Here is a 144,179-nt window from a genome sequence, read left to right as displayed (position 1 = left end):
GTAACAATTAGAATACAATACAGGAATTTAGGTGCACTACTGTGGTAGATGTAAACAATGACATTGGCTATCCCTCATCACTGATGTTAAATTTGAGACATTCACCAGTATATCCTTAGATGAAGGACATACCAGAGCCCGCACACCAACGCCAAGGTTTTTCAAGTGGCACGGGACCTAACACTAACCTACATGTGCGTGATAAGCAAAAACCAGGGGCCAGTGGACAATTACAGCAGCGTTAGGCCGACTCGCAGCCTGCTCCCAGTTACCTCCAGTGTGACTGGGCACACATACAATGGGAGGAGGGAGACAGACTACAAGCCCCACCTAAGTTGGCTGAAATGTGTGCCGGCCTCACAGGTAAACCTTAATGCTGCCTTAATTGTGATCAAGGTGCATTAAATGTGGAGTCTGCCTAATGCTGCTTTAATTACCCACTGGCCCCTGGTTTTTGCTTATCACGCACAGGTAGGTTAGTGTTAGGTCCCATGCCACTTGAGAAACCTTGGCGTTGGTGTGCGGGCTCTGGTATGTCCTTCATCTAAGGATATACTGGTGAATGTCTCAATTTTAACATCAGTGTTGAGGGATAGCCAATGTCATTGTATACATCTATCACAGTAGTGCCCCTAAATTCCTGTATTGTAGTCAAATATATAGGGAAATGAATAATTGATCTGTGTCCCAACATATAGGGCCATTTTTAACATGGGAACGAGATTTTGCCCAACATACACAGTTCAAGAATAGATTTATGCATTTAAATTGGCACACTACTCCCTGTTAGCAGTATCTCACAGGGAGGCTATCTTCTGCAAATTCGGAGAGGTTCTGGCGAGGATGTGAGGGGATAGGATCACTGATACATATTCTGTGGCAATGCCCTCAGATACGAGATTATTGGCACAGGGTGGAATTATTATTAACAAAAATGACCCATATCTCTACCAATTTAGTACCCCAAACAGCGTTGTTATTATTACAAATCCAAGTATACCCAGTGAATATGAGATTCTTAGTTTGTAAAATTAGTACTCTGTAGATATTGGAAGCAAGCAACAGTCCCAAATTTGGAGGAGGTACTAAATACAGTACAACATTGTTATAAATTAGAAGAAATAGTAGTGATTGGGAAAAATTTAAGTACATCCTTCAAAAGTAGGCACAGTGGAGAGAGTTAAAGGGGGACACAGGGTTTCTAATAAACTACTGGAATGCAATAAGAAGTAATAAGAAGTTTTTAACATTTAAATATGAGACAAGAGAAAAGGGGATGGGAGACATAGGAGACGGACACACCACTAGATGCGAGTTAGATATCAATGTAATGGTTGGAGGTATGTTATGTATAATGTATTGAAATACGTGATAGTGTAATTGTTTATATTGAAATTAACAATAAAAAGTAGTGCTAGGCGATCTACCAGTTCATACCGAATACCAGTGTGTATTTTCTGTACGATATGAATTTTTCCCTATACCGCAATACCGGTCGGGCCCCTCCTCCCCTCAAATGAATTATCAGCCGCAGTGCGCTGGGGAACTAATCATATTTGACCTGCTGGCGCTGCTCTGCTTTTCCTCCTCCCGGTGAATAAACCGCAATCATCAGCCGCAATCATGTTACCTGCAGGCGCTGCTTTCCTTCTCTTCCTTTGAGCCGCAGGCCCTGGCAATGAATGAGCTGTGAGCCGCGGGCGCAGGACGGAGAATGGAAGCTATCACCTCCCCTGCAAGCGCTGAAAGCCAGTGGGCCGCGGGCGCTGCAGAACGTCTGATCTGAAGTTCTGCAGTGCCTGCGGCCCACTGGCTTTCAGCGCTTGCAGGGGGAGGTGACAGCTTTCGTTCTCCATCCTGCGCGCGCGCAGCGCCTGCAGGTAACATTATTAGTTCCTCGATGTGAGGACAGCGCTGCGGCTGAGTTCAGTCAGTGGGGGGAAATAGAGCAGCACCCGCGGGTCATATATGATTAGTTCCCCAGCGCACTGCGGCTGATAATTCATTCGAGAGGGATGGGGGGGTAAGGGGGAAATAAGTGGGGGGGAAAAATACCGTCAAATACCGTGGAACCTCCATAAGTTTGGAAAAAACGCATTTTAAGAAGGTGGACGTTAAAAGGCTTCTGGATTCTGTGAGTTGGCACTACCATAAGTGTAAACGAGCAAAAGGGGTAGAGCAGCACAACCTCCAAAGAGAGCGACGGGTGCAGGCGGTAAAGGTCCCGGGTCCTGGGTCCCATAGATATCCACTCCAAAAAACAAGAAGCCGCAGCACTCCAGTAAGGTGAATAAGATTTATTGACCCAACATCAGGAACAACGTTTCAACTGCCCAATTGCAGTCTTTCTCAAGCTCAACAACCAGTGCAAATGACAAGATATTTATACAAAAGGGGTGTATACAATGTTAATTAATTAACATAGTGGATAAAGTGCTTACAGTATCAAACACATATTAATAAAAGCCATCATGGCGTGCATCAAGTGCATAGTGCATTACGGGATATAAATGCTTCGCACTCTTGATGGTGTTCCGCATATATTATCATAACCTAACAAAAGTGTGTGACATTAAAATATTGTAAGAGAGGCAATTCATACTTAATACAATAATTGGATGGGTAATAATAGTGTAAATTACCATGTAGGATGACTGTATCATGTTGGCGTGGAACGCCGCCCGTGCTTCCGGTACGCTGCGCCATGACAGATCGCAGGGCGCATACGTGACGCCGGCCCGTCATTGGCCTTTGGTCCCGTGACGTCTTCCACACGCATGCGCCCTGCGATCTGTCATAGCGCAGCGTACCGTAACGCTATGAATCCATTTCCAACAAATATTCGTTCGACCTTTTACTTTTGAATTTGGAATTCCTACAACGGGAAATTCTCACCACCAAAGCTAAAGTTGCAACTTTGGAAATGTCTTTGAGAGAACTTTTTACTGAGAATGAATGTGAGACCTTTATTTCAAAACAAGCTACATATCTACAAAAACTCAGGACTGAGCAAGAAAACATTAAGAGACAAAAATGGGCTCGAGATATACAAGATTATGTCTCTGGCCGAGTATACACCTGGAACGATGCTATACCCAATAACAGGAGGGCTAGGAGAATGAATTATGATACTGCCAAAGATTCTAACACCAATACCAATGCAATACCCATTAATTCTGCATCTAATCCCGTTCCTACTTCCACCTCTAATAATGTCGCTTTTTTAGGACAAAGCCATCGCACACCAAGAAATCCACCAGACGAGGAGGACGAAAACACAGAAGAACAAATAAAGACAAGAGGACAACGAGCGGGGCGTGCTCCCCAACAACAGACACAGACTCAACTGAAGTTCACCAAAAAGAAGTGGTAAATCTTTCCTCCTTTACATTGTCACAAGATCAAATAACTCTGTTGTCCAATGGTTTCAATTTTTGTCCTGTGAATACATCTGATTGGTTTCAAACCGAACTTGACTTGACATAATTCCTCAGGCGTGTCAAACTCAAGATTTGGTTTCATTCCAATCCTAGTAAACCTAGTACATCTGTTTGCACCGATAATTCACCCTTTAAAGCTTCTGATTATGCATTGAAGAACCCTAGCAATTTTCAACCTCCCTTATCCTCCAGTGCAGTGGACACCTTCCAAGCACTGGTCAAGAGGGATCTTGAAAAAATGAGAGAGTCAACTGTACATAAAAAACACAACTTCTCGTACAAACAACATCTGGCACTTCAAGGACTGATCCATGACCACAATCTTGTCATCAAGCCCGCAGACAAGGGAGGGGCAATTGTGGTCATGGATCGGTCCAAATATATCATGGAGGTTATTAGACAATTGAATGACAGCACCACTTACCAACCGTTACAATCTGATCCCAGAATGAAAATTGAAAAGCAGATAAAAACAGTACTACAAAACGCTCTTTCAGAAGGAATCATTGATGAGTCACTTCACCGATATTTACTGGTATCTCATCCTAAGACCCCACTTTTATACATCTTGCCTAAGATTCATAAAACCCTGGTAGATCCTCCCGGTAGACCTATTGTCTCCGGGAGGGATTCAGTGACTAGTCATCTGTCCATTTTCTTAGACCAAGTCCTTAGACAGTATGCTACTGCGGCCAAATCATATATCCGCGATACATCTGATTTCCTTTCACAATTGCAGCAACTTAACATCACTGACAATATCATTCTAGCTACTTTAGACTTTTGCAGCTTGTATACCTCTATACCCCACGAGCAGGGCATATCTGCAGTTCATGATACCATCAGGACTGATTTCACCTCAGCCAAAACAGAATTTCTTATGACTTTACTTACACTCATTTTGAAAAACAACTACTTTTCATTTAATGATCAGCTGTATGCTATGGTACCGGGTACCGCTATGGGTACTAACGTGGCGCCCACGTATGCCAACATATACGTGGGCGCCATGGAGGAGTCCTCCATCTATGTATCGCCCCACTTTGGCCATGTGCTAAGGTGGTGGCGATACATCGATGATATTTTTTTGATCTGGAAGGGAAGTGAGGAGGAATTACATTCATTTCACTCCTTCCTTAACCAGATAAATCCACACATCCAATTCACACTTACTTGGTCTCATACCTCTGTCGATTTTCTTGATACTACAGTTTCTCTTTCAAACCACCAATTACATACGGATCTTTTCACTAAGAACACTGATTGTAACTCCATTTTGAAATACAATAGTTTTCATCCCAAACATGTGGCCCGTTCTTTACCCAAGAGCCAAATGATGAGAGCACGACGTATAGTCAGCAGAGAGGATCACATTTCACCAACCTTGGATCGCATGGCTTATAACTTTAGGAATAGGGGTTATCCCCGTGCACTCATAGAACAAAGCAAACAGGAAGTGAGAAATATGGAGAGGAAGAATTTACTTACCACCACAAGCCCTACCAGCTCTTTAACACGTATTCCTTTTGTCACTACCTACAGCCCTAGTGCAAATAATATAGCAAATACGATACGCAGGTATTGGCACATAATTCAAAAGAGTTTCCCTGATATACAGGAATTCCAAACATTACCGATAATGTCTTACCGTAGACCTCCTAGCCTTCGCAACAAACTAGTCAAAACTGACATTTCCACCAACCAGGGTAGTCATCAATCTTCCATTACCGTACAAAATAAAGGTTCTTACCCGTGTAGGCAGTGCATTAATTGTAAATTCATGATAAAGGGTCCCAACTTTATGCATCCGGTCACAGGTCAATCGTTTCCCATCAAGGCATATCTCACATGTACCATGGACCACGTGATATATGTCCTTAGCTGTCCGTGTCCCTACATTTATGTGGGAGAAACAACTTTGTCCTTCAAAAATCGTATAAATCAACACCGATATTCAATTAGAAAACAACGGATTGACCTTCCAGTCTCCAAACATTTTTTGGAGGCTGGACACACAGAAAAGGATCTTAAATTCACACTCCTTGACCACATCCCTCCTTTAAAATATGGTGGAGACCGTACAAGCCTTCTAAAAAAACGAGAGTTGCGGTGGATCCACACACTCAACTCCCTACGACCCCATGGTCTCAATGTGGAATTTGTGGTAACCCCAGGTATTCTAAACATAACATGAGAGAATAACGCTATCAAAGTGTCTGTTACCGTTAGCAACCATTTTGCCATTTTTTGAATGTGATGTGATTTTTAAATGTTTATATCATATTGAATTTTGAATCTCATGCTATGTCTTTTTATCATTTTAGATTATGTACAAGAGAAGGCAACATACGCAACAAGAAAGATACCATGACGGATGCCTGAATATACATCTTTACATCTTTTTGTACTTTTGCCAATTTTATTTAATTCACTCGGATGCGCAGTAGTGAGGTTCGCGCTATTGTACCTTGGGGACCAACCGCTAACCCGGGGGTCGCCATGTGTCCACAGGGGTCTCCCTGCCCTTGTTTACACCGGGGCAGCGAGTCCCTAGCGCGTACCTCCTCTGCGCTTATCCAAATTGCATTGTATGCATTCATTGTAGGGAGGTTTGCCAGACCTCCCTATGGCAGTATAGGACTCAGCGGCAGACACTGCGCTTGCGCACCGTCATGTTGAGTTATGTTTCTATGGCTACAGTGACGCCGGCCCGTCATTGGCCTTTGGTCCCGTGACATCTTCCACACGCATGCGCCCTGCGATCTGTCATGGCGCAGCGTACCGGAAGCACGGGCGGCGTTCCACGCCAATATGATACAGTCATCCTACATGGTAATTTACACTATTATTACCCATCCAATTATTGTATTAAGTATGAATTGCCTCTCTTACAATATTTTAATGTCACACACTTTTGTTAGGTTATGATAATATATGCGGAACACCATCAAGAGTGCGAAGCATGTATATCCCGTAATGCACTATGCACTTGATGCACGCCATGATGGCTTTTATTAATATATGTTTGATACTGTAAGCACTTTATCCACTATGTTAATTAATTAACATTGTATACACCCCTTTTGTATAAATATCTTGTCATTTGCACTGGTTGTTGAGCTTGAGAAAGACTGCAATTGGGCAGTTGAAACGTTGTTCCTGATGTTGGGTCAATAAATCTTATTCACCTTACTGGAGTGCTGCGGCTTCTTGTTTTTTGGAGTAGTCACTACCATAAGTGGATATACAATACCCTTTATGGGCAGTATTGCAGAATCCGCAGGGACTGTACTTAGGATATGAATTTTAGCGTCCAATAAATGATATTGTATAATCGTTTTAAAGAAAAGGGATATTCTGATAATTTACTATGGACCGATTTTCAGAAAACGCAGCATGTGAAAGATGATTTGATTAATGCCAGTAATGTTGGGGAAAAAAATGCTAGTAAGCATGGGAAAAAAAACCAAGTTTGAACGGGGATTCAAATAGGCGTTTTTCTTTTAATTATGTAGATAAAAGAAGAGGAATAAATGGGAGCAACTCACCCAAGACCCAAGAGGAGGTGGCAAAGTCTTTACTTTATTGCATATCGTGCAGACATAGGTGCAAACCACAGGGGGCAGATGTCACGGTGGGGGAGTAGCAGACAACGGCGGGCCACGGTCCGTATCGTGCTTTCAAAGCACTTCGTCAGGCCCCTGACGAAGTGCTTTGAAAGCACGATACGGACCGTGGCCCGCCGTTGTCTGCTACTCCCCCACTGTGACATCTGCCCCCCTTGGTTTGCACCTATGTCTGCACGATATGCAATAAAGTAAAGACTTTGCCACCTCCTCTTGGGTCTTCGGTGAGTTGCTCCTATTTATTCCTCTTCTTTTATCCACATTATATGGACTATACCGCATTGTGTGAGCACCACCCTTAGCAGGCGTATCACTTCCTATGCTGATGCCACACATATAAGGAATATATACATACCCATTGAGCCCTATACTACTGGTGCCAGGCTTTCTGCTTTTTCAACATTGACTTTCTTTTAATTATATTACTGATTTTAATTGTTTGAGTACTAAAATAAGGTATATTTTGAATAATCCTTGGATGGTTCAAAAAGTTGATCCATTTCTTAAAAAATATATTCCTAATAGCCTGGGTATTACATACCGTAAAGCAAAGAGTTCGAAAAATATTTTAGCACCCAGTAGGTTGAGGAAGCTGAGACCAGATAACACGGGTGGACATTTATCATTGTCTTTGCACCATCAATAAACAACTGTCACAATTCATAATCCCCGCCGGCAGGAGACAGGAGCTCTCATTGGTGAATAGCTATTCAAGCAAATTGCGCAAAATTTGCAAGGACTTATAGAACATTAAAGTGTTCTATAAGTCGCTGCAAATTTTGCGCAATTGCTTGAATAGCTATTCGTCAATGAGAGCTCCTGTCTCCTGCCGGCGGGGATAATGAATTGTGACAGTTGTATATTCCCCACCTAGAGCCAGAGGTAAGCGCAGTGGGGCGGCATGTGCCGCCAGCTTGTTAAGTTAATAAATGCAGATTGCAGCGGGTCTCAGGAGAATGACCCGATATGATCTATCCCTCAGCCTCTGGACTACAACTCCCATCATGGACAGAGATTGTCCATGATGGGAGTAGTAGTCCTAACAGTCCCAAAAAAAGTCCAGCAGCTGGGGATGTGCAGCACTGCGGTACTACAACTACTCACATCATGGAACACAGTATGTCCCATGATAGGAGTAGTAGTCCAAGGGCAGAGGGACAGATTGCACAGGGTTTCACTCCTGAGACCCCCTTCGACCTTAAATTTAAAAAACACAGAAGCCGGCCAGGCCGATCTGTGTTGCTCTGCCCCCTAGTGATGACATTATTAGGGGCAGAGCTACACGGTCCAGGTCTGAAGTCAGGGTGGTAAGTATGGCTCTGTTCTCATTATGCGTTCTGCATAATGAGAGCAGAGCCTTTCTGGCAGTCTGTTTCCAAATAGGGAGATTCCAGCTGTTGCTTAACTACAGCCCCCCATGATGGGGTTGTAGTTTAGCAACAATTGGAGGATCCCTGTTTAGGAACACACTGGATTATGTGCGCTCTCCCCAGTGGAGGGCGTAAAAAATGTACTAACCAATTTTTCAAATTTTTCTTTTCTTCTCATTTCAGATACATGAATGCAGTGGACTATGTCGGATTTGGCGGACTGCTTTGATGATAAATATTTTTAAAAAATGTAAAAAAAATTTCAATGTGTCATGTTTTTTATACTTGAGTTTTCAGGCTTATTAGTGGAAGCAGTCTTGTAGATGGAATCCATTACTAAGCCGGAGCTTAGTGTTAGCCCCAAAAACAGCTAGCGCTAACCCTAATTATTACCCTGGTACCCACTGTCAGAGGGATGCTGGGAAGAGCCAGTATCAACAGGCCCGGAGCGTCAAATATGGCGCTCCTGGGCCTAGGCGGTACTAGGCTGGCGTTATTTAGGCTGGGGAGGGACAGTAACAATGGTCCTCACCCACCCTGTTGCTGCTTGGTTGGTCTCTGTCTGATACAGAAAATACGGGGAACCCTATGAGTTTTTGTTTTTTTTAACTAAAGAACATATGGTGTTCCCAATATTTTCAGTATCAGCCAGATACCAACCAAGCAGCAACATCCTGACGTTACCAGGGTAGGCGAGGACCATTGTTACTGGCCCTCCCCAGCCTAAATAACGCCAGCCTGTTACCGCCTAGGCCCAGGAGTGCCATATTTGACCCTCTGAACCTGTTGGTACCGGCTCTTCCCGGCACCCTTGGGGCTGTGGGTACCAGGGTAATAATTAGGGTTTAGTGCTAGATGTTTTTGGAGCGAACGCTAAGCCCCGGCTTAGTAATGGATTCCGTCTACAAGATGGCTTTCACTACTAAGCCTGGAAATCTATATATATAAAACTCAACATGTGTGTGTGTGTATGTATGTATGTTCCACAAAAACTTCCAAAAGGCTAAAGATATTAACATGAAACTTGGCACACATGTTACTTATATGTCAACAACAAACATAGGATAGGTGATTTAACCCTTACTCACCCCTATTTGCCAGGGACGGGATTTATGTTTAAAGTCCTATACAAGTCTATGGAAAATGTATGTTACTGCATTACTTCCAAACGGCTGGAGATATTTCGATAATACTTGGTCACATGTTATTTATATGTCCACTTAAAATATAGGATAGTTAATTTAACCCTTAACTACCCCCATTTGTGAGGGTCGGGGTTTTTGTTTATAGTCCCATGCAAATCAATGGGAAATGTATGTTCTCACATAACTTCTGTACGGCTGGAGATATTTCAATACCTGGTACACATATTACAGGTCGGGATATGAGGACAGGATGGGAGGATGGCATAGGAGGTCAAGATGGGAGGACGGGATAGGAGGATGGGATAGGAGGTCGAGATAGGAGGTCGAGATAGGAGGTCGGGATAGGAGGACGGGATAGGAGGTGTAGATAGGAGGATGGGATAGGAGGACAGGATAGGAGGTCGAGATAGGAGGTCGAGATAGGAGGTCGGGATAGGAGGTCAGGATATGAGGACAGGATAGGAGGTTGAGATAGGAGGATGGGATAGGAGGACGGGATAGGAGGACGGGATAGGAGGTCGAGATAAGAGGACGGGATAGGAGAATGGGATAGGAGGTCGGGATATGAGGACAGGATAGGAAGTTGAGATAGGAGGATGGGATAGGAGGACGGGATAGGAGGACGGGATAGGAGGTCAAGATAGGAGGACGGGATAGGAGGACGGGATAGGAGGTCAGGATAGGAGGTCGGGATAGGAGGACAGGATAGGAGGAAGGGATAGGAGGTCGGGATAGGAGGACGGGATAGGAGGACAGGATAGGAGGTCGGGATAGGAGGTCGGGATAGGAGGACGGGATAGGAGGACGGGATAGGAGGTCGGGATAGGAGGTTGGGATAGGAGCTCGAGATAAGAGGACGGGATAGGAGGACTGGATAGGAGGTCGGGGGTAGGAGGACAGGGTATGAGGACGGGATATGAGGACGGGATATGGGGTACGGATATGAGGACGGGATATGGGGTTGGGATATGACAACAACATATGGGGATGGGATTTGAAGTCAAAAGCTTCCTCATTTGTTGATTTTCCTCCCCAACAAGGATGAGGAAGGAAAAACCGGGCAACGCCGGGTATTTAGCTAGTTTTATTATAAAAAAAAACACAACACATTGAAAAAAATGTTTATAAAAAAAAATAATCCCCCACAGCCCTCGTTAATCATCGGCGCAGTTCACCAAATCTGAAGTAGTCCTCTGTATTCACGAATCTGTAATGAGAAAAAAATAAACAAAAAATGGGTTAGTACATAATGCCGTGTGTTCCTAAACAGGGAGCCTCCAATTGTGGATGTCTGCCTACTGTATACTGTATACACAGCCATCTATAGATGACTGTATAAACAGGATAGCTCTTATAGTAGATTGTAGCTGCCATGATTCCTGATTGTTTTAGGTGCGGCCGGGGCATTGCTGCCGTGGACAAGATGCGAAATGAAGAAAGGTTTGCTCACTTGGAGCAGGATTCCCTTAGCACTAGAGATGAGCGAAGTTACAGTAATTCGATTCATCATGAACTTCTCAGCTCGGTGGTTGCTGACATTAGCCTGCATAAATTAGTTCAGCTTTCAGGTGCTCCGGTGGGCTGGAAAGTCTCCTAGGACTGTATCCACCTTTTCCAGCCCACCGGAGCACCTGAAAGCTGAATGAATTTATGCAGGCTAAAGTCAGCAAACGCCAAGCCGCGAGGTTCTTGATGAATCGAATGACTGTAACTTTGCTCAGCTCTATTTAGCACATCCAGACAAGTCAATATGTATAAAAATACAAGCTTTATTGCATCTTCATTAAAAAGCATCAGGGTAACAAATCCAGTTAAGAACATGGACCGACGCGTTTCAGCTGTATAGCCTTTTTCAAGGTCTGCTTCAAAACAAATATCTTATGCCGAATAAATATACAGATAAATGTAGAACTCCTCCCTCTTGTGCACATCACTTCCTGTATTGTTCCTGAGCCAGCACTCCTACATTCACACCTGGTCAATGTAACAAGCAGTATAACTCCTAATTCACACTGGTCAATATCCCAAGCAAATAGGGGGCGGAAAAAAAATAAAATAAAAAAAATAAAATAAAAAAAATAAAACACCCCTCATCCGAACAAAATAATACAAATGTGCTTGAAATATGACAAGGCTAAAATTCATTTTAAAGTGCCATTTCACAGGTTGTGATTAATAAAATAACATGACATCAGACCTCTGGTTGAGACCTTCAGGTGCCTGTGTGGCCATTTTCATGATCCAATAAATTTCTCTGGTGCGCAATTTACGTGTTCTATCCCCACCTCGTGGCAGTTTGGTGACACGCTCTATTGGTGTTACTTTCATGAGAGTAATATTACCTTCATACATGTCCCGGGAATGCCGCGACAATCCTGACAATGCATGTGTGTGAACAGTGCCCTCCACGCGTGGACCTGAAATATGTTCTGAAATTCTCTGTTTCAATTTGCGTACTGTTGAACCTATGTACTGCTTGTTACATTCCAAACAAGAAATACAGTATACAACATGATCTGTCTCGCAGGAAATATACGTTTTGATGGGGGAAACTAAATTGTTTGTGATTGCCTATATTTGTTGGGTTTTGATCATGAGATGGCAAACAGGACATCGTGTTTTGCCACAAAGTGTACTCCCAGAATATCTCAACCAGGCAGTCTTATCCTTTAGTTTATCCTGTCTGAAGAAACTAGGTGAGATCCTGTTGCCTATGGTAATATTCTTCTAGGCCGCACACTTTTTGCCCCCTATCCGTTTGGGATATTGACAAGTGTGAATTAGGAGTTACACTGCTTGTTACATTGACCAGATGTGAATGTAGGAGTGTTGGCTCAGGAACAATACAGGAAGTGATGTGCACAAGAGGGAGAAGTTCCACATTTATCTGTATATTTATTCGGCATAAGATATTTGTTTGAAGCAGACCTTGAAAAAGGCTATACAGCCGAAACGTGTCGGTCCATGTTCTTAACTTGATTTGTTACCTTGGTGCTTTTAATGAAGATGAAATAAAGCTTGTGTTTTTATACATACTGATTTGTCTGGAAGTGCTGAGGGAATCCTGCTCCAAGTGAGCAAACCTTTCTTCATAAACAGGATAGCGCAGTCAACCCAACACTGCTCAGCAGCAGCATGGTTTAGCTTCTTCCTTGCTAGGTTCCTGTATAGTATACATGGGTGCACTATGCATCCCTGTATACTATACAGCCGGGGGAGGTAAGTAGTGATGCTATGCACCCTGTTTATGTATATGCTGTACATCACTCCTCACCTCCTTACACTCCGTAGGCCGGGCCCCCTGCATCTGATCCATGGAGTGGTACCCTGAAGGCAGTGAAAATGTCACGATTCGGCTTACAGGTTGTGGATCCTCTGTGTCAGCGAGGGATTGGCGTGGACCGTGCTGGTGGACCGGTTCTAAGAGGCTACTGGTGTTCACCAGAGCCCGCCGCAAAGCGGGATGGTCTTCCTGCGGCAGTAGCAACCAGGTCGTATCCACTAGCAACGGCTCAACCTCGCTGATTGCTGAGAAGGCGTGGGACAGAAGGACTAGGCAGAGGCAAGGTCAGACGTAGCAGAAGGTCGGGGCAGGCGGCAAGGTTCGTAGTCAAGATGGATAGCAGGAGTTCAGGTAACACAGGCTTTGGACAACACTAAATGCTTTCACTGGCACAAGGCAACAAGATCCGGCAAGGGAGTGCAGGGGCAGTGAGCAGATATAGCCAGGGAGCAGGTGGAAGCCAATTAAGCTAATTGGGCCAGGCACCAATCATTGGTGCACTGGCCCTTTAAGTCTCAGAGAGCTGGCGCGCGCGCGCCCTAGAGAGCGGAGCCGCGCGCGCCAGCACATGACAGCAGGGGACCGGGACGGGTAAGTGACTTGGGATGCGATTCGCGAGCGGGCGCGTCCCGCTGTGCGAATCGCATCCCCGACGGCCATGTCAGTGCAGCGCTCCCGGTCAGCGGGACTGACCGGGGCGCTGCAGGGAGAGAGACGCCGTGAGCGCTCCGGGGAGGAGCAGGGACCCGGAGCGCTCGGCGTAACAGTACCCCCCCCCTTAGGTCTCCCCCTTTTTTTGTCCGACAACTGCTTTACCTGGGACGAGGACACCGGGAGTGATTGGAGGGTTTCCTCAAAGGCAGGCAGTACAGCAGGAGTGGGAATGGGGAGGGAGGGCAGAGGGTGAAGCTTGGCACGGGGCAGTGTGTCACCAGGACGGGGGCCATGAGGAGGCACTGAGGCTTGCCTGACGGGACTGGGAGGGGGGGAGAGGCATTTCTTATGGCAAGCAGAGTCCCAGTTCTTGATCTCCCCGGTGGTCCAGTCAAGGGTGGGAGAATGAAGCCGGAGCCATGGCAGACCGAGGAGGACCTCAGAGGTACAGTTGGGAAGGACGAAGAATTCAATCATTTCGTGATGGGGTCCAATACACATTAAGAGGGGTTTTGTGCGGTAACGCACGGTGCAATCCAATCTGACTCCGTTGACCGCGGAAATGTAGAGCGGCTTGACGAGACGGGTCACCGGGATGCAGAATTTATTCACCAAAGACTCCAAAATAAAATTCCCAGAGGCACCAGAGTCCAAGCAGGCCACGGCTGAGAGGGAGAAGTTGGCAGAAGGAGAAATCCGCACGGGCACCGTGAGACGTGGAGAAGCAGATTTTGAACCAAGAGACTCCACACCCACGTGAGCTGGGTGCGTGCGTGCGTTTCCTAGACGTGGAGGACGAATAGGGCAATCCACCAAGAAATGCTCGGTACTGGCACAGTACAGACAAAGATTTTCTTCCCTACGGCGATTCCTCTCTTCCTGGGTCAGGCGAGACCGATCCACTTGCATGGCCTCCTCGGCGGGAGGCCCAGGCGTAGATTGCAAAGGATACTGTGGGAGAGGTGCCCAGAGATCTAAGTCTTTTTCCTGGTGGAGCTCCTGATGTCTCTCAGAAAAACGCATGTCAATGCGGGTGGCCAAATGGATAAGTTCTTGCAGGTTGGCAGGAATCTCTCGTGCGGCCAGCACATCCTTGATGCTACTGGATAGGCCTTTTTTAAAGGTCACGCAGAGAGCCTCGTTATTCCATGATAATTCGGAAGCAAGAGTACGAAATTGGATGGCGTACTCGCCCACTGAAGAATTACCCTGGACCAGGTTCAGCAGGGCAGTCTCGGCAGAAGAAGCTCGGGCTGGTTCCTCGAAGACACTACGGACTTCAGCGAAGAAGGACTGGACTGTGGCTGTGGCAGGATCATTGCGGTCCCAGAGCGGTGTGGCCCAAGACAAGGCCTTTCCTGAAAGAAGGCTCACTACGAACGCCACCTTAGACCGTTCTGTAGGAAACAAGTCCGACAACATCTCCATATGCAGGGAACATTGAGACAAAAATCCACGGCAGAGTCTAGAGTCCCCATCAAATTTGTCCGGCAGGGACAAGCGGAGGCTAGGAGCGGCCACTCGCTGCGGAGGAGGTGCAGGAGCTGGCGGAGGAGATGGTTGCTGCTGTAGCAGAGGCAGAAGTTGCTGTAACATGGCGGTCAACTGCGACAGCTGCTGTCCTTGTTGGGCAATCTGCTGCGATTGCTGAGCGACCACCGTGGGAAGGTCAGCGAGACTTGGCAGCGGCACCTCAGCGGGATCCATGGCCGGATCTACTGTCACGATTCGGCTTACAGGTTGTGGATCCTCTGTATCAGCGAGGGATTGGCGTGGACCGTGCTGGTGGACCGGTTCTAAGAGGCTACTGGTGTTCACCAGAGCCCGCCGCAAAGCGGGATGGTCTTGCTGCGGCAGTAGCAACCAGGTCGTATCCACTAGCAACGGCTCAACCTCGCTGATTGCTGAGAAGGCGTGGGACAGAAGGACTAGGCAGAGGCAAGGTCAGACGTAGCAGAAGGTCGGGGCAGGCGGCAAGGTTCGTAGTCAAGATGGATAGCAGGAGTTCAGGTAACACAGGCTTTGGACAACACTAAACGCTTTCACTGGCACAAGGCAACAAGATCCGGCAAGGGAGTGCAGGGGCAGTGAGCAGATATAGCCAGGGAGCAGGTGGAAGCCAATTAAGCTAATTGGGCCAGGCACCAATCATTGGTGCACTGGCCCTTTAAGTCTCAGAGAGCTGGCGCACGCGCACCCTAGAGAGCGGAGCCGCGCGCGCCAGCACATGACAGCAGGGGACCGGGACGGGTAAGTGACTTGGGATGCGATTCGCGAGCGGGCGCGTCCCGCTGTGCGAATCGCATCCCCGACGGCCATGTCAGTGCAGCGCTCCCGGTCAGCGGGACTGACCGGGGCGCTGCAGGGAGAGAGACGCCGTGAGCGCTCCGGGGAGGAGCAGGGACCCGGAGCGCTCGGCGTAACAGAAAAAATGACTGTTTCCACACACCAGCAAAAACACAAAGAAAAAACACAAGAAAAACTGCCAAAATGCAGGAAAAAGCTGTGACAGTTTTTCAGGCGTTTTTGTTGGTGGACAAATAATCCTCAATGGAATCCAAGCCTCAAAGCAATAGAACAAAATCCCTGTGTCCACTTTTCCTGTGAGGTGCCGCTCAGGTGTACAAATAGAACTGTGTGGAGATTTAGAACTTTGCACATAATTTATCATGTGGCTTGCACAAGTATGGTAAATTTGGTGCAGGTGAACCAGATTTAGACCAACCAAAACGATCTACAAAAAACATCTACCTACACCAACATTGATACATGTCCCCCACTATCACTACTGTGACTACAGTAACAGGTACCGTAAGGTGTGGATCTGGTCGTTGCCTTTGTTGTTTATGGACCACTGTGTCCATTAAAAACACCTTTCAATCTTTTTCTACTGGTGAGATATTCCCAAAAAAGAAAGTTTTATATTGTGCTTCACAATATGTGGTTTATTTGTTGTTGTATGTGTGCGGTCTTCAATATGTTGCATGCACTGTTCAAAGCACTGTTTAAGCACCACCACAGCATTCAGACTAAATTCATGAAGCACAGTATTTCTCCTTATGTGTGTCTGATGGGCAGTTTAGAAGTTCTCAGTTTATCCATCATTAAATTCATCCCGGTGTTGTTTTCAGACAGATTTCAAAGGCTGGTCAATAGGGAGTCTTTTTGGATCTACAAGTGTAACACGCTAGTACCGGAAGGTCTGAATGAGACCATAGAAAGAACTACAGTATAGGTTATTGACATGTAATGTTAATGTATATTTTTTATGTGCTATGGGGTTACATATTATATGTGTAATCATGCAATAATAATGTATGTAATGTGTTAATGGTATATGTTGTTTTACCTTGTGTATGTCATGGGATGTCCTATCCATATGTGCGGCGATGACATCTGGTGCATCATGTGATCCTATTGAACAGTATTTTAAATGGTTTTCTTTGTATTCTGTTATGCACATGAAATAAAAAGTTGGTGCGGCTTTGAAACGCATTTCACTTTTAAATAAATAGGTTTTTTTAAACTTTTTTTTCCTACTGTGAGTAATCTTAAAGGGCAGTGCCGTTTTTTTTCCTCCAAGGAGGAAGTTGGAGGTGTTCAGTTCACTGTATTTGTGCCTGGAGTGTGTTTGGGGAGGAGCTGCACCATGCTTCTTGGTTCCCTTTGGAATCTATCTACATGCTGTTTCACGAGCTGTGCTGGTTATTGCACAACTGTCCCAGGTGAGTGGTTCCTTATTATGGTGTTCCACTCTCCAGTCCAAAGATTCCACATGTATAGTTGTATGTCTTAGGCAGGGTGCATTGGGACACACATAGGGGCCCCCAAGCTATAGTCCTATTATGTTACAACGATAGCTTTCTATGTGATTTACTACAAAAACTTAGATTTGGTTAGTAAATTATATTAACCCTACTATCCCATATATTTTCCTGAACTTGATGGTACGTGTCTCCACGCATGTTTATTTATTAATTGTTGGTATGATCCTTTATAATTATTTTAAAAAGCTAAAAAGTTTTAAGAACATGTCAGTTTTCTATGTTTGAGCAATATGGGAAAACCAGACAGTTCTACATAACTACTCTCATCATCTGCTGCTGGGCATCTCATTGCTTCCTCTTACACAATCTGCCGAGTTTGATTTGGGTGAAATTCATAATCAAAATTATTATTATTAATAACTATATTTGTCCAGCTGTAAACATAATCTTTAAAAGTCGATTGGTTGTAGTGAAAAGGTTATTTGACCAATGCATCCAGTCCTGATTGGTCAGTGCTTTTCTTGTTCAGGCTGTTTAGGTCACAGACCAACCGCCATGATCATTGAAGCTGTATAACTCTGGCAGTGTCTGTGTGTGGGAAAATGTGCTCCTCAGACATCACCAGACACCTGATGGACAGCACAGATCTCCTGTATCATTTATTGGTACGAGCTAATGTACATATTACACCCAGGGTCATATATTTACTATTCACATTGACAGATAGGGGGGGCTGTTAATTTTAGGTGCAGTGTATAAGACTGATCTGTACATGACTTTTGTAATAGCGGCAATGGATCCAAGAACTCTCATCCCAGCCAGTAAATTGTAGCCTTATATGGTCGCCCTTCATTGGATTCCTAGCTCTCTAATGGTTATAGATTAATATAGATGAGGGATGTCTACAGCCTCTACAATGACAGATTGCACTCTCTACAATGACAGATTGCACTCTCTACAATGACAGATTGCACTGTGCTATTGGGTAAAAGAAACAAACGGCATATCAGAGAATGTGAACCTTATGTGTAAGGAAACTTTATCAGGTTATAACCGCCATAAGACCCGGCACTAACTGCTACTCTTCTTGTTGCCCATAGCAACCAATCACAGCTTTTGGTTTTGACAGAGCAGAAAAGAAAATGAAAGCTGCATAGTGTTTGGTTACTAATGGGTAAAAAGAAGAGTTTCATAAATCTGCCTCTGTTTATTATTTGTAGGTTAAACAAAAAAAAAGGAAAGCTTTCTTTGTTGCCCGTAGCAAGCTGAAAGCGTACTTATCATATTTCCCCCACCAATTCCCAGCAATTTATATACCAACCTTTTCTGTGGCACAGTATCAAGTGCCTTTAAAAAGTTCAAATATACTACTTCAACCCGGTCCAACCTAGAAATTACCTCCTCGTAGAAGATTATCTTAAATTGCATTTTTCTATATTGCATTTGTTATCACTTGTACTTAAATTATTGTTGATAATTAATACGATGCAACAACATTGATATGTCTTTAACTGGTCAAACAAAATGGAGATTGAACTTAAAACCAACGAGATTTTACATGTGATTGAATAACTGACAATGCTATACTATTTCATAACTTCTCAGTTACAGAGCCATCTAGTGGCACTGGACATACATAACAGACAATACATAACAGCATTCTTTTAAATTCTGAACAATTTCAGAGCTTAAAAAAAAAAAAAAACTTGACATGTTGCCCACACATGAGGAGTGTTATGTATAGTGGGTATATACAGGGACCAGTCCTCTAGAGGCAGTAGAAAAAAGAAATAAAGAGATAGTAGAATGCAAAATTACTATAATAATTATAAATTGTAAAATGGAATGTACCGTATATTCCTTAATAATCCCGAATTGAGGTTGGAAACATATAGGATATAAATCACATTTATTGAATTATAATGCAATATACATCAGTTCAGGGCCCTTGCACAAGATGTATTACAACTGTTAAAAGATATTGTAATAAAAATATAAAAAATAAAATGAAAAAATATAATGATCAGCCACCTTTAAATGAATGTCAATTGTTGGAGAGGTAAAGTCTATGGTATAGATAAAGTGATGTCCGTGCAGCGGGTTGAGTTCAATAATGATATGTAAAGTGCCAGGTTTGTTCACAGTATTATAAGAAGTTTTCAGTAAATGCTGTACATACAGTATGGTACCTGCAGTCCGCAGTGGGGTATGGCTCACGCTGTCTTGCGGTAATGATGACACTCGGAGCTGGCACAGAGTTGCGTCCGGCCCAGGGGTGGTTGCTCCTGGTTGGTCCCGGCGGGGTGCAGGTGGGCACGGATCTGAGTCCGGCCGAAGCGGTTACTGGACGGTGTGAACAGGTAAGTGAGCTGGCGTCCTCGTGCTGGATAGCGCGCGCGATCCCGGTGGTGGTCCAAGATTGAGGGTACTGCAGCGCTCCAAAGGGCTATACCATAGGCATCAGGGGGTCATAAAGTTGCTGATAGAAGGTGGATTTAAGTGTCAAACTTAGACAGAGGCCTCATTCTTCAGTAGCCAAAATTGCATAATGGTTAGCCAAAAGAAAATTTGGGTTTTAAATAGTACAAGGATTGTGATGTTACTGATTTAAGAGGGACAAAAAACCTGGAAAACCAATCCATAGATGCATGTATAAAGAATAAAATAAGAGAAAAAATAAAAGAGAAAAAAACAAAAGAGAGCTTATTTAACCCCTTAATGACGCAGGACGTATATTTACTACCTGCGCCGGCTCCCGCGATATGAAGCGGGATCGCGCCGCGATCCCGCATCATGTCGTGTCGGTCCCGGCGCTCATCAACGGCCGGGACCCGCGGCTAATACCACACATCGCCGATCACGGCGATGTGCGGTATTAACCCTTTAGAAGCGGCGGTCAAAGCTGACCGCCGCTTCTAAAGTGAAAGTGACCCGGCTGCTCAGTCGGGCTGTTCGGGACTGCCGCGGTGAAATCGCGGTGTCCCGAGCAGCTGACAGGACACCGGGAGGGCCCTTACCTGCCTCCTCGGTGTCCGATCGGCGAATGACTGCTCCGTGCCTGAGATCCAGGCAGGAGCAGTCAAGCGCCGATAACACTGATCACAGGCGTGTTAATACACACCTGTGATCTGTGTAAAAGATCAGTGTGTGCAGTGTTATAGGTCCCTATGGGACCTATAACACTGCATACATTTTTTTTTAAAAAAGTGTTAATAAAGGTCATTTAACCCCTTCCCTAATAAAAGTTTGAATCACCCCCCTTTTCCCATAAAAAAAAATAAAACAGTGTAAAAAAAATAAAAATAAACATATGTGGTATCCCGCGTGCGTAAATGTCCGAACTATAAAAATATATCATTAATTAAACCGCACGGTCAATGGCGTACGCGCAAAAAAATTCCAAAGTCCAAAAAAGCGTATTTTGGTCACTTTTTATACCATTAAAAAATGAATAAAAAGTGATCAAAAAGTCCGATCAAAACAAAAATCATACCGATAAAAACTTCAGATCGCGGTCCTCATACCGCCCTGTACGTGGAAAAATAAAAAAGTTATAGGGGTCAGAAGATGACATTTTTAAACGTATAAATTTTCCTGCATGTAGTTATGATTTTTTCCAGAAGTGCGACAAAATCAAACCTATATAAGTAGGGTATCATTTTAACCGTATGGACCTACAGAATAATGATAAGGTGTAATTTTCACCGAAATATGCACTGCGTAGAAACGGAAGCCCCCAAAACTCAATTTTGTCGCACAATGATTTTTTTTTCCGTTTCGCCGTGCATTTTTGGGTAAAATGACTAATGTCACTGCAAAGTACAATTGGCAACACAAAAAATAAGCCATAATATGGATTTTTAGGTGGAAAATTGAAAGGGTTATGATTTTTAAAAGGTAAGAAGGAAAAAACGAAGGTGCAAAAACGGAAAAACCCTGCGTCCTTAAGGGGTTAAGAAGAGGACACAGAATGCATATTTCTGAGCAAAGGAATATGTCAAAAAATATATGTGCAATTATAAAAGAAAAATGTGAAAATATAAATATATATGAAATATGTCTGAAGGATGGTGTTGAGAGATAGCGATGTCTAGCGGTGTGATATACATCGCGCTGGAATAATATATGTGGAAGATGTATGTGTGAGTGTGCATATGATACATGAACTTTATAATATTGAAAATGATCTATAATGTAAGGGTATATATTATGAAAATACAGATGGGTATATGGTGTATTATTAAAAAATAGATGTTACGCCGAGCGCTCCGGGTCCCTGCTCCTCCCCGGAGCTCTCGCAGTGTTCTTCTGTGTGCAGCGCCCCGGTCATACCCGCTGACCGGGAGCGCTGCACTGTTATCACCGGAGGGGATGCGATCCGCGTAGCGGGACGCGCCCGCCCGCGGGTCGCATCCCAATCTCCTCACCGGCCCCGTCCTCCTGCTGTTCTGTCCCGGCGCGCGCGGCCCCGCTCTCTAGGGCGCGCACGCGCCGGCTCTCTGAAATTTAAAGGGCCAGTGCACCATTAATTGGTGCCTGGCCCAATCAGTCCTACACCTGCTAACACATAAAAACCCACTTCCCCTTCCTGTCCTTGCCGGATCTTGTTGCCTTAGTGCCCTGTGAAAGCGTTTAGTGTGTTCCCAAGCCTGTGTACCGCGCCTGTCTCAGCTGTCAGTTGGGGTTGAGTCGCTATCGGGTGGAACGACCTGGGGGTTACCTGCCGCTGCAAGTCCATCCCGCTTTGCGGCGGGCTCTGGTGAAAACCAGTAACCCCTTTGACTCCGTTCCCCTGGTACGGCCCATGCCATCACCCCACTGACACAGAGGATCCACCTCAAGTGTCCTCGCTGCATACCAGTCCGGATCCTGACAGTAGATCCGGCTATGGATCCCGCTGAGGTCCCGCTGCCTAGTGTCGCTGACCTAACCACGGTGGTCGCCTATCAATCACAACAGATCGCGCAACAAGGACAGCAGCTGACTCAACTGACCGTCATGCTGCAACAGCTTCTGCCGCAACTTCAGCAATCATCTCCTCTGCCAGCTCCTGCATCTCCTCCGCAGTGAGGGGCTGCTCCCAGCTTCCGCCTGTCTCTACCGGACAAGTTTGATGAGGACTCTAAACAGTGCCGTGGATTCCTGTCCCAGTGTTCCCTACACTTGGAGATGATGTCGGACCAATTCCCCACTGAACGGTCTAAGGTGGCTTTCGTGGTCAGTCTCCTGTCTGGAAAATCTGTAGAGAAAAGAAAAGAAAGGACCGACGGACGGCGCCTCGTGTATTTACCCTCAATAGATCGGGTGGTGGGTGGGGGGGGAACCCCACGGGGCTTATAGATGGCCGCTCACCTTGAGATCTATGCAAAAAAGCATATCACCCACGATATAATCTGGGTACTGTAGTACGAGTCGCTGCTATGCCGATGGGTTGCAGGAGGAAACAAGTCGTCCTGGGAGTCAATATTAGAAGTAGAGCAGGAAAAAACCCTCAGGTATGGCGCTGCAGACTCTTGTAGACAGATGAGGCGGATGCCAAAGGTAATAGGAAAGTCCTCAGCAGGACATTTTATTAAAAAAACAATAAAATGGACAAGATTACGCGTTTCGGGAGGATCCCTCCCTTCCTCAGATCAGGATAAGGACAGTACAACAATAGCAGGTTTATATAGCCCAAAAATGGGCGCCAAAAACACATGGGAGGAGTAACAATCCAAACTTGAAAATCAAAGTACAGGAACAGAAACAGCACTTACATATAATATACAGTATGAATATACATTAGGAAGCAATACAATTACAAATTGTGGTAATATAAGGTCAGGTTATGTGTTGGACCAAGACTAGCAACTGCTGGAGAATCGCAGTGGGCCGGAAGCTGTCAGCCGCATCATGTGAACAGTGTAAACAAGGCACTTCCTGTGTGAGAAGCACGTCAATAGCAGTGAGCTCTGAAGCCGGGCTGGTTGCCCTGGACGCGTTGCTATGCTAGGAGGTCACATGTGACCTCCTAGCATAGCAACGCGTCCAGGGCAACCAGCCCGGCTTCAGAGCTCACTGCTATTGACGTGCTTCTCACACAGGAAGTGCCTTGTTTACACTGTTCACATGATGCGGCTGACAGCTTCCGGCCCACTGCGATTCTCCAGCAGTTGCTAGTCTTGGTCCAACACATAACCTGACCTTATATTACCACAATTTGTAATTGTATTGCTTCCTAATGTATATTCATACTGTATATTATATGTAAGTGCTGTTTCTGTTCCTGTACTTTGATTTTCAAGTTTGGATTGTTACTCCTCCCATGTGTTTTTGGCGCCCATTTTTGGGCTATATAAACCTGCTATTGTTGTACTGTCCTTATCCTGATCTGAGGAAGGGAGGGATCCTCCCGAAACGCGTAATCTTGTCCATTTTATTGTTTTTTTAATAAAATGTCCTGCTGAGGACTTTCCTATTACCTTTGGCATCCGCCTCATCTGTCTACAAGAGTCTGCAGCGCCATACCTGAGGGTTTTTTCCTGCTCTACTTCTAATAATCCTGTCTGGAAAGGCCTTGTCATGGGCCACACCGCTCTGGGACCGCAACGATCCCGCCACCGCTACTATCCAGTCCTTCTTCTCAGAAGTACGTAGTGTCTTTGAGGAGCCAGCCCGGGCCTCCTCAGCCGAGACTGCTTTGCTGAACCTCGTCCAAGGGAGTTCTTCTGTAGGCGAATACGCCATCCAGTTCCGTACCCTCGCCTCTGAGCTATCCTGGAACAATGAGGCCCTCTGCGCGACCTTCAAGAAAGGCTTATCCAGTAACATCAAAGATGTCCTGGCCGCATGAGAAATTCCTGCAAATCTGTCTGAACTTATCCATTTGGCCACCCGCATCGACATGCGTTTCTCTGAAAGACGCCAGGAACTTCAACAGGAAAAGGATCTTGTTCGCACCAGGCGATTTCTCTCCCCGACTCCTCTCTTCCAAAATCCTTTCCAATCTGTTCCTGTGCCTTCCCCCGAGGAGGCTATGCAAGTGGATCGGTCCCGCCTGACCCTACAAGAGAGGACGCGTTGCCGTAACGAGAATCTGTGCCTGTACTGTGCTAGTACCGAACACTTCCTAAAAGACTGTCCTATCCGCCCTCCGTGTCAGGAGAAACGCACTCAATTACTTCACAAGGGTGAGACGACTCTTGGTGTGAATTCTGGCTCTCCACGTCTGACTGTGCCTGTGCGGATTTCTCCTTCCGCCAATTCCTCCTTCTCAGCAGTGGCCTTCTTGGACTCAGGTTCTGCAGGAAACTTTATTTTGGCCTCTTTTATTAATGGGTTCAGAATCCCAGTAACCCATCTCGTCAAACAGCTCTATATCTCTTCTGTTAACGGAGAAAAATTGGACTGCACTGTGCACTACCGCACAGAACCCCTGCCTATGAGCATAAGACTGCACCATGAAAAAATTGAATTTTTTGTTCTGCCCAACTGCACCTCTGAAGTTCTTCTTGGCCTGCCGTGGCTCCAACGTCATGCTCCTACCCTCGACTGGACCACCGGGGAGATCAAAAGTTGGGGTCCTTCTTGTCACAAACGATGCCTCACATCTGCTCCCACTTGTCAAACCCCTGAGGCTCCACCTATACCGGGCCTTCCCAAGGCCTACCAGGACTTTTCCGATGTTTTCTGCAAAAAGCAAGCAGAGATCTTACCACCTCATAGGCCTTATGATTGTCCCATTGACCTCCTTCCTGGTACCACTCTGCCCCGTGACAGGATCTACCCTCAGTCTGCCCCAGAGACTCAAGCCATGTCTGAGTATATCCAAGAGAACCTAAAGAGAGGTTTTATTCGGAAGTCCTCATCCCCTGCTGGAGCAGGGTTCTTCTTTGTTTCTAAAAAGGATGGATACTTACGACAATGTATTGACTACCGTGGTTTAAATAAAATTACCATCAAAAAACGCTATCCCCTGCCTTTGATCTCTGAACTATTTGACCGTCTTCGCGGAGCTAATATATTCACTAAATTGGACTTAAGGGGCGCGTATAATCTTATTCGCATCAGGAAAGGTGATGAGTGGAAGACCGCGTTCAATCCCAGAGATGGACATTTTGAATATCTAGTTATGCCCTTTGGGCTCTGCAACGCCCATGCAGTCTTCCAGGACTTCGTTAACGAGATATTTTGGGACTTATTGTATACCTGTGTAGTGGTTTACTTGGACGACATCTTGATTTTTTCCTCTAACTTAGAGGAACACCGTCGTCATGTCCGTCTAGTGCTCCAAAGACTTCGTGAAAACCACCTGTATGCTAAATTTGAAAAATGTCTCTTCGAATGCAACAGTCTTCCTTTCCTAGGTTACCTAGTCTCTGGCCAAGGGCTTCAAATAGATCCAGATAAACTGTCAGCGGTTTTGGATTGGCCACGCCCTTCTGGACGTCGCGCTATCCAACGCTTCCTGGGATTTGCCAACTATTACCGACAGTTTATTCCCCACTTCTCCACCATTGTGGCCCCTATTGTGGCCCTGACCAGGAAGAATGCTAATCCTAAGTCATGGCCTCCTCAAGCTGATGAGGCCTTCAATCGTCTCAAAACTGCCTTCGCTTCTGCACCAGTGCTGTCCAGACCTGATCCATTAAAGCCATTCTTCCTGGAAGTTGACACTTCCTCAGTCGGAGCCGGAGCCATACTTCTTCAAAAAAACGCTACCGGACGTAACATTACTTGTGGTTTTTTCTCTAAAACTTTCTCTCCGGCAGAAAAGAATTACTCCATTGGAGATCGTGAACTTCTGGCCATCAAGTTAGCACTCGAGGAGTGAAGGCATCTATTGGAGGGTTCCAAACACCCAATTGTCACTTACACTGACCACAAGAATCTCTCGTACCTCCAGTCTGCTCAGCGTCTGAATCCTCACCAGGCTAGATGGTCGTTGTTTTTTGCCCTCTTTAACTTCGAGATACACTTCCGTCCCGCTGACAAAAATGTCAGAGCTGACGCCCTTTCTCATTCCTCTGATGCCTCCGAATCTGAAACCCCTCTGCAGCATATCGTACCGCCTGAGTGCCTAGTGCCTCCTCTCCTCCAGCCTCACTGGGACAAACCCCCCCAGGAAAAACTTTTGTTCCTCCACGACTTCGCCTCAAAATCCTCAAATGGGGACATTCCTCTCACCTGGCTGGTCATGCTGGCATTAAAAAGTCCATCCAGCTCATTTCCCGTCTGTATTGGTGGCCTACACTAGAGAGTGACGTTACTGATTTTGTTCGGGCCTGTACTATTTGTGCCCGGGATAAAACCCCTCGCCAGAAGCCTGCTGGACTCCTCCTTCCTTTGCCCGTCCCTGAGCAACCATGGTGCCAAATTGCCACGGATTTCATTACTGATCTTCCCGTATACCATGGCAATACCGTCATCTGGGTGGTCGTTGATCGTTTTTCCAAAATGGCTCACTTCATTCCGCTTCCAGGTCTTCCTTCTGTGCCACAGTTGGTGAAGCAATTTTTTCTGCACATTTTTCGCCTTCACGGGCTTCCCACGCATATCGTCTCGGATAGAGGCGTTCAATTTGTGTTGAAATTTTGGAGAGCTCTCTGTAACCAATTAAAAATCAAATTACATTTCTCGTCCTCCTATCAATGGACAAGTAGAGAGAGTAAACCAGATTCTTGGTGACTACTTGCGACATTTTGTCTCCTCCCGCCAAGACGATTGGGTCGACCTTCTGCCCTGGGCTGAATTCTCGTACAATTTCAAAAATTCGGAATCCTCTGCCAAATCCCCATTCTTTGTGGTGTACGGTCGTCACCCTCGGCCCCCCCTCCCCATTCCCACTTCTTCTGGAGTTCCTGCTGTAGATGAAGTAACCCGGGATTTCTCTGTTATCTGGAAGGAGACTCAAAAGTCGCTCCTACTGGCCTCATCTCGTATGAAGAGACATGCAGATAAGAAGAGAAGAACTCCTCCTGTCTTCGCTCCTGGGGACAAAGTGTGGCTCTCTGCCAAATACATACGCTTTCGTGTCCCTAGTTACAAGTTGGGTCCTCGCTACCTCGGTCCTTTTGAAATCAAGAATCAAATTAATTCTGTCGCTTACAAGCTTCATCTTCCCTCTTCTCTTCGCATTCCTAACTCTTTCCATGTGTCTCTTCTCAAACCTCTTGTGCTTAACCGCTTTTCTCTGATGTCTTCGCTGTCAAAGAGATCCTTGCTTCCAAGATCGTCCGAGGTAAAAGATTTTTTTTTTATTGATTGGGAGAATTTTGGTCCTGAAGAAAGGTCCTGGGAACCTGAGGCCAACATTTTTGACAAGGAGCTTGTCCGCAAATTCCTGGGCTCCAAGAAAAGGGAGAGACCAAAGGGGGGGGGGGGTACTGTTACGCCGAGCGCTCCGGGTCCCTGCTCCTCCCCGGAGCGCTCGCGGCGTTCTTCTGTGTGCAGCGCCCCGGTCAGACCCGCTGACCGGGAGCGCTGCACTGTTATAACCAGTGGGGATGCGATCCGCGTAGCGGGACGTTCCCGCCCGCGGGTCGCATCCCAATCTCCTCACCTGCCCCGTCCTCCTGCTGTTCTGTCCCGGCGCGCACGGCCCCGCTCTCTAGGGCGCGCGCGCCGGCTCTCTGAAATTTAAAGGGCCAGTGCACCATTAATTGGTGCCTGGCCCAATCAGTTCTACACCTGCTAACACATAAAAACCCACTTCCCCTTCCTGTTCTTGCCGGATCTTGTTGTCTTAGTGCCCTGTGAAAGCGTTTAGTGTGTTCCCAAGCCTGTGTACCCAGACCTTCTGCTGTTGCCCCTGACTACGACTCTTGCTGCCTGCCCTGACGTTCTGCTACGTCCGACCTTGCTCTTGCCTTGTCCCTGTGTACCGCGCCTGTCTCAGCTGTCAGTTGGGGTTGAGTCGCTATCGGGTGGAACGACCTGGGGGTTACCTGCCGCTGCAAGTCCATCCCGCTTTGCGGCGGGCTCTGGTGAAAACCAGTAACTCCTTAGACTCCGTTCCCCTGGTATGGCCCACGCCATCACACCACTGACACAGAGGATCCACCTCCAGTGTCCTCGCTGCATACCAGTCCGGATCCTGACAATAGATCGGTGAGTTAAGGTTAAATAGTGTTAGGTGAATGAACTAATAATGGTATTAATGGTGAATAAAAGTAAGGAGATTAGAATAAAATTTATAGGATAAACAAGGAGTAAAGTTAAAAAAAAATTGTGATGGAAGTTATAAATGACAATAAATGCAACTGATAAGACAGTGTGAGAGACGTAAGATTGTGAGATGTATGAGAATGTATGAGAGAATTTCAACTTGTATATAAGAAAGTAGATGGAGAATTTTGTATGAAAATTAAAAATAAAAATAAAAATTGAAGTGACAAAAATAGAAATAAAAATAAATAAATATAAAAAAACAAAAAAGAAAAATTTAAATTAAATTAAAAAATAATAATAATAATAAAAATTAAAAATTAAATAAAAAATAATAAATAAAAATAAAATATAAAATTCAAAATACTGCAGGTACCATACTGTATGTACAGCATTTACTGAAAACTTCTTATAATACTGTGAACAAACCTGGCACTTTACATATCATTATTGAACTCAACCCGCTGCACGGACATCACTTTATCTATACCATAGACTTTACCTCTCCAACAATTGACATTCATTTAAAGGTGGCTGATCATTATATTTTTTCATTTCATTTTTATATTTTTAATATTTTTTATTAGAATATCTTTTAACAGTTGTAATACATCTTGTGCAAGGGCCCTGCACTGATCTATATTGCATTATAACTCAATAAATGTGATTTATATCCTATATATTTCCAACCTCAATTCGGGATTATTAAGGAATATACGGTACATTCCATTTTACAATTTATAATTATTATAGTAATTTTGCACTCTACTATCTCTTTATTTCTTTTTTCTACTGCCTCTAGAGGAGGACTGGTAACTGTATATACCCACTATACATTACACTCCACATATTTTTAGGTCTGTGGGATATAGACCTACCCAGTTAACCTCGAATCAGCATAGGCTGAATGAGCTACACAATCTTTGCTGTATTATTCATGTTGCCCACACATGTCAGAAGTTTTGATTGGACCAGGTCTCACTCTCGAGACCTGCTGCGTTTGCTAGTTATAAGATGCTAGCGGTAGTGGGCGGGTCACTCCCAGCAAAAAGGTCAGATATGAGAGCCTAATGCCCTCTATGGGAGGGGGGGGCATGACGGCTGTCACACCCCCTCCCATAGACTTGCATTAAGGGGGCAGGCCGTGACGTCATGAAGGGGCGGAGCCGTGACGTCACAATGCTCCGGCCCCTGTATCACCCCTCATTATGCACAGAGCGAGTTTGCTCCATGCAGTGATGAAAGCGGGGTGCCGCAGTTGAGATCACGGGGGTCCCCAGCGGCGGGACCCCTGTGATCAAACATCTTATCCCCTATCCTTTGGATAGGGGATAAGATGTCTAGTGGCTGCGTACCCCTTTAATGTTATGCAATAGCATAACATTAAAAGGGGTGTGGAAATTTTATTAAAAAAAATATTTGTCCACGGGACTTAAAAAGGAGCAAAATCTACTTGTCCCTCATGACAATCCACTTGTCCTGGCCAATTTTCGCTTTTACGCTCTCATTTTTTCCTCCTCACTCTATAATAGCCATAACTAACTAGTATAATGATACCTTTTAATTTTTCCATAACATATGCTCCAAAACAAAACAAAAAAAAAAAAAAAAAAATATTGGTGAAGTAAAATTGAAAGAGTAAAAGATAGTTTAGCAAATTTGGTGGTTTTCTTTTCTACGCCATTTACCTTGTGGTTAAGCTAACATGTTATTTTGATACTTTAGGCTGGCCTGATTACAACAATACCAGATTAGTATAGATTCTGTCATGTTTTACTAATTTAACCCCTTAAGGACGCAGCCCTTTTCACCTTAAGGACTGAGCCCTTTTTCGTAATTCTGACCACTGTCGCTTTACGAATTAATAACTCAAAAACGCTTTTACCGAATATCCTGATTCTGAGATTGTTTTTTCGTGACATATTCTACTTTATTTTGGTAGCGTTACTTGCATCCTTTTTTGGTGAAAAATTCCAAAATTTCATGAAAATGTTGCATTTTTCTAACTTTGAAGCTCTCTACTTGTAAGGAAAATGGATATTCCAAATAAATTTTATTTTTATTCACAAATACAATATGTCCACTTTTTGTTGGCATCATAAAATGGACATATTTTTGCTTTTTTGAAAAAATTAGAGGGCTTCAAATTAGAGCAGCAATTTTCAAAAATTTCATGAAAATTGCAAAATCTGAAGGGACAGATGTTACAGAACTACAACTCCCAGCATGCCTGGCAGTCTAGGCATTCTGATAGTTGTAGTTTGGCAACATCTGGAGGGCTACCGTTTGGGCACCACTGTAATAGTGGTCTCCAAACTGTGACCCTCCAGATGTTGCAAAACTACAATTCTCAGCATGCCCAGACAGCCTTTGGCTGTCTGGGCATGCTGGGAGTTGCAGTTTGGCCTTCCTAGTGGTTGCCACAGTAAAGATCACTTTACTTTCACTTTCATTCCCCCCCCCAACGTGGTTTCCCTACCTGAGCCAGGACCCAGCAGTCAACCCACTGTTCTGCCCTGCAATTGGTCAGAATCAGTTCTCACCAATGGCAGGGGAAAGGAGGAGATCGCAGCACTGCGACCTCACTCCTAGCCCTCAGGATGATCAGGGCTGTCAATGACAGCTCCGATCATCCCTATTTTCTGGGTGATCGGGTCACCAGAGACCCGATCAGCCCGGAATAGCAGAAAATCGCATGTCTGAATTGACATGTGATTTTCTGCGATTGCTGACATGGGGGGGTCTCAGGACCCCCCTTTGGCGATGTGCCGGGATGCCTGCTGAATGATTTCAGCAGGCATTCCAGTCCGGTCCCCAACCGGCTAGCGGCGGGGACTGGAATTCCCATGGGCGTATGCATGCACCCCACGTCCTTAAGGACTTGGGATGCAGGGCATATGCATACGCCCGGCGTCCTTAACCCCTTAAGGACTCAGCCCATTTTGGCCTTAAGGACTCAGACAATTTAATTTTTACGTTTTCATTTTTTCCTCCTTGCCTTCTAAAAATCATAACTCTTTTATATTTTCATCCACAGACTAGTATGAGGGCTTTTTTTTGGCGCGACCAGTTGTCCTTTGTAATGACATCACTCATTATATCATAAAATGTATGGCGCAACCAAAAAACACTATTTTTGTGGGGAAATTAAAACGAAAAACGCAATTTTGCTAATTTTGGAAGGTTTCGTTTTCACGCCGTACAATTTATGGTAAAAATGACGTGTGTTCTTTATTCTGAGGGTCAATACGATTAAAATGATATCCATTATTACATACTTTTATATTATTGTTGCGCTTAAAAAAAATCACAAACTTTTTAACCAAATTAGTACGTTTATAATCCCTTTATTTTGATGACCTATAACTTTTTTATTTTTCCGTATAAGCGGCGGTATGGGGGCTCATTTTTTGCGCCATGATCTGTACTTTTTTTGATACCACATTTGCATATAAAAAACTTTTAATACATTTTTTATAATTTTTTTTTTAATAAAATGTATTAAAAAAGTAGGAATTTTGGACTTTTTTTTTTTTTTCGTTCACGCCGTTAACCGTACGGGATCATTAACATTTTATTTTAACAGTTCGGACATTTACGCACGCGGCGATACCAAATATGTCTATAAAAAAATTTTTTTACGCTTTTTGGGGGTAAAATAGGAAAAAACGGACGTTTTACTTTTTTATTGGGGGAGGGGATTTTTCACTTTTTTTTTTACTTTTACTTTTACATTTTTTTAAATTTTTTTTTACACTTGAATAGTCCCCATAGGGGACTATTCATAGCAATACCATGATTGCTAATACTGATCTGTTCTATGTATAGGACATAGAACAGATCAGTATTATCGGTCATCTCCTGCTCTGGTCTGCTCGATCACAGACCAGAGCAGGAGACGCCGGGAGCCGCACGGAGGAAGGAGAGGGGACCTTCGTGCGGCGTTGTGAATGATCGGATCCCCGCAGCAGCGCTGCGGGCGATCCGATCATTCATTCAAATCGCGCACTGCCGCAGATGCCGGGATCTGTATTGATCCCGGCACCCGAGGGGTTAATGGCGGACGCCCGCGAGATCGTGGGCGTCGGCCATTGCCGGCGGGTCCCTGGCTGCGATCAGCAGCCGGGATCAGCCGCGCATGACACGGGCATCGCTCCGATGCCCGCGGTTATGCTTAGGACGTAAATGTACGTCCTGGTGTGTTAAGTACCACCGCACCAGGACGTACATTTACGTCCTGCGTCCTTAAGGGGTTAAAAGGTTAAAAAAAAATTCTGAACTTTCAAATCTTTTTTTATTGCCATTTTTCTGACCCCTGTAAGCTTTTTTTTTTCGCATACGAGGTTGTATGAGGGCTCATTTTTTGCGCCATTATCTGTTTTTTGTATCGGTACCATTTTGGTATTGATCTGACTTTTAATCGCTTTTAACTTTTTTTCTGGGATATTATAAAAATTGCAATTCTATGTTTTTTTTTTTTTTTTTTGCATTTACTTCATTTACCGTACAGGATACATAATGTTATAGTTTAATAGTTCGTACAATTATGCACTCAGCAATACCAAATATGTTTATTTTTATCATGTTTACATATTTTATATAAGAAAAGGGGGTGATTTGAACTTAAACTTTTATTAAAACATTTTTTATTTTTACTTTTACACTTCATTAGTCCATTAGCCCAGGTTCACACTATGGAATTTCCGCCTGCAATTCCACTTTGAAATTGCTGGTAGAAATTCCGCTTGCTAAAATGTATAGTGTAGTGAATGGGTTTCCGTTCACAAATTCACACTTCGGAATTTGTGAAGCAGAATTTGTGAATTAAAAATCCGCTTGGAAATGGCAATGGCCCTTAAAAGGGGGGTGGTATAGTAGGGAATCCCTTTTTTGTTGTTGTCAGAGGCTCTTTCCAACAACATAAAAGAGTACCTATCATCAAACCATATTTTCTAAACTAATTTGATGTTGCTGGTGCTCTGGCTGTCAGGCGTAAAGCGTCTGCCTAAAAATTCACTGCAGAAGATAGTGTAGGCATAGAGGCTAAAATAATCTGCCTACTTTAATATGTTCCTCCATCTGGTCTAACCACAGTCTCAGAGATCTGGCTACAGAGGTGGTAGCTATAATGGGTTTAAAGGCTGTTGTAAATACGGCGGTTGGCGACCGCCATCGTGTACCATCTACTTCTGCCTACTTGGCCGAACAACTCACCCAGCTCTCCCTCCTCATTGCAGATTTCGGAATGTGGCTCCCGCACGGACTCATTCAGCATCTCTCTCTGGTGCACCTAGTAGGGGCCGTACAAAGCCTGTCTCTTTAAAGGGTACCTCTCATCATATAAACTTTTGATATATTTTAGATTAATGAATGTTGAATAACTTTCCAATAGCATGTTAATGAAAAATATGCTTCTTTCTATTGTATTTTTCCCGATCAGTCCTGTCAGCAAGCATTTCTGACTCATGCTGGAGTCCTAAACACTCAGAGCTGCCAGCCTGCTTTGTTCACAGCCAAACAGGCTGTGAACAAAGCAGGCTGGCAGCTCTGAGTGTTCTCCTTTGTGAACAAAGCAGACTGGACTCCAGCATGAGTCTGAAATGCTTGCTGCCAGGACTGGTAGGGCGACCCCTAGTGGTAATTTCTTCAAAGTGGAAAATTAAATAGAAAGAAGCATATTTTTTTAATAACATGCTATTGTAAAGTTATTCTGCATACATTAATCTATAATATATCAAAAGTTTTTTTGATGAGAGGTACCCTTTAAGTGTTCATGCCCACCTCTGAGTCCAATCCCTCTCCAATCTTTGTTCAGCAAGTACCTATTTAAGGACACTCCGCCCAGCCTTCCATGCCTGAGCAATATTGTGGTTTTCCATAGCGAAGGTTCTTCTGCTTATCTGCTGTCTCCGTGTTCCAAACTTCTGCCTGTTTTGTGACTCCGTCTCTCGCCTGACACCTGGTACTTTCCTGTCTCTCCTGGTACAGGCCTCAGACTGCTAGACTACACCTTTTCCTGCTATTGAGCTAAAAACACCACCAGCATCTGTGCTACTCAGCTCTGCTATTCCCTGTTCCAGCTCGACTACACCCAGCCTCAGCCAGCCCCACCCGCCTGCAAACACAGATCCTTTCCTTTAAGGATTCTCTGGCCTGCTTTGGCCAGCTTGCCTCTTCACCGGGACCACTCTTGTGTAGCGACCTGGTATCTCCCTGCAGCTAAGACCAGCTTCCGCACCCGGAGCAGGATAAAGGGTGAAGACCAGGGAGATATTTAGACTCCGTGGGGCGTTACAGCTGTGGTCCCTGACTCCCATGCCTTCTTCAAGAACCCATCAGTCCTCTTATCCATAGGGTCTTTTTGGAATCCGTATCTTCAAAGGGCAAAGCTACTTATATTTTTTTATTTTATTTTTTTGCCACAGGAGGTTCCACCCTAGGGGCTTTTTCCCAGGCTACTGTTTCCCTTTCTAGGAATGGATATTTGCGGATGGAAAAAAAACGTTATCTTTTCCATTCCCTTTTAGTAAGGTCTGCTACATGCTTATTGATTGGAAAAACCTTCCTCTTTTTTGGGGCTGGACCCTCAAACATCCTGTTGGACTGGGGTTCTCTCGCATTCTAAACATTTATAGTGGCTCGGCTCCACATTTTCTACTAGAAAACTGTGTCTTCCTGATGTATGTTTGCTGCCGAAAAAGACCTTTCCCCATCAGCCAATCACTGGCCGCAGCGGTGTCACATGTCAAGCAAGTGAAAAGAGAAAGGTCCTACTAGTTGAATGGTGAAAAGAGGAGACACCGGACCGCACGGAGGGAAACGGCATCTGCAGGGACCGGGAGTAGGTGAGCAGAAGTTTTTGTTTTTTTTCTCTCCCTGCGCCCTTTTACTTAGCTCAGTGTTTTTCTACCAGGGTGCCTCCAGCTGTTGTGAAACTACAACTACCAGCATGCCCGGACAGCATTTGCCGCTCCGGGCATGATGGGAGTTGTAATTTTGCAACAACTGGAAACACCCTGGTTGAGAAACACTGACTTTTAGTATTTATATTTGTTTTTACATGCTCTGGCCAGCCCCCGGCTGCAGCAGCGCACAGGAGCCGGCCCGAGCAGATAATCATATGTTTTCCTGGGGGGCCGTATCGCTATATCGCAAAAAGCAAAAATCGCAATTCGATTGCTTTTGCGATATGTCGTGCAGCCCTAGATGCATCCATCCATTCTCCTTCTTCTGGAAGCCCTGAACTACGACTCCCCATGGATAGAGAACTTCTTATCTCATGGGAGGTAGAAGGTAGCTCCCTAGTGAGAGGGGACTTACAGTGGGGCAAAAAAGTATTTAGTCAGCCACCAATTGTGCAAGTTCTCCCACTTAAAAAGATGAGCCTGTAATTTTCATCATAGGTATACCTCAACTATGAGAGACATAATGAGAAAAAAAAAAATCATAAAATCGCATTGATTTTTAAATAATTTATTTGCAAATCATGGTGGAAAATAAGTATTTGGTCACCTACAAACAAGCAAGATTTCTGGCTCTCACAGACTTGTAACTTCAAACTTCTGTTTGAACTTGTTATCAGTATAAAAGACCCTGTCCACAACCTCAAACAGTCACACTCCAAACTCCAAAATGGCCAAGACCAAAGAGCTGTCGAAGGACACCAGAAACAAAATTGTAGACCTGAACCAGGCTGGGAAGACTAAATCTGAAATAGGCAAGCAGCTTGGTATGAAGCTGTGGGAGCAATTATTAGAAAATGGAAGACATACTGATAATCTCCCTCGATCTGGGGCTCCATGTAAGATCTTACTCCATGGTGTCAGAATTATCACAAGAACGAGCAAAAATCCCAGAACCACATGAGGGGACCTAGTGAATGACCTGCAGAGAGCTGGGACCAAAGTAACAAAGGCTACTATCAGTAACACACTACGCCGCCAGGGACTCAGATCATGTAGTGCCAGACGTGTCCCCTGCTTAAGCTAGTACATGTCTGGGCCCGTCTGAAGTTTGCTAGAGAGCATTTGGATGATCCAGAAGAGTATTGGGAGAATGTCATATGGTTAAATGAAACTGTCAAGGATCGGCAGAGGTGAGGCATTAAAATGTGAGTGACCGTTGCTGCATATTTTGCTGAGGGCCAGCGCAAGGGATTCACACCAGACAGGATGTTGGTATAATATCTCCTTTCTCTCAGCATACTCACTAAGGAGCTGCCCAAGGAGTTCTGTTTAATCCAGGAAGTGGTTTTTACATTCGACAAAAGAGGAGGGTTAGTAATGACGTCAGAAATCAGCATGTTACATTTTGATTGGTTATTTGAGCGTTATCTCTATATATATTAGCATATTTTGTATTTTATTTCTTTCTTGGCCAAATTTCATTTATGCAGCCCTCTCGCTCTAATACTGGAAAATTCCAGTTCTTTGCACTTCTTATACAATCTGCATCTTCCTCAAATGTCTCATCCAAAGTCTCATCTCGGGCCTTCTGGCGTCATTCCAAGGTTTTTTAGTCATGAGCATATTGCAAGCTCAGGAACATGGTGCATAGTTTAAAAGTAGGTAACAGATATCTTTTTTCAGCATTAGAAATGACATATAAATATATAAGTATTAATATATATATTGATCGGCAGTCAGAATCATTTTAATCAACTTGACAAAACCAAAATAGAACTTTTTGGTAAAAACGCAACTCGTATTTGGAGGAGAAAGAATGCTGAGTTGCATCCAAAGAACACCATAACTACTGTGAAACATGGGGGTGGAAACATCTTGCTTTGGGACTGTTTTTTCTGCCAAGGGACCAGGACGACTGATCCATGTAAAGGAAACAATGAATGGGGCCATGTATCGTGAGATTTTGAGTGAAAACCTCCTTCCATCAGCAAGGGCATTGAAGATGAAATGTGGTTGGGTCTTACAGCATGACAATGATCCCAAACACACCACTCCGTAAGAAGCATTTAAAAAGTCCTGGAGTGGCCTAGCCAGTCTCCAGATCTCAACCACATAGAAAACCTTTGGAGGGAGTTGAAAGTATGTGTTGCCCAGCAACAGCCCCCAAAACATCACTGCTCTAGAGGAGATCTGCATGGAGGAATGGGCTAAAATACCAGCAACATGTGAAAACCTTGTGAAGACAGAAAACGTTTGACCTCTGTCATTGCCAACAAAGAGTATATAACAATGTATTGAGATGAACTTTTGTAATTGACCAAATACTTATTTTCAACCATAATTTGCAAATAAATTATTTAAAAATCAGACAATGTGATTTTGTGGATTTTTTCCCCCTCATTGTCTCTCATGGTTTAGGTATACCTATGATGAAAATTATAGGCCTCTTTCATCTTTTTAAGCGGGAGAACTTGCACAGTTTGTGACTGACTAAATACTTTTTTGACCCACTGTAGATTGTCTAATTTCATCTTTAACTAGCTGAGTACCCGGCGTTGCCCGGTTATTCCTTCCTCATCCTTGTTGTGGAGGAAAATCAACAGAGGAAGCTTTTGACTTCATATCCCGTCCTCATATATTGTTGTCATATCCCAACCCCATATCCCGACCTCCTATCCCGACCTCCTATCTCGACCTCCTATTCCATCCTCCTATCCCGTCCTCCTATCCCGACCTCTTATCCCGACCTCCTATCTCGACATCCAAAAGGCATCATGAGACCACATTCCATAAGGAATATTTTGGGCCACGGGCCCCCTTACTCCACCCTGCATGGCATCCTGGGAAGGTTCTTGGGTCTCCACACACTTCGATTCTTCAATTGCTTGACAGCAAGTGTTGTCACCAAAGATCTGGCTGGCTCCATCCTGCAGCGTGCTTTCATTTATAGGTCATTTTCCAGGTGGTAGGGTGCAGCCCTCCTCCGCCTGACCCCTATGCTACTTCCAGGTCAGTGGGACTAGAAACCACTGCTACTGGTTGCTTCCCCCCTTGAGCGATCACCTGCCAATGACATAAAGTAGTGCTGTGTGCATAGTGTGTCTGCAGGCCGCTCTGCATCAAATCTCGTCAGCCCTTTCACTCTGTAACTTCACTTACAGCGACAGGACAGCGTTCAGGGCGGAGGACTCTGGAACCCCTCAGGGGAACAAGTAAGGTTTCTTTCACGTTGCCGTTATGTCCTGGCAGTACAGTGGCCGTTGAAAAAATTAGTGAAGAATAGCGGGAGAAAAATGAGTGCATGTGCAGTCTTTTTCTCCCGCTATAAACAACAGCGCCCGACAGACCCCATTATATTCAATAGGATCCTTCAGGAACCAGTTGTTGCCCATTGAAGACAAAAAAAAAAAAACCTTAACGCCCGTTTTCAGAGGGAGCACAACGGAACTGTGACACTGGAGATTCCCCCTATCCCTGAAATACAGACTGGGGCCCCGCAGTTCATCCCTTCATGCATCCTTGGAGAACTTAGTCGCCTGCCTCGGGACAGGAAACATAACTGGAGGTGATAGGATTGTCAGACCTTTTATGCATAGTTTCCTGTCCCGAAAAAGGAGGGAGAATTCTCTCCCCAAGGGTGCTATCATTGGGCAAAGGGGGAAAAAAAATTCTAAAATAAAATGTATTGTTTATTGTAGTAGAAATCTTATACTCTCTCCAGAACTATATACATCCCTAGAAAAGGCTATTTGAGAAACTCAACCATGAAAAGTCAAGGGGAGTCACACATAATAATAATCCATCCACATGGGGAAAAGACATGGCTACCAATGACAATGCAAAGTACCCAGTTTTCTGAATGCAGAAGTTAAATCTCTCATGATCTTGGTAAGATACAGATGGTTTCTCATTTGATTACGACTAATTTTAAAATGAGGAGGAAATTATACCATTTTTTTGGGCATATAGATTAAATAATTATCTCTAAATTGAGATTAAAGTTATAGGATGGATGGGGGAGGGGGGGGCTGATATTTCATATTCTAACTGCAAAAGAATCTTTAACCTTCGTCTATACTAAAAACACTGAGTTATTACTTATAGATTAGACTTTCATCCTTCCCCAGCTATTTGTTATAATATGGGGTTTTCTCTTCCAGAGTAATATGCTTTCTCTCATACCTTATGATATCTAAACCGACCTAGTAAGTGTGAACCCAGCCGAAAACTCAATGCAACTGATGCTACTCTGCATCAGTTGTTTAGCATCCTTTGTCCATTATTGTTAAATGCTGGACGGGGGAACGCAGCAAGATCCGCTGCCGGTGACGGTCCAACGTGTCCAACCATTCGACGTCCAAACTAAGATGCTGGATGATTATGAACTGTCTCATTCAAATGAATGGGATCCGTTATAACATCAGTTTCCCTCCAATGCACGCTGGAGGGAAACACTGCCAGACAACTGATATATGTGAAGGGGGAATAACGGATGTTAAATTATAACATAGTGGCTAACTTCTGATTTAAAGGGGTATTCCTGGATTTTTTTTATTTGATTATGATACAGGGTATGTAAAGTTAGTGTAGTTCATAGTATAGTGTCTGTACATATGTGTGGCAGTTTTCTCACAATTCTTATGTGATTTTCACCCCAATATTTATTTTTAACAGCATACAAAATGATTGTTGATTTTTCCCAGGTTGCAATGCGGCGGAGACCTGACTCACTAGTCAGCTGATGACAGGGAGCCTGTCTGCTTCAATGGGTGGAGAGATCACTTGGTGGGAGAGAGATCAATCTACAACGAATGCAACAGCTGTAGGCACCCTGATTGAAAACCACAGGTCTTTTTAATGGATGCAGCTCATTTAAGTTTCAATGGGTGAGGTGGCTGATGTGTGGGAGGGAAGAAAAAAGAATTATGGGATTTGTAGGCAAAAAAAGAAAACTTAAACAGGAAATACCAGCTCACAAAAAGCTAGTCACGGTATTATGGTAATCTCACAACATAGCCATTTAACCCCAAGACAAGCACAGATCCTTCCTAAGCATGTCCATTACTGTCTGCCAGGTACGTACTAAAATCACCTTATGGTGATAACCCTTTTAAGTTCTACTGTATGAAATCAACAAGCTTGTAATGCTTTCTTAATAGTCTTTATATATTCACATCTTATTAATATTTACTCATTTATGTTTATTACTTCTAACCAATAAATCTCAATATTTTTATACCTGTGTATTATTTTAAATCTCAGATATAAAACATAACTTTTACTAAAACATCAATAAAATGATGTACCATAGAGATAGAATCATATAAACCAATGAAGTGGGGAGGGGAAAGGGTAGAAGTGAGTCCCTAACCTAACGACCCGACCATAATAGCAACCTCCTAATCACTATGTGTGGAATTAGGGTAAGGGAATACCAAACAGACATAAATGTCCAGTATAAAGTGGCAAAACCTCTCTTGCCAACGCGTTTCACCCCTGAGTTTAGGGGGCTCATCAGGGATAAGAGGAGACCAAAATGATATACAATAAAAAAAATGCTAATTAAAGATAAAGTATGATAGTGAACAACGTGAACACAATGGTTCCAAAGATGCACTCAACAAAAATTGATAATGGTATAACAGGTCAATGTGTGTCTGTCAGAGAATAGACTTAGTTTTAGGAGTCTGTGTCAGTCTAGGGTCAATTGTCAGTCAAGCAAGGCAAGCAACATATGCAATACTATCTAATCATGTCACATATGGGGATATGGAACGCATTATGTGTTCCGCTGTGACATAATTTCCTGAGCCTAGCTGAAGTACCAAAATAGAGATCATGTGATGTATGATCAGGTGATCTCTGAGATGGAACGCAAATGCACTCCAAATCAGGGCAAAGCTCATTCTAAGATTACAGTCATGGCGGTAAATGTTGGCACCCCTGAAATTTTTCAAGAAAATGAAGTATTTCTCACAAATAAAGATTGCAGTAACACATGTTTTGCTATACACATGTTTATTCCCATTATGGGGGAGATTTATCAAAACCTGTCAAAAGGAAAAGTTGCTGAGTTTCCCATAGCAACCAATCAGATCGCTTTTTTCATTTTTAACAAGGCTTCTGCAAAATGAAAGAAGCGATCTGATTGGTTGCTATGGGCAACTGGGCAACTTTTCCTCTGGGCAGGTTTTGATAAATCTCCCCCTATGTGTATTGGAACTAAACCAAAAAAGGGAGGGGAAAAAAAAATCTAATTGGACATAATGTCACACCAAACTCCAAAAATGGTCTGGACAAAATTATTGGCACCCTTAACTTTAATATTTGGTTGCACACCCTTTGGAAGAATAACTGAAATCAGTTGCTTCCTATAACCATCAATAAGCTTCTTACACCTCTCAGCCGGAATGTTGGATCACTCTTCCTTTGCAAACTGCTCCAGGTCTCTCTTATTGGAAAAGCGCCTTTTCCCAACAGCAATTTTAAGATTTCTCCACAGGTGTTCAATGGGATTTAGATCTGGACTCATTGCTAGCCACTTCAGAACTCTCCAGCGATTTGTTGCCATCCATTTCTGGGTGCTTTTGATGTATGTTTGGGGTCATTGTCCTGCTGAAAGACCCAAGATCTTGGACGCAAACCCAGCTTTCTGACACTGGGCTGTACAGTGCGACCCAAAATCCATTGGTCATCCTCAGATTTCATGATGCCTTGCACACATTCAAGGCACTTAGGGCCAGAGGCAGCAAAACAACCCCAAAACATCATTGAACCTCCACCATATTTCACTGTAGGTACTGTGTTCTTTTCTTTGTAGGCCTTATTCTGTTTTCGGTAAATAGTAGAATGATGCGCTTTACCAAAAAGCTCTATCTTGGTCTCATCTGTCCACAAGACGTTGTTCCAGAAGGATTTTGGCTTACTCAACTTCATTTTGGCAAAATGTAGTTTTGCTTTTTTTATGTCTTTTTGTCAGCAGTTGGGTTCTCCTGGGTCTCCTGCCATAACGTTTCATTTCATTGAAATGTCAACGGATAGTTCGCGCTGACACTGATGCCCCCTGAACCTGCAAGACAGGTTGAATATCTTTGGAACTTGTTTGGGGCTGCTTATCCACCATCCAGACTATCCTGCGTTGACACCTTTCATCAATTTTTCTCTTCTGTCCACACCCAGGGAGATTAGCTACAGTGCCATGGGTTGCAAACTTCTTGATAATGCTGTGCACTGTGGACAAAGGCAAACCTAGATCTCTGGAGATGGGCTTATAACCTTGAGATTGCTGATATTTTTCCACAATTTTGGTTCTCAAGTCCTCTCTTCTCCTCTTTCTGTTGTCCATGCGTAGTGTAACACACACAGGCGCACAATACAAAGACTAAGTGAACTTCTCTCCTTTTTATCTGCTTTCAGGTGTGATTTTTATATTGCCCACACCTGTTACTTGCCCAGGTGAGTTTAAAGGAGCATCACATGCATGAAACAATCTTATTTATCCACAATTTTGAAAGGGTGCCAATAATTTTGTCCAGCCCATTTTTGGAGTTTGGTGTGACATTACCTCCAATTTGCTTTTTTTTCCCTCCCATTTTTGGTTTAGTTCCAATACACACAAAGGGAATAAACATGTGTATAGCAAAACATGTGTTACTGCAATCCTTTTCTGTGAGAAATACTACATTTTCTTGAAAACTTTCAGGGGTGCCAACATTTATGGCCATGAATGTAATAATAAGGGGCAACAATAGATAGACACAAATATAAATATATTGTCCCAGGAACAAACAGCCATAGGGTAATCAGGGATGGAATAACCACTCTGAATATCAAATAAATAATGATAATGATGAATAGTAATAATGAAACTGTAAAATAGTAAAAAATGCTAAAAAATGCCACAACCCAATACTATGATGAAGAACAAAGGGACACCTATATACCTGTTCATATAGAAATAAACAATATTTGGGCAAAAAGGGCCAACTGATACTTAAGATTGATGATATGGTTGCAATCATACAAATTCTAAAATACCCCCTCTCTCCCCTTTCCATTATACAATCTATAGGGAGCTGGCACTAGTGAAACTCATTTGTGTGATTGCAACCATATCATCAATCTTAAGTATCAGTTGGCCCTTTTTGCCCAAATATTGTTTATTTCTATATGAACAGGTATATAGGTGTCCCTTTGTTCTTCATCACAGTATTGGGTTGTGACATTTTTTTTTTTTTTACTATTTTACAGTTTCATTATTACTATTCATCATTATTATTATTTATTTGATACCCAGAGTGGTTATTCCATACCTGATAACCTGATGGCTGTTTGTTCCTGGGACAATATATTTATATTTGTGGTTATCTATTGTTGCCCCTTATTAATCTTAGAATGGGGTTTGCCCTAATTTGGAGCGCAATTATGTTCCATCTCAGAGATCACCTGATCATACATCATATGATCTCTATTTTGGTACATCGGATATTATGGATATTATGTCACGGCGGAACGCATATTGCATTCTGTATCCCCAGTGACGTGCAATTTTTGCCCCATATTCTTAGGCATCGGAGCAACCAAGAAAGTGACGTCACGGTGGAACACATACTGCGTTCCACATCCTCGGAAGTGACGCGACTTCCTTCCGGCATTGGCAACTGCGTCCTCATGGCAAAGGCTGGATCACTCCATCTATTGGGACTTTATGGTTAGTACAAAATATTATCTTTTTAAGCTCATACCTTTGCCCCCAATCTCTGGTTATCCATTCTAACCATTGATACACCTTATTTTTTGTTATCACCTACAGTGGGTTACCCAGAGGTATTTACCCCACTATATCAGGTACTGGTATCTTCAAGGTCCTGATGCCTGCCACTTCCTGCATGTATATCTACAGGTATTATGTTATAGATAAGCTGCTTTTTTCATTATGTCTCTATTCCACTTCCCATCAATATTTAGTATTATATAATCTAAGGGACTTCTCATGGTATTTTTTGCATATTATTTGTCTAGGAGTCTGTGGTGCTCTCTACTTTAAATTCATCTGCACAACCAAAAGGGTCCTACCACACGGATTTAATATATATGGGTAAGCAGTATTCTAAATGGTATACAACAGTGCTGGTATTGAAACAAAAATTAAATCAACTTTTTCTGCAGTTTTTGTCTGACCATCTGGCATTACCCCACTGAAATCATATGCTTGTCTACAGATTTGAATATATTTGCTTTGTGACCCTATGCATCCTATGTGACTATATTATTCTAAATACTAACAATTTTAATTAGTATGAGTGTTTATCTAATTCTATGTGGTCATACTAACATATGTGACATGATTAGATAGTATTGCATACAGGGGCGGACTGACACCACCCAGGGCCCCCGGACCAACTAAAGCAAGGGCCCCCAGCAAGACTCCACCCCTGGCCCCACCTCTGCCCCGCCCCTATTCCCGCCCAATATGCATATGAATATTTGCCATAGAAAGGAATAGGGGGTGCAGTACGCTTGAGGCTATGGGGTTATTTTGAGGGATCGCAATGCCAATCACCTTAACCACACCGAGGGGGAGATTTATCAAAATCCCTGTACATTGAGGACAAGCAGGGCTCTGTACAATGAGGACAGGCAGGGCTCTGTACATTGAGAACAAGCAGGGCTCTGTGTACTGAGGACAAGCAGGGCTCCGTACACTGAGGACAAGCAGGGCTCTGTACACTGAGGACAAGCAGGGCTCTGTACACTGAGGACAAGCAGGGCTCTGTACAATGAGGACAGGCAGGGCTTTGAAGGACAAGCAGGGCTTTGTACACTGAGGACAAGCGGGGCCCTGTACACTGAGGACAAGTGGGGCCCTGTACACTGAGGACAAGCGGGGCTCTGTACACTGAGGACAAGCGGGGCCCTGTACACGGAGGACAGGCGGGGATCTGTACACCGAGGACAGGCAGGGATCTGTACACTGAGGACAAGCAGGGCTCTGTACAATGAAGACAAGCAGGGCTCTGTACACCGAGGACAGGCGGGGATCTGTACACCGAGGACAGGCGGGGATCTGTACACCGAGGACAGGCAGGGATCTGTACACTGAGGACAAGCAGGGCTCTGTACAATGAGGACAAGCAGGGCTCTGTACACCGAGGACAAGCGGGGCTCCGTACACTGAGGACAAGCAGGGCCCTGTACACTGAGGACAAGCGGGGCTCTGTACACTGAGGACAAGTGGGGCCCTGTACACCGAGGACAGGCAGGGCTCTGTACACCGAGGACAGGTGGGGATCTGTACAATGAGGAAAAGCGGGGCTTTTTACACTGAGGACAAGCGGGGCTCTGTACACTGAGGACAAGCAGGGCTCTGTACACTGAGGATAAGCAGGGCTCTGTACACTGAAGACAAGCAGGGCTCCGTACACTGAGGAAAAGCGGGGTTCCGTACCTGAGGACAAGAGGGCCCTGTACGAGAGAGCAAGCGAACAGGGCGGCGGGTGCACAGTGAGCTCTGACGTGGATGCCAAACAGCAGCCAGCAGCACCGTTCTCCGGGTCCGGGTGTGTGCTGGGCAATTAGATTTAAAAAAAAATTATTTTATGTGGCAGGCACCCCTGATTGCATATATTGCTTGCCTTGCTTGATGGACAATTGACCATAGACTGACACAGTCTCCTAAAACTAAGTCTAATAGACAATTAAAAAGGAAGACATTTTCTCCAAAGCCAGACGCTTCTCCCAATAAAAAGTTATCTTTATTCTGTCAGTAAAGACATAAAAAGTTGGTGTAAAAAGCACTTTCAACGCGTGCACGTCTTGATAAAGAGCTCAGTCCGAGCTAGAAACGCGTTGAAAATCCTTTTTACACCAACATTTTATGTCTTTCCGGACGGAATAAAGATAACTTTTTATTGGGAGAAGCGCCTGGCTTTGGAGAAAATTTCTTCCTTTTTAATTGTCTATTTTACTACTGCCTGCCGACCTCCTTGGATGATCGGGTTCTCCTGGGCTGCTGACCCACTATTGATGTGCTGTTGTAGATGTTATGCTCTGAGCATAACCAACTCTGGTGAGCACATATGTGTTGAAAACTCTGCTTTTAATGTTTTTGATAATTCACTAGGATCGCACTCCTCTGTTCCTTTTTGTCTCTTCAGTACACTAAAACTAAGTCTATTCTCTGACGGACAAATATAGACGCGTTCTATCATCATCAATTTTTGAGTGCATCTTTGGAACTAGAGATGAGCGAAGTTACAGTGATTCAATTTGTAGGAGAGAGTCTCCTAGGACTGTATCCACCTTTTCCAGCCCACCGGAGCACCTGAAAGCTGAACTAATTTATGCAGGCTAAAGTCAGCAACTGCCGAGTGGAAGTTCATGACGATACGAATCACTGTAACTTCGCTCATCTCTATTTGGAACCATTGTGTTCACGTTGTTCACTATCATGCTGTATCTGTAATAAGCATTTTTTATTGTATACCATTGTGGTCTCCTCTTATCCCTGATGAGCCCCCTAAACTCGGGGGTGAAACGCATTGGCAAGAGAGGTTTTGCCACTTTATACTTTACATCTATGTCTGTTTTGGTATTCCCTTACCCTAATTCCACACATAATGGTTAGGAGGTTGTTATTTTGGTAGGGTCTTTAGGTTAGGGACTCACTTGTACCCTTTCCCCTCCCACTTCATTGGTTTATATGATTCTATCTATTTGGCACATCATTTTATTGATGCATAAGTAAAAGTTATGTTTTATATCTGAGCCTTATTGGTGATTTCTTGTTGGATATTTGTTTAGTCTGTCACCAAGGGCCCTGTATATCAAGTGGGTTCTGGTTACCCTTATCACTAGATGTGGGTTTACTGTGTTTTATTTTATTATATTGCAAAACTACCTCCCTATCATTATAATCAACTCAGATCATCAAAAAAGAACTTAAAGGGGGGGTCCAGCTGCTGAGACCCCCCCCCCCCCCGTGATCTCCCTGCAACACCCGCTTTCTATGCGGGTGCTGAATCTCCAGTTTCGGAAACCTCCGGGTTACGTTACGCCACGCCCCCTCTATTCATGTCTATGGGAGGGGGTGTGAAGTTTTCTAACCAGCTCAGGCAAGGGCTCTGTAGATAGAGGTGGCTGAGGTGGAAGAGGCCAGACGGAACATTGCTGGGGGTGCAGGGATCTTTAAAGAAAAAATGTCAAATGACGACAGGTTTAAAGTGATGAAAGCAAGTGCAGAAAGCCATGAAGATAGCAGTGAGGATGATGGTGGAGGGGAGGAAGGTGACAGAGATTCGGGTGAAGCTGTGTAAAGTGAGGGGGATGTCGCCCCTAGTGCATATAACCCCCAGCCCCCCCAAGATAGCTCCCCTGAGCCATATCAAGCAGTGAAGAGGACGCAGCCAGTGGGAGTTTGTTGAGAGCTATCATACAGCAGAAGTCATCTACCCGCTAGGAGGATTTCGCCTTCAGTGAGGATCTGGGCAAAGATGATATGGTAAAGGAAAGGATATGGTGTGTTCCCTCCTTTCCAGCTGTCTGGGCCAGCTGTGAAGTTGGTTCAGGCTGCTGGGCCCACCAAACTGCCAGACCCCGTTGCTATAGTGAAACGGGGCCAGCATGGGGGGTATAGCATGGTGTCAAAGATGGCTGAGGACGCAATAGATGTGAAGCCACCCATCCTGTTGGTAGGGAAGGGCAGGATGGGCTCATGGGCAGCTCTGGTGCTGCAGGACAGCCCCAAGGTGGCGGGGGGCGTGTCAGAGCATCAGAGGCAAGTTATGCTGCCGTGTGCTCTGGGGGGGTTACCCCGAGTGCTGTGGGCACTACCGACGTAGTGAGGGGGGGGAGTGTCCGGGTGGTGGTGGTGGCGGAGAGCGTTGAGTCCATATGCTCGGGGGTGGTCCCCCGAGTGCTGTTTGTTCTGCGGGCACTGTGGGGCACTCCTCTCTGAGGGGGGGTGGCAAGGCAAACCAAGCGATGGGACTGTAGGAGGAGCTGGGGTGCGCTTGGAGGGGCAGCCCCAGACTCAGGAGGTGACATCGCCCATGGAGTAGGAGTCATCAGCGTCGACCCCAGCAGCAGATAAGCCAGCAACGAAAAGCATAAGACCAGCAGTACAACAAGTCCCAGCCAGCCCAGAATGTGTTAGGCAGGTTACTAAGGGTGCAAGATGTGTGAATGAAGGGTGTAGTGTTGTGGATGAAAGGAGTGTATGTGGGTGAGTCAGTGGAGTGAATGTTGGTGGGAGTAGTACTGGTATGAATGGGAAGTCTGATGTGGATGGAGAAAAAGATGATGGTAGTAGTGGTGTGAATGGTGGTTCTGGGTCTGGTTCTTATTCTCCCTCCGGCTCTGGAGGTCATTTGCAACAGCGCCTCCTGGAGGCTCTGCTTAGGGGTGACAGGTAGAGGGGAGGGGTGAGGTCGACCTGTCTTTCTGGATAGAGAGGCACGGTTTGGGGGCTTTCCGAGAGCGGAATGGGGAGGTGCTCTGCTCCCTCCTGACAACCGGGCAGGACAATAACCATAGGAATGTGGTCCCTCTGATTTGGAGGGGCGAGGATGAATGCCCACCTCGCGCAAAAGTGGTTGAGCTCCTCCTTCAGATAGAATTCAGGGCATCTTTGCCCTGATTCACCCCTACGGTTCATCCGAGTTTGATGTCAGTTTAGTTCGGCCAGAGGGTCTAGAACTCTTCTGGTCAAACTACGAAGTAGCGAAGAATGAGCTCGGCTGGTGGGATTTCGCCGTAAGGGCGATTTCCCGTCAGAACTTGGTCAAGAAAGTGACCGTTTTGACCCGTAACGAGTCACTTTCTTGTTATGACATCATGACCTGGCTCGGATGGTATGGGGATGTGACGGACATGCCCAAGAAAAACCTGGATGAGCACAGGATCTGGTCCGGGGCCTGGACATTTTCCGTCAAACTCAAACGTTCAGTGAGTACGGTTGCCCACATTCCGTCAGCTGCCTTCCTTGGACGTGATAGGATCCAGGTCTTCTACCTGGGGCAGCCTAAGGTCTGTCACAGGTGTATTTTAGCGCAGCCTGTACTGTGCTGGTCTGCACTTAGTGTGGTGGGGTGGGTCATCTAACCGCATCCTGTAGGCAGATCTGGTGCCACCTGTGTGGTGTCCTCGGGCACGCTTTTACCCGTTGTCCTAGTGCCTTCACCAGTGCAGTGGCCACCCTGGCTGAGGAGAGCTGTGAAGTTGCCTCGGCTGGGGAGGGTACTGGGAGGGATGGGGGAGCAACAGGGCTAGTGAGGAGGAAAAAGGGCCCCGCCAAACTAAGGCGGGAGGAAAATCGTAGGAGGAGTAGGGAGCTGGAGACTGGCCAGGTGACAGGGTAGCTCCGGCCCCTACTCCTTAAGGTGGCCCTGCAACCGCTGATGCCCTGGAGGAGAACGTGCTGGATGAGGAGATCAGGAGACTGCGGAAAGAGGAAGGCAATATGGCCGACCCTTCCGATTCCTCCCACTATGAAAGTGTGGATGAAGAGAGTGGGGAGAGGCCTAAAAAGAAAGGCAATGGCAAAAGGAAAGGCAGAAAGAAGAGGTTAGAGCCCTCTGTTCCTTGTACTGCGGGCCAGGTCTAAAACGGAATCCTGACTGCCCCCTCTAATTGACCTGTCAAACCGGTTTCTTGTCCTTGATACCATCTCCTCCCCCTCCTTGGAGGGTGAATGTGAGGGCGGGGTGCCTAGGGAGAAAGAGCCTCTGGGGAGAACTGGGCCCTGTCCTGTTAAGGCACCTTCCTCAGAGGGCAGGGCTAGACTGGGGCCAGACGGAAACGGGGATGATATGGATCTATCTGAGTCGTGGCAGTGGTTCTGCCCTCTCATCTTCTTTGGGGGAAGAGGGGGCAAAAAAGAAGGGAAAACAAAAGTAAAGGGTGTGGCCGTCTAATTTAATCACACTGTATGGCAGCACTCACCCCATTGACGCTGGCATCTATTAACTGTGCCAGCATAAAGTCTGATACGGCTAGATTTTCTTGGCCACGTTGAAGCCGACATTTTCTTTTTACAGAAGACCAGGTTGTCATATTTAGCCTCTCTGGTTAAAGCCAGAAGATAGTGGAGGCGCGGTCCCTCCCACAGGTCTCTTGCGGCTGAGCTGTATAGTGGGCTGGCAGTACTTTTTTACCGCTCCTGTTGAATGCCGACGGGTTATTGGATTAGAAATGGGGAGGTGCCTGATCTTAGATGTCTTCATGAAGGGACAAAAGCTTTGGCTCATTAACATCTATGCCCCACAAACCAGGTGGGGCCGTAAGGATCTCTTTATGAAGATCAAGCCCTTTCTTTTTACGAGTCGGCAAGTGATTTTTGGAGGGGACTTCAATAATGTCACGAGATCCCAAGATAAGAGAGGTTCCAATAATGTGCTGACTTATGACTGTGTGGCCCTTAATAAAACAATTAGGGAAGCTCGCCTAGAGGATGCCCACATCCGGAGCGCCGCAGGCCACGCGGGTTTCACCTTGAATCGAGGTAGCTGTAGGTCTACGTTAGACAGGTTTTATTTGAAGGAGGAAGCGTCTCTTCCGCAGTGTCCGTGGTTGAGGTGGAGTTCTACGATCACTGTATGATTTTGTTTTCCCTGAATGTTTCAGAGACCCCCCCCCCGGATAGGTAAAGGTTTTTGGAAGCTGAATTCATCCCTCCTGGAGGAAGCGGAGGTAAGACAGTCCTTTAAGGATTTTCTTCAGTGTCAGGTACCTTTACAGGGCCTATATAGAAGCAAGTCAGAGTGGTGGGATATAGTGGTGGGGTTCTTCTGCCAGCATTTGAGCCTCAGGTCCCTGAACAGGTATCGTCTGAGGAGGAAACTCGAGCTTCTCGTCTTGACTGGAGGTAGCTGAGAGGATATCTCCAGAGTGAAGTCCTTGCTGTTGAGGTGTCAGTACGATAGGCACGCATCCTTGGTTTTTGAGAGGGATTACGGGAGGTACCGCTCGCCCGACCCTTACAGAAACTGCAAGATGTCAGTGAGTAGTAAAGTCATTTCAGGACTGATTGATAGTACGGGATCTCTGAATCTGTCCAGATCAGGGATCTTGGAGGTCGTCAGATCATTTTACTCGCACCTCTTGGGAAGGAAGGATCTGGATGTGATGTCGGGTTTCCTGGCTGAAACCATTCCTGAGTCCGGGGTAGACCCCTCACTTGGCATTTTGGCAGAAGAGATCAGGGAAGAGGAAGTGAGACTGGCTTGCCCCTAAGAAGTCGCCAGGTCCGGATGGCTTAACATCCGAGTGGTACAGGACCTTTAAGGAGTCTTTAGCTCCCCTCTTGACTGAGGTATTCAATGAGTGTCTCTCCACCGGCACTCTGCCGAAGTCAATGAGGAGGTCAGCCCTGATTCTTCTCTCAAAGGGTAAAGATCACAGCCGTATTGAGAATTGGAGGCCCATAGCACTTCTCAATACGGACAGGAAGCTTCTGGTTAAGATACTGTTTCATTGTTTGGTGACGTTTGCACCCCGGCTCCTTTCGAAGGCCCAGCACTGCACTGTTCCAGGCCGAAGCACCTTAAGTGCTATCCTTAGTGTCAGGGAGTCAGTGTAGTGGAGTAGTGCTGGTCTCTGGAGGGGGTACTTGCTGTCCTTGGATCAGGCCAAAGCATTTGATAGGGTGAACCATGAGTACCTCTGGTCTGTGCTCCTGAGATATGGCTTACCAAGTACTTTTGTTAATTGGCTTAAGATCTTGTATGCATAGGCAGAGAGTTTCCCGCTGGTGAATGGGTGGTCTTGCCACTCTTTTGAGGTGGAGTCCGGAGTGCCTCAGGGTTGTCCTTTGAGCCCGCTCTTATATGTGTTCGTGCTCGATCCCTTCCTGAGGAGGGGGAGTCGCGGACCATTGGCGGGAGTCTGGATGAGTCTGGCCTAGCTGGGTGTTGCCCAGAGTGTGGTGGCATACGTTGACGATGTCACTATTTTCGATGTCGATGTGGTGATGTCGGAGGTTGACCACTACTTGGAGGCATCTGGGTCTAAGATCAGCCAGGATAAGTGTGAGAGTCTCTGGCTGGGAGGGGGGATCCCACGCTTGATCTCCCGAACACCATTCCAGGGCCCCAAGAATCAGCAAAAGTCTTAAGCATCACATTTGGCCAGGATGATTATCCCACCAAAAATAGGGATGGTAAGCTCCCAGATGCCACTCAGAGGGTGAACCATTGGAAGGGTTGGTCTTTGACACTCAGGGAAAGGGTACACCTGATCAAATCGTACCTGCTCCCTTTGTTTTTCTATCTGGACAGTGTATGTATCTTGCCAGAAGCTTACTACTCTAGGATCTACAGCCTGTTTTTCCGTACCACACGTTAAATACCACACGAGGAGACTAGGGGGTCTATCTATGGTAAACTCAGTGGAGGTCTTTACGAACACCTTCTTGAAAGCTAACAATGCAAACTTCTGGAAAGAGAGGGCTCCTCCGTGGGTACTCTCCTGCAGGGAATGGTTTCGGCCTTTCTTCCAGGAATGGAAGAGAGGAGGGCGAGGTGAAGGACCTCCCTACGCCCCATGGATATCTTCCGGCTTACACTACCCCGACTCTGAAGGCGATACATTGGTGGGGTCTGGGAGATCAGGACCCAGTAAAGGCAGTTTCTTGACAAACAGGTTCTGTTGACCCACTTCCAGAAGCCTCTGGCGCTCAGGGACTGCCAAGGTTGGGTCGGGATCTGAGGGTGGGGTTGTATCTTTTGAACATGAAAAGGATCCCCCAGAAGTTTTGGGACTTGGCCTGGTGCTGCTTTCAGGAGAAGCTATATGTGAGGGACAATCTGAAGTACAAGAACTCTGATGACCGGGGATGTCCCCAAGAAGAGTGCGGGGACACGGTGGAAAGCATGGACCACCTCCTGCTTAATGGTTCCTTTAATATAGGGGTCTACAACCGAGTGGGTGCTTCCGTTCGCTGGAGTCATCTTGCTGGCCTTACCTATCCGGAGTGAGCTTATGGGGCATTTAGGAACCTGGGTGGCCGAGACAGGGACACTAAACACCGTGGAATGCTCGGTGTTTAGTGTCGACCCAACAGAAAATCCTCTCTGAGGTGGAGGTCTGTAGGAATATCACCGGTGACCTCGGGATGATCAGGTCTTTGGTGTATGGCAGTCTTGGTATCAGTAGGGCTTCTCTCCTATGGCGAGAGTTTTCTTTTGATGTGCCCTAGGTACTAGACCTTTTGGGTAGAATAACTTTATTTTGGTTAGGGGAAGTGTTATAGGGATAGAGATAGAGTGAGAGCAGGGTCAGTTTTAATGGAGGGATAGAATTAGGGAGATTTGTATGGTGAGTTAGGGAAAGAGTTTAAAATTGTTTTGATGTATCAAGTCTGCCATCCTTCTTCCCAGTGGTGGGCTAATGCATGTGCACGATAGCTTTTTGTTTTGTTTTAAGCTGATATGGTATGAAGGGCTTACAGGCGACCAAACTTGGGCCTAAAGTGGGTTGTGGTTCAGTGTGTATAAGTTAGTATGTATAAGTTTGTGTATAAGTTGGTTGGGAGGAGTACTAGGTGGGGAGGGACATTGGTCAGATAAAGGGGTACTCCGGTGGTCAACGTGTTTTCTGTTTTTGACTTACCCTATTTGTTTTGTTTCATTTCTATTCTTGTTGTTTAGCCTACTCTATTTCCGTTCTTTGTTGTCTTTTTATCCCCCACTTTGTTTTCCTATCTTTGCTTCTATTTCCTGTTTCTTGCTGTGCTGAAAACTACAAATCCCAGCATGCCACATGCCTTGCTGGTTTGGGGCGGCTCCTTTTTTTGTTTGTTCCGCCCTTTACCCACCCTACTATTTTCCCGGGTCCAGCACACTAATATAATCAGCCTTGGTTGGAATACACTGTCATACACACACAAAAGGGACTACAACTCCCAGCATGTGTCATTCAGGAGTCTTCAGTCTGTGGTATAACACCAGCATGCTGCCTCTGTAGTCTCCTGGGGGTTGTAGTTCACCACACCTCTATAGGGCATACACCAGTGTTTCCCAACCAGGGTGCCTCCAGGTGTTGCAAAACTACAACTCCCAGCATGCCCTGACAGCTTTTGGGAATGCTAAGAGTTGTAGTTTTGCAACAGCTGGAGGCACACTGGTTGGGAAATACTGGTGTAACATTATGTGTATGCTGAACAGGCTACAACAGTGTTTCCCAACCAGTGTACCTTCAGCTGTTGCAAATCTACAACTCCCAGCATGCCCAAAGTCTGCCAGGGCATGCTGGGAGTTGTAGTTTTGCAACAGCTGGAGGCACACAGGTTTGTAAACACTAGCATACACACACACAACAGGGACTACAACTCCCAGCATGTGTCATTCAGGAGTCCCCCCCTCCCCCTTCACATATAGGGGGAGATTTATCAAAATCTGTGCAGAGGAAAACTTGCCCAGTTGCCCATAGCAACCAATCAGCTTGCTGCTTTCATTTTTATAAAGGCCTGTGAAAAATGAAAGAAGCAATCTGATTGGTTGCTATGGGCAACTGGGCAAGTTTTCCTCTGCACAGGTTTTGATAAATCTCCCCCATAGAGATAATCCCCAGTATGAGATTTATTCCCCTGCAGTCCATACATCCCCAGCCCGTGCACCTTGTCATCCTCCCCTTCAGATAACACTTATCTTCTCTGTGAGGTCCTTCTCCTGTGCAGACCTGCGTCCTTAGACTACAGAGCAGGGGGGAGGGGAGGTGAGGAGCTGTGTACTCAGCTGGATGAGATAAGGGGGCGTGGCTTATTTTTCTCATGCAGACAGAGAAAAAAAAAAAAAAAAAGCTGTGACATCTTGTCCACCACAGACTCAGAACTGTGGACAACGGTAAAAGAAAAATCTCTGAACTACATAACTTCCTGCCCAACAAACAGGTAAGAAAAACACATACATGCCGCCAAAACATATAACATGTATATTGCAAAAAAACTAAACTTACAAAGAAGATGCCATATAGTCAAAAAAATTAACCACCGGAGTACCCCTTTAAGCCCTTAAGGACCGGGGCTTTTTCCGTTTTTTCATTTTCAATTTTTCCTCCTTAACTTTAAAAAATCATAACTCTTTAAAATTTTCACCTAAAATTCTATATGATGGCTTATTTTTTGCGCCACTAATTCTACTTTGTAATGACATCAGTCATTTTACCCAAAAATCTACGGCGAAATGTGAAAAAAATTCATTGTGCGACAAAATTGAAAAAAAAATGCCATTTTGTAACTTTTAGGGGCTTCCGTTTCTACGTAGTACATTTTTCGGTAAAAATGACACCTTATCTTTATTCTCTAGGTCCATGGTTAAAATGATACCCTACTTGTATAGGTTTGATTTTGTATTACTACTGAAAAAAAATCATAAATACATGCAGGAAAATTTATACGTTTAAAATTGTCATTTTCTGAGCCCTATAACTTTTTTATTTTTCCATGTTCAGGGGGCTACGAGGGCTCATTTTTTGCACCGTGATCTGAAGTTTTTGTCGGTACCATTTTTGCATTGATCAGACTTTTTGATCGATTTTTAGTCATCTTTTCATTATATAAAAAGTGACCAAAAATACGCTATTTTGGACTTTGGAATTTTTTTGCGCGTACGCCATTGAACGTGCGGTTTAAAAAGCGGTATATTTTTATAATTCTGACATTTCCGCACGTGGCGATACTACATATGTTTATTTTTATTTACACAGTTTTTTTTTTATTCTTGGAAATGCCGGGTGATTCAAACTTTTATTAGGGGAAGGGATGATTGAAAGGGTTAGTGATTTTTTTACACTTTTCTTATGCCATATTATAGCCTCTAGGGGGGGCTATAACATTGCATGTACTGATCTTTAACAATGATTGATGCATCTCCTTAGGAATGCATCAATCAGTGTTTTTGGCGATTGAATGCTCAAGCCTGGATCTCAGGTCTGAATCATTCAATCGGCGATCCTGAAGTATAGCTGTTCGGGATGCCACGATTTTAATGCAGCGATCCCGAACAGCTCCGAGCTAACCGGCACATTTTACTTTCACTTTTAGGCTAAAGGGTTAATAGCGGACGGCGCCGCTCGCTATTAGCGGCGGGTCCCGGCTTCACTATGATGCCGGGCCCGCCGTGATATGATGTGGGGTTACCGTGTAACCCCGCGTTATATCACGGGAGCGGGTCCAAGGGCGTAAGTTTACGCCCTTGGTCCTTAAGGGGTTAAGGGCACTTTGTGAACTATAAGAACGGTATGGACTCTGACCCATGGGCAGGAGGGGTAGTGTGGGTTAGGGTACAGTTTCAGTGTAGGGATTTTCCTATGGTTTTCTCTAGTGCATATATTTATGTTTATTTATATACTATATTTTATTTATTTATATTCATGTGATTTTGTATCTATATTGTTTCATATTATTAGCATTATAGTAGTTATGGTAGTCGGACCAGTTGTGTTGATATGTGGTTTATTTCAGTTTTTATTTTTTTTTGCAGTGGTGTGCTTGTTATATTTTCTTGTTTTTGTGTTTCCAGAGTATGGATGGTTTTGAGTTACAGCCGGGAAGTGCTAAATTTTATGTTTATATTTTGATAATCCAAGTTGTGCTATTTCTGTGTTCATTGTCGGTATGCGTGTCAGTGTGTTTAGATAGTTTGGTTAGGTAATATCATTATTTGGTTATAAAATATAATTTTATTGTAAAGCTGGGCTGGCTGGTTAGGGAGGCTTTTTTTTTTTGTATTGGATAAGTTTTGTATTTTTTTTATAATAAAAAGAGTTTCAGCATGTGAGATGAACTCTGATTGAATAAGGCTCCATACCCCCCCCCCCCCCCCACACTGCATTTCTTGATTTTAAACTTCTGCCAGGCCAGCAGGAGTCCAATGTCTGTACAAAATATGGGGGAAGATGTGCTCTCGACAAGTAGGGAGACACTTAGTGGCAGCTTTTTTAAAGGTAACCAATCACCAGATTTTACTCTATATAACACTTGGCAAAGCGTTCTATAGGGTAAAATCTTTATCCTCACCATTCCCAGGGGACGTTCCTGCCAGCAGCGATGGTGAGGACATGAACTTATAAAATAGTCCCCGCCGAGGCACGTAAGTAGTCCCCTGAGCGCAGAGCTCTTCTCACCTAGTCTTCGGCCGGCAGTGACGCCCCCTCGGCTTGATTGATGGGCCGTGTAATTGCTCTGCTCCTTCTGTTCAGTGAGCAGAGCGATGATGCGGTCCGTCAATCAAGTCGATGGGGCGTCGCTGTCGTCCGAAGTAACCGGACTAGGTTAGAGGAGCTTGCTGCCCAGGGACTAGTTTATAAGTTCATATCCTCACCATCCCCGCAGGCAGGAATGTCCCCCAGGGATGGTGAGGATAAAGATATTACCCTATATAATGCTCTGTCAAGCGTTATATAGGGTAAAATCTGATGATTGGTTCCCGTTAAACTCAAACAAAACATAGAAAACGTAATTTATTTATTTTTTAAACAAAGTACATTAGAAACATTTTTCATTTATCATATGGAGCGCAATAGCAAAAATTGTGAGTGCCCAGGGCCTAAAATATTGCAGCTTCCTTAACACAGTTTTTGGACTTCTTTTGTGGTTGCTCCTCAAAACGCTGGGTAGAAATAGAGATTACTGGGACAGACCCAGAAATCACATCTGTGCCTTGGTTACCACCGAGAGCTGTATCGGCGCGGAGGGTGAGCCTGCACCCGTGGGTGTTTAAGGAATTGGTCACCATTATTTGGCGCAATCTTTCCAAAACACAGTTCTTCCCCCCCCTGACGGCCCGATTGTGGGTAACCCCCGCTTTCCTCCTAGACTTTCTAGATAGTCCTTCCTTGGGATCTCCGAACCCCCAGCTCTACCATTACGGGGTTTTCTAGAAGGTACATTGCTCCGTCCTTATGACACCTTAGTCCCCGAACACCTTCGCACTCCAGCAAGCCATATGCACTACCTGCAGCTCAAACACTTTGTTAAGTCAGAACAGACGCAATTGAGACTAGGTAGACATTTGCTTCCCTTTGAGAAGCTCTGCACTTCCTCCTCCCCGAATCTCAAGGCAGTGTCCTTCATTTATGGTCTACTCTTGGAAGAAGCAGCTCAGCGTCCTCCGGCATATGTTGCCGCCTGGGAAGTGGAACTGCAGACTTCTATTGCTCCATATGACTGGTCTGCGGCTTTCACTTGGTGCCACAAGCTTTCGATTTCCTGTAGAGTTCAGGAAACCAACTTTAAACTCCTATCACACTGGTATAGGGTGCCCGTGGTCCTACACAGAATGTTTCCCTCTGTATCTGATCTATGCTGGCGTTGCGGAGAAAGGGGCACGATGTCCCTCATATGGTGGTCTTGCTCTTCGCTCTCCCCCTTTTGGACTGTAGTGATATCCCGCATTGAGACTATCACGGGTGTAGTGTACTCAAAGTGCTACTCCTGACTATCCTTCCGATTACCCATAAAACTCCCTCTAGGGTCCTAGCCCATTTTCTTCTGATGGTGGCTCACACAGTGATTCCCAGATGCTGGAAATCTACACACCCTCCAACGATAACTGACTGGTACGTGGAGATACTCTTTCTCTGTCGTGTGGAAGAACTGATGGCAGACTCTTCAGGTCGTGCTGAGAAGTTCGGTACAATATGGAGACCTTGGTTAGCTTTCCTAGAGACCCCTCTTTATAGTGCACATTAACTCCCCCCCAATGATGTGAGACCCTCACTCCCCCCCCCCTCCCGCTTCTGTGCCTCAGTCACACTCATTATATAACGAGGCAAGGATTGGCTGGAGACTACGGCGGACGTGGTGATTGAGGCGAACGACGGAGCAAAGGTCAGTGGTTCTCATATCTTTCCTCTCTCCCTTCTTTACCCCCTTTCCTCTCTCTCCCCCACCACCCCTCCCTTCCCCTCTTACTATTCCTGTCCCTCTTTCTCTTCACCACAGAGTATCATATCGAATAGTGATCACTGTACTATGTTCACAAAGCCCTTTCTGCAATGTGAAAATTTGCTACATACAAGTGCCTTGACGAACAAAGCTCTACCAGCATCAATGTACAGTACTGTAGTATTAGACAAGTGATACTCAATGTCTTTATTGTTTTACCTGTTTTACTCACCCCCATTTGCCAGGGGCGGGGTTTATGTTTAAAGTCCCATACAAGTTAATGGGAAATAAATATTACTGCATAACTTCCAAACGGCTGGAGATATTTCGATAATACTTGGTCACATGTTATTTATATGTCCACTTAAAATATGGATATGGATATAGGATAGTTAATTTAACTCTTAACTACCCCGATTTGTGAGGGTCAGGGTTTTTGTTTAAAGTCCCATGCAAATCAATGGGAAATGTATGTTCCCACATAACTTCCGTACGTCTGGAGATATTTCAATAACTGGTACACATATTACGGGTCGGGATAGGAGGTTGACATAGGAGGTCGGGATAGGAGGACGGGATAGGAGGTTGTGATAGGAGGACGGGATAGGAGGTCATGATAGGACGGGATAGGAGGCCGAGATAGGAGGACGGGATAGGAGGTCGTGATAGGAGGACGGGATAGGAGGTCGTGATAGGAGGACGGGATAGGACGAAAGGATAGAAGGACGGGATAGGAAGTCGGGATAGATGGACTGGATAGGAGGACAGGAAAGGAGATCGAGATATGAGGACGGGATAGGAGGACGGGAAAGGAGGTCAAGATATGAGTACGGGAAAGGAGGACAGGATGACGGGTTAGGAGGATGGGATAGGAGGTCGGGATATGATGACGGTATAGGAGGTCGGGATATGACAACAATATATGAGGACGGGATATGAAGTGAAAAGCTTCCTCCTTTGTTTATTTTCCTCCCCAACAAGGATTAGGAAGGAAAAACCGGGCAACGCCGGGTACTCAGCTAGTGATTAATAAAATTGTTGTTTGAATACGGAAAAAAATAAATGTGAGTGCCCATTTAAAATTACAGACAATCATTGGCCCAGATTTATCAAACAGTGTGAGAGAAAAAGTGGAGTGATTTTCCCACAGCAACCAAACAAAGCTCAGCTAATAAGCTCTTGTAAAGTGAAACCTGAGCTGTGATTGGTTGTTGTGGGAAAATCACTCCACTTTTTCTCTCAGTTTGATAAATCTGGGCCCATATGTACATACACACACACACACACACACACACACACACACACACACTGTAGGTGTATAAAATGTGTTTCATCATATTTACTTTGTTATTTTTCTCCCTTTATACATACATTTTGTGAATGTAATTACAATACTATTCTTTGTTAGTTATTAGTTATTTAAAGAGACACTGTCACAAACATAAAATATTGATTTGTAACAGATATAGTAATTTTAAGCCTCCCTCTAATATAGGTCTTTTTTTCTTTTCTTTATTTGGCCAATATAACTCTGGCCACTAGATGTCCTCATACAGGCTAATTTGATATTCAGTTTCTGGCATCATTTAGTTTCTCAGAGCTCCTCATCTGAGTCCCTACATCAGGCGCTGAGATACTCGGGAAGATTTATAAAACCTGTCCAGAGGAAAAAGTGCCGAATTGCTCATAGCAACCAATCAGATCACTTCTTTGATAAAAAAAAAGCCTCTGAGAAATGAAAGAAGTGATCTGATTGGTTGCTATGGGCAACTCAGCAGCTTTTCCTCTGTACAGGTTTTGATAAATCTTCCCCATAGAGTCAGATAGTAAAAGCTGACACAGCTTGCTCAGGGACACGCCCTGTGCTAGGGAGAGGCATGCAGGGGAAGTAAGGCAGACCATGGAGCAGATCTCTGGCTGGAACTAGAGTCAACACAAATAAAAGTGACAGGAACATGATCCTAATTACAGTAACGTCCTTGGGTTTTTTGTTATTTTCTTTGGTGACAGGTATGCTTTAAATTTAAATTAAATTTCAGAACAAGTCCTGTTGGTACCAAAGCTACTGTGTAAAAAATTATCCTCTTTGTTATCTGGGGTCTTGGCAGCGATACCAGTGTGGTTCTTCCATCCTATCACTACACCCTTTAAAAAGAAGACAATTGCAGATTAATATAAACAGATTAGATTTGTTCAACAATTCTTTACAAACAGTGGCCAGGCAATCTTGCTGGTTAAAGTTCTTGGAGCACAGAAGCTTAGTTACATTCAAGATAGCTAGTGTTTGAAGTTTAAAAGACAATATTAATAAAACAATAGTAATGTTTAACAGTTTAAATGGTCCCTCATTAAAACTAATTTTTGCTATTGCACTCCTTATGTAGATAAAAAATATTTCTAATATACTTTGTTTTAAAAAAAAAAATGAAGTTTTCTATGTTTTATTTGTGCTTAAAAAAGCTCAAGAGCACATTTTCCCCCATCTTATACACAGACTTTGGGCCGAAGCCCAAACACACAGAAAGTGCAGCCTGGAGTGCTGAGGGGGGGGGGGGGGGTTGTTCAACCAACAGCATATGGCAGTTAAGTGTGAGAAAGCTATGATTGGATGAGGCTGGACACACCCACCTCAGCACTCCAGGCTGCACTTTCTGTGTTTGGGCTTTGGCCCAAAGTCTGTGTATAAGATGGGGGAAAATGTGCTCTTGAGCTTTTTTAAGCACAAATAAAACATAGAAAACTTTTTTTTTTTTTTAAACAAAGTATATTACAAATATTTTTTTATTTACCATAAGGAGTGCAATAGCAAAAATTAGTTTTAATGAGAGTTACCCTTTAAAACCTGTTTCAGTTACCTGTTCTCTTCATCTAAGCATCTTCTAGGCCTGTGCTACTTCACAAAGGCTCACTCCATATCCTACTTCTAGCTGACTTTCTGCTCTTTTCAGATCTTGCTCAAAGGCTGTATCTCAGCACTACCTCCTCCAACCAAGATACTGCCAAGTAGGCTATATCTGTCTGCTGCCAATGAACCCAAGTCCCCAGCACTGCAAAGCAGCAGTAACCACTGAGCCACCATGCTGCCCTTAGCATACATCTGCTATGCATGGTTGCTAAAATGGACAGAGATGTCAGCAGAGAGCACTGTGTTCATGATGTCATCAGTGTTCCAAAAAGAAAGGAATTTCCTCTGTAGCATTCAGCAGCTAATAAGTACTGGAAGGATTAAGATTTTTTAATAGAAGTAATTTACAAATATGTATAACTTTCTGCCACCAGTTCATTTAAAAGAAAAAAGGTTTTCACCGGAGTACCCCTTTAAGGCTAGAATTCCACTGCGATTTTTGCCCTGCGATTTCTTTGGCTTCTTACCTTTGTGTGGAATTTGCCTTTTTTGGCCCTTTTTGTACAAAATTAGTTGGGTACACAAAAAAAAAAAAAAAAAGGATGCAGTAGGGATGTAAAAAAGTGTATTTAACTAAATGTTTTTTTTTATAACAAAATTTTAATACATTTTGTTTATAAAGTGTGTGTGTAACTTTTTTCTCTTTATTTATTTTGAATTTTTTTTTATGTAGTACTACTACTCCCAGCATGGAACACACTGTTCCATGATGGTAGTAGTACCTGTACTAATAGACATATCGCCCCGGGTATCAGTCCTGACACCCGATGCGACCGACCATAATTTAGCAAAGATGCGGCTGTATACATCACTCGCATCTCAGCTCTGTACTCCGGCCAGTGATGTAAATAGAACATCACTCATTCATATTTTCCGCCCAGAGCTGTGATTGGCCAAATGGTTGCAGCCAATCACAGCTCTGAGGAAAATATGAATGAGTGAATGGCCGGAGTATAGTGCAGAGCAGAGATGCGAGCGATGTATACAGCTGCTCCATCTCTGCTGACATTTTTATTATTGTCGGCTACATTTTTAGGTCCCTGCCCGCCCACATAAATTGATCCCTGTTTAAAAAAAATTTACGTCAATACTATATATCTTTTTTTTTTTTTTTTATAATACCTTTTTTAATAAAATGTCGTATGGTATCTCCATCACTTTTTTGGTTCGCTAAAGTCCAAAAAAGAATAAAAACCGCTGGCAAAAATGCCAAAGTTAAAACCAACATGGGAGCTGTAGTACCTGCATTAATAGACAGATCGCACCTAACTTCTGACACCTGTTGTGATCGGTCTATTAAACGCCATGCGGGAGAATTGGCATTTTTATGGCGTTTTTGGGGAAAAAAAACCTCAGTGGAATCCCAGCCTAAGGTTAGAATCCCAATTAGTATTTTTTTGCAAAAACGCCGTAAAAAAACGGCAATTTTCCTGCACGGATGTTAGCTGCAGATGTTAGCTGCAAGTCAATAGTAAACTGCAAAATGCCAGATCCACCTGGTGTTTTTCAGTTTGGCGTTTTTTTTTTATCCTTTTGGCTTTTTTCAGCAATTTTGGGCTCAGAGGATGGTTTTTCAAAACACTCGACAAAACCTAGTTTGGCGTTTTTTGCACAGAAATCGTGGCGTTTTCCTCCCGTAGAAGTCTATGAGAGAGCAAAAACGCCATGTTGGTTTTAACTTTGGCGTTTTTGCCGGCGGTTTTTATTCTTTTTTGGACTTTTGCGAACCAAAAAAGTGATGGAGATACCCTACGACATTTAATTAAAAAAGGTATTATTAAAAAAAATAAATAAAAGATATAGTAGTGATGGAAATTTATTTTAAACAGGGATCAATTTATGTGGGCGGGCAGGGACCTAAAAATGTAGCCGACAATAATAAAAGTGTAGTGTGTGTGTGTGTGTTTTTAACTATTATTTTTACATTTTTTTCCTACTACTCACAGCATGGAACACACTGTTCCATGATGGGACTAGTAGTACATGTATTAATTGACAGATCGCCCCTTTGCGATCCTCCTTTAGAACGTATAGATGCGGCCAGCTGCTCTTCTATGGTCCCGGCACTGCCGTATATATACACCTATTCATATTTCCCACAGAGAGCTGTGATTGGCCAGATTGTTTCAGCCAATCACAACCCTCTGTGGGAAATATAAATAGGTGTATATATACCTCAGGGCAGGGAACCATAGAAGAGCGGCCGGCCACATCTATACATTATACAGGAGGATCACAGCGGGTGTCAGGAGTGACATCTGCTGTGATCTGTTTCTTACTGCAGGTACTACTACAGCTCCCAGCATGGAGCAGATGGTGCTCCATATTGGGAGTAGTAGTACCCGCAGTAAGAAACAGATCACAGCAGCTGTCACTCCTCCTGACACCCCCTGTGATCCTCCTGATGTGAATGTTGGGATCAGCTGTACTCACAGCTACAGAGCCGGGAGAACAGCTGATGCTGAGCAGTAGATATATATCGTATATCTACTGCCCAGCAAGAACTTACAGTGAGCCTGCAATGTGTATACAGTATACACATTGCTAGCTCGCTTAACCCCTTGCTGAGCTGTGCGCTATGCGCAAGCCCGGCAAGGAAAGAGTTAACTTACACTGCTGGACAGTGTAGGTTAACCCTTTGGGTGGTACACAGTATATACAGCTATCTATAGATAGCTGTATATAGGGTATACAGAAGATGAAGAAATCCCCTTCCTCCCTCCAGTTCTGGCTGGGTCTGTGTAGCTCCGCCCCCTAGTGATGACGTCATTAGGGGGGCAGAGCTTAAGACGGGAGCCAGGCTGGTAATTCTAAGGCTCTGTTCACATTGTCCGTTTTGTATAATGTGAACAGACCCTTTTTTTTCTCTTTCTAATAAAATAGTTAAGGAGGGCTGTGGGGGAGTGTTTTTTAAAATAAAATAATTTCTCCAATGTGTTGTTGTGTTTTTTTTTAATTTATTTTTTATTGAATTTTCAGGCTTAGTAGTGGAAGCCGGTCTTATTGACGGAATCCATTACTAAGCCAGGGCTTAGTGTTGGCCCCAACAACAGCTGGCACTAACCTCCAATTATTACCCCGGTACCCACCGCCACAGGGGTGCCGGGAAGAGCCGATACCAACAGGCCCAGAGCGTCAAAAAAAATGCGCTCCTGGGCATAGGCAGTAACAGGCTGGTGTTGTTTAGGCTGGGGAGGACCAGTAACAACGGTCCTCGCCCACCCTGGTAACGTCAGGCTGTTGCTGTTAGATTGGTATTGTGCTGAGAATAAAAATACGGGGAACCCTATGTTTTTGTTTTTTTAACCGGAGTAATAATTGGGGGTTAGCGCTAGCTTTTTTGGGGGCTAACACTAAGCCCTGGCTTAGTAATGGATTCCGTCAATAAGACCGGCTACCACTACTAAGCCTGAAAATTCTATAAGAAAAAAAAAAAAAAAAAAAAACACAACACCACATTGGAAAAATTATTTTATTTAAAAACACACCCCCACAGCCCTCGTTAACCATTTTATTAAAAGAAAAAAAAAAGAAAAAACTGTTCATCCACCGTAATCCATCGAATCTGCCGTAATCCTCTGCATACACGGATCTGAAATGAGAAGAAGAAAAAAAAAAAAAAAAAATTGGTTAGTACATTTTTGGCACTCTCCGCTGGAGAGAGCGCCCATAATCCAATGTCTTCCTAAACAGGGAGCCTCCAATTGGTGCAAAACTACAACTTCCAGCAAGCCCAGCCAGCCTTTGGCTGTCTGGACATGCTAGGAGTTGTAGTTTAGCAACAGCTGGAGTCTGGGTAGACACTGCCAGAAGGGTCTTGTCACAATATACAAAACGGACAATGTGAACAGAGCTTCAGACTTACTAGCCTAGCTCTGGCAGCCTGGCTATGCGGACCCGACGGGGACAGGGAGCGAGGGAGGTAAGTGGACGTCGGCTTCTGTATATACAGCTATCTATTAGGGATCGACCGATATCGTTTTTTTAGGGCCGATACCGATAATTGGTGGAGGTTAGGGCCGATAACTTATACCGATATTCCGGTATAAGTTATCGGCTATTTATCCCCCCGCGGGCGCTTTAAATCAATGCACTGCAGTGGTTTTTGCGGTGCCATAGGCCACCACCACCCGCTTCCCTCCCCCTACCTGTCAGGGTGGTCCGGGCCATCCATCGTTCCTGTAGTGTCCGGCGGCATTCCGGGTGGAGGGTGAACCGGTCCGGGCTGTCCTTCTTCTCCGGGGGTCATTTTCTCAACTCCCGACAGGCTCCGGCCTAGTAACACAGCATAGACGCCATTGCGCAGTGACGCCCGTGGGCAGCGACGCACCTGACGTCACGGCGTCTATGCAGTGTACTAGGCCGGAGCCTGCCTGGAGTGGAGAAGATGACCCCCGGAGAAGAAGGACAGCCCGGACCGGTTCACCCTCCACCCGGAATGCCGCCGAACACTACAGGAAGGATGGCCCGGACCACCCCCATTACGGGTAAGTAAAATTTATTTTATTGACTCGGAGGGTGGGGGAGGGGCCCGACCGGTATAGCGGTATGGGCAAAAATCCATACCGTGGGAGGAAAAAAAAATGGTATCCGGTTCATTCCGGTATACCGCCCAGCACTATGGTGGGGGGTGCAACGCGGTGCGGTGGGTCGGGGGGGGGGGCGGTCTCGGTGCGGTGGGTCGGGGGGTCGGTCGCGGTGCGGTGGGGGCGGTGCGGGGGGAATTATCGGCTTATCGGCAAGGTAATTGCCGATACCGATAATGCCCAAAATCGTGATTATCGGCCGATAACAATAATCGGTCGATCCCTACTATCTATAGATAGCTGTATATATGTATACCGCCCAAAGGCGCTATAGAAGCAGGGAGTCCTGTCAGTCTGGTGACAGGATTCCCGGCTCCTGTATAGTATACACGGGTACACTATGCCCCCCTGTATACTATACGGCCGGGGGAGGTGAGTAGTGATGCTGTACATCACTGCTCATCTCCTTACAGTCTGTGGACCAGGTGCTCAGCATCCGACCCACAGAGTGGTACCCTGAAAACAGAAAACTGCCACAGGGGACAAAACTGGCTATTTCCACACACCAGGAAAAACACCAGAAAAACTGCCAAAACGCAAGGAAAATCCGTGGCAGTTTTTCTGCCAGTTTTTCCTGGTGGGAAAAAACCTCAGTGGAATTCTAGCCTAACAGGCTTTTTCTTGACAGCAACAGCAAACTCCGAAGTGTAGAGTTAACCCATCCCAAGGCTTACAATATACTCAGCCCACATGCAACAATACAAGCCACTCTGCTGCATAGCTAGACTCTCCCAGCACCACTCACTTTAATAGCACATTATCTGCTCTGCAAGCAGGGTAACCATTCTCCGCTAGAGATTTGCCAACTGGCCCTACTTTACTAAGAGTGGAGTGTAGTTTTCATTGTGAGGTCTTTTTTTTTTGCTTTTTTTATACAACTGTTCCAAACTGTCTGGATTTTCACTGCTCAAATCCACCACATTTTATGTGAGAACATTACTAAATATGTTGGGATTTTTCAAAACTGTCGGGGACATGCTCCTTTTCACAGCAGCCATGCCCCTTTTTAAAGTTTTTTAACGGGTTTGAAGGTTGCAGATTTTGGCGCATGTGATGAGAAAAAAACCTGTCGGGAATGAATTAGTAAATAACCTCTGCACATTGTAACATCATTCTTTAATAGGCAAATCTAGCAGGCTGTCCACACTCCCCCTGATTAGTGCCAAACCTCTCCTTAAACTCAGCATAGTAGCATGGGACATCACATCATCATAGGGCTGGGCTGTATACTGGTTCATACCGAATACCGAAATTGTTTCCCTGCACGATATGAATTTTTCCCATACCGCAATACAGGTCGGGCCCCTCCCCCTCAAATGAATGAATTATCAGCCGCATTATAAGCCGCCCGTGCTTTAAATTAATGAGATGCCGGCCGCATGCGCTATAAATGATTAAGTTGCGCCCGTGGCGCTTTAAATGAATAAGATGCGGCCGCGGTGCTATAAATGGTTAAGATTCTGGCCGCATGTGCTATAAATGAAAAAAATTAGGCCGCAGCAAGCTGCACCTCTCCCTGGAAGCGCTAAAAGCCTGGCTTTTAGCGCTTGCAGGGGGAGCTGACAGCTTTCCGCTCGCAACTTAAAGGAAAACTGTCAGATATTTTCTCCCGCACTATCCACAGGTACTTATAGCGCGGTACTTATAGGCTAATAGCGCGGCAGTGATCGTGGTGCCGCGTGCTATTAACCCTTTAGATGCGGCGTTCAAAGTTGGAACGCCGCGTCTAAAGTGAAAGTGAAACCATGCCGGTTAGCTCAGGGAGCTGTTCGGGATCGCCGCGGCTAAATCACACCGTCCCGAACAGCTGTAGGACACGAGGAGGGACTCCTATCTTGTCTCCTGGTGTCCGATCGCCGAATGACTGCTCAGTGCCTGAGATCCAGGCATGAGCAGTCAAGCGACAGAATCATCGATCACTGGTTTCCTATGAGAAACCAGTGACCAATGTAAAAGATCAGTGTGTGCAGTGTTATAGCCCCCCTATGGGACCTATAACACTGCAAAAAAAAAAGTGAAAAAAAAAAGTTAAGATCATTTAACACCTCCTCTAATAAAAGTTTAAATCACCCCCCTTTTCCCATTTAAAAAAAAAAAACTGTGTTAATAAAAATAAACATATGTGGTATCACCGCGTGCGGAAATGTCCGAATTATAAAAATATATTGTTAATTAAACCGCACGGTCAATGGCGTGCGTGCAAAAAAATTCCAAAGTCCAAAATAGTGTATTTTTGGTCACTTTTTATATCATGAAAAAATGAATAAAAAGTGATCAACAAGTCCCATCAATACAAAAATGGTACTGCTATAAACTTCAGATCACGGCGCAAAAAATTTGCCCTCATACCGCCCCATAGGCGGTAAAATAAAAAAGTTATAGGGGTCAGAAGATGACAATTTTAAACGTATACATTTTCCTGCATGTAGTTATGATTTTTTCCAGAAGTACGACAAAATCAAACCTATATAACTAGGGTATCATTTTAATCGTATGGACCTACAGAATAAAGATAAGGTGTCATTTTTACCGAAAAATTTACTGCGTGGAAACAGAAGCCCCTAAAAGTTACAAAATGGTGTTTTTTTTTCAATTCTGTCTCACAATTATTTTTTTTTCCGTTTCACCGTACATTTTTGGGTAAAATGACTGATGTCATTACAAAGTAGAATTGGTGGCGCAAAAAATAAGGCATCATATGGATTTTTAGGTGCAAAATTGAAAGGATTATGATTTTTAAAAGGTAAGGAGGAAAAAACGAAAGTGCAAAAACGAAAAAACCCCTGGTCCGTAAGGGGTTAACCGTATGGACCTACAGAATAAAAAAAATGATATTTTTTCTTCAATTTGGTCGCACAATTAATTTTTTTTCCGCTTCGCCGTGGATTTTTTGGTAAAATGACTAATGTCACTGCAAAGTAGAATTGGTGGCGCAAAAAATAATAATATGGAAAACTGCAATCGCCCTCAGCGCTGCAGCAGGGATCCGATCATCCAGCATGGCAGCCGGAGGTCCCCCTCACCTGGCTCCAGCTGTCTCCCGGGGTCTGAGATCGAGCAGACCAGAGCAGAAGGTCACCGATAATACTGATCAGTGCTATGTCCTATGCATAGCACTGAACAGTATTAGCAACCCAATGATTGCTATAATTTATAGTCCTATGGGGACTAGAGATGAGCGAACTTACAGTAAATTTGATTCGTCACAAACTTCTCGGCTCGGCAGTTGATGACTTTTCCTGGATAAATTAGTTCAGCTTTCAGGTGCTCCCGTGGGCTGGAAAAGGCGGATACAGTCCTAGGAAAGAGTCTCCTAGGACTGTATCCACCTTTTCCAGCCCACGGGAGCACCTGAAAGCTGAACTAATTTATGCAGGAAAAGTCATCAACTGCCGAGCCGAGAAGTTCGTCACGAATCGAATTTACTGTAAGTTCGCTCATCTCTAATGGGGACTATTAAAGTGTAAAAACACGTCCGTGTTTCCCATTTTACCCCCAAAAAAGCGTAAAAAAAAAATCATTAATACACATATTTGGTATTGATGCGTGCGTAAAAGTCTGAACTATTAAAATATATTGTTAATTATCCCGTACAGTGAGCAGCGTAAATGTAAAAAGATTAAAAAAGGCCAAAATTGCCGCTTTGTCACATTTTATTCCAATTTTTTTTTATAAAAAAATGTATAAAAAGTAAAACCTAGGCAAAAGTGGTACTGATAAAAACCACATGATGATGATCATGATGCAAAAAATGAGCCCCCATACCACCTCATATACGGAAAAATTAGTAAGTTATAGGTGGTCAAAATAGGGCAATTTCAAACATACAAATTTTGTTAAAGTGGTTTGAGATTTTTTTTCAGCGGTACAATTATAGATATGCATATAACATGGGTATTATTTTAATCATATTGACCCACAGAATAAAGATACCGGAAAGTGTACCGTGCACAAAAACTTTCAAAATTAGTTAAATTGCAGATTTCTTTTCAATTTGGTTGCTCATATGGGTCTGTGGATGGAAATATAAAAGTTATGATTTTTAGAAGGCGAGGAGGAAAAAAACGGAAATGGAAAAATAAAATTGGTCTGGTCCTTAAAGGGATACTCCGCCCCTAGACATCTTATCCCCTATCCAAAGGATAGGGGATAAGATGTCAGATCGCCGCAGTGCCGCTGCTGGGGAGCCCCGGGATCCCCACTGCGGAACTGCGCTATCATTACAGCACAGAGCGAATTCGCTCTGCATGCAATGACGCGCAATACAGGGGCCGGAGCATCGTTACGTCATGGCCCCGCCCCTCGTGACGTCACGGGCCGCCCCTTTCAATACAAGTCTATGGGAGGGTGCGCGGCGGTTGTCACGCCCCCTGCCATAGACTTGCATTAAGGGGACGGGCCGTGATGTCATGAGGGGCGGAGCCATGACGCCACGCGGCTCCGTCCCCTGTATCACCCATCATTACGCACAGAGCGAACTCGCTCTGTGTTGTAATGATAGGGCAGTGCCGCAGCGGGGATCCCCAGCAGCGGCACTGCGGCGATCTGACATCTTATCCCCTATCCTTTGAATAGGGGATAAGATGTCTAGGGGCGGAGTACCCCTTTAAGGCCAAAATGGACCTGGTCCTTCACCCCCTTAAAGACTCAGCCCATTTGGGCCTTAACCCCTTAAGGACCAATGCAAATAAACCTGTACGCCCCTGAAAGACCAGGCCTGTTTTTTCAAATCGGGGATGTCTGTCTTTATTAGAGAATAACTCTGGTAACGTTTTGCCAATCACGATAATTCTGACATTGTTTTTTTGTCACAAGTTGTCCTTCATGTACATAGTAAAAGTAAGCCGATATCATTTGTAGTTTTTTTTTACAATGCAAAAAATCATGAAATTTTTACAAAAAATTAAGATTTTTTGCTATTTTAACACTAATTGGTTGCATATATTTATACTTACTGACCAAATAGTTTATGAAACTTATACTTTCAGATGTCTACTTTATTTTGACGTCATTTTTTAGTTTTTAATTAACATTTTAAATTAGTTAGAACCCTAACAATTTAACTTGAAATTTTGAAAATTTCGAAAATTTGAAAAGTAAATTTTTTTTATGTGCTATGCAAGGTTTGCAGAAATTAAAAGGTAGTAGAACATAGGAACACCCCCCAAATGACCCCATTTTAAAAACTAGACCCCTCAAGGTATTCGCTAGGGGGTACAGTGAGTATTTTAACACCATAGTTTTTTGGCAGGAATTATTACAAAGTCAGTGTTAAAAATTCGAAAATTGCAATTTTTCACAAATGCATCATTTGGGGGGCATATTTTTTGTACATCACTTCTGATATTGAAAGAAATGCACCCTATATTTTATTTAGCTGCTTGTCCCATGTTCGGAAATACCCCCGCTTTGGCCATATATGGTTCCTTGGCCGCGTGGTAGGACTCAGAAGGAGAGGAGCGCCATTTGGCTTTCAGGGCAGAACAGTACCCCCACCCCCACAAGTGACCCCATTTATATACCGCACCCCTACAAGTTATTGGCTGGACCAGGGACCTCTCTGATTGGTCCTTGGTCGGCTGGCAGTATAACGCGTCTGTCTGTGACAGTTAAGGCTCCTGATGGATATATCCGCCATGTTGTGGGAATAAGCACCCGCTCATGGCGAATATATCCATCACTGCTGCGGCTGGGTAGCTCAGTGTGTCCGCTCATGACTGCTGGCGGAAAATCCGCCGCTATGAGTGGACGCACAAAGCTACCCAGCCGCAGCAGCGAGCTCATTACCGTGACTGCTGCATAATGTGTAGGATCACGTGGCAGACATTCGCAGCATATTACATGCTGCGGATGTCCGCCAATGCGATCCTACACATTATGCTTTTTTTTTTATTAGATTCATTTAATAAATGTATATATAATATATATTTTTTTTTTACACTTTTATTACATTTTTATTTATTTTTACACTTTTATTTTATTTATTTATTTATTTTTACACTTTTTAATGCTTTGGAATACTTAGTATTCCAAAGCATTGTAGTTATATGCTGCCTGCCAGTTTTCACTAGCAGGCAGCATATTTCACTGGCAGGCAATACCCAGGGCAGACCTGGGGGTCTTTGTAGGACCCCCGGCAGCCCAGGTATGCAGCAGCACCCCGCGATCGCGATGCGGGGTGCTGCAGGAGAGACAGAGGGAGCCCCCTCCCTCTGTCAGAACTCCTTACAGCGCGCGGTCACTTCTGACCGCGGCTGTAGGGGTTAAACTGTCGGGAGTGAAGTGAACTTCACTCCCGGCAGTGCGGCCACACACAGCACCCCGCGATCGCGCTGCGGGGTGCTGCAGAGGAGACAGAGGGAGCCCCCTCCCTCTGTCAGAACTCCTTACAGCCGCGGTCACTTCTGACCACGGCTGTAAGGGTTAAACTGCCGGGAGTGAAGTGAACTTCACTCCCGGCAGTGCGGCAGGTCCCGGCCAGCCGCGGACACACACAGCACCCCGCGATCGCGATGCGGGGTGCTGCAGGGGTGACAGAGGGAGCTCCCTCCCTCTGTCATAACTCTTACAGCCCGCGGTCACTTCCGACCGCGGCTGTAAGGGTTAAAACTGCCGGGACCGAAGTTTACTTCGGTCCTGGCAGTGCAGCAGGGTCCCGGCTGTGTGATACAGCCGAGTCCCTGCCGCGATCTCGTGGGTGCACTGGGCAGCACCCACGAGAAGAATGGACGAGTATAGACGTCCAGGTGCGGGAACGCCCGCCAACCTGGACGTCTATACTCGTCCATGGTCGTTATCGGGTTAAGGACTCAGACAATTTTATTTTTACGTTTTTGTTTTTTCCTCCTCGCCTTCAAAAAATCATAACTATTTTATATTTTCATCCACAGACTAGTATGAGGGCTTGTTTTTTGCGTGACCAGTTGTCCCTTGTAATGCCATCACTCACTTTACCATAAAATGTATGGCGCAACCCAAAAAATACTATTTGTGTGGGGAAATTAAAAAGTAAACCGCAATTTTGCAAATTTTGGAAGGTTTCGTTTTCATGCCGTACAATTTACGGTAAAAATTACGTGTTCTTGATTCTTTGGGTCAATACGGCTAAAATGATACCCATGATAACATACTTTCTATTACTGTTGCACTAAGAAAAGAAAAAAAGAAAAAAAATCGCAAATTTTTTAACCAAATTAGTACGTTTAAAATCCCCCTATTTTGAAGACCTAAAACTTTTTCATTTTTCCGTATAAGCGGCGGTATGAGGGCTAATTTTTTGTACCGTGATCTGTACTTTTTATTGATACCATATTTGCTTATATAAAACAATACATTTTTTATAATTTTTTTTGGAATAAAATGTTATAAAAAAGCAGTTATTTTGGACTTTTTTTTATTTTTATTTTTTTTATTTATTTTTATTTTTTTCATTAACATTTTATTTTAATAGTTTGGATATTTACACACGTGGCGATACCAAATATGTATATAAAGTATATATATATATATATATATATATATATATATATATATATATTTTATTTTTACACTTTTAGGGGGTGAGATAGGCAAAATTAGACAATTTATGTTTTTATTGGGGGAGGGGGTTTTTCATATACCGTATAACACGCACTTTTTAGGCTAAAATTTTTAGCCTAAAGTCTATGTGCGTGTTATACGCCGATACACTCCCAGGAAAGGCAGGGGGAGAGAGGCCGTCGCTGCCCGCTTTTCTCCCCCTGCCTTCCCTGGGGTCTAGAGCCCTGCTGCCGGCCCTTCTCACCCCTTAGCTATCGGCGCCACTGCCCGTTCTGTCCCCCTGACTATCGGTGCCGGCGCACACACGCACCCTCATTTTACCATGGAAATTTGGGTAAAAAACTTTTTTTACCCAAATATCCTTGGTAAAATGAGGGTGCGTGTTATAGGCCGGTGCGTGGTATACCCCGATAAATACGGTATATATATATTTTTTTTACACTTTAATAGTCCCCAAATAGGACTATTTATAGAAATCATTCGATTGTTAATACTATTCAGTGCTATGTATAGGACACAGCACTAATCAGTATTATCGGGCATCTTCTGCTCTAGTCTGCTCAATTGTAGGCCAGAGCAGAAGACCCGTGGAGGGCAGCGGAGGCAGGTGAGGGGACGGGCAATCCGATCATCCATTATAGTGACCGCAATGCTGCAGATGCTGTGATCTGTATTGATCACGGCATCTAAGGGGTTAATGGCGGAAATCCACTCGATCACGGATGTCCGCCAGTACCAGCGGGTCCCTGGCTGCTATCAGCAGCCGGGACCTGCCGCGCATGACCCGAGCATTGGTCCGATGCTCGCGATTATGCATAGGACATAAATGTACGCCCTGGTGCGTTAAGTACCAGCTCATCAGGACGTACATCTACGTCCAGCATCGTTAATGGGTTAAAAGGTTACTCCGGTGGAAAACATTTTTTTTTTTTTTTTTAAATCAACTGATGCCAGAAAGTTAAACAGATTTGTAAATTACATCTATTTAAAAATCTTAATCTTTCCAGCACTTATCAGCTACTGTATGCTCCAAAAGAAGTTCTTTTCATTTAGAATTTATTTTCTGTTTGACCACAGTGCTCCCTGCTGACACCTCAGTCCATGTCAGGAACTCTCCAGGGTGGATAGGAGCAAATCCTTATAGCAAACCTCTCCTGTTTCAGACAGTTCCTGACATGGACAGAGGTGTCAGCAGAGAGCACTGTGGTCAGACAGAAAAGAGATTAAAAAAGAAAAGAACTTCCTGTGGAACATACAGCAGCTGATAAGTACTGGAAGGGAAAGGAACAGGACATATAAAAGAAGGACTTGCACTTCTCCTCCCTTATGGATCCACTTCTGACTTTGGCTCAAAAACTGCCAGAAAAAACCCAATCCTAAGAGATGATAGTGAGAGGGAGTGAGGGGGAGTGTGGGCTGTAACAGAGAACTGTGTCCCTGTTGGGAGGGTCACATTCCGCTACAGTGCAGAGGTCACATTCCGCTACAGGGACACAGTTTTCTTCATTAAACTGTATGGCTAGAAGTTGGTGATTTACAATGCAACAATGAACAGTTTTATAATCCATTATTACAGTGCAAACAAAGAAAGCATCTACCTCGTCCACACGCAGTCCCGGCGGTGTATTCGGTACATGATTCACTACACAACCTCATCTCCCGGGCACCGGCACCGCAGAAAACCCCCCGCGCCGGTCTACAGCAGTATAAAGCACCCTTGTGACGTCACGAATAGTGGGCGGGACATGTCGGCCTGCAGGCTACAGCCAACAGCACTCACGTACAGGCGGCCGCGAGTCTCCTTCCCAGATAAACAATACCTGTACTGTGCCCTGTCGTTTTCCAGGTCTTATAGTTCAGTAACATTGTGAGGGAGGTATATACAACGGGAGGCACAGTAACCAATCAGATTGCAGCAGTTTAGCACGGACTACAGCTCCACCTAGGGGCGGCCGCGGATTTGAATGTGCCCGTCGCGCCTCCCCTTCCCGCCCTCGTCCCTTCGCTCCGTGTCCCTCCTCCTGGTTTTACTATCAGCTTTCAGAGCTTCCATTTACACACTTGCGGGGGGGGAGGGAAAACAAGAAAATAATAGAAAAGATCACTAAAGACTAAACAATAACCATAGGAACAATAAAAGAGAAGAGCCGGCCTTGTGCGGGTGGCAGCCTGGCATCTCCTGGAGGGCACACACGGGAGGGATAGCAGAAGGTAAGCCTGCTGTGCACAGCTCTTTCAATGAATGGCTGCTGCTCGCCTCAGAACACTACGGATCAAACAGACAAATAACCTGCATTTAAAGGGGACGCGCCCCCCGGAGATCAGACGTGACCCTGATGGAGATTATGATTTATGCACAGAAATGAGCAGTCAAGGGGGAGGAGACAGCAGGATGTGTGTACATACATGTGCGCCCCCCCACCCATGTACTGCTACATGTTTAACCCCTTGGGGGTGGGTGAGGGGCTCGCTCTCCCGCTCAGGCCGTCATACATAATGTCTGTGGGTGCAGAGAAGCTGGCACTTCCTGGGCCTACTGCAGCTGGCTGGCTGCTCACAGCGGGGGTTTGGTGGGATTTTAGCTTTTCATTTTGTGTTGTAAATATTTTTATTTTACCTTTTGTTTATTTTTGTAAGTGAAATGTTCTCATGTTGCTATGTACACAGCGTGCCCCCCTTCATGCCCGTCTTCCCGCCGATAGGTACAATGACCCCTGGAGGCATCAGGATGGCAGTGAACGCTCCCATGCCCAGGCTGCTGCTTCTCCTCTTTGCTTCCCCTGAGGCCTCCTCCCCCCCTCTGCCCCTGGGAGTTTCTGGCCTCCAGCATTATCTCTCTATATTGGAATAATATACACTTTCTTTGTTACAGTGCATTTACCTTGTACATTGTGGGACATAGTAAAAATGAGGTGGGGGGTAATTCAGACCTTGAGGGGGTTCCTATCCTTTGCCTAAACTGTAAGGGACTGTCATTTTATTTGGATTTCTTTTAATATTTTAATGGATAATCCGGATTTGTAGGCTTTGGAGCCTGTGGTTTTGCAGCTAGGCCTCTTAAAGAGACAGGCATTTTTATTAGCAATTGTGCATTCTTCTTCCATTTACCAAGGCACCTGGGCTGGCTCCATTGTTCCTGGAGTAAAATAGTATTTTAGGTGGCATTTCCATGGTTAGATGTCTTTGTGTGTTCATTCATTCTTGGTGAATTGAGACATGTCACCTTTACATGAAGGATTTGTGACACATTGTTAGGATCCTGTAGTTATTGTAACGCGCTGTGCACTTAATCTGGTTAATAAATCCATCTGTTCGCTGACTTCTAATCTCTGACACATGAAATGTCTTCATCTTTCTTCTTGATCACAAAAGATTTGATAGGATGACTGATGTAGTAGAAAAGGAGACATAAACATGATCTGGCGGCAGTGAAGGAGCTTTTTTTATTTTTATTTTTTAAATATTTTGTCATGCAACGTCTTACAGTACAAATAATAAATCGTAATATGAAGAAAGAAAAAAGTTGAATCCTTTATTTCCCCTCCATTGTTTTTTTTGTAATATAAGTTTAAAACTATATTTATTTTTTTGACAGCATGACATGTAAATGTGTACTTGTGAGCTATGCTGGGAGTTGTAGTTTTGCAACATCTGGGGGTCCGCAGGTTGAAGACCACTGTTGTAAATGTGTACTTGTGAGCTATGCTTTATAAAAGCAGTGGTCTCCAACCTGCGGACCTCCAGATGTTGCAAAATTACAATTCCCAGCATAGCTCACAAGTACACATTTACAACAGAGGTCTTCAACCTGCGGCCCTCCAAATGATGCAAAACTACAACTCCCAGCATGCCCGGACAGCCAACCGCTGTCCGGGCATGCTGGGAGTTGTAGTTTTGGAACATCTGGAGGTCCGCAGGTTGAAGATTACTGTTATAAAGCATAGCTCACAAGTACACATTTACAACAGAGGTCTTCAACCTGCGGACCTCCAGATGTTTCAAAACTACAACTCCCAGGATGCCCGGACAGCCGTTGGCTGTCCGGGCATGCTGGGAGTCATAGTTTTGCAACATCTGGAGGTTCGCAGGTTGGAGACCACTGCTTTATAAAATATACAAAGAAAAGGGGGGGGGGGGGTTATTAACAGGCTGAGCCACTACTGCAATGTTTACATAGTAAGGCTGTGTTTGCAGGGTGGAATTTGCATTGCCGTCTACAAATTCTGCAAATTTCTGAGTGGTCATAGTTCTCGCAGAACATGCAAATTTGCGAATTGCCCATCCATGTGTTTTTGGCAGACATTTTGTACATTTTCTGCCATGTAAACATAACCGAAGAGATAGAGAAGTTTTAAAAAAAGAAAATAAAAAATTAACAGCTAAAAGAAAAAATTCTATCTATTAAAATAAAAAAAATTTTTTTTTTATAACTGCGCTTGCTTCAGAGTCCCTGGCGGAAGTTACCTGCTGATGTCCCCCATACACTGTGCAGGGGATGTTGCAGCCAGTCACTGGCCTTAGCGGTGATGATGTGCGAGGGACTGTTAGGCTAGGACTGCGCAAACATTTTTTCCTTAGAATTTTCTGTCGGAAATTCCAACCAGAAAATTCTGCAGTGTGAATAGGTTCATGGAAAACCTATTCATCATCATGCAGCGGAATTTCCAACCTAAATTCCTGAGCGGAATTCCGGTCGGAAATTCTGTAGTGTAAACACGGCCTTAAAGGGGTACTCTGCCGCAAACATCTTATCCCCTTTCCAAAGGATAGGGGATAAGATGTTAGATCTTAGGGGTCCTGCGGCTGGAGACCCCGCAATCTCTATGCCGGCAGTGGCGGTTCCAGGAACGCGGAAGCTTGCAGCTTCTGCGTTCGTGACATCATGCTACGCCCCCCCCCCTCCATTCATGTCAATAGGAGGAGGCGTGATGGCTATAACGTATTAGTCACAGTTCCTCCCATAGAAGTGATTGGAGGGTGCGTGACGGCCTCATCGCCAGTCATCGTGCACGGAGAATGAAGGGGTGCCGCACAGGAGATCGCGGGGGGTTCCCAGCGGCGGGACCCTGAGATCTAACATCTTATCCCCTATCCTTTATGGCGGTGTACCCCTTTAACCCCTTAACGACGCCGGACGTAAATGTACGTCCTGGTGAGCTGGTCATTAATGCACCAGGACGTACATTTACGTCCTATACATAACCAAGAGCATCGGAGCGATGCTCGGGTCATGCGCGGCAGGTCCCGGCTGCTGATAGCAGCCAGGGACCCGCCGGTAATGGTGGACATCCGCGTTCGCATGGATTTCCGCCATTAACACCTCAGATGCCGTGATCAGTACAGATCACGGCATCTGCAGCATCGCGGTCAATAAAATAGATGATCGGATCGCCCGCAGCGCTGCCGCGGCAATCCGATCATCCATCATGGCGTCAGGAGATCCCTTCACTTGCCTCCGCTGCCTTCCACAGGTCTTCTGCTCTGGTCTGCGATCGAGCAGACCAGAGCAGAAGATCACCGATAATACTGATCAGTGCTATGTCCTATGCATAGCACTGAACAGTATTAGCAATCAAATGATTGCTCTAAATAGTCCCCTATGGGGACTATTAAAGTGTGAAAAAAAAGTATTTAAAAAAAAATGTGAAAACCCCCTCCCCCCAATAAAAACCTAAAGTGTCCCATTTTCCCTATTTCTCCCCCAAAAAGTGTAAAAAAATAAATAAAAAATAAATAAATAAAAGTTATGTACACATTTGGTATCGCTGCGTGCATAAATATCCCAACTATTAAAATAAAATGTTAATGATACTGTACGGTGAATGTAAAAAAAAGTCCAAAATAGCTGCTATTTTATTCCCCAAAAAAATGTATTAAAAGTTTTATATAGGCAAATATGGTATCAATAAAAAGTACAGATCACGGCGCAAAAAATGAGCCCTCATACCGCCGCTTATACGGAAAAATGAAAAAGTTATAGGCCTTCAAAATAGGGGGATTTTAAACGTACTAATTTGGTTAAACAGTTTGCTATTTTTTAAGCGCAACAGTAATAGAAAAGTGTATAATCATGGGTAACATTTTAATCGTAATGATCCAAAGAATAAAGAACACATGTCATTTTTACCGTAAATTGTACAGCGTGAAAAAGAAACCTTCCAAAATTTGCTAAATTGCGGTTTTCTTTTTAATTTCCCCACACAAATAGTATTTTTTTTTGGTTGCGCCATACATTTTATGGTAAAGTGAGTGATGGCATTACAACGGACAACTGGTCTTGCAAAAAACAAGCCCTCATACTAGTCTGTGGATGAAAATATAAAATAGTTATTTTTTGAAGGCGAGGAGGAAAAAACTAAAACGTAAAAATAAAATTGTTTGAGTCCCTAAGGGGTTAAGGCATGTGACAGGCTGCAGCATCCCTGTGGCAAGAGGGAAAGCGAACATGGAGGGAACATAAAATATGAGCATAGAAATCAAGGGAGAAGAAAGTAAGGTACGATGGACAATGCGGCTCAATAGGGGAGTATGACATCTTGTCTTTTGTTTAAAGGGGTACTCCGCCCCTAGACATCTTATCACGTCCCCTCCCATAGACTTGCATTGAGGGCTGGGGTGTGACGTCACACGTGGGCGGAGTCGTGACGTCATGATCTTCCATCCCGGTGGTCGAGATGGACTCAGCCTGAGGACCTCCAGCGGTTCCGGAAGCCGCTACTGGTGGGTGCTGCATGGTAGATCCAGGGGGTCCCCAGCTGGCTGGCGTGGCTGGGCGGTGTTTGATAAGTTTAGTCTTGAAAGTCATTCCGCTTTCTAAGTGTTCTTTATCCCCAGGGAAGTCTAGTGTGATTCATCAAAACCACCAAAGTGGAAAAGTTGATCAGTTGCCAATAGCAACCAATCAGATTGCTTCTTTCAGTATTTAGAAGGCCCCTGAGAAATAAAGAGATTTGAATGGTTGCTATGGTTTTCACTGCACAAATTTTGATAAATCTTCATGTTGGTCTTTTTCAAGACGAAACAAATTGACTGCCGATTCGGTTAATCTTGCTGTAGATTCACTCATCTCTTTTACAGTTTTTTCTTTTTTCTTCCATGTTTGTCTCTTGGTGTCGCTGCTAATCTGTATTGCAGGGGGCGGGCTCTGGACATAATCATCCTCCTTCCTCTTTTGGCAACTCAGAATCTAGTTGCATTTTGTATTTTTACGACATCTGATCATGCATGTGTACATGCAGAAAAAAGAAATGGATTACGATCATTAAAAAAAATGTTATTGACGTCAAAAGTTTTGATCACAGCGGATTTCACTCCTGAGATCTGCTGCTAGTTATAAGCTGGGGAAGTTTGTGGCGTCATGCTGCTCACTCCCCGGCTGTAAATCAAATCCGATCTTTTTTGCTACTGTAGTTCATGCATTAAAAAAGTCAGATGGTCTGAACGGCCGGGGAGCAAAGCGTGATGCTGTGCACTTCCCTGGCTTATAACTAGCAATTCTCAGGAATGATACCCAGTGTGACCATAACTTTTGATGTATCTGGGCAACATCTCCCCAGCCTCACTAATATTCTGACCCGTTAGGCGACATCAGAGCGCTCATCCGTCACCCAACACCACCAGACTCCACTATATTGATGAGGTAGGGGAGCTGTGTGAGCTGGCGCCCCTCCCCCAATGTGCCGTGGAACACAATGACAAAGAGCTTCTAAAGGGCAGAGCTATGAGTATACCTAAGGTAAAACTGTAAGTGACCCTTCTTTGTACAGCTATTCACTATAACCCAATATATAGGGTTTAGGCGGGTGAAATAGCTGACAGATTCTCTTTAAAAATCATATTCATTAGAGAGATCATAAAACTGAACTCACACAAAGTTAATGAACCTTCTTTGTACAGCTGTTCACCCGCAATATATCCCCATGTATTGGTTTTAGTGCGGATGAAATAGCTGACAGATTCTTTTTTAAAGGACAACTGCAGTGGTACACTTTTTTATAAATGCCCGGGCCTCAAAAATAAACTCATACATACCTTCCTACGAGCCCCTGTTGGTCCGGCACAGGCCTCACGGTCCGGCAGTGCTGACGTCATTCCACTTCCTGGGGACGGGGACGCCGCAGAGCCGTCAGCGTATCACCGGCCATAGCGATGTCCCACCCCGGCCGGTGATAGGCTAAGCCCACTGTCCTGTAAGAAGCCGGCCAGAGCTCCTTACAGGACAGTGGGCTTAGCCTATTACCGGCCGGGGCGGGACATCGCTACGGACGGTGATACGCCGACCGCTCTGCGGCATCCCCTTCCCAAGGAAGTGGAATGACGTCAGCACTGCCGGACCATGAGGCCTGTGTCAGACCATCGGGGGCTCATAGGAAGGTATGTAGGAGTTAATTTTGTTTATTTTTGAGGCCGGGCACGGACATATATAAAAGTGTTCCACTACAGTTGTCCTTTAATGGTGGAACAACCTCTTAACCCCTTAAGGACCAAGGGCGTACAGGTATGCCTTTGCTCCCTGGTACTTAAGGACCAAGGGCGTACCTGTACGCCTGTGGGAATTTCGCTCCCTGCCGGGCGGGGACCGGGCCGGGTTGACTGCTTATATCAATCAGCAGGCACCCTGCGCCAATGCCCCCCCCCCCAATGTAGGCGATAGCCGAAAATCGCAAGTGAATTCACACTTGCGATTTTTGGCTATGCCGGTGATGCGTGTGACCCGCTGGCCCGGAAATACAAGGTGATCGGGGGTGATTTCGTCACCAATTTGCCCCCCCCCAGGATCGCTGCTATCCAATAGCAGCCAGCAGGGGAGGGGTTAACGGCCCCTTCTCGCGGCTCTGCTTGCCCCCCGAGTTCATTCAGCGGGCAGAGCTGCGGAAAGGAGCCAGGGACCCCCCCCTCTGTGAAGATCTGAGCCCCTCACAGAGGAAGACACCCCTTAGAGCAGGGAGAGAGTACAGCCCCAGGGACAGGTGGGGTTAACCAGTAAAGTAAAAAAAAAAAAAAAAGTTAAAACATTTCCCCCCCCGACCCCCTAAAGGGTCCGCCACAATTTTTTTTGTGTGACCCGGGCCCTATTAGGGGTTCAGGGCGCTGCATTTGCCCCCCCCCCCCCATTTTCTTATTTTTTTGCTGAAGCGCTTCCCCCCCCCCCCCCCATACAGTTACAGTTACACCAATCACACACACCACAAACCCACCCACCCCCCCCCCCCACACCCATCGTTTGGGAGCTTGTGCACCCTTTGCTGGATAAGAGTTACCACGTGTACGTGGACAACTTTTATACCAGCATCCCTCTTTTCACATCCCTTGCCGCCAGATCCACGTCCGCTTGTGGGACCGTGCGGAAAAAACAGAGAGGCCTCCCTCTAAATTTTCTGCAGACACCTATGCCCAAGGGTGAATCCCGTGCCCTTACCAATGAAAACCTGTTGCTGGTCAGGTATAAGGATAAGAGGGATGTCCTTATGCTGACCACTATTCATGGTCCCTGTGCGAGGTACCACAATAACGGTCCTCAAGCCCGATTGTATTCTGGACTACAATCGGTATATGGGGGGAGTTGATCTCTCTGATCAAGTCCTCAAGCCATACATGGCCATGCTGAAAACACGGGTATGGTACAAAAAAAGTTGCGGTTTACTTGGTACATGTTGCCATGTACAACGCTTTTGTACTGTCCCAGTACGCTGGCAACACAGGGACATTCCTCCAGTTCCAAGAAGAAGTCCTAAAGGCCCTGATCTTTGGCGACCGGGAAAGAGCAGGCCGGAGTTCCCAAGGAACTGAAGTTATAGGTGCCAGGATCATCCCAGGCCAACACTTTCCAGGTGAGATCCCCCACACTGGAAAGAAGGGACGATCCCAGAAAAAATGCAGTGTGTGTAATAGGAGGGGGATACGGAAGAACACCACCACTCAGTGTGACACTTGCCCCGATCATCCGGGCCTCTGCATTAAAAACTGCTTCAGGGAGTATCACACTTCCATGCAGTACTACATTTTCCCTTTTTCATTTTAATTTTCCATAATTTGTCCCCACAGTACCAAGTCCAGACATACCAAATTTTAACACCATAAACCACTAAATTGCCCCAAAAAAATCATCAAAAAAAAAAAACAAAAAAACTGATAAGACCTCTGGGGGTATTTTTTTTCTCTGGGTCACTGAGTCACTATCATCGGGGACTTTTTTTGTTGCCTCAAATGCGCAGCGCTCTCCCTCCACCTGAGCGGGGTGCGCATTTGAAGCAACAGGTTAGGGACGGCCACACACATCACATTCCCAGAATGATGATTCAGAGCATAAGGTTTGGGGTGGGCATATTTTTTAGTTTTGGCTATGCTCTGGGTCATCATTCTGGGAACATAACCTGTTTTATCATTTTATGTCCCACTGTACCCCATTTTAGTTATTTAGTGTACCCCAGTTATTTACCCCATGTAATGCCCCTTGAGGGGGGTCCCACTGTGCTGGCTCCATAGGCCGCAACGCAGAAGCTCAAGGCCCCTGAATGCGACCTGCTCCTCTCAGACCAGTGTGCAAGCTTTTTACGCCCAGACTTGAGGTATGTCCTTACTCCAAAGAAATATATTTACAAACTTATATTTATCAAACACCTGTGGGGTGTGAAGACTCACTGTACCCCTTGTTATGTTCCTTGAGGGATGTAGTTCCTGAAAAAGTATGCCATGTGTTTTTTTTTTGCTGTCCTGACACCATAGGGGCTTCCTAAATGCGACCTGCCCCCCCCCCCCACCCATTTCCCATTTCAGCAAAATTTGTAAATGTGACTCCTTCTCTTCTGAGCATTGTAGTGCGCCCAAAGTGCACTTGACGTCCACACATGGGGTATTTCCATACTCAGAAGAGATGGGGTTACACATGTTGTGGGGCATTTTCTCTTATTACCTCTTTTAAAAATGTAAAATTTGGGGAAAAACCAGCATTTTAGTAAAAAAAAAAAAAAAAAAAAATCATTTACACATCCAACTTTAACGAAAAGTCGTCAAACACCTGTGGGGTGTTAAGGCTCAGCGGACCCCTTGTTAGTGTAGTTTCCAAAACAGTAGGCCATGTGTTTTTTTTTTTTTTTTGCTGTTCTGGCACCATAGGGGCTTCCTAAATTGGACATGCCCCCCAAAATCCATTTCAGCAAAATGTGCTTTCCAAAAGCCAAATGTGACTCCTTCTCTTCTGAGCATTGTAGTGCGCCCGCAGTGCACTTGACGCCCACACATGGGGTATTTTCATACTCAGAAGAGATGGGGTTACAAATTTTGGGGGGCATTTTCTCCTATTACCCCTTGTAAAAATGTAAAATTTGGTTGAAAACCAGCATTTTAGTGGCAAAAAAATAATCATTTACACATTTTTAACGAAAAGTCGTCAAACACCTGTGGGGTGTTAAGGCTCAGCGGACCCCTTGTTACGTTCCTTGAGGGGTATAGTTTCCAAAATAGTATGCCATGTGTTTTTTTTTTTTTTTTTTTTGCTGTCCTGACACCATAGGGGCTTCCTAAATGGGACATCCCCCCCCAAAAATCATTTCAGAAAAACTCACTCTCCAAAATCCCATTGTCGCTCCTTCCCTTCTGAGCCCTCTACTGCGCCTGCCGAACTCTTGACATACACATATGAGGTATTTGCTTACTCGAGAGAAATTGGGTTACAAATTTTAGGAAGATTTCTCTCCTTTTACCCCTTGTAAAAATTCAAAAACTGGGTCTACAAGAACATGCCAGTGTAAAAAATGAAGATTTTGATTTTTCTCCTTCACTTTGCTGCTATTCCTGTGAAACACCTAAAGGGTTAACACACTTACTGAATGTCATTTTGAATACTTTGGGGGGTGCAGTTTTTATAATGGGGTAATTTGTGGGGTATTTCTAATAAGAAGGCCCTTCAAATCCGCTTCAAAACTGAACTGGTCCCTGGAAAATTCTGCTTTTGAAAATTTTGGGAAAAATTGGAAAATTGCTGCTGAACTTTGAAGCCCTCTAATGTCGTCCAAAAGTAAAAACATGTCAACTTTATGATGCAAACATAAAGTAGACATATTGTATATGTGAATCAAGATATTTATTTGGAATATTCATTTTCCTTACAAGCAGAGAGCTTCAAAGTTAGAAAAATTCAAAATTTTCAAATTTTTTTTCATCAAATTTTGGATTTTTTCACCATGAAATGATGCAAGTATCGACAAAAATTTACCACTAACATAAAGTAGAATATGTCACGAAAAAACAATCTCGGAATCAGAATGAAAGGTAAAAGCATCCCAGTGTAATTAATGCTTAAAGTGAAAATGGTCAGATGTGTAAAAAAACGCTCTGGTCCTACAGTGGAAATTGGCCTGGTCCTTAAGGGGTTATCCAGGAAAAATCTTTTTTTATATATCAACTGGCTCCAGAAAGTTAAACAGATTTGTAAATTTAGTGTATCAAGACAGAAAGAAGTTGCACTCACCCGGACTGTAGTATAAATGCAGAGATTTATTCTTGCAACATACAGCTGTGAAGGTACGAAGGATTACAAATCCATAGCGGGGAGTGAGAGCCGGCACAGCTCTCAGACGTGGGGCACACCACTGAAGGATACTTCTATTAAAAAATCTTAATCCTTTCAGTACTTATGAGCTTCTGAAGTTAAGGTTGTTCTTTTCTGTCTAAGTGCTCTCTGATGACACGTGTCTCGGGAACCACCCAGTTAAGAAGCAAATCCCCATAGCAAACCTCTTCTAAACTGGGCGGTTCCCGAGACACGTGTCATCAGAGAGCATTTAGACAGAAAAGAACAACCTTAACTTCAGAAGCTCATAAGTACTGAAAGGATTAAGATTTTTTAATAGAAGTAATTTACAAATCTGTTTAACTTTCTGGAGCCAGTTGATATATATAAAAAAAAGTTTTTTCCTGGAATACCCCTTTTAACCTCTTAACCATACGCCCTGCATCCCGAGTCCTTAAGGACATAGGGCGTATGCATATGCCCGTGGGAATTCCCGTCCCTGCCGCTAGCTGGTTGGGGACCGGACCGGGATGCCTGCTGGAAGCTGGAATCATTCGGCAGGCATCCCGGCACATCGCCGAGGGGGGTCCTGGAAATGAAAGTGAAAGTAAAGCGAACTTTACTGTGGCAACCACTAGGAAGGCCAAACTGCAACTCCTTGCATGCCCAGACAGCCAAAGGCCAAAGGCTGTCTGGGCATGCTGGGAGTTGTAGTTTTGCAACATCTGGAGGTTCACAGTTTGGAGACCACTGTTACAGTGGTGCCCAAACGGTAGCCCTCCAGATGTTGCCAAACTACAACTCTCAGAATGCCTAGACTGCCCAGGCATGCTGGGAGTTGTAGTTCTGTAATATCTGACCCTTTTAGATTTTGCAATTTTCATGACATTTTAAAAAATTGTTGCTCTACTTTGAAGACCTCAAATTTTTTCAAAAAGTAACAATATGTCCATTTTACGATGCCAACATAAAGTGGACATATTGTATTTGTGAAGAAAAATAATTTTTTGGGGAAAATCCATTTTCCTTACAAGTAGAGAGCTTCAAAGTTAGAAAAATTAAAAATGTTCATGACATTTTGGAATTTTTCACCAAAAAAGGATGCAAGTAACGCCGAAAATTTACCACCAAAATAATGTTTTTTCGTGACATATTCTACTTTATCAGAATATTCGGCAAAAGCATTTTAGAGTTATTAAAGGGGTACTCCGGTGAAAACCTTTTTTTCTTTTAAATCAACTGGTGGCAGAAAGTTAAACATATTTGTAAATTACTTTTATTAAAAAAAATCTTAATACTTCCAGTACTTATTAGCTGCTGAATGCTACAGAGGAAATTCCTTTCTTTTTGGAACACTGATGACGTCACAAACACAGTGCTCTCTGCTGACATCTCTGTCCATTTTAGCAACCATGCATAGCAGATGTATGCTAAAGGCAGCACGGTGGCTCAGTGGTTAGCACTGCTACCTTGCAGTGCTGGGGACTAAGGACAACAATAAATAAAGCGTTATTATTATTATTATAATAACGTCAGCAGAGAGAACTGTGGTCGTGATGTCATCAGAGAGCATTCCAAAAAGAAAAGAATTTCCTCTGTAGTAATCAGCAGCTAATAAGTACAGGAAGGATTAAGATTTTTTAATAGAAGTAATTTATAAAAATGTTTATCTTTCTGCCACCAGTTGATTTAAAAGAAAAAAGGTTTTCACCGGAGTACCCCTTTAATGCGTAAAGTGACGGTGGTCAGAATTGCGAAAAAGGGCTGCGTCCTTAAGGGGTTAAACCCCATGGTCAATAACTTAAACTTAAAAAAAATACTAAAGTCCAGAATTGCTTTTTAAAATTATTTTTTATTGGTCTCTTCCTATACCATAAAAAAAAAAAATGAGCCCTCATACATCCTAGTTTACAGAGAAAAAAAAAGCTATAGGCGTTAGAAGAGGACAATTTTAAGCCTACTAATTTTCATATAAAACGTTATAATTTATTAAAAGTAGTAAATTGGGTATAGTTGTAATCGTATGAACCAAAATATTAAAGATAATGTCATTTTTTTTCCTGAAAAGTGCAGTGTAGAAATGCAAGCCCCCAAAAGTTACAGAATGCCACTTTATTTTTTTTTTTAATTTTCTCCAGCAAATATAAATTTATATATCTTTTTTTATATTTTATTTTTGTCTAAGATTTTGTTATGAAATGATTGAGGTCATTACAATGTATGATTGTAGGTAGAAAATTGAAAGCGTTATGATTATTAGTAGGTGAGGAGGAAGAAAAAAAAGCCAAAATGTTTAAAACCCTGCGTTCTCAAGGGGATAAAGTGACCACTGGGCTAAGACTTGTTTGGACGTGTTTCAGGACCCCTCTTAGGTCCTTTCTTCTGCAGCTTATTATATTGAACAACCATATAATCACATTATATGTATGTTTAATATAAGCTGCTGAAGAAAGGACCTAAGGGGGTAAGGAGTCTGCCAACTAAGGGAGTGCGTGCTCCATCCCCATGAGGACGCATCATCTGTCCACCAACATATATCGATAGTGGATCCCGGCACCGAGAGGGAATTCATTGTTGCCTTTAAATACTAATATCAAAACCGAATGACCAGGGAGTCAGGAGTTTGTCTGGCGCAGAGAGGAACCATGGTTCCTCTCTGCGCCAGACAAACTCCTGACTCCCTGGTCATTCGGTTTTGATTTTACTCTCACCCAGGAGGGCTGCAGTGGACCTTCTTCTATATTTCTTCTGCACTTTACCTTGTTGTGTGTGGGCGCACAACCAACTTTGGTAAGCGGCTTGGGAATTACCGTCCCCTACCCCCACCAACAAGATCTACTGATCCCGCACATGAGGCGCCTTCCTCCCTCTCTCTAGATTTAAATACTAATGTGACATTTGATTGGGGAAAATTTTAAGAAACAGCACTCTCTTATGGATGAGCAGTTCACAGCACCATAAAAACATTCATTGCTTTACAGGAGAATATGGAAGAATATAACTGCAATTTCTTCTTTTTCAAAGAGCCGAGGTATAGCTCTCGAATCACCCAAGTGCAATTAAAAGGTGCAAGTGTTCTGCGATTGACTTCAGGAAGGGATGAGTACATCTGGGAGCCTTTATCTTACAGGTCCCTATTGAATGCTGGTGGTTGAACTGGTTTCAAGATGTTGTGGTGACTTTGAATCGCTTGTGGGCATTGTTTTTCTGTTTACTGCGGGACACAGATATGATCGACTGTATGTACTAGGGGTACAATCTAGGTGTACATACTTAACCACCAATATGGGCTCTATTCAGACTCTGTTTGCTCCCATTACATTCCATCTTTGGACCTAGTTCATTGGCTTCCATTATCATACTGTCTTTAGCCTCTGCCTTGTGTCTTTGATGTAATTGTGGCCACTGCGCTATGTTGGACCATTTCCATAAGGGACATCGGTCCATTGAGTTCCCATGAGGTGTCTGTTTTGGTCTCTGCAGATGTGACCAGAGCTTACATCATATAGCTGATAAATGATAACTCTACATTTGTATAATTGAAAGTCTAAAGCTCAGCTGGGGCTTTGTCTGGACTCACTCGGAGGAAGTATGGGCTGTGGGGGTTACTATCAAAACATTTTGCATCTTTTGAATGGCAGGCAAATTAAATTGGTATATTTTAAAGGAACCACTTTTAGCTATAACATTTATGTACCCTCCGAAGTGTTTAGTGTTTCTTAGAGAGTTCTTATTTTTCAAGTGTTTGAGGCCCTTGATTCAGCTATTATTATTACTGAATTACTATCATCTTCAGTCTCTAGTTGAGTCTGAAAGAGAATCCTTATTTTCCAGCCTCTTGTGTATGCTATTTAGTCTACACAAGGCCTATATCTTGTAATAAATACTTTCCCATAATCATTACAATATATTGTTCAGTCATTGGATACAACCATATACTTTTTTGTGGTCGATATTTCTTAGGAACAAATGGTTCTACTGGCCATTCTGTTAGTTTGTTTTAAGGTACATTCACACCTTCAATGCAAACTAAATGATTGAACACAAGGTCAGATCTGCAGAATATTATCAGTCTTGTTTTGTGCTTTTGTTTGTGTTAAATAATTATTTTTATAACTTACGTTTTATGGCTTAGAAACTGTCACTGCCAGCATCCACATGAATCTGCTACGATAGTTATCATTCTTCAGTAATGGTGAGGATTGGAGATAATTCAACTAATGTGTTATTTTTAAAATAACATGAGAAGTAAAAGTCCTCTAGGGGGGCGAATATAAAGAAATAACTGTAATCTTAGTGCCCTGTATACATTTTACATTCATAAAAATCAAAGGCTAATTTGTTTGTACCTCATACTACCATGTCAATGAAAAAAATAGTTGTGATTGTTGTAATGCATTTTACTCTTCAGGGATGTGGAATTCCTATCACCCGACGCCCGGGACAAGCAGTTTTGGGCGCCGGGCAGGTGAATTTGTCTGGCCCTTAGCCCAGCTTCGGGCAAGCAGGGCCGGACCTGACAAGTCGCCCGGACCTCTGCAGTCTGTATGGAGCGGGCTGCCGACTCCTGCCCGCTCCATACTCTGCAGCCCCCATCTGTAAAAACCTGTGTCCTCCGAAGCAGAGCAGGGGAGATGAGAAGCTGTGTATTTGTCTTCTCTCCCCTGCTCTGCTGACCTGCGTCCTCTGCCTTCACTCCCCCCAGCTGTAGCTTGGGAGAGCTGAGGGGAGGAGCGGACGCGCGTCTGCACGGGGAGATGCATGCGGCGCTCAGAGGGGTGTGTGGAGCGGGCTCCGGACTTGTGCCCGCTCCATACTCTGGAGCCCCCGGCTGTTCTCAGTAGCCGGAGGCCGCCGCCAATAGCCAGCATGCGGCGATCGCCCCGGCTGGCTATTAACCCTTTAGATCGCCGCTGTCAAAGCTGACAGCGGCGTCTAAAGGGACATGTGAATGCCCCCTGGTGGGCTAGTGGGGTGGATCGCTCAACCCCACGCCCCCCCCCGCAGCGCGATCGTGGGGGGAGATCCACTATAGAGGTAGCCGGAGGGCTTACCTCTGTTCCCTGCTGTCCCGCTCGGTCATTGATAGAGCCTGGCTGGACTAGGCTCTATAAATGGATCACAGAGCACACAGATTAATAGAGTTCAATAGATCTCTATTCATCTGTCTGAGGAATCTAATGATTCCTCATGTAATCATGTAATAAAGTGTTAAAAAAAAAAAAAGTTTTAATAAAAGTTTGAAAGACCCACATTAACCCAGTGGTCTTCAAACTGTGGCCCTCCAGATGTTAAAAAACTACAATTCCCAGCATGTCAGGACAGCCGTTGGCTGTTCGGGCATGCTGGGAGTTGTAGTTTTGCAACATCTGGAGGGCCACAGTTTGAAGACCGCTGTATTAACCCCTTCCATATTAAAAGTTCAAATCACCCCCTTTCCTATATAAAAACATGTAAACATAATAAAAATAAACATATTTGGTATCGCTTTGTGCGTAATTGTGCAACCTATTAAAATATAACATTATGTATCCCGTACGGTAAATGTAAAAAAAATACCAAACCACAGATTTGGAATTTTTATAATATCCCAGAAAAAAAGTTAAAAAGCGATTTAAAAAGTCAGATCAATACCAAAATGGTACCGATACAAAAAACTGATTATGGCGCAAAAAATGATCCCTCATACAGCCTGGTATGCAGAAAAAAAAATAAAGCTACAGGGGTTAAAAAATGGCAATTAAAAAAATTAGAAAAAGTCCAGAATTAGTAAAACATGACGTAAACTATACAAATCTGGTATCGCTGTAATCAGGCGCCTAAAGTATAAAACTAACATGTTACCTCAACCACAAGGTAAATGGCGCAGAAAAGAAAAACACCAAATCTGCAAAATTATCTTTTACTATTTCAATTTCACTTCCCTATATATATATATATATATATATATATATATATATATATATATATATATATATATATATATATAATATATAGATTATTTTTTTTTTTGGTTCAGAGAATGTTATTGAAAAATTCAAAGGTATCCTTATAGTAGGTAGTTATGGCTATTATAGGGCGAGGAGGAAAAAATCCGAGCGTAAAAGCGAATATTGGCCCGGACAAGTGGATTGTCATGAGGGACAAGTAGATTTTGCTCCATTTTAGTCCCGTGGACAAGTAGTTTTTTAAATAAAATTTCCACACCCCTGCTCTTAGAGTTGTTCTCCATTATGGCATATTGGACACAATGGCCTAGATTTATCAAACTGTGTGAGAGAAAAAATGGAGTGATTTTCTCACAGCAACCAATCACAGCTCAGCTTTCACTTTACCAGAGGTCATTAGCTGAGCTGTGATTGGTTGCGGGGGGAAAATCACTCCATTTTTTTTCTCACACAGTTTGATAAATCTCCCCCAATATGTTTTCATACCACAATCTCTGTAACAACAATACTGACTGTGTACTAAAGGGTACCTATTGGAATGTTCAAAAGGTAATAGTGTGAATATGATGGGCCTTACCCGGAATAGTACGTGAGGTGCTGAATGTCAGATTGTCTGGGTGGTTGTTTCACACGGACTGGAAGTATGTTAGTTGTGAGTTAAGGTGTGGGGTGTTCAGATTGATATAATTATTTCATCACTTATTTGTACAAAACACCCTCATCCTGCCTTTCCTGTATTTCATAATAACGACGCTATCATACCTGGAAGGCTTGGCACTCCTTATAATTGATATAGTTCACTGTGTAGGTGCATTAGAGGTCCGAGAGAACTTTATTGTACTTTTAACACTTTGCTTTCTTTACAAACAATCCATAAACGAAAGCCAGAGTCTAAAATGAATTTAAAACTCTATCAGTTCCATAAGTTGAGTGTTGGACTTATAAGTAAAACTTGGCTTGTTATAGTTTTGTATGTGTCACCGCACCCACATCCTGAGCTCCTGCACCCTGTGCATAGTGCAGCTGTAAAGGAAACTTCTCTTTTATAACGTGTTCCTGTACTACACATTCTGCTTCTCACTTTTACTTTGTTTCCCAAAAATAAACCTATTCTTAGTCTGGAGTTGATGAACATTTTTAATCTTCTTATATATCCATTACGTTTTATCCTAGCATCTAATAGTATATTTAGAAATGTTCTCTTCTTCCTATAATTAATAAAGATGTTGCTAGTAATTACAGATATACCCTGCACCCGTGTCCTTGCACCTTATTTTAGGGTTAATTTTATAGATTGTGTCATAAATAGCTTGCAACATTTTTCTGTTGCTGTTTTTCAGTGTTACCAGTCCCAACATGTCTAACATGCCCGAAATTTGCGGCCCGCCATTGGATAACTTACACCCAGTGTTTGTAACCTTTGCACATTAGCTGTTTTTTTGTGCTCAGTGTAGGTACTCGGGTCTGCAACCAGACATGTGACCTCTTTCACCTGTAGGTACAGTGGTCCCTCAACATACGATGGTAATCCGTTCCAAATGGACCATCGTTTGTTGAAACCATCGTATGTTGAGGGATCCGTGTAATGTAAAGTATAGGACAGTGGTCTACAACCTGCGGACCGCCAGATGTTGCAAAACTACAACACCCAGCATGCCCTGACAGCCAACGGCTGTCCGGGCATGCTGGGAGTTGTAGTTTTGCAACATCTGGAGGTCCGCAGGTTGAAGACCACTGGTATTGGAGGTTATACTCACGTGTCCCCGCCGCTCCGGACCGTCACCGCTGCCCTGGATGTCGCCCACCATCGCTGTCGCCGTGTCCCCGACGCTCCGGCAAGGCCTCCGCTTCCCCGGCATCCCCGCTCTCAGTCGCCGCCATCACGTCGGTACACATGCCGCTCCTATTGGATGACGGGACAGCGTGCGCTGCGACGTGATGACGACGATGGAGAGCGCCGATGATGCAGGGGATCCTGAAGAGGACGCGCCGGAGACCCGAGGACAGGTAAGTGATCATCAGCGGACCACACGGGGCACCGTAAACGGCTATCCGGTGGCAGCTGAAGCAGTCTGCGCTGCCGTTTATGCGATGGCCCCGACATACAAAAGCATCGTATGTTGATTCTGCCTTCAACATGCGATGGCCTCTGAGAGGCCATTGCATGTTGAAATGATCATATGTCGGGGCCATCGTAGGTCGGGGGATCACTGTATTAAAAAAAAAGTTAGTCCAGTGAAAAACTTTATAATACAAAGTTAATGTTAATCTATAAGGCTATTCACGTGGCTGTACAAAATATGCTAATATTTTAATAATGCAGCATGTGCTACTGTCATATTTACTAATGGAAAAAGCCCATAGACATCTAAGGAGAAAGATTAAAACAGGGCTTGACAAATCCCAGGCACCAAGTAGCAATGATGACTAAACATTTTGTGGTAGCGACTAGGTTATTGTCATGCCTTTCCAATAGGGAATGTTACTCTTTTAAAAAAACTTAGTATTACTTACCTCGGCCTCTGCTTTTATGCTGCTTCCCCCGTTCTGCCTTCGGTATTCATCTTCAGATTTCTTTAGTCGGCGCTCCTATGTTTAATAATGGATATCTATGGTTGGCACTCTGGTGTCCCCTGAGCAGCTGATGTCAGGTGACGGCTGTGTCCTCAGCGGTCCGGGTCCGTGCTCAGGAATATGGAGCGTCACAGTGAGGCCGCTGATTTGATCCAGTGGTCTCATGAAGACCGCTACTCAGATGACACCGGAACGCTGATCAAAGATATCTATTGCTGAGCTCCAGAGCACTGACCGAAGACACGCGCTTCTGAACACAGCAGGCAGAACGAGGATTCAGTGTGGGAATGAAGGAGGGAAGTTATATATAAATGTATTTATTTATTTTTTTACAAGAAGACTAGGGCTGGGCAGTATACCGGTTCATACCGAATACCAAATTTTTTGGGCTGCACTATATGAATTTTCCCCATACCGCAATACCGGTTGGGCCCCTCCCCCTCTGGAATGTATTATCATCCTAGCGCAGCGCTGTCCCCACATCAGGGAACTAACCCTATGTTACCGGCCAGCGCTCTGCCCCCCCAATTAATGATCAGCCCAGCGGGGTACTACTCACAGATGTCAAGCACTGCCTTCCTCCTCTTTGTTGGGGGCCGCCGGGTGCTGGAACTCACTGCATGCCAGTGGTCTCCAACCTGCGGACCTCCAGCTGTTGCAAAACTACAACTCCCAGCATGCCCGGACAGCCAACGGCTGTCCGGGCATGTTGGGAGTTGTAGTTTTGCAACAGCTGGAGGTCTGCAGGTTTGAGACCACTGCTGTACGCTGTATCCCTATGCCGGGGCTGCAAAAGATACAGAAAATCAGAAAATAAACTTTTAACTCACCCACCTCGGCCGCACGCTGGGGACGGGGGAGGACAGCCGTCAGCCTATCACCGGCCGGAGCGATGCCCCGCCCCAGCTAGTGATAGGCTGAGCCCACTTATGTAAGAAGCAGGCTGAGCCCACTGTTATGTAAGAAGCCGATCAATGGCCGAGGTGGGGCATCGCTCCGGCCGGTGATAGGCTGACGGCTGTCCTCCCCCGTCCCCAGCGTGCGGCCGAGGTGGGTGAGTTTAAAGTTTATTTTCTGTATCTTTTGCAGCCCCGGCATAGGAATACAGCGTACAGCAGTGGTCTCAAACCTGTAGACCTCCAGCTGTTGCAAAACTACAACTCCCAACATGCCCGGACAGCTGTTGGCTGTCAGGGCATGCTGGGAGTTGAAGTTTTGCAACAACTGGAGGTCCGCAGGTTAGAGACCACTGGCGTACAGTGAGTTCCAGCGCCCGCTGGCCCCCAACAAAGAGGAGGAGGGCAGTGCTTGACATCTGTGAGTAGTACCCCACACGCGGGTCACACGATTGCGGGGAGGTTGGGGGGGCAGAACAGCGCTGGCGGGTCACATGATTTGGGGGGGGGGTGAAAATACCGTTATATACCGTGGAACCGCCGTAAGTTAATAAAATACCGTGATACACATATTTGGTCATACCGCCCAGCCCTAAAGAAGACAGACACAGGAGAGATGAGGGAACAGTAAACACTGACATGTCGTGGTATGAGGAGACAGTAATTGTGATACACTGGACAGATAATGGGGCTTTAATAACTGATCATATGTCTAGAAGACAGCCCATCAGTATTTACTGTACAAAATACAGACGCAGTACTGATTGCTCTGTAAAGTGTTACATGAAAACCTTTTCAAGCCTCCAAGCCATATGAGTTGGAATAGATATGTTAATTTGGGTCACTTCACTTGAGTACTTCATGTTCCGGCTCTGTGAGAGTAAATCTGACCTGTTTCACGTCAAACAAATGAAATGACTTGTTTTGCACATGATTTGGGTGCTGCTCGGTAATTGCACCTGCTTTGTAAATCAACGTGTGCCACAAATACAAATATGGTGCACATTACTCGCTTTCACCAGCACACTGAAAATGCCTAAAATTCACCATTTTTTTAATCTTCTTTATTTTCTTTACATTGCATCACTCTCCTCAAGTTGTTGCAACTCTGTTTCATTGAAGTAAATAGAGAAATACCAAAGGGCAAAACTCTTTAGGAACTGAGGTGCCTTACAAACCCCTCACTGAAACAATCGGTGAGATCCTTGTGGTTAAATGACATCGTCAGAAAGTGACATCTTTGTGCCGAATAAATGATGCCACAGAACATTTTACACTATTAGTATACAAAATAATTGCCGTATATACTCGAGTATAAGCCGAGGCCCCTAATTTCACCCCAAAATCCCAGGAAAAATTATTGACTCGACTATAAGCCTAGGGTGGTAAATACATCATCCCCATGTCATCATCCAGACTCGTCATCATTACCCTGTCATTTTCACCCCCGTCATCATCACACTGTCATCACCCCGTCATCATCCCCTTTGTTATCATCCCCCCCCCTTTCATCATCACCGCCTGTCAATCCCTTCATCAGTGGTCTTAAACCTGCGGACCTCCAGATGTTGCAAAACTACAACTCCCAGCATGCCTGGACAGCCAATGGCTGGGGAGTTGCAGTTCTGAAACCTCTGGAGGTCTGCAGGTTGAAGACCACTGTGGCCTTCGTCATCATCCAGCCCCCCCCCCCTTTAGTTTTCTAGTCACCTCCCCTCGGTGGGAAGTTACGGTGAGCTGGTCCAGGCCATCTATGCTGCAGGGACCGTCCGGTGGGAAGGGTTAGTCGTTCCGGCCTGTCCATTTTCACCTGGAGGCCCTCTTCTCCGGCCCGGGCCTAATGACGTTGCCTTGACGACAACGCACAGGGACGTCCCTGCCCATGAACGTCCCTGTGCGTCGTTGTCAAGGCAACGTCACTAGGCTGGGGCCGGGCCTTGAGCGGAGAAGAGGGCCTCCTAGTGAAAATGGACAGGACGGAACGACTAACCCTCCCCACCGGACGGTCCCTGCAGCATAGATGGCCCGGAGCAGCTCACCCTTCCTTCCCACCGAGGGGAGGTGAGTAGAAAACTAAAGGGGGGGTCTGGATGATGACGAAGGCCGCAGTGGTCTTCAACCTGCGGACCTCCCAGATGTTTCAAAACTACAACTCCCAGCATACCCGGACAGCCGACGGCTGTCCGGGCATGCTGGGAGTTGTAGTTTTGCAACATCTGGAGGACCCCAGGTTGAAGACCACTGAGAAGGGATTGACAGGCGGAGAGTTCACTCGAGTATAAGCCGAGGGGGGCGTTTTCAGCACGAAAAATCATGCTGAAAAACTAGGCTTATACTCGAGTCTATACGGTAATATAAAAAACTATTTGAGCTCTAGCGCCATTAATACCAGTGTAAATTACAAAGTATGTTGGCTCTCTAAGAAAGCTGGCAGTGAGAATTATGTAATATAATGTATTGGGAAAAAAGCATTTTTAATTGGCAAATATGCATTTCAATACTGTCACAGGCTAAATTCAACCAGGAAGGAATTCTATAACCATAATAGAATTGATTGCACAGCAGCATTCAGAATACCGTCTATTCTGATAGTAATCGGTTATTTCATATTTAATTGTCACCTGACATTGTGAAGAAAAATCCCATTAGGTGAGTCGGGGAAACCTAATAAATTCTGACATGTGGCCGTATGCTTGAATCGATTTTTCAGGAAAGATTCATTTTTCATTAATAGACATATAAAAGTGTTCTCTGAACACCATAAATGTGCTAACCACTAGGTTCATTATCTGTCTATTATCACTCGACTTACTATTATTTGGTTGTATGGAATGTGTCTAATACATACTGTACCTTGTTGTTACTATACTATTGATCTGCTTGTTGCACAATACAGACACACAATTAAGGATGTATACATTTAAAACCCTTTGACCCTATTCTGTCTTATGTTAAAATTGAGAAATATATCTGTTTCTGTCCCCTGAGAACAAATGCCATAAACTTGTAAGTAACTTTGCAAATCTACACAAACCTTTAATTTTCGCTTCAGTTCATGGGACAATCCAGGAAAGAATCAGCCTGTATATGTGGGTGCGAGGGAAGAAAATCTACAATATTAGAAGTGATTTTCAATAAGACAAGTATTTTGTGCCTGTGCAGATATACATATGTTGCTGTAGGTGTCTTTATATACATGCTATAGTGAGTGGTCTGGATTTGATCCTTTGTTTCCCTCTCCTGTGCTTTTACTTATCTTGGTAAGAGGAGAGATGAGGGACATTCAGTTGTCATAGTAACAGCCTCCATTTAGTCGGAGAGGGCCTGAGGAATCATCGCAGGGAGGTGGTACCAAGGAAGGACAGTAAGACAAACTGTGATTTATTAATTGGAGAGGACGGCAATTAAACAGACTGGTAAGGTGTCTTATTGTGACCTGAAGATGACAAATTATATGTACCCAGAGGATTTAGAAAACCCTAACCTAGTTAATGACTTTTGGCTTCACCTTGCTATGGTCTCATGGACACCAATGAGTAAAACACTGTTGCATGTGGATGAATACACCTAGAAAAAAGTAGGCTAACGTGCTTGCAGACAATAAGAGCTAAGGAGCTGAGGTCATTCCATATGTGGCAAATAATCTATATATATATATATATATATATATATATATATATATATATATATATATATATAATATATATATCATCTACCGGCAGTGACTAGGATTAGAAATTATTACAATTTCATCCCTTTACCCCTCAAATTCTGCTGGCAACATTGGCTGTGGCATTTAAGGGGACTAGGAAGGGGCTTTCTCCATCACCTGACCATGGGGTTTCCTCAGGCATAGCAGCTGTTTTACCCTTTAGATGCTACAAGGATGTGGAAATGAAGAAAAAAAAACACTATATATATATATATATATATATATATATATATATATATATATATATATATACTTGTCCAAGGGACAAAAACGGAGCACAATCTACTTGTCCCTCATGACAATCCACTTGTCCTAGTACACAAAATAATACCAAAATAGTAAGTAAATGAGGTCTTTATTAGTTTTATTTAGTTTTTGGGCTTTCGTATTCTCCTACTCGCCCTATAATAACCAAAGCTCTTATTTTTCCATCTACAGACTCATATGAGGTGTTTTTTGCAGCACCGATTGTACTTTGTAATGACACCTCTCCTTTTTCCATAACATATTTATTTTTATTTTTTTTGGAGCGTATTACTTGTGATGTGAAATAATTTTGTAAATTTTTGTGGTCAAACTTGCATGTTTAGGTGGGCTGATTACAGCAATGCCAGACTTGTTTGGTTTCCATCATGTTTTATTAATTAAAAAAAAAATATTCAAAGCTTTTTAGAATTTTTTTTTAAATTGCCATTTTCTAATGCCTATAAAAGTAAAATTTTTCTGTATACTGGGCTGTATAAGGGCTCACACATTTTTTGCACCATAATCTGCTGTTTGTATTGGTACCACGTTGGTATTGATGAGACTTTTTGGTCACTTTTTTACTTCATTTTTTCTGTTGAATTCTAAGTTTGCTATTTTTTTATGTTAATGCCATTGACTGTATGGGATATTTAATGTTACATTTGAATAGGACAATTACGCATGCGGAAATACCAGATGTTTATTTAAAAAACTTTTTTTTTTATATGGAAGGGGTTAATGTACGTGTTTTTAAACATTAAGGGGGAGATTTATCAAAACCTGTCCAGTGGAAAAGTTGCTGAGTTGCCCATCGCAAACAATCAGATCACTTCTTTCATTTTTAAAGAGGCCTGTGAGAAATGAAAGAAGAAATCTGATTGGTTGCTATGGGCAGCTTTTACTCTTGGCAGGTTTTGATAAATCTCCCCCTAAGACTTTAAGAAGGAATCATTAGATTCCTCATACAGATCAATGAAGTTCCATAGAACTCCATTGATCTGTGCTCATTTGGTTGAGCCTGCTCAAAAGATGAGAGGTAAGTCCTCCGGCTACCTCCATAGTGGATCGCCCTCCCACCATTGCACTAGACCACCAGGGATTGTGATAAGATCCCTTTAGATCGCCGCTGTGAAAGCTGACTGTGGCAATCTAAAGGGTTAATAGCCAGCCGTTCTGACCGCCGCATGCTGGCTACTAGCTGCGACCCCGGCTACTGAAATCAGCTGGGGGCCCCGGGTATGGAGCGGGCATGAGTCAGGAGCCCGCTCCATACACCCTGAGCGCTGCGGTCTTAAAATTAAAGGTCCGGTGTGAGGTGCGAACCACCTAAGTTTCAGTTTATTAAAATAATATATGTGCATTCCCTTTCTTATTACTGTTTTATGTTATTCTTCATGTGGAATATTGATCTTCAGTTGTGCAATCAAAGAACCAATGCAGCCTCTAAACGTTCACACTAGGCAAAGATGCCCAAGTAATGTTTGTTTTGTTTTGTTTATTTTATTTATATGGAATGGTCCTAATGTTGTTTTGTTTTTTACTTTCTTTTTTTTTTTTTTTTTTTTTTTTTTTTTTTTTTGCAGTGATTCCTGTTTGTAAACTTTTTGTGCATTACATAGAAACGGGCAACAGACAAAACAAAGATGTCTGCACGAGGGGGGAAGAAGAAAACCACCAAACTGTCCCGCTCAGCCAGGGCTGGAGTAATCTTTCCAGTTGGTAGAATGATGCGTTACTTAAGAAGAGGCACACACAAGTACAGGATAGGCATGGGTGCCCCTGTTTATATGGCAGCTGTAATAGAGTATTTGGCAGGTAAGTAACAAGCATTATTACTCTGTTCAACGATGTGACTACAAAATGTAAGTCTGATGCACGCCATAGAGCTTTTGACGAATGGAACTCATTGTAAAGTCAAAAGTATATGGCTAACTAATATATAGTTGTAGCTTGACAGACAATCTTTAAATGGACACTATCACCAAAACTATATTTTTAAAAGCAATAGAGCCATAGAAAATAAGTATATATCTAATACTATTTCATTTTTTCCCCCACAGTTTCCCTTATAAAACTGCTCCTATAAAAGTGGCCACTAGAGGTCCTCATAAAATCTCCCACACCTGTTACTATGGTCTTTCTGACATTAGCAACAAACAGCAGCGTCTCAGTCGGAATACAGGAAGTGAGGGGGGGGGGGGGGGGCTTTATGTGTGCGCTCCCTGTGTGAAGATCTCCGAACACAGAGAGAGCAGAAGAGAGCGGGCAGTGACTGAGCTGCTGTGATTGGCTGAGAGGAGGCCACACCCCCTCACACCTCCCCAGCTCTCAGCAGCATCATTCAGTGCACATGTCCATGCATAGCATAGAGGAGAAGAGGGAGCAAGTGAGGCAGCATGTTCACCCTCATACAGCAACATGTACACTAGTAGTAAGCAAAAGGGAGGGGGTTTGTTACAGTGTGCCAGCCCAGTAGTCAAAAGATGGCAAGGGGAAGGGGTTTTGTTACAATGTGCACGTCAGTAGTAAAAAAGATGTCATAAGGAGGAGGTTTGTTACAGTGTGTCACCACAGTAGTAAGGAGATGGCATGAGGAAGGGGGTGTTACTGTGTGTTATCAGTGTGTCACCCCATTAGTAAGGGGATTACATGAGGAGGCGATTTGCTACAGTGTGTCACCCTAGTAGTAATGAGATTACCAACGCAGCCTCAATAGAAGTCCGACTCGTTGACTGTCTCACAGTTCTCCTCCCAGTCCTGTCTGCTCCCCTTGCTGCCACCGCACCGCCATTTTATTGCGCGCTCAGCCTGCCCTGGAGGATTGTTTACTCTGTACTCCATCTTCTGCTGCCGGCCTGGTAGGTTAGAGCTGCCACCAGTATTACTAACTGCACTGCAGAGCATCTTCTACAGACCCTAGGGTGCAGTGCTCTGCTGTCTGCACATTGCATCGGTCAGTGACCTAGGGCCCCTGAGTCTGCACAGTCACTGCTTTTCATATCTGTACATACACTAGAGTGCAATGCTCTGCACATACCCCCTTGTATAGCAAAGTGTGTACTACACATACTGTTATACATGGAGAGTATGTGCAGAGTAGGGATCGACCGATTATCGGTTAGGCCGATATTCACGATTTTGGCCGTTATCGGTATCGGCAATTACCTTGCCGATAATCCGATAATTATCGGACCGCACCGCCCCCCTCACCACCCCGGCCAGAGTCCGCCGCTGCCCCATTGCCTCCTCCATCCCCGGTTTTATAATTACCTGTTCCCAGGGTCCGCGCTACTTCTGGCTCCGGCGGCGTCCTGAGCTGTCACTGTGCGCACTGACGATGACGTCACGTTGAGGACGCCACTCGTCAGCGCACAGCGTAACGCGGGACGCCGCAGGAGCCAGAAGTAGCGCGGACCCCGGAAACAGGTAATTATAAAACCGGGGATGGGGGAGGCAATGGGACAGCGGCGGTGGTTGGACTAAGGACCGGCAGGGGGAGAGAAGCGGGTGGCGGTGGTCTCTGGCCAGAGGATAGGGGGGGTTTGGACTCAGGAGGACCCCAGGACAGGCCAGGCAGGGAGAGAGAAGCGGGCGGCGGTCTCTGGCCTCGCAAAAGGCGCTGCAGTTCATTGATTTAAAGCGCCCGCTTTAAATCAATGATCTTCTGATCTTCAGCCGCTTCTTTGGCGGGGGGGGGGGGGGGGGGAGAAATAGCCGATAGTTTCTACCGGAATATCAGTATAAGTTATTGGCTACCGGCCTGAGAGGCCACGGATTATGGATATCGGCCATAAAAAAATCGATATCAGTCGATCCTTAGTGCAGAGCATTGCACCCTAGTGTCTGTACATTCCTATGTTAGTGGACGGGATTGGACAAAAAAATCATCGGGAGCGGGCTGGAGCAGGATTGAAAAACCAGTCCTGCGCAGGGCTCTACCTCATAGTGTATAAGGAGAACATAAGGCAAACTCCAGTAATCCTTCTTCCTTTCTGCAGCATAAAACCAGAGAGAAAAGGGTTACAGAGCAGAGTGCAGTGATTGGCTGATGGCTCAGTGACACACAGGGAGGGAGGAAGTTTAGTCATGTACAGTGAGGGCAAGAGAGGGACACACCCCCTGCCTGAGAGAAGATGGAAATTCAGTGTGAAGTAATATAAGCTGATTTTAAAAGAAATACAGAAGCTAGACACATAAAAGTTATATGTACCTGATCAGGATGAGGTACTGAGTAACATATGCATTTTTTTTCTGTGATATGATCTGTACTCTTTAAGATAAACTGTGCAATGATTTGGTCCCTGCTGTGCTGACAGTGCTGCCGCCACCAGGAGGTTGTAGGGAAGCACACACAGTCCCTGTGGCTTTGTACTATACATGCTCTCTGTGTACTGTGGCATAGCAGATTTTACAGTCAAAGCCTTGCCTTATGAACTTTAATATACTATAGATGTCAGATCAATACCGATTAGGCTACAGAATGAATGTCTGATTGCTGCTCTTTGCAGAGTATTTGCCACTATTAGTCTCCATTGAAGTCTTCTATTGACTGAGCTTACAGTCAGTGCATCATGGGGAGGGAGGACTGAAAATCTCTGTTCTCAGATTCGGTGCTTGTATTGTCAAAAAAAATTTGTTTTTGGGGAACGAAAATTAAAAACAATTTGTGAAATTTTGAATGTATCATTAAATTTTAATTTATAGCTAAATGTATTTAATATATTGAAGTTTTCTATTTATTATTATGAATTATAATTATTATGTGGCGTCATCTATACATACTGCTTTCTTGACTTGCAGCCGAGATTTTGGAGCTTGCAGGGAATGCAGCCAGAGACAATAAAAAGGGAAGAATTACCCCGAGGCACATCCTTTTAGCTGTTGCCAATGATGAAGAACTCAATCAGGTACATGTAGAACTTTTCCACAATTGCAGGATGGAGTTGAACCTATGGAAGTTGTTAATAGAAGTAACCTTTACACCTTGTATTCAGAGGAGTTGCCTCACTCGTCAATGAACACTGGTGGGCATACAGAAACAGTCAAGTGCGCCAATTCCTTAGGTTCTGTACCTCTCATAGAGTGTATTGGAGAGTGACTGCATGTGTGTGCTGAAAACAGGAATAAGCAACACTTTGAAGATGCTGGTGCAGGTCTCAGTGATTGTACATCACGTTGATTTAATCTTCTGTCTAAACTGTGGTCATATCCAATTCCAGTCTTTTTCTTTCCATAGCTGTTATTCATGACGTCCTACTTTGTAAGAACATTCTTTTCTGCTTAGCGTTCATAGATATTCAGCAACACAGAACATAGCTTCAAAGAGCTGGTCCCTTTTGCTAATGTCTGGAAATTCTTCTGTGCCATGTATTGCAGCAACCTATGCTAAAATAACAACCATGTTGTGTGCAGGGTGCCCTTTGTTCCCTCATTTTCTCCCTTCTCCGTTTCATAATAGTATGTCCCTCTTATATTACAGTAGGAATCAAAAGTTTGGGCACCCCAGGTAAACATTTGTATTAATGAGCATAAAGAAGCCAAGAAAAGATGGAAAAGTCTCCAAAAGGCATCAAATTACAGATTAGACATTCTTATGTCAACAAAAGTTAGATTTTATTTCCATCATTTACACTTTCAAAATAACAGAAAACAAAAAAATGGCATCTGCAAAAGTTTTGGCACCCTGCAGAATTTATAGCATGCACTGCCCCATTTGCAAAGCTGAGACCTGCCAGTGTCATGGATTGTTCTCAATCATCATCTGGGAAGACCAGGTTATGTCAATCTCAAATGTTTTAAATGCCCAGACTCATCTGACCTTGCCCCAACAATCAGCACCATGGGTTCTTCTAAGCAGTTGTCTAGAAATCTGAAACTGAAAATAGTTGATGCTCACAAAGCTGGAGAAGGCTATTAGAAGATAGCAAAACGTTTCAGATGTCAATATCCTCTCTTTGGAATGTAATTAAGAAATGGCAGTCATTAGGAACAGTGGAAGTTAAAGCAAGATCTGGAAGACCAAGAAAAATATCAGACAGAACAGCTCGCAGGATTGTGAGAAAAACAATTCAAAACCCACGTTTGAGTGCACAATCCCTCCAGAAATATCTGTCAGACACTGGAGTTGTGGTACACTATTCCACTATAAAGAGATACTTGTACAAATATGGTCTTCATGGAAGAGTCATCAGAAGAAAACCTCTTCTACATCCTCACCACAAAAATCAGCATTTAAACTTTGCAAATGAACATATAGACAAACCTGATGCATTTTGGAAACAAGTTCTGTGGACCGATGAGGTTAAAATATATAACTTTTTGGTCTGAATGAGTAAAGGTACATTTGGAGAAGGGTAACAGAATTTAATGAAAAGAACCTCTGTCCAACTGTTAAAGGGGTATTCCAGGCCAAAACTTTTTTTTTTATATATCAACTGGCTCCGAAAAGTTAAACAGATTTGTAAATTACTCTGATTAAAAAATCTTAATCCTTCCAATAGTTGTTAGCTTCTGAAGTTGAATTTTTGTTTTCTGTCTAACTGCTCTCTGATGACTCTCGTCCCAGGAGCTGTGCAGTTCCTATGGGGATATTTTCCCATCATGCACAGCTCCCCGGATGTGACATCATCAATGAGCAGTTAGACAGAAAACTTCAGAAGCAAATAACTATTGAAAGGATTAAGATTTTTTTAATAGAAGTAATTTACAAATCTGTTTAACTTTCCGGAGCCAGTTGATATATAAAAAAAAGTTTTTGCCTGGAATACCCCTTTAAGCATGGGGGTGGATCAATCATGCTTTGGGGTTGTATTGTAGCCTAGTGGCACAGGGAACATCTCACGAGTAGAAGGAAAAATGGATAAAGAGAGTTAAAGAGAGGATGGCTTCTACAAACGGATAATGATCCTAAACGCACCTTGCAATCCACGGGGGATTACATCAAGAGGCGAAAACTGAAGGTTTTGCCATGGCCTTTACAATCTCCTGACCACAACATAATTGAAAATCTATGGATAGACCTTAAAAGAGCAGTGCTTGACAGACAGCCCAGAAATCTCAAAGAACTGGAAGACTTTTGTAAGGAAGAATGGGCAAAGATACCTCAATCAAGAATTGAAAGACTCTTGGCTGGCTACAAAAAGCATTTAGATACTGTGATACTTGCCAAAGGGGGGCAGTACAAGATATTAACTCTGCAGGGTGCCCAAACTTTTGCAGATGCCATTTTTTTGTTTTCTGTTATTTTGAAAGTGTAAATGATGGAAATAAAATCTAACTTTTGTTGACATATTATAAGAATGTCTAATCTGTAATTTGATGCCTTTTGTAGATTTTTCCATCTTTCCTTGGCTTCTTTATGCACATTAATACAAATTTTTGATCCCCACTGTACTTCATCTAGACTGTTCCACTTATTTTTACTTCTTGCCCCTTCTCCAGTTAAAGGGGTACTCCAGTGGTTAATTTTTTTGACTATATGGCATCTTCTTTGTAAGTTTTTTGTTTTTTTGCAATATACATGTGTGTTATGTTTTGGCAGCATGTGTGTGTTTTGCTTACCTGTTTGTTGGGCAGGAAGTTCTGTAGTTCAGAGGGTTTTCGTTTACTGTTGTCCACAGTTCTGAATCTGTTGTGGAGAATGTCACAGCTTTTTTTTTCTCTGTCTGCATGAGAGGAATTAGCCACGCCCCCTCATCTCCCCCCTCCCGAGGTCTGCATGAAAAGCCATAGTACATAGCTCCTCACCTCCCCTCCCCCTGCTCTGTATTCTAAGGACACAGGTCTGCACAGGAGAAGGACCTCACAGAGAAGATAAGTGTTATCTGAAGGGGAGGATGAGAAGGTGCACGGGCTGGGGATGTATGGACTGGAGGGGAATAAATCTCATACTGGGGATGATCTCTATATGTGCAGGGGGAGGGGAGGGGGACTCCTGAATGACACATGCTGGGAGTTGTAGTCCCTGTTATGTGTGTGTATGCTAGTGTTTACAAACCAGTGTGCCTCCAGCTGTTGCAAAACTACAACTCCCAGCATACAATGACAGACTTTGGGCATGCTGGGAGTTGTAGATTTGCAACAGCTGGAGGCACACTGGTTGGGAAACACAGTTCACATCATGTTACACCAGTGTTTCCCAACCAGTGTGCCTCCAGCTGTTGCAAAACTACAACTCCTAGCATGCCCAAAGGCTGTCAGGGCATGCTGGGAGTTGTAGTTTTGCAACACCTGGAGGCACCCTGGTTGGGAAACACTGGTGTATGCCCTACAGAGGTGTGGTGAACTACAACCCCCAGACTACAGAGGCAGCATGATGGTGTTATACCACAGACTGAAGACTCCTGAATGACACATGCTGGGAGTTGTAGTCCCTTTTGTGTGTGTATGCCAGTGTATCCCAACCAGGGCTGATTTATATTAGTGTGCTGTGTATAAGGGGGCCGACCCGGGAAAATGGTAGGATTGGTAAAGGGCGGGGGGAAAAAAAAGAGCTGCCCCAAACCAGCAAGGCATGCTGGGATTTGTAGTTTTCAGCACAGCAAGTATCAGGAAATAGAAGCAAAGATAGGAAAACAAAGTGAGGAATAAAAAGACAACGAAGAATGAAAATAGTCGCCTAAACAACAAGAATAGAAATTAAACAAAACAAATAGGGTCAAATAATTAGTCAAAAACTGAAAAACATGTTGACCACCGGAGTACCCCTTTAATTTTATGGTTTTTAAAAGTGTTTATAGTTGCGTCCTTTAATAGCTAGAGGATATGGTGATGTTGTCATTTGTGTGTGTATATATGTGTGTGTGTGTGTGTGTGTGTGTGTGTGTATATATATATATATATATATATATATATATATATATATATATATATGCCAAAAAAGTATTGCAGCACTACTCAGCCTCAATGTGTGGGTGCCAGCGTCCAAAAAACTTCTTGACCAAAAGTCCTCAGTTTAAATAGGATCCAACAATAACGCAGCACTCCAAAGAACGGTGAAAAAAGTGTTGATTTATTCCTGTCACATCAGTACAAGCAACGTTTCTGTTCCTATGGAGCCATTTTCAAGCTTAGTGTCACACATCAGTAGGGGGTTTAAATACCCATGTGCATTAAACGTCATACAAATTTCAATTAAGTGCTCATTACATAAAAACATTAAAATTTTATAAACAGTGTGTACATACATCTTCCATTGTGTATATATCATAGATCTTCAGTGCATATTTCATATATTAAAGTGCAAATTAGTGCATATTAGTGCATATAAGTGTTTTAAAACATAGCAGCGCTCGAAATTGAATGCTCCACTAACATTATGTTGATACATAGCAGCTGTATGATATAATTATACATATATAATATAATGAAAATGGGGAGTTTGACTCTTACCCGCTCTGTACTTGTTTAATGGCGTCCAGTGGCGTGGGTGAAAACACCACTGCGCCTGTGCAGGAAGCGGTCCCAGTCCAGAGCTGTCGCGCGAACAAGTCACGTGACTAACCCTGGATCATGTGATCACTTCCGCATACTACTGCACTGAAAGCGTCGCCCGTTGTCCTGGTTACCACCTGTGCTGATCAGCCCTGGTGTAAAGCAGAAAACAGGCGCAGCGGATGTTATAAAGATATATGCCAGACCTGAATACAAGTTATTCCATAAAGGCTTGTGATGTATACTTATTATTAACCGAATCTATATAAATAGTGCATGAAGGTCAGTTCGTTAACCAACAAGGGTATTGGATAAAGAAAATAAAGAATATATATAAAAAAAAAAATAAAATATAAAAATATAATAAATAAAAATTTAAAAATTAAATTTTTATAATAAAAAAAATACATAAAGAAAGATAAAAAAATGAAAAAATTTTTTTTATAAATAAATATCACTCCTTATTTATAAGGATCCCTTCTTTTTTAGGACAATTTTATGCCCAGACACACCTTACATTTACATCTCAGAACCGCTCCTCTTATGTAGGACTTTCATCCCTCAGAGTCATCTCTGATCTCCAAAGGGATGTCTGTCACCGGGGGACAGTGACATTGGGATTGTAGGGTCCCAACATGTCTCCGTCTACCCACCTACATCTTGATTGGAGCTTCTCTGCTATCATAGCAGCATCAGTCACACTCAATGTGGTCTGGGTTGTCCATTGATGGTATATGAATAAAAAAGAAATAATAAAAAGACAAAGTATAAAAAAAGGAAATAAAAAAGAAAAGAGATTTGGAAAAAATAAAGAAATAAAGAAAATAAATGTGTGTTGAGACAGAATAACTTGTATTCAGGTCTGGCATATAACTTTATAACATCCGCTGCGCCTGTTTTCTGCTTTACACCAGGGCTGATCAGCACAGGTGGTAACCAGGACAACGGGCGACGCTTTCAGTGCAGTAGTATGCGGAAGTGATCACATGATCCAGGGTTAGTCACGTGACTTGTTCGCGCGACAGCTCTGGACTGGGACCGCTTCCTGCACAGGCGCAGTGGTGTTTTCACCCACGCCACTGGACGCCATTAAACAAGTACAGAGCGGGTAAGAGTCAAACTCCCCATTTTCATTATATTATATATGTATAATTATATCATACAGCTGCTATGTATCAACATAATGTTAGTGGAGCATTCAATTTCGAGCGCTGCTATGTTTTAAAACACTTATATGCACTAATACGCACTAATTTGCACTTTAATATATGAAATATGCACTGAAGATCTATGATATATACACAATGGAAGATGTATGTATACACTGTTTATAAAATTTTAATGTTTTTATGTAATGAGCACTTAATTGAAATTTGTATGACGTTTAATGCACATGGGTATTTAAACCCCCTACTGATGTGTGACACTAAGCTTGAAAATGGCTCCATAGGAGCAGAAACGTTGCTTGTACTGATGTGACAGGAATAAATCAACACTTTTTTCACCGTTCTTTGGAGTGCTGCGTTATTGTTGGATCCTATATATATATATATATATATATATATATATATATATATATATATATATAAAATATGATATGATATAAAATCTGTGGCTGCTATTTGTGGTACATAACCCTGGGAAAAATATCATATAGTCAAAGGGTCAAACAAATTGTGTGAGCACTTGGGGCAACAGGTAAGTAAATAGTATTTGTGTGTGTTCTTATTTTTTCATTATTTACGTAATAGGTTGCACCAGGTTTAGTTTAACTTTCGGTGCATTAAGTTTTTGGATACACAAATTATTCTGTGCTGTGATTAGGTATGCAGACAATAGATTACCTTGCAGTCCTAACTGCAATAAAAGAAATATTTTGTTTCTTGTATTCATCCTTTATTTTAAACTTTGAGCCCCACTGGCTATTTACTTACTTATAATTTATTTTATTTTATTTCAGTTACTCAGAGGAGTGACAATTGCAAGTGGAGGGGTCCTGCCAAGAATTCACCCTGAGCTCTTGGCTAAAAAGCGTGGTACCCGTGGTAAAGAGACTATCCTTTCTCAACCTGTAGAGAAGAAAAAGAAAAAGACTGGCAAATCTTTGGACAAAGTGGCAAAGAAGCCAAAATCTGGGAAGAACAAATTACTCAGAAAGGTAATCATTATTACCTAGGACTATGGCATGTCATTCTCTCTGGTGCTTTGGTAATGTATAGCAGTAGATTTCAGTTTACTTTTTAGATTCATTCTTTTTTCGGGTATTTGCAAGGTTAAAAAAGAAAGTTAATGTAAAGTGGACCTATCAAGAGCTGAACTGGGGTAAAAATAAGCCTGTGCCTAGATAGGGCATCATCAGGATTCTGGGTATAAATTAAGCAAAATAATGTGCAGTTCACCACAATATGCCAACCAACCAAGGTCAATAGTAATCTATACCCAAGTAAACATTTCCTGCATGGCCCTTGGAGTAGAAAAGGTTATAGTCAACATCCTTGCTTATTGCAGTAATAAAATGTATGTAATTATTATCACAACTGTACAATTAAAAAATAAAGAATACAAATTATGCATAAAATATATTACCCCAGTCTACATGGATGTGGCAATCATTGATCACTGTACTACAACTATTCCCAGCAAATCCAAGAGTTATGCCATATATTTATACTGTAGATTTTCTTAACAGTTGCCTTGTCGATATGAGGTGCCTTAAAAAAGGAGGTAACAGGCGCTTATTTACTGTATTTCTGGTATAAAATCAAAGGTGCCTTATAGCTTTAAAGGGAAACTAACAGCAGATTTACCCATAGTAAACCAGTATACACAGGGTTATAGTGCAGGTAAAAAACAGATTACAAAGAGCTATCACTTACCCAGATCTATGGTTTGGTTCTGTTGTATTAGCTAGCATTGCTTATCTGGAAATGGGTGGCTTTGCGCAATAGAGGCAGGACCAAGCATACCCAGCTTCCCTGCCTCCATTTCCCCCGCACCGATATGTACCCTCTCCTCATGAATATAAATGGGACCCCCAGTGAGCCCCAAACACTTGATACCTCCCTCTCCTTTATTCAACATGCATGCTGTCATGGCAAACACAGTATAAATAATATAAATATATATATATATATAATATTATTATTTTTTTTTTTTATAAGGGTTGTTCTCTATCTGAAGCTGTCCATAAACATGGCATAGTTGGAGTGTCTTTCCTAATCGCACCATTAACATGATTGGGTTAAAGCACAACTGACACCGCCGAGTCCTGACTGTTCCCATTGACTTGAGTGGGGTCTGTTGGGAGTCTGGCATTTAACAGGAGCTTCTGTATATACTGGGTTTGAAAATAAAAGGATGATTTGTATTGGAACAAAATCTCTTTTTTGTAATATAAAGAATCTACTTTAGATGTTTTATTTTAATGCACTCTTAACAAGTACAGTAGTTTGTATAGTAATGTCTTGTAAACTAGATTTTTCCTACCACTTTATAGGAAAAACAAGCAGATGGAAAAGAAGGTGCATCCAGTTCCACGTCAGATGATGGACCAGGAGATGGGTTTACCATTCTTTCTTCAAAAAGTCTATTGCTTGGTCAAAAGGTGAGTTTTGTATTTAAACTCAATATTTAATATATTGGGAAGATTTATCAGAGCATAATACAAGGGAAAATGGATTTGTTGCCAGTAGTGTAATGTTGCTTTAAAAATGAGAGCTGAATTTTGATGAAATATTTTTTCATGTCCATGTTTATACATAACAATTGACATGGTCCAACATATTTCAGAAGGATTTGTATTTAAAAACAACTAATTATTTTTCCTAGTTGTCCTTGACGCAGAGTGATCTTGGTCACATAGGCTCAATGAAAGTCGAAGGCATTATCCATCCAACAACAGCTGAAATTGACCTCAAGGAAGATATAGGTAGGTTTTGTAGTTATTGATGTGCCTGTTAGTGCAATTTTTATAGTTACGTAATTTGTGAAGCTGAAAGGAGTTATAAGTTTGTTTATACATATTTATTCTCATGTGTATAGGAAATGCTTTAGAAAAAGCTGGAGGGAAAGAGTTCCTGGAAGCTGTCAAAGAGCTCCGTAAATCTCATGGACCCTTGGAGTTGACTGGAGGTAAAGTATGATATATTCCTATGGCCAGTATACAGTGGTAACCATATTTTTATCTGTTTTCTACCAACTAGGGTGTAGCTCTGCATTAAGATTAACCTGCCAGCAAGTTTTTGCATATAAACCAAGGTCATCGCTAAATTGGGCTTCAGACCCTGACTCCACACATACCTTTGTTTCCATAATTAATCCTTCAAATGCTGAGATTTCTGGCGTTTAAGGCTTATTTGAATATTAATTGTAAAGTGTTATATCTCAGCATTTGAAGGGTCAATTATCAAAACAAATGTATGCATGGATTCAGGGTCTGGGCCCTATATGGCTATAGCCATACACCAAAAACTTGCTAACAGAACCTCTTTAGGCTAGAATTCAATTGAGGTTTAGTTTTGGCATTTTTTTTTGGCTAAAAAATGCCATAAAAACTGCCACTGAATTTCCTCTGTGATTTTTTTTATTTTTTATTTTCTTTTCCTGGCGTTTTTACCTTTTGTGTGGAAATTGCATTTTTGCCCCGTTTGGCAGTTTCCCTGCAGGCATTTAGCAAATTTGTTGGGTACTAAAGAAGAAGGGAAAAAAAATAATCATGCAGTAGTGATGACAAATATTTAGGGAACAAATTCTATATTTTTTAAAATGCCTTTTTTTTTTCCAACAAGCACAGCGATCAGTTCACCCCTTTGCCTGTAATGCGACTCGGACAGGAACGGACTTGTAATTTTGTGACAGAAGAAAGTAACGGGAGAAATAGTGCATGCACTATTTCTCCCGTTACTATCTTCCGTCACAAAATAACGGGTTAAAATGGCTATTAGAAAAATCCCATAGACTATAATGGAATTTTCTAACGGCCGTACATGATTTTGTAACTGCCGTTATAAAGCTGATTTTCAGACGGAACTTTGTACGGATCTTTAAAACTGAGTGAGTAATTGTTCAAATAAAGACATTGTGCATTGAGACTGCGCTGGACATCTTTCTCTTGTTGTGACATTTTTATTTTATTTGAAATCTGGGAGAAATAATTGGGAGTGGGACAGGAAATTGACAGCTACAGACACAAATTGCGAACATGTATGAAACTTTTACCTTTAATGTATTCATTTATTTTGTGTAATGTATGTATTTTTATATGTAATAATCTGTAATGGCCTTAAGATCATCCACATCTCATCACCCTGTGTAAATGGGGGATGTGCGACTGAGTGATGAAAATAAAGGCCTGCACTTACGATCCAGTGATCACAAGAATGGATTTAGCTGTGTGAAGGCTCATTAAAGGGGTTTGCCCATAAATAGAATTTATCAGGATAGGGGATAACTATCTGATTGCTGAGTGTGGTGGGGTCTAAGTGCTGGGATTCTCTTTATCTCCAGAACGGGGAACAGAATCTCCCCTGAAAAAGGGGACTGAGTCCCCATTGAGAACAAAGTAGTCATCGTTGCACCACTGCCCCATTAATTTCTCTATGGGAACTGACGAAGGTAACAGAGTACAGTGTTTAGCCATCGTCAGCAGGTCCCATAGAGATTTAATGAAGTGACAATGTGCACGCTACTCTGTTATGGAGATGTGCTGTGAAAAGATGCTCTGGGCTACCTTAGCCACTTCTTTTAGACAGTTTTTATTTATTCCATCCACTGGGACTACTTTTTTTTTTTTTAACACATCCAAGAAAGAAAAGACTGCCCGCGTGATATTAAAACAGTGTCTCTAAAGCTGAATGAGGGTAAGTGTAAACCAATCTCCTAAGGTGTGCTGCATGATGTAGAACACATTTACTGCATAAATGAAATGGGAGAAAGAAAGAAATCAGAGCACTCCCCACGGATCTTTGCTGTAGCGTTTATTCACAGTCCACAGCCATGAACATGCATCCCCAAACCCCCAGATGGCAAGCAGAGTTAAGAGAGCAGAAGCGTGTGCCCGGGCGACAGGTCTCCGGGGACATCTTCCTGTTTCTCAGTACCATCCATATATACTGTGTACACCCACAACAGATGCTAAAAAACCTAATACATAATAGGGAAACCTATAATCAATGAGAAACACATTTAATGTTAGCATATGAGTATAACAAAGATATAAGGTTACATACTTAAAAGTGCAACAAAACCTTACAGAAGGACACTCGAATCCTGTCTATCATTCAGACCGGCTGGTCCCAAGGCATTTAACTTGATAATCCAGCAGGATTCCTTACTCTGCGTGATAAACTAAAATTAACAGTAGAGTCACATTTATTGGTGGTCATTAACAGGTGATCCCTTACCTGATCACCTGTCACACGAAATGTCCTCTATACCCTCATTTGCCCCTGTGGACTCTTATATAGGGAAAGCAAAAAGAAGACTTTACATTCGAGTGAGAGAGCATTTACGCTCCCTTGTCACTGGACACAGACTGGGGTAATGGCAGGTGTATCAGATTTTCCGGACTAGAAGTAGTAAGAGTTCCTAAACAGAGAGGAGATAGACATCGTACGTTGTTACAAAAGGAATCCTGCTGGATTATCAAGTTAAAATGCCTTGGGACCGGCTGGTCTCAGTGATGTATTTGTATGACAGTATTTGAGTGTCTTTCTGTAATGTTTTGTTGCACTTTTAAGTATGTAACCTTACGTCTTTGTTATACTCATATGCTCACATTGAATGTAGCCCTGCCCCCTCCTTGGGCCTTCCGCTCACCTGGCTTATTAGTTTGTGATGATGTGTCTACTGGAATAAGTCCACATGTTGATCAGCAGCGGTGAGTTAGTTATTTCTTGTCTGACCATTTGCATAGAAAATTTACATAGAAAATAAGTAGCAGAATAGCTTAGTTAGTTGATCTCCCACAATGTGCTGTATTTATGACAGAAAATCAGCAAAATTCTAAAAGGAAAACTGTTAAGAATCTGTACTAGATTGTACATAGTTTAGAAAGGTTACTCAACATTTTTGGTGTTATATTATTAATTATTTATTTATTTTATGGACATTTTCTTTACTATACAATAGCAATAAAAAAAAAATAAACAGCAATTAAAAAAATAAATAAATAAATAAACAGCAATAAAAAAAAAAAAAAAAAAAAAAAAAAACAGCCAATGAGACAGAGCTACTTAGCCAGCTAATACATCGCCTTCTACACTTCGTTCAAAAAACTTTAACTAAGTTGAACATACCCTATGCATTGTCTGCTTAGGCCAATGTCAGGCTGCCCATGATATGCTACTACAACAAGTTAGAAGCTGGAAAATATATATTGTGGAAGATTAGGGAGCCAAACATCTAACGGCAAAGATTAGTATAACAAAAAAAAACAACTTTACATTCAGGCACAGGTTATCTTGCTATCTCTACATGTGGGTTACTACCATCCGACCAACAAAATAGACATAGCCACTGAAAACCTGGACTGACCAGGAAGGGAATTAAAGGTTCCATTACTAACCTGCCTTTTATTCCATCAGTATCCAGGCCCGAAAATGCACTCTACCAAAGATTTCACAGCAGCTATTGTCTGTTATTAATGCAGTGTCCTGGATTTCCCATATCTCACCCAGCTTTTTCTTGATAAGAGATGCGCTTCCTTAAATCTGTTAGATGTGTATGACAAGAACCTTGGGGAAATGTAGCAATCCCTGATCACCATTCCATAAATATACTGGCATATACCTAAAATTTTTTACATGTGTTGAATCATTAAAATGTATGTTTTAACAAATGTCTTACATAAAGACTAAGTTATTATTTAAAAAATAATGTCACAGGGCATTTCCCCATAAAACTGTGAATATTGCCTTTTTTGGTCCTCTGATTTAATATTCCCCTGTGTTGGTGAAACTGGGAAAACACTCCTGCCTACGCCAGAGAAGATTTCCCAAAATCCCTCCAGTTGGACTTTAGGTGCATCTACAATGCATCCAGGGATTATCAGAGTCAAAATTTTAGAAATTACACATCACCCCAAAATACAATTACAATCAGTATCAAACATCTTCAATATAAGTTAGGAAAAGTTGTTTGATGTTCACACGTATTATTAAAGGGGTACTCCTCCCCTAAACATCTTATCCCTTATCCAGGGGTTAAGATGTCTGATCGCTGGGGTCCCACCGCTGGGACCCCCACAATCTCCCTGCAGCACCTGGCGTTTGTTTAGAACGCCGGTTCCAGCATCGGAGGCTCGTGACATCACGGCCACATCCCCTCGTGACGTCATGGCCACACCCCCTCAATGCAAGTCAATGGGAAGGGGACTTTGCGGTCATCACACCTTGAGAGGGAGGGCGTGACATCATGAGGGGGCGTGGCTGTGACACTAGTGCCGCAGCGCTATTCATCAGGCATCCCTGCGATCATACATCCTTTGGATAGTGGATAAGATGTATAAAGCCGGAATACCCCTTTAATGATATCAAAGATATTACTGTATACCATTGTTTCAGAATTTCTTTCTTTCCTCATGAATTTTGCTTCAGAAATGTGAAGTGTAGAACAAACTATGAGTAAGATTAAACATGGTTGGTTAAAGGGGTACTCCGGTGCTTACACATCTTATCCCCTATCCAAAGGATAGGGGATAAGATGCCTGATCGCGGGAGTCCCGCAGCTGGGGATGCCCGCGATCATGCACCCGGCACCCCGTTAGTAATCAGTCCCCGGAGCGTGTTCACTCTGGGTCTGATTAAGGTCGACCGCAGGGTCGGCTGCGTGTGACGTCACGCTCTGCCCCTCAATGCAAGCCTACGGGAGGGGGCGGGACTCCCGCGATCAGGCATCTTATCCAATATCCTTTGGATAGGGGATAAGATGTGTAAGCACCGGAATACCCCTTTAAAGTTAAAGGGAATCTGACAGCACATCAGCTACACTAACTTTAATATACATGTTTATAGTGCGTATATAGATCTTGATTAAAACGCTGTTTCCCTTGGCCCATATCAGTGGTCATTCCTGAGATCTAGTTATCATTGCTGAAGGACCCGGGCCGACCTCCATTGTTCACAAGGTAACATTTGCATATCACAATGATAACTATATATTGGTAATGACTGCACTGATATATACAAGCAAACAGCATTTTAAACTGTATCACCCGCACCATAAATCTGTCAGTGTAGGTCATCCAGCTTTCAGATTCCCTTTTACACTTACAGTTGCCTGGGGCGAACCAGCCCTATGAATGATTTATCAAACCCATATCTCCTCAAAAAAGTCCATGAATACCCCTTTTTACCCTGTCAAATATGCTTTTGCTGTAACCAAAAACAGGTTAGAGTGAGGACTCCCACAGCATAAATCTGCATTCTGCGAAAGACAATAAATGCATGGTCTAGTAGCTCTACCATGGATAAACCCATTCTGATCTTTTGTACTAATTTTGTTATGACTCTTGCCAATCTGAATGCCAACTTAGTTTGCCAACAACTTTAGATTCAACAATGAAAGTGGAAGTTAAAGGGGTACTCTGCCCCTAGACATCTTACACCCTATCCAAAGGATAGGGGATAAGATGTCTGATCGCGGGGGTCCCGCCGCTGGAAACCCCCATGATCTTTCCTGCAGCACCCGGTCATCTGGTGCACGGAGAGAGCTTCGCTCCATGCCTGATGACTGGCGATGCAGGGGCCCCGGAGGATCGTGATGTCACGGCCTCGGTCCCGCCCCCTCTGGAGAGATCGCAGGGGGGCCCAGCGGCGGGATGTCTAAGGGCAGAGTACCCCTTTAAGAACCCCCCTTCAAGTAGATCCCTACCTTGTCTTGTAATTTAATATTATGCTAGCCTCCATCATAAAGTCTGGCAAATCTCCCTATTCTAATAAAGCAATGTAATAGGCCGATCTAAAGCCTTACTCCTCAGATGTGGACACTAGGGTTATTCCTCTCAAATACCATCCAGTTGTTCTTCACTTTACTTTTAATCAGGTCTGTTTCTAATTAACAATTTCTCATGGGGTCCCCCTTGATTCTTTATGATTATTAACATTTTATTTGATTTACCTGATTTTTCCTAGTTTATTTTAAGCTTTTGTAATAACATTCTTTTTATATTCTATTTGGGTATCCTAGTATTTCTTCTCATTTTCTTCAGTGGGGATTTTAACAAAAATCGTTTCCAGTTCAGAGGCTTTTTTTAAAACCTTGTTCTATTACATTACTCTCTTGGTTGAAATTAGTTATATGTTTAAATAATAGGCATCGCAGTAAGGCCTTGCTGAGTCCCAGACTACTCCATCAAGAGCTTAAATCCAATAACATCATGTGCCTTAACTGGTCCGTAATCTCCTTCAGATCTTTTATCAGATATTCGTTTTGCCCCCAGAGCTAATTCATTGCTTAAGACTAAATCAATTTTTGACATAGTGATAACTACTGTGACATGAATATGCCAATTTGGGCTGCATTTAGCCACGTTTTTGCAATACAGTTCCTGTATCAGGTCTTTGATGAAAAACGGATTCCTCAAAGCCGAACTAAACTGTATGAAAATGTGTGTACAAATTTGAACCCGTATATGGTTGAAAACTGTATAAGATTTGAAAAATGATGTCCGGTTACATTATATATTTTTTTTAAATTATTATAAGTTTTTTAACTTCTCATTTCATTTGGTGTGCAAAGCGCATGTGCAAACTCAAAAACCGTATTGTGCAAACCGGATGGAACCGTACGCACTTACGACTTATTGACTCCCATGTTAAAGGAACCATATACAGTTTCAGTTCGGATTTTCACCCGGACAAAAAACAGTGGTAGGCTACGGTTTTGGGTACGGGAAAATAACGGACAAAACCGTACAAGACACAAAAAGTACAAAACCGGATGCATCGTTTGGCATGTGGTTTTCAATGTAAGTCAATGCATACGGTTTTCAATACGGTTCAGCACAGTTTTCAAATTGAAAATGTATACGGGAACTGTATTGCAAAAACGTGGTGTGAATGCAGCCTTATCTAGATGGGTTTCTTACCTTACTCTTCACATTCCTTTTGTTTTCTGAGAATAAGTAAATCTTGCGCAAACCAGTTGAAGATAAAGGAGGGGACATAGACAAAAGTGTACAAAACAAACCCTGAATCCTCAAGGAAAAAAATTATTATTTCTTCCTTTTTTAGCTTATTCTTTAGCCAAAACATTGCATTTCATCTCCTATTGAATAAGGACACTCACTCCCCTAAAGAAACAAGGGTTTCTTTAAACCCTTGAGGACATATTTATAGCCATATGTATTTTAATTTATTTTTCACCTACAGGGCCAAATGAGGGCTTGTTTTATGTGGGACCACATACAGGTGCTTGGCTTCTTTACTAGATACAGCAACATCTGGCGGGGAGCCAGGCAAAGTGTGGTGATAATCGATAAGATTATAACTGCACTCTGCCTGGGGCCCTGCCAGATGCTGCTGTATCCTGCACCATACCAATAAAGAAGCCAAGCACCTGGCCACCTGTATGTGAGTGCCCCCCATTTTTTCTGTGCTGTTACATTGTATAAATGGACATATTTTCTTAGAGATGGAGCACCAGAATTGCAGGGAGTGGGCTCCCATGCATACCTAGCTGTGAACAGCAGATGTTTTCTTCTAGTGTGCTAGTGCCAACGTCTATTTCTTGTATTTTACATGTTATGTTAACTCTGTAGATCAATACGATTACAGCAATAACCAATTTATATAGGTTTTGTTTTTATTTTATTACGTAAAAATTTTATATCTAGTTTTTATCTGTATAATTTTTGTTTTGATGGGACTTTTGATTGCTTTTTATAATTTTTTTCTGTTTTATATGGAGTAACCAAAAAAATCATTCATTTTTTAATGTTTACCCATTCACCATGTGGTTTCAATAATATCATATTTTAATACATGGAACAAGGACATTTCCGCATGCAGTGATACCAAATTTTTTTGTTCCCATATTACATGCCACCTTTCAATTGCACTTACCATAGCATAGCATTAATCAGTTTTATTGGTGAAGCAGCCTGGAGAAGTAGTTCGACAAGCAGAGGGCACAGAGGCAGGTAAGGGAGTCCTGGCCATCATGTTGGCTGATCAGGACCCTGCGATAACGCCACAGAGATCCTAACAGCCCGCTGAGCTAGCCTGCAAAGGAATTTTAACAATTAAGATAAAGGGTTAATCCCTTGCATCCTGGTACTTAAGGACTGATGGAGTACTTGCACGTCCTGGTCCCATTACCGAGGGTTTAAAGCATGCTCACGAGCTGAGCACGCTTCATACCAGGTGGGTCCTGGTTGTTATGAGCAGCCAGGACCCACAGTTAATGGGGGGGCATCGCCAATAGGGCCTATGCCTGGCATTAACACTTTAGTCACCGCCATCAAAGTTGATTGTGGTGTCTAAAATGCTGGCTTAATGGTGCCGGTTAGCTCAGGGCAGCTGAGTGGAGGGTAGGGAGGGCCCTTACCTGCCTTCTCACCGACCGACCGGCTCTGAGGCTCTGGCCAGCTATGGCAGGCTGTAGCAGCAGAGCACCGATAACACTGATCATGTTATTTGCATGTTATAGCCTTTTTTACTCTAGTGATACTTTAAAGGGGTACTCCGCTGCTCAGCGTTTGGAACAAACTGTTCGAACGCTGAAGCCGGCGCTGGGAGCTTGTGACGCCGTAGCCCCTGCCCCCTCAATGCAAGTCTATGGGAGGGGGTGTGACGTCATGAGGGAGCGGGGCTTGTTCCAAACGCTGAGCAGCGGAGTACCCCTTTAACCCCGTAAGGACGCAACCCATTTGGGCCTTAAGGACGCAGAAAATTTTATTTTTACGTTTTCATTTTTTCCTCCTCGCCTTCAAAAAATCATAACTCTTTTATATTTTCATCCCCAGACTAGTATGAGGGCTTGTTTTTTGCGCGACCAGTTATCCCTTGTAATGCCATCACTCACTTTACCATAAAATGTATGGCACAACCAAAAAAATACTATTTGTGTGGGGAAATTAAAAAGAAAACCGCAATTTTGCTAATTTTGGAAAGTTTTGTTTTCACGCCGTACAATTTATGGTAAAAATGACGTGTTCTTTATTCTTTGGGTCAATGCGATTAAAATGATACCCATGATAACATACTTTTCTATTACTGTTGCGCTTAAAAAAAATCACAAACTTTTTAACCAAATTAGTACGTTTAAGATCCCCCTATTTTGAAGACCTATAACTTTTTTATTTTTCCGTATAAGTGGCGGTATGAGGGCTCTTTTTTTGCGCCGTCATCTGTACTTTTTATTAATACCATATTTGCTTATATAAAACTTTTAATACATTTTTTGTTAATTTTTTTTGGAATAAAATGTTCTAAAAAAGCAGCTATTTTGGACTTTTTTTTTTACGTTCACGCCGTTCACCGTACGGTATCATTAACATTTTACTTTAATAGTTCAGATATTTATGCACGCGGCGATACCAAATGTGTATAAAATATTTTTTTAACACTTTTTGGGGGTGAAATAGGGAAAAGGGGGCAATTTAAGTTTTTATTGGGGGAGGGGTTTTTTCTAATTTTACTTTTATATTTTTGACTTTTTTGACTTTTATTTTTACACTTTAATAGTCCCCATAGGGGACTATTTAAAGCAATCACTCGATTGCTAATCCTGTTCAGTGCTATGTATAGGACATAACACTGATCAGGGTTATCGGTGATCTTCTGCTCTGGTCTGCGGGAAGGCAGATCAGAGCAGAAGACTCCCGGAAGACAGCAGAGGCAGGTGAGGGGACCTCCGGCTGCCGCGCTGGATGATCGAATCGCCGCGGCAGCGCTGTGGGTGATCCGATCATCCAATTAAGTGACCGAGATGCTGCAGATGCCGTGATCTGTATTGATCACGGCATCTGAGGGGTTAATGGCGGACATCCGCGGGATTGCGATCAACAGCCGGGACATGCGGCGCATGATCCGGGCATCGCTCCGATGCCCGCGGTTATGCTAAGGACATAAATGTACGTCCTGGTGCGTTAAGTACCACATCACCAGGATGTACATTTACTTCCTTCGTCGTTAAGGGGTTAAAGTATCGTCAGAGTAAAAAAGGTACAGAATAGAGATGACCAAATTTCAATTATTACAGCCTAGGCAGAAATCTCATAGTACAGTTTCAATAGAATCAGACTAATCAATTAACGGCAAACCAATATTTCTTTATAATTAAAGTGTACAGTGCAATAGAATAATATACATTAAGTGCACCGTGCATCAGAAATACATTCCAGCTGGAATCGTAGTCAATTAATAACAGTTCATACTCCTATTTCTTCACAATTTATGAGCAGAGTGCAGCAAGATGAACTGGGAAAGCCAGAGGCAGTTAATTTCATCCCACAACATATATCATTCATTAAAAAAAATTATAAAGAAGAAAAATCTTGCAAGCTATTTATAGGAAAAAAATCCTTATACCAGAAATAAATTAATAACCGTTCATTGGGGTTGTCCACACAAATTGAAAGTGCTTAGTCAATGTGCAGCGAATAGCAGGAGGATAAATAATTCAGGTCTTTATCTAAAGCTTGTATGATTTTAATAATAATAATCAGCAAAAAGTGTACCGTCCTCTAGTTTGTTTTACTAAAGCAGACGACAGCAACCCTTAGCTATATTAGACTTGGATTAAATCCCTATTTGGCAGCATTATTGCTTCAAATATTTCAGTCAAGGACTTTACTCTTGTTAAAATAATATACAGTATATACAAAAAGAGAATAGGTAGCTCAACAAAAATTAAAGGAATGACCAAATTAATACTGGTATTGAGTGAGGCTGTGTACCCTATACAGCCTGAGGGAAGAAATTATCAACCAAACATATACCGTCCTCAAGTTTGGTCTGCTGTACGTATATTTGTATAGCTATTATGATTGTATATACAGTTCTAAATGCTGACATTTTTTTTATTGTCTTCTAATGTGGCCTATTATAATGCTGAGGATAGGGAGGTAAGCAAAGGTATATAGTGCTAAGAAGAGATATAGAAGATATCTAGCTGATCTTATTATACAAGGAGGGTTATTTAGTATGGTAGGTAAGGTACCATTTTATATATACTGCATATCAGTTGAAACATTTGTAACAGTGCATGTATCAAATCACTTTGGTCTTGCTAGAATATTAAACACATTTCAAAACGGCCTGGGCTTCTTTTTGAACCACTTGGAAACAAGTCTAGCTAAACATGGCACGTGTTCTCTATCTTAAAGGGTTACGCCCTAGGAAAAAAAATTATCAAATCAATTGGTACCAGAAGGTTATACAGATTTGTGAATTACTTTATATTTAAAACCTTCCAGTACTTATCAGCTGCTGGATGCTCCATTAAAAGTGTAGTTCTTTCTAGGCTGACCACAGTGCTCTTTGCTACCACCTCTGTCCATGTCCGGAACTGTCCAGAGCAGGAGAGGTTTGCTATGGGAATTTACTCATGCTTGGGACAGTTCCTGACATGGACAGAGGTTGCTGAAGAGTATACCGGGGTCAGACTATTTAAGATTTTTAAATATAATTAATTTACAAATCTGTATAACGCTTTGGCACTAGAACCCCTTTAAATATTTGTACCAAATCTGTATGTACAACTCGCTGCTATACAAATGTCTTTTTCGTATTTCTGTTATTTTAATAAAAAAATATAAACAAAGTCCTTGACTGAATAATATTTGAAGCAATAATTCTGTAAAATAGTTTCAACCAAGTCTAATATAGCTGTTGGTAAGTTAATAGATTATTTTCCATTAGCTATGGTTTGCTGCTATCTGATGGTTAACAAGCTTAGATCTCATCTGTCCCAGGGACTTAGCAGCATTCCTCATAGCCACACATCATCAGCTCTTACATTGGGCTTCCATCATAGCAAACCTTCGGCTTCTCCTTACTTCATCTGGTTCCACTCTAAGCAAAACAGCCGGGGACAGCAGTGGAGATCCACCACACCTCTCTGCTCCTCACAACAGCAATATCATCCCAATTGTCTCTCCACTCCTCCATATGTGCGGACAGGTTTGCAGCTTATAAGGTAGTAGGTCTTCCCCTTCAGTACGCCTTTCCAGCATTCTCTATATTTAAGTTGCATAGGCTAAGGCTGGCGTGAGATGTGTGAGTAGAGAGCTTGCCTTCCTCCTACATGATCCTCCTCCAATCATCAATTGTTTTCTTAACTTTTTCTATGAGAATAATTTAACAATTATTTATTTTGATATAAAAAAATGTTTGTACATTTGACATTTCACTATCCAATTATGAATTTTATAACCTTTTTTTTTTTTAGCTGCCCTTAGTCAAGCAAATGGATTAGCAGCCAAGTTTGTTATCCACTGCCACATCCCACAATGGGGATCAGATAAGTGTGAAGAGCAGCTGGAAAAGACCATCAAGAACTGTTTATCGGTTGCTGAAGACAAAAAGCTGAAGTCTGTGGCGTTTCCTTCTTTCCCAAGTGGAAGGTATATACAGTTTATTCCTTAGTATGCTGGTTCACTTTATTGTACTGTCAGCAGTATATATTAGGAATATTTCCTACCATAAACCTCTCTTACAAGACAGACATATGCCAAGGTGGATCACACTCTAGCGTATGTCAACTGTAGGCTTCCATTGTAAAAAAAACAATTATGTTACCAGAATAAAATTTGAATATGGATGCCTGATCAATTGATAGTGCCGAGTTGGAATTTCCTGTTTTATTGAAATATTTCATATATAAATTAGAAGCTTTGACTAAGTTTTCCAGGAAATGGAAATGACAATAACAACAATAAAGTAATAAAAATAAATTAGTATATTTAAATTCATAAATACATTCAATTATTATTATAAAAATAGTTTGTCTTGTCTGTAGAGTGATTATTATCACAAATAAAAAATGCCTTCTGCCATGTTAGTAAAGACAGAACCCATTCTTTAATGGGAATTAGAGCTCAAAACTAATGCTCTGGCTGCCAGTCATCAGCAATGGGAATGCACAAAGCTGAGTATGTGTGTTATGCTTAGTCAGGCTGATAGAAAACAAATACAAAACACCTAAACAACCCATTTCTAGCAGCCCACATGTGTTCTGTTCAGACGCAGAAACAGCTAAGGTGGTTTGTCAGCTGTGATATGTATATAGCCTTTAGCTGGTTTACATGTTTGTAATTATATTCTGTTGGGCTGATTGAGCATTGCACACATTCTCAGGTTTACACATCACTGATGATTGACTACCGAAGCAGGAATTATGGCTTACATATGTCTCCAGCTTTGTGCTCATGGAGATACTGGATTTCTCAACCTGATTCTGGGGATACTTTTGTTTTGTGAATTGTCCCTTTCAGTATTGACATATAGTGCTTTTAATTAATGTGCAAGTTCCCAGAGGTGTTCCCCTTGGGCTGCAGGAGCCCAGTACAGTTCAACCCATCTGCTACCAAACACCTTTTCTCTGGCCACCTGTACCTGCCTCCACAGTTTTGATTGACAGCAACTAGGCTGTCTTTTTATCTCTGCCTTTTATCACAAAACGTATGCATCTGCAGTTAAGCCATGGGATGGCACGTGCAGTAACACTGATTCTGGCAGACTAAAAGTATGTTATACACTTATAATGCGCAGAACACTGGAGGAGAAAGCACGTAAGCACAGAACATGCCACTGGAAGAATTCTTAATTGCATCAAATGCCCCACCCCTGGGTCATTGGCGCTTGTGCAAGTTTTGTGATGAAAGGTGGAGATGAAAAGACAACCCAGTGGCTGTTGATTTAGAGGGTGGAAGCGATTGCAGATGGCAAGAGAGGAAGTGTTTAGAACTGGATGGGCTGAACTTCTTTGGCCTCTTGCAGCCCAGCGAAGCACCCCTAGGCCCTTGCACCTAATTATGAATATTTAAAAGCTTGATATCTCGGCACTGGAGGAGACATTTCTAAAAACAAAGGTATACCAGGATTCAAGTTAAGTTGCACTGTATATAGCCATGAGCTTAGTTATGACACCAAAAATCTGTAGACAGGTCCGCTTTAAAGGGAATCTGTAAGCTGTATTTGCTACTAAGAGATGCAGACACTGTTGGATAGCTGTTAGGATATAAGGGCAATATGTACCTTTCCTGGAGCCGGTGGTGGTTGCTAAACTTATAGAATCATATATTTATATCACAGCCAAGTGTCAAGAAAATAGAACTGAGCTGCTCAATGCCGCAGCAATGCCCACCTCCTTTCTTCCCTTACCTCCCAACCCCTCCCTGACTGATGTACAAGTTTCTGTAAATTAGTCAAGGAGGGTCTGGAAAGTGGGGATATGGGAGGAGGTGTGCCAGGCTGTGACACTTGAGCAGCTTGCCCTGCCTCCTTAATACTTAAGATGGTTTTGTAAGTTTGCCAACCACCCAGTGTTCATCCTAGTTTTAGTCAACAACTATTTTTATTGACTAAAACAAGAGCTAAAATCTATGGACGTTTTAGTCAAGTGACTAAAACTAGAATAAAATGTTAGGTAGGGAAGATTTGTGTTTAATGTTCAAACCTTACTACCATAAGTAATAGTCGACTACCACTCGGATGACTTAAATATGACTAAAACTAAATAAACATTTGCTGTCAAAATTAACAGTGCAATAACTATCAGCTCTAGGAAAGGTACAGTTTACTTTTATGCCTTAACAACTATCCAACGGTGTCTACAGCTCTAAGCAGCAAGTAGGGCTGACAGACTCCCTTTAGTTAACCTAGACACAACAAAAGCTTATAAATATTAGAAGTATTTATACATTTTTGTATAGTAATCTATGTTGTTTAAAAGTTTGACTTTTTTTGCTCTGAATTTTTTTTTTTTTTTTTTTACTTCCATCTCTCCTAGGGGACATTTTTCAGCAATCATTCAATTGCTTATACAGATCAAAGCAAAACATTTGTATTGCATTGGTCTATTCAATAATCAATCTTCTGTAGTAGGTGGCAGACTTTAACAGTAGATCTGTGATGGCAGCCATGGAGGTCTAGAATACCTTGAACCACCAGTTATGTGCATTGTAACTGTCTAGAAACTGCGGTCAATGACACCAGCATCTAGATAGTTAAATAGTAAACAGCTGAGCTTACTCCAGGCCAGATACTGCTGGCGGCAGCTGTCAGTTGTTCAAAGGTGCAAGCATCCGCTTGGTATAGAGCGCACGTTTCCGGAGCACTCTCCATGCCTCCTTAATGCCACCATGATTTACAGATACATCATGGTGGGTTAAATTTGGTTTAAATCTGATTTAAAGCTTTACTGTTATAGAAAACACATTTCATATGTTGATTAGACATATCCTCAGTTATTAGCTGGGTAAGCGGGCAGCAATGTGCTCCACTCCCCGGCCAGAGATCTGTCCATTTCTCTGCATAGACTTCTATGTAGAGAAATGTATGAATCTCTCTACTGGCCGGAGCGCAGTGGATCTCAGGAGTGAGACCCAGTGTGATCAACACCTTTTGACATGTCTGATCATGATAAATCTCCCACACAGTAGTGTCCCCTTTTATACTTCCTCTCACATTATTATGCACACCTGGTTTTGACTTTATAAAACTACATGACACCTGAACATGTCAGTTGACCCTCAAAATCTCCCAACAGGGCTGCCATGGTTACCATATGGTCAAGATTTATCCTCCTGCTTGAAACTAAAACTTTTTATTTTTTATTTTTTCCCATCACAACCAATCACTGATCAGCTTTCATATCCCAATAAGCTCTGGGGAAATGAAAGCTGAGCTGTAATTGGTTGTTCTGGGCAAAACCAGACCACGTTGATTTCAGGCAGATTAATAAATCTGGGCCAATTATTGTTGCAAATATATAACTATACATTTTTATACATATATAACTAAACATTTTTCTCTTCTTGTCTCAAACAATACAGAAACGGTTTTCCCAAGCAGACAGCTGCTCAGGTCATTCTGCGAGCCATCTCCAGCCATTTTGGCTCCTCCAGCTCATCCACTGTGAAGAATATTTACTTCCTACTGTTTGACAGCGAAAGCATTGGGATCTATGTGCAGGAAATGGCCAAGCTTGACACAAAATAGAAGCAAGCGTTCACAGAGCAGCTTGACACACCAGGATGGTTGTAAACCATTAGAAGATTGGAGACCTAGAGCTGAATTATTGTTAAGATGGTGTTGAAACATGTTTGAAGTTTTGTGGTTTGAGGACAGATTTTAAGTTTTTATTTCCCATGGTTGAAGAGGTATATATGGGCTAATTCTCAATGAATCTCTCCTATTTCTGTACCAAGCCAGCACCCTGTTTGCATTTTTATAGAATCTGAAAACTATACCCCTCTGTCATTATCAACCATGTTGTTTTTTTTTCCAAGGATGTTGTTCCCGATGTCTTCTCTTACTTTTCCTGTCTTATTATTTTAGATTTAGTGTTACAACAGCTAAAAAACCTGTTTTAGATTTGTAGTAATGGATTTTACAAGAGAAAATAAGACCACAATATTATTTAAAAAAAACTAAGCAAAGTTCTTACATATCGTGTTTTGTGTTTTCTTTAATGGATAAGGGTTGTATTATTCTTTCATTGTCATTTCTTTTCATAATACACAACACTAGGAATCTCTGATGGTTTTATTGGTAAACATATTCTTATTCTTTGCAAGGAAATCCTAAATTTGTTGTTGGCCATTAGTTAAACAAAACAAAACAAAACTATTCTACCAAACTGCACTGTGGAATGATTCTTCAACTTTCTGGATACCTGAAAAAAATCCTTAGTTCATGCAAATTAGTCAGTATTTAATGATATATCAGAGACCCGTGAATAAATGTTTACTTTGGGGCCAACAACCACATTTTAAATTGACCTCTTAGGCTAAGTTTTTTTTTTTTTTCTGGCAGTTTTTGGAATACTGCCACTGCAGTTTTTGAGCCAAAGTCAGAAGTGGATCCATATGGGAAGAGAAGTGTAAGTCCTTCCTTTACATGGTAACAAAGTTCATAATGTTGAAAGACCAGAGTACATCAAGTTCAACCTATAACCCTAATAAGTCCCTATTGAGTTGAGTTGATCCAGAGGAAGGCAAAAAAAAAAAAACTCATACTAGAGGTAAAAATTATTTCCCGACTCCAAATACGGCAGTCAGAATAAATCCCTGGATCAACCTTCTGTCCCTATAAATCTAGTATACATAACCAGTAATGTTGTTACTCTCCAAGAATGCATCCAGTCCCTTTTTTAACTCTTATTACAGAGTTCACCATGACCACCTCCTCCGGGAGAGAATTCCACAGTCTCACTGCTCTTACAGTAAAGAACCCCCGTCTGTGCTGGTGTAGAAACCTTCTTTCCTCTAGACGTAGAGGATGCCCCCTTGTTATTGATACAGTCCTGGGTACAAATAGATCATGGGAGAGATCTCTGTACTGTCCCCTGATATATTTATACATAGTTATTAGGTCTCCCCTAAGCCTTCTTTTTTCTAAACTAAATAACCCTAATTCTGATAATCTTTCTGGATACCGTAGTCCTCCCATTCCCTGTATTACTCTGGTTGCCCGTCTTTGAACCCTCTCCAGCTCCACTATATCTTTCTTGTACACTGGTTCCCACATTTGCCATGCGCCAGTCCTGGGGAACAGTCCCTGTCACTATAGAGTCCCTGAATCTTAAAAATAGGGGTCTGTCTATTACATTACTTAATTCCTTTAGAACACGGGGGTGAATGCCATCTGGACCTGGTGACCTTTGTCTATTTAGATTTTTTTGTAGGCGGCACTGTACTTCTTCCTGGGTTAGACAGGTGACCTGTACTGGGGATTTTACCTTATCTCACTGTATTTCACCTGGCATTTCATTTTCCTCAGTGAATACAGTGGAGAAGAATTTGTTTAATATATTTGCTTTTTCCTGATCCCCGTTTATAATTTCTTCATCATCATTTTTTAAAGGGCCAGCACTTTCATTTTTGACCTTTTTGCTATTTATATAGTTAAAGAACATTTTGGGGTTAGTTTCACTCACTTTGGCAAGGAGTCTTTCTGACTCTATTTTTGTGGCCTTTATCTGTTTTTTACATATTTTATTTTTATTCCCATAAGGTATATACATCTTACAGTGAAAATTGAAGATATTTTTAAAAATCTCCCATTTAGTGTCAGTATTGTTCTTTTTGAGGACATTATCCCATTTTATATTGTTATGTGCTTCTCTGAGTTGATTGAACTTTGCCTTCCTAAAGTTAATTGTTTTTGTGGCCCCTCGAGAGTTTCCCTTATTGAAGAATAATTTATAATGTATTATATTATGATCACTATTTCCTAGGTGTCCTTCTACTTGCACATTAATTACTCTGTCAGGTCTGTTGGTTAATATGAAGTCTAGTAGGGCACCGCCTCTGGTAGGGCCCTGCACCATTTGGGACAGATAATTGTCTTTAGCTATAGTCAGAAACCTGTTTCCTTTATGAGATTCACAGGTCTCAGTCTCCCAATTTATATCAGGATAGTTAAAGTCCCCCATTATTATCACATCATTTTGATTTGCTGCCTTGTTTATTTGCCTCAGTAATTGATCTTCTGGCTCTTCCATTATGTTTGGTGGCTTATAGCAAACCCCTATCAGAATTTTTTTTTTATCTCCATATATTTCTACCCATAATGACTCCACATTATCGGTTCCCTCCCAAATATCCTCCAGCAGGGCGGCCTTCAAATTGGACTTTACATAAAGACAGACTCCTCCCCCTTTCCATTTTGTCCGATCCTTCCTGAATAGACTATAACCCTGTATGTTGACCGCCCAGTCACAGCTATCGTCCAACCAAGTCTCTGTTATACCGACTATGTCATAATCCTCCTCAGAAATTTTCAACTCCAGTTCGTCAGTTTTATTGGACAGACTTCTGGCATTAATCAACATGCACTTCAATGGTTTATGTTTTTTTTTTCCTATGATGCCTATCCCTATTAATTATTCTAACCCCTAACCCTTATGTTATATTCCTCTTGAATACACTTCTGGCTTTGGCTAAAAAACTGCAGTGGCAGTTTTCCAAAAACTGCCAGAAAAAAAAGTGGAAACTTAGCCTTAAGGACCAAGGACGTGCCGGTACGTCCTGAGTCCGCTCACGTTCTATAACGCAGGGCCACGGCATAGCGGGTCGGGCCCGGCATCTAGCAACGGCCGGGACACGTGGCTAATAGCGGCAATCAGTGCCGCGTGCTATTAACCCTTTAGACGCGGCGTTCAAATTTGATCGCCGCGTCTAAAGTGAAACTAAACTACCACCGGCTAGCTCAGGGGGCTGTTCGGGATCGCCGTGGTGAAATTGCGGCATTCTGAACAGCTGTAGGAGAGCAAGAGGGTCCCTTACCTTGCCTCCTGTTGTCCGATCGCCGAATGACTGCTCAGTGCCTGAGATCCCTCTATAGCTATAACATTGCAAAAAAAAGTGAAAAAAAATTGTTAATAAAGATCATTTAACCCCTTCCCTAATAAAAGTTTGAATCACCCCCTTTTCCCATTTAAAAAAAGTGTAAATAAAAATAAACATATGTGGTATCGCCGCGTGTGTAAATGTCTGAATTATAAAAATATATAGTTAATTAAACCACATGGTCAATGGCGTATACGAAAAAAAAATTCCAAAGTCCAAAATAGTGTATTTTTGGTCACTTTTTAGATCTTGAAAAAATGAATAAAAAGCGCCCTCATACTGCCCCATACGCGGAAAAATAAAGTTATTGGGGTCAGAAGATGACTATTTTAAACATATACATTTTCCTGCATGTAGTTATGATTTTTTCCAGAAGTACGATAAAATCAAACCTATATAAGTAGGGTATAATTTTAATCGTATGGACCTACGGAATAAAGAGAGTGTAATTTTTACCGAAAAATGTACTGCGTAGAAACGGAAGCCGCCAAAAGTTACAAAATGGTGTTTATTTTCTTCAATTTTATCGCACAATGATTTTTCCATTTCATTGTAGAATTTTGGGTAAAATGACTGATGTAATTACAAAGCAGAATTGGTGGCGCAAAAAATAAGCCATCATATGGATTTTTAGGTGCAAAATTGAGAGAGTTATGATTTTTTTTAAAGGTTAGGGGGAAAAAATGAAAGTATGTATTCCATACAGTTTTGAAACCTCTTTTAGATGTTTTTTTTTTTTAGATTACATAAAAATTGGTCTTTTTGTGCCCAAAGAATGTTGCACAATGAAAAATGGTGTAACTGAAAATCAGTTACAAGAAATCTGATCTTGATAAGGAAGTGGTGTTCTCAAGGTCTTTTGAAGAGGTTTCACTGAATTTAGTCCAGCTGAGTACAGAAAAACCTTGAAGTAGATGGTCTACAGCTCAGAAGATCACACTGGGTGCCTTTTCTATCAGCTAAAAACAGGAAACTGAGGCTACAATTCCAAAATTGGACACTGAAATAACTTTTTTATGGTTTTTATGAGTTTGGATTCCAGCTGTGACATTCAGACGATGGAGTTAGAATTTGGTGTAAATAACATGAAAGCATGGATCCATCCTACCTTGTATCTACGGTTCTGGCTGTTGGTTGTGGTGTTATGGTCTGGGGGACCTTTTCCTGGCACACTTGGGGCCCTTTAGTACCAATTGAGCATAGTTCAAATGTGACAGCCTACCTGCTGGTTTACCTAAGAAAAAGATCCTTGGGGGACATGTTTCATTATTTGTGTATGGTAGAAGCAGTTTATCCCTTTTCCCGAATTCTAAATTATGTGCAGAAGCGCAAAATTTATCAATCAAGCGCAATGAGCTTCATAAATTGCAGGTAAATATAATAATCTCCTCAATCCACTCTTTGGAAAATAACATTACAAGATGCTCTAAATCATCGATTCTAAGTCCAAGGTGGCTTATATTTGCGCAAAAAAAACCTGCTCTTGCGGCATTTTTTGGTGTAAAGGAAAAGTACGCAGTTAATAAATCCATGTGTACTGTAGATGTCACTCCAAGGTACCCCAATTCAGCCACATCTGGAGGACATGCTCTACCAAAACGTGCACAAAAAAATGCGCAAAAAAAGGCTTGCTCAAAATGTTGCACAAAAAAATTCACATAAAACAGGGGTAAAATCTTTAATATATGTCCCCCCGTGAGTGTATATTCAAGTTATCCATTTTGAATGATTAGGACGGGTTAAAGGAAGTGTAGCTTGGGCCAAATGCCAGTGCTTATTTGAGATCTCCTCACATCCAACTCCCACTGAGCCCTAGGAGGGACGAGTCTCCTTTTGTAATTGCATAAAATCAGCATAAATAGTGGAGAAAAAAGGAAAGCCTAAAATCTTTCAATGTAAAGGAGGCCCCAGGAATTGTGAATGCAGAGGGAGCTGTACGGATTGAAGAGCTGATAGGATAATATTGCCAGAACATACATCTTCCACATAATATACACTGGTGGAGATATTTAAAATCTTAAATTCTGAGGAAACATAAACTTAGACAGGCAGTCTAGTGGTATATTTACATCTAGGATTTGTGAATCCAGCAGCCGGATATGACAGGAGAATAAAAAAAAAAAGTCAAGAAGTGTCTCCAGTTGGCTCTTTTTTTTTTTTAAACTGTATGCGTTTTTTTTTTTTAACTGGGCTGAGAAATTTGCAGTGATACAGCATGATCCAAAAGTCCTAGCACACAAAACGGATACCATCCATCCCATGGAGGCGCTCCTGCTACACTGCCCTGTGCACCCGCTTACAGTCTTCAATAAAGAAGTTTGAAACCAGACCGGTGAGTATGACATCCTTTGCTTCTTTGTGCACAACTAGATATGATTGTACCCAAAGATTGCTGCAGATTTTTAACTGTTTGAAAATCTGATGCATGTTACACTGTCTGTTCGTAAGTCTGCGCTATCTATTAGCTGGCCTAGTTAACACCACGAATGTTTTGGCACATAATATCATTAATTTTTGGTGCAGTTTAAGCCCTGAACCCCCTTTTACAGAGACCACACCTAATTGCCAAACATGTTGCAAACAAAGAAAAAAATGAGGTGTTAACATTTGAAAATGTGGCGCTAATGTGTGCCACATTTCATCCAAATTTGACACAGAATATGCAAAAAAAGGTGGTAAATCCTTTAAATATTCCCAACCCCTGTACACAATTATTAGACAAGTTTTATTTCTGAGGATTTATTTTAATATCGAACAACTAAAGTGCTCTCCGTCAATCCAAAATGTTAAAAGAACTTAAACCTGAATATTTAAGAAAGTTAAAGGAGATTTATCAAAACCTGTCCAGAGGAAAAGTTGCCCAGTTGCCTGTAGCAGCCAATCAGATTGTTTCTTTCATTGTTAACAAGGCCTCTGCAAAATGAAAGAAGCGATCTGATTGCTTGCTGTGGGCAACTGGGCAACTTTTTTTTTTGCACAGGTTTTAAAGGGGAACTCTGGTGGAATTTTTTTTTTTAACAAATCAACTGGTGCCAGAAAGTTAAACAGATTTGTAAATTACTTCTATTTAAAAATCTTAACCCTTCTAGTACTTATCAGCTGCTGTATACTACAGAGAAATTTGTGAATGTCTTTTCTGCCTGACAACAGTGCTCTCTACTGACACCTCTGTCCGTGTCAGGAACTGTCAGGTTAGAAGCAAATCCCCATAGAAAACCTCCTGTTCTGGACAGTCCTGACACGGACAGAGGTGTCAGTAGAGAGCACTGTTGTCAGGCAGAAAAGAAATTCACAAATTTCTCTGTAGTATATCTGTAGTATACAGCAACTGATAAGTACTAGAAGGGTTAAGATTTTTAAATAGAAGTAATTTACAAATATGTTTAACTTTCTGGCACCAGTTGATTTGTCAAAAAAATAAAATAAATTCCACCGGAGTTCCCCTTTAATAAATCTGCCCCAAAGTGAGGCTTTCTTAAGAGAATATCTATGTGCACAATTATTGGGCAAGTATTCGTGGTCAGAAATGATTATGCAAATAAATGAAGAACAAAGATTTTCTAATCTAACTTGTTTTATTTTTTCCTGTTGAAGTGAGAATAATAAACAAACAACTCAGATTTTACAAATTAACATTGTAAACATTGGGACATTTCAAAGAAACAAACAAACAAAACAATGACCAGTAAAGCCGTATGACTGTTCTATTCATGGAGTCTCTCGGTTGACTGATCTGTTGACTGATCAACTTTTTGTGAAGCCGCAACCACAACCTCCAAGACACGGTTCAGAGAGGTGCACTGTTTTACTTTACTGTATATCTCCCATTTCAGAAGGGCCCACAAATTCTTAATAGGGTTTAGGTTAGGTTTGTCATTATTTGTTTGTTTGATTTATACGATGGAGCATTGTCCTTTATAACAATTATGGCCTTCTTGAGACATTCATACTTTTTTCCTGTACCATTGCTTGGAGAAAATGTCTTCTAAAAACTAGCAGTAGGTTTCAAAGTTGATTTTGAATCCATCTTCAACCCAAAAAGGTCCAACTAGCTCATCTTTAATTATACCAGCCCATACCAGTACCCCACCTTCAACTTCCTAGCATCTATTTTGAAGTGAAGCTCTGTGCCCGTGAAGGCTATGTTTACATGTTAGAATGTCTGCAGGGAAAATCTCTGTGAGGATATTCTACAGACTGCGGGCGCCGACGCTAGGACTGCTTGGGAATGCGCCATCTCATAGACAGCAAGGCATTCTGTGCGGAGTCTACAGAATGACATGTCCATTCTTTCTAGGGACACTGGAATTTTAATTTCCACACCAGATGTTTCCGTCATGGAGATTATGCTATGTAAACAGCACAGCAGGGTCTCATTGAAATCAATGGGACTCTGCTGCTGCGGATTTCTGCATTGGAATTCCACATGGAAATTTTGGCGTGTGAACATAGCCTTACTGTTTGTGGCTGTTTGTGAGCTGGCACCGCGGCGTGCAGCTCAAACAGGTGGGTGGCAAATACAAGATTGCGGGGGTCCCCAGCGGCGGGACCCCCGTGGTGAGACATCTTATCCCCTATCCTTTCGATAGGGGATATGATGTCTCGGGGCCGGAGTTCCCCTTTAAGACAGATTCTGTGAGTTTCATAGCCACATAGGCCTCATTATACAATTCAAGGAGTTGTGGGCTAGAAAGAGGGATAAGTCTTATAACATTGGTAGACTCACCATTCTGTAAAGAAAGGGTGTTCTCAATGGGGGAGATTTATTAATAGCAGTGCAAAGGAAAAGTTGCCCATAGCAACCAATCAGATTGCTTCTTTCATTTTGCAGAGGCCTTGTTAAAAATGAAAGAAGCGAGCTGATTGGTTGCTGTGGGCAACTGGGCAACTTTTCCTCTGGGCAGGTTTTGATAAATCTCCCCCAATGTCCTCTTAAGGTATTCTACATTCTTTGGACTTAGGTTAGGTAGCGGGATAGCTTTCAGAGATAGTGGAGTATAGAGTTTCATATAAATGCCTAAACTGTGAAATATGATTGGGATCCTTTACAGGATCAGCTGTGGGGGTCTATCAAATTTGTTATTGAGTGGGGGATGGGGTTGTCAATAAATCATGCAATATTTTCATCAACAACGTAAAAGACAGTGGCTTCTCTCAGGAGGCGCTTCATATTGATCAACTGCTGCTTCTTGTGCTGAACCTTGAGGGAGACGTCCGGGGAGATCTGAATCTGCACGTTCTCCTACTCTGTCTCTGGAGAAGTGATGAAGTGCAGCCCTGTCTCTGTAACTGAGGAATTTAGCAATAAATGTCCAAGGAGGTGCCCCAGGAGGTGGATACTTTGAATGCAGTGGGTTCTTTCAACCACAGACATCGCTGAGAACTGGCACCCTAACATAATTCAGGAAAGATAAGTGAGAAGTGCTCTTAGCTTGTTCCGGGAGCCTACAAACCACAGAATACAGGGGAGATTTATCAAATCCTGTCCAGAAGAGAAGTTGCTGAGTTGCCCATAGCAACCAATAAGATCGCGCCTTTCATTTTTAACAAGGCCTCTGCAAAATGAAAGAAGCGATCTGATTGGTTGCTATGAGCAACTTTTCCTCTGGACAGGTCTTAATAAATCTCCCCTACGATGCCTAAGATGGTTTACTTGGTCATCCAATCAAAGGTATTCAACTGGCTTGTCACTTCTGCAAGTGAGGTGAGCAGAGGGAAACTGACCCTTTCTTCATTTAAAAGTACACAAACGGTAAAATACATGTACCATGAACAGCTTGACGCATTTCGTGGTTGCCCACTTTGTTCAACTGTGGTCAGGTGTTCTCTTGTCTGCCGGGCTTCTGGCAAATGAGAGAAATGTAAACTTTTATCTCCTCAGGCCTTAGGTAAACTGAGTGCAGAAGCAATGACAGAAATTTACTCCTGGGCACTAAGTAGCTGTATGTTATGGAGTTTGTAAGGTGTTATTATGATCGAGTGCACCACAGTGGCATTACAACGGTCAAGAAGCATGGAGGACAAGGCTGGAGGATAAATGCATGCTTTTCACTGGTTGTCAGCCACAAGTACGACACATAAGAGGGGTGCCAGTGTACATACAGCTTACCCAAGTTTAGAAAGAGAGAAATCACTCTGGTGGCATCTTTGACCCCAGGCTATACACTAGAGATTATCCCAAAAAAGAATAAAACTTTTCTATTTGAGTTCTCTAACAGTATGAGAAAGAATGTAATGTAAAGATATGGTTGTATTTTATGTATGTCCACAAGGTGCCAGCAAAGGGGTATAGGAGCAGCAAAGATGCCATTACATGGTGGTAATATTCTACTTATGTCCACAGGGAAGCAGCACAGATGCTGCAGTATATCCATTGTGTCCACAAGGTGTCAGCAAAGAGTTATAGTAGGAGCTCAGATGCAAGTATATGGTAAGTATTATTCAACAAAGTGTTAGCAAAGGGTTATAGTAGGAGCTCAGAGCTGTTATATGGGGAGAAAACACTGAACATTAATAAAAACGTCCTCCTAAGATAGTGAGTAAATACAGTAGCCCACCCACAGCAGGTGTGTTTTTATGATATAAAGACACAGTAAGTAAGGTGATAAGTGCTCTTGCTATGTTAGTTCTTGAGGTAGGTCTTAAACTGTTACTTGTGTACACACTGCAGGAGCTGTTTACCAGCTAAGTGGAGATTCTGTAATGGCACACAATCAGCCATTGCGTCCCCTTTATGAACTCCAGAGGGAGTCCTCCTTCATGGAAAGCCCAGAGGATGCAGCCAATAAATCAAGTTTCCCTTATTTGTGGGGTCCCTGCTGGCACCAATAGAGGAATTATCAGTGATGCCTCAACAGCAGTTAGAGGTGCCTTGCTGCTGGGTATGGCTCCAGTCACATCTCATAGCTTCTTGTGCGGCTCTCCTCTTCCGATGTCTGTGGGACAGGCTAAGATCATGTTTGGCAGTGTCTCTTTTTTTTTTTTTTAAACAGCATTTAGAGATATGCCTTACTGCAAGCCTTATGGACACGGACAGCAATGGCGATTACCTTTCTCAATCACATGAATTGGAAATGTTACTGGGCATTCTCTGTGACTTTTAAGATGGTCATTCCACAAGGATGGGGACCCTGAGCTCTGAGCTTCAGCTATTGTGAATGTGGTTGTATGTATACACTGGTGTCACTTTCCAGCAGGCTCCACCTTATAATCACAAAGTCTCAGCTTAGTTTTAGGCCTAATGGTCAAAATAAAAACTGCAGGATCTCAGAATTATTTCAAAAATATAAATAGTAAAATGGAAAATTAGAAAAAAAGAACACAAACATTCTTGTTTAACATAAAACTTAACAATAGGTTATAGGATAGGGATATTTTCTGATGATGCATTCTCTTTATGTTGCCCGCTTCGTGTTTACATGTCATACCTTTTAAGATACCTCCTTCTCCACTGATCAGGGATTAGATGAGGCTTCCAAAATTCTTGACTGTAGAAAAGTCCAGGTAGCCTTCCAGTATCTGGTTCATTGAAAGAGTTTTTGGTCCTGAGAGTAGATCCTGGGTATCTGCTAAAGATCTTTATGTGGATAAACTGATCAAAAATTTTCACAATATTAATCCTGATAAGCCTTCACCAGTTGTTAAAGGACAACTGTAGTGCAAGACTTTTATATATTCCTGTGCCTCAAAAATAAACAAAATAAACTTTACCTCAACTTCCTACGTTCCCCTGTCGGTCTGGTACAGGCCTCATGGTCCAGCGGTGCGAACCTCATTCAACTTCCTGGGGATGGGGACACCGCAGAGCCGTCGGCATATCCCCGGCCGCAGCGATGTCCCGCCCCGGCCTGTGATAGGCTGAGCCCACTGACCAGCTTCTTACATGAAAGTGGGCTCAGCCTATCACCGGCCAGGGCGGGACATCGCTGCAGCCGGTGATACGCCAACGGCTCTGCGGTATCCCAGTTCCCAGGAAGTTGAATGAGGTTCGGACCGCTGGACCGTGAGGCCTGTACCGGACCGACGGGGGAACGTAGGAAGGTGAGTAAAGTTTATTTTGTTTATTTTTTGAGGCCGAGGCACAGGAATATATAAAAGTATTGCACTACAGTTGTCCTTTAAGGGTCCCGAGGCCCCTCATAAAAATGGTGGGTACTCTCAGGAACTTACTTTTCTGTCACTCCAGTGTCACCTGTTGCTGTGCCCTGCAGAGTAAGCGGGCCAAACAGGAGGCAGGGATTGTGTGCCAATTAGGTCTAGAACTGGCATCCTATGGTTTCCCTACACTAGTGTATTTAACACTAGATTGGTCTTTAGCAATTTAACTTTGACATATTACATTAACATTGCACTTTAAAACCATATCAATAAACAGTAAAATCTTTTCAAACATCAGGGGCAGTGTGTCACACAGATAATAATCTTTATAACTAAAACAAGTAATCTCTTTACATGGATCAATGATTGGTTTCTCAGTGGACAAGCTTGGACATAATACACCTCACAGCAGATGTGCCTAAAATTTAGTTTTATCGTAGATTTAAAGGGGTACTCCGGTGCTTAGACATCTTATCCCCTATCCAAAGGCTAGGGGATAAGATGCCTGATTGCGGGAGTCCCGCCGCTGGGGACCCCCGGGATCTTGCACGCGGCACCCCGTTTGTAATCAGTCCCCGGTGTGTGTTCGCTCCGGGACTGATTACCAGCGACCACACAGCCGGCAGCGGGTGATGTCACACTCTGCCCCTCAATGCAAGCCTATGGGAGGGGGCGTGATAGCTGTCCCGCCCCATCGCGTAGGCTTGCATTGAGGGGCGGAGCGTGACATCACATGGGGGCGGAGGCGTGACGTGACGGGGTTGAAACCAATAGGTTTTGCAATTGCTTTTATTAGAAAATGTTCAGTATTTCATACTGAAAAAGCCAGTCAAACAACTGCCCCCCCTTGCCTGCTTGGACATATACTAGTCCTGCTGTGTCCATGCTTCATCACCTATGTCATGGACACACTTCCTTGATTGATTGACAGCTGTGAGCGCAGGGCTTACACCTGGAGGAAAAATCCTCCCACTGTCAGCTTGTGTCCCGCTACTGTCAGTGAGGACAAGCTGGGAGTTGTAGTTTTGCTAATGCTAAGGGAGATGTGAGCAGACATCATACTGAGGGAGGGGGCGGAGACCTGCACAGTGAGGTAACACCCCCTCCCTTTGAGAGGAATTCAGACTAGTGAGCTAAATTAAAAGTGTAATAAAAAATAAATAAAGGTGCTAGACACATAAAAATTTATGTACATTGTCAGGATTAGTAACTGAGTGATATATTTAAAAAAACATTTTTTGTTGCATCTGACGTGTATGCTTTAACCCCTTAAGGATCAGGCCAATTTTCACTGTAGGACCAGAGCGTTTTTTGCACATCTGACCACTGTCACTTTAAGCATTAATAACTCTGGGATGCTTTTACCTTTCATTCTGATTCCGAGACTGTTTATTTCGTGACATATTTTACTTTATGTTAATAATAATTTCTTGGTGAAAAATTTCAAAATTTGATGAAAAATTAAACATTTCGCATTTTTCTAACTTTGAAGCTCTCTGCTTATAAGGAAAATTATATATTGATTCACATATACAATATGTCTACTTTATGTTGGCATCATAAAGTTTCCATGTTTTTACTTTTGGAAGACATCTTAGGGCTTCAAAGTTCAGCAGCAAATTGCAGCTAAGAGTTGTAGTTTTGCAAGATCTAGTGGGTCACAGTTTAGAGATCACTGCACAGTGGTCTCCAAACTGTAGCCCTCCAGCTGTTGCAAAACTGCAAATCCCAGCATGCCCACAAAGCAAACAGCTGGCTGGGCATGCTGGGAGTTGTAGTTTTGCAACATCTGGAGTAGAGGTGCACCGAAATGGAAATTTCAGAACCGAAACGAAACCGAAATAAAAAAAAATGTCCGGCCGGTCCCCGTCTTCTGGTAAAATGCAGCGCTCCGCTCATTAGATTCCCCCACATTAGATTGCCAGCTCCCCCACATTAGGTCGGGAGTTCCCCTACATTAATAGGCAGCTCCCCCACAATAGTAGGTAGCTCCCCCACAATAGTAGGCAGCTCCCCCACATTAGGTCAGCATTTCCCCCACAATATTAGGCAGCTCCCCCCCACATTAGGTCAGCAGTTCCCCCACAATAGTAGGCAGTTCCCCCACAATATTAGGCAGCTCCCCAAAAAAATATTAGGCAGCTCCCCCCAACAATATTAGGCAGCTCCCCCCAACAATATTAGGCAGCTCCCCCCGCATTTGTAGGCAGCTCCCCCCCCCCAATATTAGGCAGCTCCCTCCCAACAATATTAGGCAGCTCCCCCCACATTTGTAGGCAGCTCCCCCCCCCCCACAATATTAGGCAGCTCCCCCCAACAATATTAGGCAGCTCCCCCCAACAATATTAGGCAGCTTCCCCCACAATATTAGGCAGCTCCCCCCCCACAATATTAGGCAGCTCCCCCCACAATATTAGGCAGCTGCCCCCCACAATATTAGGCAGCTCCCCCCCAACAATATTAGGCAGCTCCCCCCCCACAATATTAGGCAGCTCCCCCACATTTGTAGGCAGCTCCCCCCAACAATATTAGGCAGCTCCCCCCAACAATATTAGGCAGCTCCCCCCAACAATATTAGGCAGCTCCCCCCCACAATTTTAGGCAGCTCCCCCCACAATATTAGGCAGCTCCCCCCCACAATATTAGGCAGCTCACCCCACAATATTAGGCAGCTCCCCCCACAATATTAGGCAGCCCCCCCCCCCACAATATTAGGCAGCTCCCCCCCAACAATATTAGTCAGCTCCCCCCAACAATATTAGGCAGCTCCCCCCAACAATATTAGGCAGCTCCCCCCACAATATTAGGCAGCTCCCCCCACAATTTTAGGCAGCTCCCCCCAACAATATTAGGCAGCTCCCCCCAACAATATTAGGCAGCTCCCCCCACAATATTAGGCAGCTCCCCCCCACAATATTAGACAGCTCCCCCACAATATTAGGCAGCTCCCCCCCCAACAATATTAGGCAGCTCCCCCCAACAATATTAGGCAGCTCCCC

General features: G+C 43.1%; 1 protein-coding gene and 2 long non-coding RNA genes across 6 annotated transcripts; 2 read left to right on the top strand and 1 right to left on the bottom strand.

Annotated features, from left to right (window-relative positions):
* Window positions 1-17,841: 17,841 nt before the first annotated feature.
* LOC130282556 (uncharacterized) lies at window positions 17,842-44,432 on the top strand. Of its 2 annotated transcripts, none has more exons than XR_008846447.1 (4): window positions 17,842-17,950; window positions 43,903-44,045; window positions 44,148-44,237; window positions 44,357-44,432. It is a non-coding gene; the product is annotated as an uncharacterized LOC130282556 (long non-coding RNA). The 2 variants fall into 2 exon arrangements; XR_008846448.1 differs by lacking the exon at window positions 17,842-17,950 and adding an exon at window positions 18,409-18,459.
* Window positions 44,433-54,935: 10,503 nt separating this feature from the next.
* LOC130282554 (core histone macro-H2A.2) lies at window positions 54,936-130,179 on the top strand. Of its 3 annotated transcripts, none has more exons than XM_056530916.1 (9): window positions 54,936-55,220; window positions 101,717-101,948; window positions 104,934-105,040; window positions 111,526-111,723; window positions 113,062-113,169; window positions 113,394-113,493; window positions 113,607-113,696; window positions 125,958-126,132; window positions 129,565-130,179. In XM_056530916.1, the coding sequence occupies exons 2-9, from the start codon at window positions 101,777-101,779 to the stop codon at window positions 129,728-129,730; spliced, it is 1,116 nt and encodes a 371-aa protein (XP_056386891.1). In that variant the 5' UTR covers window positions 54,936-55,220; window positions 101,717-101,776; the 3' UTR covers window positions 129,731-130,179. The 3 variants fall into 3 exon arrangements, with proteins under 3 accessions (XP_056386891.1, XP_056386889.1, XP_056386890.1); XM_056530914.1 differs by lacking the exon at window positions 54,936-55,220 and adding an exon at window positions 76,254-76,457; XM_056530915.1 differs by lacking the exon at window positions 54,936-55,220 and adding an exon at window positions 99,443-99,591.
* On the bottom strand, window positions 60,550-75,968 carry LOC130282555 (uncharacterized). The gene is made up of 3 exons (XR_008846446.1): window positions 75,845-75,968; window positions 65,672-65,713; window positions 60,550-61,361 (listed from the first exon to the last, which is right to left on the bottom strand). It is a non-coding gene; the product is annotated as an uncharacterized LOC130282555 (long non-coding RNA).
* Window positions 130,180-144,179: the final 14,000 nt, after the last annotated feature.

This window comes from Hyla sarda, chromosome 7 (assembly GCF_029499605.1).
Source record: "Hyla sarda isolate aHylSar1 chromosome 7, aHylSar1.hap1, whole genome shotgun sequence".
NCBI lineage: Eukaryota > Metazoa > Chordata > Amphibia > Anura > Hylidae > Hyla > Hyla sarda.
Note: the sequence above shows the minus strand (reverse complement) of the source record. Positions and strands in the feature narration are given on the sequence as shown.

What these genes read in the sequence shown, in the direction of transcription:
- LOC130282554 (XM_056530916.1), top strand. Translation starts at nt 101,777, where the DNA reads ATGTCTGCACGAGGGGGGAAGAAGAAAACCACCAAACTGTCCCGCTCA. An exon ending in AGAACAAATTACTCAGAAAG is followed by an intron (nt 111,724 to 113,061) that starts GTAATCATTATT and finishes ACCACTTTATAG; the next exon opens with GAAAAACAAGCAGATGGAAA. An exon ending in ACCCTTGGAGTTGACTGGAG is followed by an intron (nt 113,697 to 125,957) that starts GTAAAGTATGAT and finishes TTTTTTTTTTAG; the next exon opens with CTGCCCTTAGTCAAGCAAAT.